Source organism: Odontesthes bonariensis, chromosome 12, assembly GCF_027942865.1.
Source record: "Odontesthes bonariensis isolate fOdoBon6 chromosome 12, fOdoBon6.hap1, whole genome shotgun sequence".
NCBI lineage: Eukaryota > Metazoa > Chordata > Actinopteri > Atheriniformes > Atherinopsidae > Odontesthes > Odontesthes bonariensis.
The window spans coordinates 5,093,840-5,224,945 of NC_134517.1; the positions used below are offsets into that span (position 1 = coordinate 5,093,840).

Consider the following 131,106-nt stretch of genomic DNA (forward strand, 5'->3'; position numbering starts at 1 on the left):
GCTTTTGTACCTGCTGGTTCATTTTTAAACTCCACTAAATGAAGCTGAATCATCCTTCATGTCATCACGGCTGATAGTAATAATAACAGTGATTTAAACTTAAAAGGGGAAAATGCCTGCCATGAAAAATGCTCTGCTGGGCTGATATTAAACTTAAAATGATTTCGAATTACGCTTAGGTTAAATGTGGATGTCTCAGGCTATGTGGACACACTTGCGTTCAACCTAAATGCATTAAAAAAAATAAAACTTTCCCTGTTACAAATAGCGTGGGCATGGTGCTACTGCTCTTTATCGGCAGCGCGTGCAAGGACGCGAGGAGGAGAATCTTCCATACAAATAACATGGTGGCTATCAGTAATACAGTCATGGAGACAGGTAGCCTTGCTGCAGTTATATACTGCGTAGAGTTTCCACGGTAAGAGGATTCATGATAGCCTGTATGAAAATCTTCTGGCACCTAAAAAGTGAAGCCCACTGATTGTTCCTCACGCTCAGGTTTGTACTCACTGCTTGCCACATCACAGCCTCATCGGGAATCACCAGTGCGTTTCCGGGACTCTTCCTCTGCAGAGGGAGCAATGATGCGATCCTGAAAGATTTTCACAGGAGACATTTCTGCTGGTAACCTCTACGCACGTCACACGAGAGGAGCGTTTGAGAGGGAAAAGGTGGATTTTAAGATTCGATTAAGTCAGCTGTCGCGTAATTGGGTGGTTGAGGTTGTGGACCATACTTGAGGGGAAAGTTTCTAATCGTATCTGAAGCAGCGCCGATATCACAGGGGATTGAACTAAACCTACGTCTCACCGTTGTTTTCTGGTATTATTATCATTCTTACTCTGTTGGGAGTGAAAGCAAACCAACGAGCTATGAACTTGCTTTTATGGATCCTAAACTTTTCCCTTTATTGGACGTGCATCGACGCACAGGTAGGAAACACTCTATATCCGCTTCTCTTGTTCATGCATTTTTTTTTTTTGTTTGTTTTTTTAGCTTTCTGAGTAATATTTTTTGGACTAGCTTGAACTAGTTTAATGTAAAAATAACGACATAGCGAAAACAGGCTATAACATTAGTCATCAGCTGTTGAAGTGAGCGCAAACAAGCAACAGATGTTTGATTTAATTTCTTTGTAGACAGAAAGTCAGGCCTAACACACCAGTCTGTGTCTTTTTTACCTGTCCGTCATTTGTCTTCTCCCCCCCAGCATTACACTGTACTTTGTAGGTACAAAAGGGTTTGAAGAGTCACCACCCAGAGACAAAACTGTAGCATATGAGTCATATAGTTTATGCAGTGATTAGTGACGCCAGAGGCTGCCACTGTTGACAAGTCAAATCAACATTCACTTTCAAGGCTGTCATTTTAAGCATTTCATCAGGTATATATTGACCCCCACAATTGAATTTAAAAAAAAAAAAACTTTCAAATTGTCTTATCTTCCAGTGTCCATTTCAGACGATCCTGCACTTTTCAATGAAAGGAATGAATTTTATGTGGAGCTAACCCTTAAAAAGTGTGAATCTAACAGTTCATTTGCAGAACAGAGAGAGGAGATGTGATATATGTGTCAGTGATGAGCTGAAAGAAAAAAGTCAAGACATCTGAGGAATGTGACACAAGCTTAGGTTGAACTGAATTATCATGCATGACATGCTGCCTTATTAGTCATTGACCAGTGAAGAGTCAGAATTGTTGAGAGGGATGCTACAAAATGTTTGTCTCCATTTTGATTTTGTGGACAGAAGAGTCATTCTTGCTTTTACATAATTGTGGACATTGGCTTCAGCACCGCAGCCCCTTCCAGGAAATAATGAATGAAAACAATGCACTTCAAAAATATAGCAGGAATTCTGCTGTCACCACTTAGTTGGCTGACTCATGGCAAAAATAATGTAAAAATAAATAGTTTAGAAAATGCTCTGTCCATATGGTTGATTCAGATATTGTGTTGGTTTGTTTTTGTTAGTACGTGCCAAAATAATTATTTCAGGAAAATTGATTCAGAGTGCATTCTGGTCAGAATTATTGTCAAATCATCAATATGATAAGCAGAGAATTTAGAGATTCACAAATAATGGCTGTCAATTTATTCGAATGAAACGTCCAAAGTTATAAAACAACTACATCAACAATAAAAAAATAAAAAGCTTTGGCATATTGAAAGTAAAAATGCTTACATGAAATGTATTATTGATTAATAATTGCTACCCTTATGATTATGACTGAAATCAACAAACAAAGTAGAAAATAGGGTAAGACATTTGTTGAGTCTGTTCCAGAAAGCAGCTGTATGAAACGAAGTCAGAGTCTAACCATCAAGTCTCTCTTGATCAACACTGAAAGTAGCAACTTCCAGTTCTTGGCTCTGAAACAGCCGATCTGTTTGCTCAGTCAGCTCTGTGTTCCGTCTGAGTTAAGGTACTGGGTGGTGAGAACAAAGTCATCATCAATGAAGCTAGCACACTTTGATTCACCATGGCAACAGGTAAATGTAGTCCTTACACTTGATTTGATAGATTTTTTTTTATCATTGATGAGGTGATGGGAGGAAAGGTTGGTGGCAGCAACTGAAGATGAAAATATAAATCACAATATATAAGACATAGATTAATTATGGACATCTGATTGAAAAGATCTCACCCTGTAATAATGATTTTGGTGTTTTAGAGTTTAAGTTGTACTTTGTGTTTAATGAACTTTTTTTTTAAACGGCACTACACTTAAATGACAATGTTTCACTAAGTCTAAAAGGGTTTAGCATGAAATGCCTTCAAAACACAATCAGTCTACATGCTGCCTATTCCAACTTGGTTGATTGTTGCCTTTATAACCACAGTGTGTGAACAACAACAATCAAGAAGGACAATGTATTTTAGGTTGTCCTTCTTGAGGTTGGCTCAAAATGGATTTTATTCTGAGCCAACCTAATTTCATGACAGAACCTTAAATGGCTACATTTGTTCACAGCTCACAACATTTTAGGATGAAATGCTGAAAAAAATGAAATAACTACATTTTCCTTACCGTGTTCCCCACCTTGATACAACTTAAGTTTCGATCAGCACATTCACATTCTTTGTCAACACATCAGCATCCTACTTCATACCTGTTCCTATGTAATGACCGCCACTTCCCATGTGTTGCTAGTGATCAGTTGGCCAGACATATTTAAAAGGGGGTGCTCATCATAGAACCTTTGTGAAACTCAAAACACCTTTGTGCTAGAGATCTGTGATTTGCACAAAGTTTTTTAACAATTATTATACTTAAACAGTTACATCTTACATATTTTACATATCCATTACATTCATGTCACATGAATTCTGCTGATGGAAAACCACTGATTAGGGATACATTACCATCTTACAATTGTAATACTATTTGTTTTGGACACATGGACAAATATAAGTATTCCATGATTTCAGCTGAGACTGGGCTTTCAGAGAAAATTATGAATTCACCTTCCACTGCTGATAAATGAATCACAACAGTAAGCTTCAAGACATCGGGAAACAAACTAATCTGGAAGTGCTGATAGGACAGTGTTGTTCTTGCTGATATGGAACAATCTCAAACTGAGGCTTCCATCCACAGTGGATGCGACACACTGAGCCAAGTAGGGTTCCATGGGCCAGAACTAAGCAGGGTAGTACCATTGAAAGAAAGCCTCAAAAAGTAAATGCTAATATTGCTCAAACATTCATAGATAAACCTTTCTTATATAATGTAACTAAAGAAGAGTTCCTTGGGAATGAAAGCATCTCTATAGGCGACAAAATGTGGGCAGTATTGAAAAGAGGAATAGTAAACACTGTGAAGCATGAAGCCTTCTGCCTCTGGAGTAGGAAGCATTAAATATATGAAAGAGATGTTGAAATCAGAGGATTACCAATGCATTTCAGAGTGAAATCTGTTACTACCCTGTAGCAGTCACAGTGCCGTGTGGATTAAGAGTCTTTCAAACTTTGACAAAACCAACATTCCTGTGGGGGATGTTTACGTATGTGGATAAAAAACAGATCTCCATTTTCTTTCCACAAAGGAAAAAGAGACAGAAACTGCCTAATTTACGATAACCTTCTACCCTTTTGAAAGTTTTTGGGGAGTCGAACTCGCAACAGACGCTCTCCATCAATTGGGATAAACTCGAATGAACAAAGGATCTCTCTGTTGGAAAAGTGGGAGACCTCAATATCTTATCTTCACCATAAATCGAAGTTGACACTTTAACACCCTTTCCCACAAGAGAACCGACCAGATGGCTACACACGAACTGAGAAGACTTCACTAAGACTCACTTTTAGTCGAATCTTAAAACTATATTAAATGTGTTTGATAACCGTATACAATTTCTTTCAGGTTTCCAGCTTGATCACAAGACGCATATAGAGACAATTTGTACGATTCTGGCTTAAATATTGACAAAGAACTGATTTTGGTGTAAAATGCCCAACCTGCCTGATGGAACCACATTGCCCCCTAGTGGTTTGCAGTGTTGATTAGTTGAACATTTAAATCCCAGAGGACTCAGTAAAATGGACAAGATATATGCAACTATTAACTTTTAACGATGTCCCTTCGGTATCTATTTGGTATTTGTTTGGTATCCCCATTGTTAACACAGAAAATTAACATTGTGTGGTTCACTATTCATATGTCACGATTTCATAGATATTCATCTGAATTTTGAAAGTCATAATCATCAATTACGTTGTGTGTTATTTTTGATGTCTTTATATTGCAAGTCTATGTTATATCTTTAACCTGCATATCTTAACAAGATGTAGTGTTTTCAGAATCACCGAGACAAATGTTCTATGAGACAGAGTAATGGAGAAATAAGAGTTTCTTTGTCTCATCCAGAAATCCTCATATAAAACAGATCATCTTACACAGACACCCAGGCAGACATTCACCACAGTTCAGGCATATCATTGGCTGAAAGAGTAGTGTAAGCTTACGTCACGCCCCGCCTCCGAGAGTCAAAACCCGGAGCCCGCGAAAAACACGCTCTTGTTCCAGAAGAGTTTCAACCCAGAGTTTCAGAACAGAACAGAGATCACAGTTGCTCAGAGAGATTTGGAGATGATTTGAGAAGGAGAGAAGAGCTCACCAGAGTTTGGGAGTTTCCCCATAATCTCAGGAGAGAGCGGAAGGACGTGAGGATGAGCGATGCAGAGGACGACCGGAAGGAAGCCCTCCAGAACCCAGTGAGACCCCGGAGACGAGAAAGAAAGACCCGAACAAAGATAAGAACAGAATGAAGTTTTCCTACCAAGAAAGCCAACTCAAGCAACCTTTTATTAATCTTCTGTGAACTTAAGTTCACTTCATCAGAGAAGCAACGGACTAACTCTGGCACTCGAAGGATTTGATCATCTAACCACAGCCCTCGGCACCATCGTTCCCGTTTCCCGGTGAAAAGAAGCAACTGAGAAGTCCGCTAAAGTCAGCCAGCACAACCAGGAAGGCCCAGAGAGCGGAAGAGAAATCCCCTCGGACCCCGCGTGGCCGCTGCCGTGTTCCGAGCTGACTAAGCAGAACTTCAGCACAGTAAGACCGACCCGTTTTCACCTTAAAGTGGGTTTGATGGATGTCTCGAGGCTTTCACAGAATGATAAATTAATCTGAAATGTCAGTATTTAGCGTCAAATAGTCAGCCAACCTAAACTATTTGAATACATCCAGTATCTCCCCATTCCCCATGTTTTATTTTCCATTCACTAAGTGTTTTATATAATCACCCATATTCAATGCATCTCCTGTTTGTTTTAAAGGTTCATGTTTTGGTCATATCATTTTAATAAATAGTTCATATATCTATATATATGTTATAATCACAGATTGTGTCGTATGCTTTCTTTACGTAATGTCTGTCCAACCAAACGAGAACTTCACGAAAGTAGCGAGATATGAGACTGATTATTAATTGATTATTAACTGATTATTAATTGATTATTAATTTAACATACCAGGATCGTAAGATTTTAACAGTTTTCCTCCCTGACTGTAACTTAAAGTTAAAATAACGGTAGGTGGTGCCCTTAATTCGAGGTTTAAGGTTTATTTGAGACAGTGAGAACGTCTTATAAATCCTTATATTTGATGCATATATAATTGCCCAATAACGCTACAACCCCTTAGATGAAGATCTTGGATCTCTAAACACTATCAGCATCAATCTATAGCAAATGTTCGATAACACAAAAAAGTGGTTGAAAAGGCAAGCAGGAACCATGATCAGCAATGAGTCCTTACCTAAATCCGATTAAAACACATTTGGAGGAAGCAATATGCAGTCTGCCAATTCAAAAAGGACTCCTCAACCATTCATATTGTGGTACACTGAAAATGTATGTGTGAAAAAGATTCAAGTGAAAAAAACGCAGGACAAGAAGTCCCTGTGATTTCCAGGGTATTCAGAGACAGTAAGCTAAACACAGTGGCCCTCATTTATCAAGCCGTCGTAGAAAGCATCGTATATATGAGCGGAGAACTCGTCGTACGCAGAGGCTCAAGTGAGATTTACAGAACATGCGTACCACACCAATCCCATCGTAAAACCGAGCGGCTGTTGATAAATCCGGCGGCCGAAATCCATCGTAATGATCCTAACCACGCCTTCTACAAAAGGGGGTTGAGAGGCCGCACCTCTAGAATTTGCGACATGGATAGACGAAAGGCGGCAAAGAAACGCTGTCAACGCTGTTGACAGCCGTCCCAGCTTTCAACAGCGTTGGCGATGTAAATCGCAGACCGGACGAGTTATGTATTTTCCCCTACTGTGATGGTCAATAAAATGTGATAAACTCCAGATTAAATGAAATCTAAAATTGAACGATGTTTTACTTTTTCTCCAATAAGATCAGGAAGAAGTGGTCCGATATGAAATTGGCCAAAAAAAGGTCGCAGCTGTCCGACGCAGCATGTCACAAACGGGGGGGGGTTTGGATTTGAGTGCCTTGGAGGAGAGGGTGGCTGGCCTGATCGGAGCTACGTCCTCATCGGGCGTGCCAGGGAAACTTGACACTGATGCGCCCATGTCAGAGCTCGAGAATGGTAAGAATGACTGCACACCCAAGACGTTTAAATAAAACAGTTGCTTTAATATTCAACACAAATGAGGTTCCTAATCAAACTAATATTTTTCATTCACAGATGAATCCGAAGTGGCATCCGGGCAACCTGACCCGCGCGACGAATACGCGGCCCCGTCAACATCCGAAGCGTCTGCCTCTGCCTCTGCCCCCCGGTCTGCAGCGTCACACCGGCCAGCCGTGTTAACCACAGAGGTCCTAGAAAGACAAACAGAGATCGTGAAGTGGATGATGGCTTTAACACACACCATGCAATCTATCGACAGTAGCCTACATTGAAAGACATAAATGAAACACTGAAGTCACAGAATAAATGCTGAAAGAAATCGTTGTTCTCCTTTCTTTTTTCATTGAATAACAGAATGCTTACCAAAAGTCAGAATCGCTGAATACGTTCCTCTCTCCTCCTGAGCGCTCTTGGCTGTGCAGGCTGGTGGTAGGGATCTCTGGGTGCGGGGTCCTCTGGATGTACATCTGGAAATGGCACTCCATTTTTTTGGGCAATGTTATGGAGATCCCCGCATGCAATAATAATATTGCATACCTTTTCGGGCGTATAGGGTTCCCCCCGCAGCCGAGAGACAGATCCAGCTTTAGGAGCCCTATACACCTCTCCACAGTGGCACGCGTGCGCGTATGCGCAGTGTTAAAGCGCCTCTCCTGTTCGGTGTGAGGGTGCGCGGTTGAATAATGAGCCATCACTCTTCCAATTACGGAGTTGTACTTGTTTAATTTATTTAATTTGCGTTTATGTTTATATTTATGTTGAAGTCAAATAAAACATGGGCCTTCTTTAAAGTGATAAGTCTGTAATTTTAACCAAGGGATTTGTTGCGACTCCTGTGGCACGCACTAGTGACGCTGCTGTGTTGCAGTCACCGCAAGTCAAAATGGAAAAGTGCGTACACCGGCCTCAGACCTGTCGTGGCGATTTCATCTTTCCTGCGCTCACGATGGATTTGATAAATGCCAACCTTTGCGCAGAAAAGAACGTACACGCGACCTACGCACGTTTTTCGTCTTACGCAAGTTTGATAAATGAGGGCCAGTGTATCTACAGAGAGCTGCTGCTGCATTTCAGCATGAAGTCACACCTTCTCTGTTCGAAGTAAAACCAACTCCATATAAATCCAACCAAAGTTTTTTTTTAGAAATAAAGATGACGTACATCAAATGGGATACAATAATCAGAGCATACAAATGGTGATACTTTATAATACTTCCTGAATAAGTAAAAAATGAGGACTATTAATTTACAAATTTACAGGTAATTATGAACTGATCATTACATAATTACCTGTAATTAATTAAGTGTCCTTCTTTTATGAAACCTGAAGCAGCACTACACATTCACTGCTTGTTGATTACTGATTACTTGAACATTGTGACTTTAGTTAAAGCACAATATCATACTAAACAGACAGCAGTTTCTTACTAGTTTATTTTTTTCCTTTTTCTTTTCCCCTTGTCCTGTCCAGCATCATGGCAGCAGAATTTTAATCTGAATACCGTTTTTTGGCAAACGCATTTTCTTTGACAAGGGAAGTTATATGAACGTAAAGCTCTCCTTGATTACCAAGTACTGCTTATTTATTCATTTTCCCCCTTACAGGGGGACAGGAAATGAGACGGAAATAAATAAACACACACTCGCACAGCACACTCATCTGCTCATGGCCCCCCCTCCCAGCTGGGCGGGGACAAAGCACACAAAGCGGGTGCATAATTTTACTTTAAGATAACTTGACCATTAATTATTCTAATTATTGTACGGTACAGTAAAACATAATTTCTCAACATTTGAATCATTATTAATGACATTCAATGCAATATTAGAGTTGTGGATGCTCAAAGAAATGTACAAGAGTACATTAGAATAAGAGTTTAGGTGGGGGTTTCTACTAGAAAAAAGGAAAGTATGTTAGCATTGGTTGTAAAACCGGCGCTATGACAAACTGGTGACCTGTCCACGGTATACTACACCTCTCAGCAGGTGGGATAGGCACCAGCCCATGGGCAGAGACTGGTTGAGTGGCCTGAAACCCTTTGGTTGGTGATTAAGAGATAGAAAACGTGGGGGGGTTAGCAATAAAGCCTGTAAATATTCTATCTTATAAACATTCCTTTTCTTGTGCTTAAAGTTAAAAATGTTAAAGCTTAGAAAGAAAGCAAGGCGATAGTCCTCTTATTTCAACAAAATGCAGTGAGCTGGATTCAGATTAAAACATTAATCATGCTTGAATAAAGACGGTCAGAGGGTTTTCCTGCCATGGTCCTGACTGACTTGTTGGATATTACTTAAAATAAATGAATCTACAATCCTGTGAAACAGTGATGCTTCATGCCAGCTCCCAAATCTTATCACTGGTGCAAGAATCTGTTAAAAACATTTAGAAGGCTTGATTATTCTATGTAATGGCCTGTAAGAAATTATTTTACACGCTTCTGTAAACTTGACCTGGCACAATGACTGTGATTTTCCTGGACGGTGTGACAGGTAGTGAGAGGACAGTGATTTAAAATGATGTCTTTTTTTTTATCACTGCAGGTAAAAAGTCAATTAGGATAGCTGGAATAATTACCAGGTCTGTAGATAACTATAGAAGGTGAAAACTCTGATGTACTTCAAACTTCATCTGGTCATTGACTGGAAAGTGCACAACTGGTGGAGGAATGAGCATTCTTCTGTCATTTGTGGCCACACGGGACTGATTTCAAGCTCTGGCATAGTGTCGAGGAGTTTCAGCAGTTTAGTAGTTCCTTCCTGATTTTGTATCACTGTGAAAGCAATTTCTTTTTCTATTAATTAAGTATCAAAAATAAATAAGTAAGGCAAATTATGCAAAAATTTAACAAAAAAATTTATCAGATGGTTGTAAAATGATTGGAAATATTAAACAAAGGAAAAAGGAAGTTGACAGAATGAGAAACCTTTAAAACCATAGACGTTCCATTTCTCCAAATGGGAGTTAGATTTTTGATTTGTCAGATAAAACACAAGCATGCCAATCTCAAAATCAAGTGTCTTTTTAAATGAATGATGAAGGACTTTTTAACAGCCTTTCTAAACTGTCTAAGGAGAGCTGGTCGGTGTCTGGTAGAAATGAAAACAAATAGCAGCCTTTGATTATAGAAGACCGGGTCAAACAGTGGAGTAAAAGTGTGTGTAAGGTATGTTTTTTTTTTTACTTGGATCCAAACCAAAGTAGAACCCCAAGAGTTCCTGGATAGACTGCAATTAATTTTTGTGGTGACATTATGGTCCCCATGGAATGATATTTTGGTGTCTGGACTGAAATACTCTACTTAATTTGATGTAAAAGTCATGACAGAATTTGGACAAGGTTAGACCAAGCAATTTTCCATGATCCTAATAGGCTGCAGCAGCAGAACAGGACGTAAAGAGTAAGAGAGAGGAATGCAAATAGTGTTGTCTTAAAAGTTCACTGTAATGAATTCAAAGTTCTCATTGATCAGCATTTTTTAGCAGAGTACATTCATTTGGACACACTGAGAGATAGAAAGTTTTAAGTTATTTAGGAAATAGGATTTATTTTCTATCTTCTACTTGCACTAAAAAGGTTTAAAAACTCCTTTATGTGCATTCTGTATTGTAGCTCCAATAGCTGTATAATATTTGATCGAATATTTGATCGAATATAAACATCTAAGTGTAATTCTTGCAAAACTAAAGGTGTCACCTCTTAAACTTACTTTATCATGTTGTGATGGTCATTTTTGGACAACCTGTTCTCATTCCCAGCTTATCCAGTAAGGATGCTTGTCAGGAATGCCACTGTTTCAGGGACGTCTGATTGTACACAGTCAAAGTGCTTCAACATTTGAAATATACTGTCAGCATGGCACTATATCACAAAACTGCAGCAAAATGTATTCAGCTGATAACATTGCTGACATGTCACAAAGGTAAAAACTATAGAAACCATGTTGCAAAAGAACTAAAACCAAACCCAGTAAATGAATGCACAAATAAACTTACCATAATGTTGATAATTTTTTCAAAATAAACATTTAGAGTTAAAAGTTACACTATATATGGACAAACAGCAGTATTAAAATGAGATTGTACAATGAAATGTTTATTACTGCTTTCTGACATTATATCAGTGGTCATGGCTTTCCTTTACTTCTTTTTTTTTCTGTAACCTGCTCACAGCAGATGGTGGATGCCAAGTTGTGCAAAATGTTATTTAAAGTTTGGGCAAGGGGTGACTTATTCACATACTCCACAGACATGCTGCAACAGATCTGACCTTGTTCATTGTGCTCCACAGATGGGGTTTGATGGTCCTCTCTCAGCTCAGGAGCAGATGTACATCCTGTATGAAGTCAAAATGCAGTGCCATCAGAACCTTTCTAACATGGAACCAGGAGCCGAAGGTACAGGCTCTTTAACATATTGTGAAACAAAACACAATTCTGAACATTTGAAGTAACCAAAATTATTTTCATACTTTTCATACAAAAGAATATGCTATGTGAGAAGCTTTTATTGACAAATGGAGCATGTGGTCCTGCTGAAACAAAGTAGTGTCAAGATTCAATTCAGTACTTCAAATATGCTCTTCAGATGTTAAGCTTCGAGTGTGCAAGCATATGGGAGATAACGTAAGTTACAAATGTAACTACGGATCTGTGAGACCGAGGGATGACCGTCACTACGGTCTTAAAAAGGAATGATCACCTTCGTTCTGCCTATCACCGAAACCATATGTCAAAAAAGTCACGCCCGTGACCCCCGGAAGCAGAACGACCTGCGTTAATAAATAGCAGGGATTGCTCCCGGTTCAGTCTCCTACCTTGAGCGCCTCAGGCTGTTCTGAGCGACAAAAGATAGTGACGGTCATCCCTCGGTCTCACAGATCCGTAGTTACATTTGTAACTTACGATCTGTTTCGACCTCACTCTGACCGTCACTACGGTCTTAAAAAGGGATGACAAATACCAAAATGGTCGCGAGGAACATAAAAGCTAATTATTAAAACCTCGCTCGGTCACGGACATGAGGGCGGCGTCGCCGACCGAAGCTGGGCGAGTTACATCCACCCTATAAAACCTAGTAAAAGTGCATGGCGTAGACCATGAGGCCGCTGCACAGATATCGTCTGCTGGTACTCCCCTGAGGGCAGCCCAGGACGTTGCCATACTTCTGGTAGAATGAGCTCTTATACCAGGAGGGGCTTGCATCCCCTGTGCCTTATAGGCATTGGAAATAACCTCTACTAGCCAATGGGACAGCCTTTGCTTTGAAAGAGGCAACCCCCTTTTTGCTGCCCCATAGCAGACAAAAAGTCGGGAGTGAGCTCTCCTCAGTGGCTGTGTAAGGGCCAGTTAAGCCCTCAAGGATCTTACTGGGCACAAGGTGAGTAACGTCTCCTGCTCCGCCTGTGAGGCAGAGGCAGGCTGAAACTGATCCACCTCCAGAACATGGTTGATGGACTGCCTGTTAATAACCTTTGGTAAAAAGGCTGGATTTGGCCACAGTGACACACCAGTGCCGCCTTCCCTCCATCTGAGGCAGTCGTCACTGACAGAGAGGGCACACAGCTCCCCGACTCGTCTTGCTGAGCAGAGAGCCAGAAGGAAAGCAGTCTTGAGTGACAAAGAGCGTGGATCGGAATCCGAAATGGGCTCGTACGGAGCTTCCGTGAGTGAAGTTAAAACCATCGGAAGGTCCCAGCCTGGTGCCCGAAGGGTACGAGCTGGACGTAACCGGCGCGCCCCTTTCAAGAACTGGCCAACCAAAGGATGCCTTCCGAGAGGCCCGTTGTTCGCCCCCTGGTGGAAAGCGGAAATGGCTGAAGCATAGACTTTCACCGTACTAATCGCCTTGCCTTGATCCAGTTGGGACTGCAAGAAGCGTAACACATGAGGCACAGGGCAAGCTGTTGCCGGCTCAATATCCATACTACGGCACCAGTCAGAAAAGATTCCCCATCTGAGCGCATAACTGGCTCGAGTAGATGGGGCCCTGGCGTTGTTGAGTGTCTCCTGTACAGACTCACCTAAGCGATCAGCGACCGGCTCTGCAACGGCCAAACCCAAAGGCGCAGGGCGGCTGGGTTCGGATGCCAGACCTTCCCGTCTGCTTGTGACAGCAGATCTGCTCTGCTTGGCAACTGCCATGGCTGACCCTGCAGTAACTGGAGCAGGTCCGAGAACCAGGGTCTCGCTGGCCAACGTGAGGCAACCAGCAGGACTGTGTGTTGGCCCTCCTTGATCCTCTGTAGAACCTGAGGGATGAGAGGGAGTGGAGGAAAAGCGTACAGTAAGCCTATTGGCCACTCTTTCGATAGAGCATCCAGGCCCAAACTGCCCCCCTGCCCCCTGAGGGAGTACCATTCTGGGCAGTGGGTTGTTTCTGCTGATGCAAACAGGTCCATTTGCGCAACCCTGTACCGCATCCAGATCTGGTTGACCACGTCTGTGTGCAGTCTCCATTCTCTCAGGAGTGGACCAGTCCTGGAGAGCATGTCGGCCGCAAGTTATCCACGCCCGGGACGTGTACAGCCCTCAGCGACGCCAGTCGTGGCCATGCCCATGTTAGGAGCTCCTCCGCCACTTGGAGGCATTTCTGGGACTTTGTCCCCCCCTGGTGGTTGACGTGATACACCGCAGAGGTGCTGTCCGATCTCACCAGAACATGGCTGTGCTGTAATGTTGGCAGGAACCGCTGTAGCGCAAGGTGAATGGCCTTCAGTTCGAGCACATTGATATGTTCCGACGTCCATGGAGGTTGCCAAATGCCCCACACTGAACGTCCTTCCCAGACAGTCCCCCAGCCCGTTAGGGATGCATCTGTCAAGATGACCTGTCTCCTGTGAGGATGACCCCCCAGGGGGACGCCACTGAGCAGGAACTCCCTGTTCCTCCTAGGACGCAGGGCTCGGATGCACGCCCGAGAAACACGCAGCCTGACCTGCCTGTCGTCTCTCGGGTGGAGTTGGAACGCATTGAACCAGCATTGGAAGGGACGTGACCTCAGCAGGGCAAGAGGAACCACTACGGCTGCCGCAGCCATCAAGCCCAGCAACCTTTGGACTCTGTGGGCGGTAACTAGTCCGCCGAGCCGAAAGCACTTCAGGGTTTCTAGTAAGCTGTCTGCTCTCCGGCCAGTGAGAGACGCTTTCATGTGGGTTGAATCTAGGAGGATACCCAGGAATTCTGCCTGTTGGCGGGGCCGTAAATTGGATTTCTTCCAATTTACCACGAAGCCCAGGAACTGGATGTGGGCCAGCAGTGTCTCCGTGTCGCGCACTACCTGCTCTTGAGAAAGGGCGCAAACGAGCCAATCGTCCAAGTACGGTAGTATCTTCAAACCCTGTGCCTGGAGGGGGGCCAGTGCAGCGGACACCACATGACTGAAAACTCTTGGGGCCAGGGAGAGGCCGAAGGGAAGGACCTGAAACCGAAACGCCCTGCCTTGAAAGGCGAAACGGAGGTATGGCCTGTGTTCTGGGCAGATTGGGACATGAAAATATGCGTCCTTCAGGTCCAGAGACGTAAACCACTCCCCCTGCTGGATTGATCGTATCACCATTGCGGTGTGAACCATTTTGAATGGCAGCACCTTGAGGTATTGATTTAGGGGCCTGAGGTCGAGGACAGGCCGATGACCGCCGTCCTTTTTGGGCACAATAAAATATTTGGAATAAAACCCAGCTCGCTGTGCGCTGGGTGGTACCTCTGAGATAGCCCCTTTTAAAAGTAGTTCTCGAACCTCGTTGTCGAGCACGGATTTTAAAATTGGGTCTCTTACAGTTGTTATTCTGACCCCTGAAAAAGCTGGGGGCCGCCGTCAAAATTGTAGCCGGTACCCGTGGGCTACCATTGTCACGACCCAAGGGTCTGGCACAATCCCCTCCCAGGAGATCCGAGATAGCCGGGAAGGGCATTCGACAGGCAGCCCCTGACTGCTACGCCGGACCACCGCCCCCGCCTGCGTGTCTGCCCCTGTTTGTCTTTGATCCCCGCCTCCCCCTGAACTGGGGATGTGGGGCTGGCCCCTGGTTAACTGCCTGAAAACGCTGGCCCCGAGCGATACTAGCCTGAGGAGGCCGGCCGGGCTGCCGTTGCCTGAACCTACCCACTGATGCTCGGTAGACGCCGGAAGCTGCTCTAACGCCTACGCGTTGGACAGCCTCCCTTGATGCCGCAGCCCGTTCGGCACGGTCCAGCACCTCCTGGGATCCTGGATGAAAAACACGCCCAGGTGCCACAGGGAGGTTAATCAGCTCTGTTTTAATAGCCTCTGGCAGAGGGGTTTGCGCAAGCCACACCTGACGACGGCACAACACTGCCGAGGCCATCGAGTCTCCTACATCCCGTGTGAGCTGGGAGTGAGCAGATAGAGCAGCCTCCACCAGGGCCATGGCATCTCCGTCTGCCGGGTCTAGCGTCTTACGCAGAGCCGCCAGCGTCATAGCAAGGGCATTGCCCATACGGGCTGCTCGTGCCGAAGCGTTAAAAGACCTAGTGACCAGGCGGTCTGTCTTTGCACACTCCTTACGAGGGCAACGTGGATTAGGGGATGCCCGCGCAGGCCCAAGTGATGTCCAAGAGGCAACTGACGCCTCCACTGGTGGCATGTCTCCCAGCCCTGTTTCAGCAGGGTATACAGCCATTGCCAACTGACGGCAGCCTGGGTTAAACTGGGGCCGCTGCAAGGTCTTACCCCAAGCGGTCCTCAGCATTTTGGTGTAGTCCTCCGCCACGGGAATAGAAGGTGGGGGGCTAGCGTGAGATACACCCTCCCAAACACCCCCATAAGGAGCTGGGTCTGGTGTGGGGGGCTGAAGGCCTAGAATTTTAGAGGCACACAATACCCTTGACAGCAGATGGCTTACAGGTATCTCCTCCACGACTGTGGACTCACCTCTAGAGCCAGTGCGTAGTTCACCACCATGACTGCCTCCACCTGTTGCGTCAGTGGTCTGTGACGCTACGGTGATCAGCAACAGAGCGCGAACGCAATTACAGCAGATTCAAGGCAACGTGATATTAGCTTAACTGCACAGTCCAATTCACAGGGACACAAGGCACCTGTTACCCTCGGGTAGTGAATTATGTGACTGTGTAGCGCATGCAAAAATTATCTGCTTCTTACCTGGTCCGGTTTTGAGGCGATCAAGGTGAGAGACTGAACCGGGAGCAATCCCTGCTATTTATTAACGCAGGTCGTTCTGCTTCCGGATCACGGGCGTGACTTTTTTGACATATGGTTTCGTTGATAGGCAGAACGAAGGTGATCATTCCTTTTTAAGACCGTAGTGACGGTCAGAGTGAGGTCGAAACAGATCTCATTTGAACAGTACAGTGAATAAGATGGTGACTAGTGAATGACTATGTAAGTCATAAATGATAATCTGAAAAGTTATATATAAAAGAAAATATTAAAATATTTTGTATTCATGAAGTTTATTTCGCTAATATGAGAGAAAATTGGCAGGGATGTTCTTAATATTTTAGAGGAAACATGTACTTGTTATAATGTAAGAAGTTCTGTCTCATAAACATTTTTGTTGTTTTCATTTAGTGATTTAAAACTTTTGGAATCCTTATTTTCAAGATCCTTTAGTTAAACAGAAATATGTTGAGTATGTGACTTACAGCCTAAAGTAAGAACCGATTCTTTACAATACATTGCAGGAAAGGTACACATGAAAACTGTTTTTTTTGAGTAGCAAAACCTTCTCCTCGATTAGAATGTAAAAAAGTGTTAATTTTCCATTGGTTGGTTACAAAGGTGAGTGATGGTAACAGCACCAGTGCTTCTGTAATTATGTCAAATGGGAGAAAAAGTCAAGTTTGGTTGTTGATTTGAAGGTAATTTCCAACTTCACAAACCATATATATATATATATATATATATATATATATATATATATATATATTGTCTGTCTTACCAAACAGTAACTGAAAATAAAAAAAAAAAAATCCTAAGAAACTTTATAGGATGTGAAAATAGAGCATGAATAGAAAATAGAACACTTCTTCCATGAATCTAACTAGGATCTCTTTGATAAACGTCTTGATTTCATACCTACTCCCCCCCCAACACACATTTTAGGTCGTCACATTCACTCAACTGAGCATAAGGATTTATGTGCCTATCATAACAAATCTATTAGTTTGACTGATTTTATGATGGCAAATTGTGTCAGTGGTACCAGCACATTACAGGCATCACAGCCACCTGTTTTGGTGTAGACACTAAGGCTACGGCTACACGAAAACGAAACGAGTTTTTTTTTTAAAACGGGTACGAAAATTCTTGCGACCACACGGAAACGCGCTGCTGTCCAGACGAGAACGGATGAAAACGATGAAACGATGCAATACACACGCCGCTGTGTCACGCCACGCTGTGAGACAATAGAGAAGTGTTAAAATTGGCTCACAGCGTCAACGTGTGACTGACGCAAAAACGTTTTAGCTGTAACAATGGAAACGAAACGAGGCCGTTTTCAAACTTTCCCACTCTGGAACCCGTTTTCAAAAACTATCGTTTTGGGGTAGTGGGAACGCCGGCTCCGTGTGGCCGCGACAGCGAAACGATAAGAAAAAGTATCGTTTACAGTGAAAAACGTTTCCGTGTAGCCGCAGCCTAAAACAACTTGGTTAGGTTTAGGAAAAGACTGTAGTTGAGTGAGAAATATACAGCTCAAAATGTTAAACAGTGGTATTCTTCATTTTTCTGGTCCTCAAATTGTATAATTTTAGTAAAACTGAGGAGGCTGTGTAGCACTGAAGGTAAGGCTATGGCATTATACCACATAAAATAGAAATAGAAATAGACATAGACATAGACATAAAAGGCATAAAAAGTCCCACAAAATAATTAAAAAGAAGTAGAAAAATACTTTATTGATTCAAAATTTAAAATTTGTCAAGTAGCTCAAAATCTTTTTCTTAAAATGTTTTTTATTTACAATGATTATATATTATAACAACAACAATTGTAACTAGAAAATTTCTGAAGAAATTTTGATGGGTGCCAATCTACTGCCCGCCCAATCGATAAAGCCTTTAGTTCAGTTAAAGTTGAGAGTCTCCTGTCACATATAAACTTTGAATGAGGTCTCTGTGATGTCGTAAGGCTGAGTTATGGCAACTCCAAAATAGGGCAGTTTCTGGTATTTGAGGCAAAAGTGCCTTCTTTTTCTCTCCTTATGACCATGAGTTTTAATCCTGATGCATATGCCTGGAACAAACCTATAAAGTTGAGAGCCTCCTGTCACATATAAACTTTGAATGAGGTCTCTGTGATGTCGTTTGACAGAGTTATGAGGCCTCCAAAACAGGGCATTTAATTATGATTACAATGAATTTTTATCAAGGTCCGGTGTAAAAAACAGTTTTTATGCTATTTTAAATAAGCTTAAGTGCTTAATGTTAAGTGCTTTTCAATGCATTTTCCCAATGCATTGTGGGTACTTGGATAAGGCATCTGGAAGGCACAATATGGCTCCAGAAAGGCTCCATCTTGGCTTTTTCCTCCTAAGCAGTCTCTGGCTGTGTTCGAAACCGCCTACTTCTCCTACTATTCCTACTAGTCATACCTTTTTAAGTTCCCGGATGTATACTAGACAGTGTTGGGTAAGTTACTTTAAAAATGTAATCCGTTACAGTTACAAGTTACCAACTTTTTGGATTACTTAAAAAAAGTAATGTAACTAATTACTTTTGGATTACTTTTGGATTACTTTTACCTATTTATGGTATAGGATAATCTGTATATTATCTGTATGATTCCATCTGTATTTATCACATTTATTTATACCATGCTATTTTTCTTTTCATTGTACTGCCATAACTACATTATACATTCTCTGCACATACATGCATTTCCCTAGGTAATTGATCTATTCTGCACATATCTATTAACCATCTTTCCTTACACTAGCTGTAAATAACTGCATTTTATCTCTAAATACTGCATGCTATACAATCTGCACGCGTTACACTTGATAAGATGCCAAACTGCATTTCATTAATACATGTGCAATGACAATGAAGTGCTCTACTTTAGTAATAAATAAGCAAAGTAAGACTTTTACATCACATTTTATTTTTCTTTGCACACCCTTGCTTGTGTGTGTGCGCCAATACTTCCGGTGAAAACTTCCAGGTGATTTGACAGCTAGCGCGTCAGGTTAGGGCCAGTGGCCGTAAACAAAGGTTAACTTATAGCCGAGAAGAAAGATGATAATATAACGTAGCTAAAAAGACTAGCTTTCTTCAGTAGCCTTGATGCTTAATGCTTACCGATTTAGCAAGCCTAGCAGCCTCGTTGCTAATGCTAGCCGCTGTAACGTTACCAACCATACCCGACGTCAAGGAGTTGGCTGAGCAGGGGCAAGATTATGGGGCTGGCAGAGTTAACTTCATAATGGGTGAGTGCAGGTTTCATTCACTTGTTTTCATTCTTTCACAGGATTGATTCACTTCATTGGTATATCCGATTGCTGGCCATTATGTGTCTGGGTTTGTGTGGGTTACTGATCATGGTTGTTAGCAGTCGATAGTCAGGTTGTGTGATGTGTGTGTGAGTGTGTATTTTTTCTATGGGTACATGCAGTGATGGGCAGTAGCGTCACTACTTGTAGCGAAGCTACTAGTTTAACTACATTTCCCAGTAGCTTGGCCGTAGCGTCACTACTTTATGTATCGAGTAACGTCCCTGTAGTTAAGCTATTTTTTTTGTCAAGTAGTGACGTAGCGTCCACAAAAGCTACAAAATTTCAGGTCATGCCTGAGGAAAACAGCAGTTACCAGCATCACAACATGGTTTTGAACACAATAAAGTGAATGTCTGTTGAACGTCATGCGCAAGCTGCTCCCACTCGTCTGCTAGTGCCGCCTGCATACATACCGGTGTTGTGCCGAATTCGGCACCCCTGCCGTCAGATGCACCCCCTCGCGGGAGCGAGCGCGCACCACTCGTTTGTTCAGAAAGTGAAGCATTTGCCTAAACAAACGCTGGGGAACATACTATTCTACGATTTAATTATTTATGAAGGAAATGGAAGAGAAGAACATCTGTTGCTTTCAGTGATTAAAAGTCTAAAGAGGGCGCCCCTCTTCGTCGGTGGCGTAGTGGGTTGAGCAGCCTCCCCATGTACAGAGGCTACAGTCCTCGCTGCAGCTGGCCCCCGGTTCGAGTCCTGTCTATCCATTAAAGGCATAAAAAATATTTAAAAAATAAATAAATAAAAAGTCTAAAGAGTGTACCGATGTTCTTCTCAACACAAAATAGCGTTATAGCGAACACAAAACAACACTTTTCTGTTCTGGGAAAATATATACCCCAGCCATAAGCACAAAATGAATGGACTTGATTTTTTCAAAACAAGGTGAATATATTTGACTTGGGGTTTCACAAGACTAAATATGATTCCAGCTTTTGTTGCAAGGTTCAAAAGTAAGTGCTTTTATTTGTGTTAACCTGTAGGCTATGTAGGTCGAAACAATAGCCTTCTGATCCTGAATATCACTATATGAAAATGTAATTTGATCTATGCCTGATAGACAAGTCATAGCATCTGTGTGTTTCTCACCATTAAAGGACATATTCTCATATTCAATAGCTACACTTGTTTTTAAGAAATTAAATATTTTTCTTGCTGCTTTATAAGATAAAATACAATAAACCAATCCACCACTAACATATCTGTTATCAGACCTATCAAACTCATACATATGTTGGCACCAAATTCATGCAGTTAACAGTACCTAATGCTGAGGTCAAAGAAATAAAATTGTGCAGATGGGGAGCATTTCATGGCAGGCCTTGTGTTCCCTTTCCTGTGATACAGCATGTACCCCCTGCTTAACTCTTACTGTAAAGCTGTCACATGCACTAAACTGACTCTGGTTAAACACACTAGTCTTATCTGTGTACTGTGAAAAGCATTTGATGTTTTATTTAATGAAGATATCTGTTATTTTAAATCAATCTGATATTATGTCGGTACAATGTAGCTTCTGATGTAGTGAACTACTTTTCCCCACATTTTTGTAGCTTAGCTCACTACATTTCTAGTGGTAGCTTTAGTGTAGTGAAGCTTAATTTATGGTTGAGTAGCTGATAGCTTAGCTCACTACATTTTACAAGTAGCTTGCCCAACACTGGGTACATGCCATTGACTGTATGAGCGGTCTGTGCTCGTTTTTTTTATTTTTATTTAATTAGATTGGAGATACTAATTAATACTGAGGGGGGGCTGGTCCCGGGGAAAATTGCCAGGGCCGATTTTTTTCCCCAGTCCGACCCTGCCGCTCTGTACTTCTGTCACTGCAACCTCGCACAAATTGTAATCCTGTTAAGTAACCCCCATTCTCACTGAATGTAACTGTAATCTGAGTACATCGTTTTTGCTTGTACTGTAACGGATTACAGTTACTTTTATTTTGTATCCTTTTACCGTAACGCCGTTACATGTAATCCGTTACTCCCCAACCCTGATACTAGATGCATACTAGATTCGCCGAAATGTTGAGTATTCATCATGAGGTTACTTGTCACACTCAAACTACCCAAGATGCAACGTAACGTGACGTCGCCCATCGCCATTTGAACGGTCAAATTCCGTTAACGGGACGAGAGCAGTCAAAACCGCATAACCGGAAGTGCGTTGCTCACTGCGGCTAGCTTTAGTAGCGCCGAATTCGTGGGAACAAAATTGTAAATAGCTGGTATTTTGTCAGATTTTCAACACCTTGGGGGTCTAAACGACTACTTTCTCGCCTGAAAATGTTTCAAATGTTGCTAAACTTATATATTTACAGAGTTTATAGCTTAAGCGAAATCAGATTTTCAGGCCGGCTGATTTCGGCTCGGGCAGGAGTGAAGTGCACTGTGTGTAAACGCTCTGCATACTGTCTGATCGATGAGTATGCCGTTTTCAAGTATGTAGTATGTAGTAGGCGGTTTCGAACACAGCCTCTGTCTCAGCCCTGAGCAGGCTGTTAAGCTTGTTGATAGGAGACAGCTCGTCAGTACGAGCAGCTCCAACTGACAGGTGCTGCAAATGACACACACTTGTCCCTGTTAAAAATGGAGCATTTCTGATTTCCTACTTTCTCGAACAAACGGTCACAGCTCGAAAAGTAAATCTCGTATCCGAATCATTTTTGTACCGTGAGCGCCACAAGGGACGGCCGAATCCAGCGGTGTAATTTTCATTCGGCTATCCCCTCGGACTCGTTTTAAATGGCAGTTTTAAAATCATATTTAAACACTGATTTGAGGATTTTAGCCATTTATAATGGAATTGAGGGGCAGCACTTTGCGCTCAGAGGCAATTTGTGATAAATCTGTGTGGCAGAGGTCAATGAGTGTGGCATTGTGTGAAAGAGGACAAAAATACCTACGTTTTGTGATAAAAATTTGTCCAGATCGGCCAGATATTTCAGACATGAGAGAGATTTGTTTGACGAATCCGTTAAGAATGAAATTTAGAGTGAGGGCTAGAGTGCGAGAGACGCCAGACCTGAGATTTTGGCACCCTCAAACGTAAACTGCCGTTGTGTGAAAGCCGCATTAAATATATTCAAACCCTTCGATTCAGTTATAGCAGAGAGTCTCGTGTCACTTACAAACTTTGAATGAGGTCTGTGCTATGCTGTATGGCTGAGTTATAAGGCCTCGGAAAATGCCTTTTTCAAGCTCGTTAAGGGTCCAAATTGCAATTTTTTAATTTTTGATGAGGATTCCCTGTTTAAATTTTCCGACATTTTCCCATTTTGCGGGAATTCCTTTTGACTAATGAGAGAGAAAAATCTTTGCACACTATTCCCGATCAATGCGCACCTAACGGTGTGCTTTTTATGTCGGTCGGACCATCGATGCCAGACTAGTTACGGGCCGAACTTTAGGGCGGAAACGGAAGAATAATAGTCTGGCACAGGAGTAAGATGTGTGTCTAATGCCTTCGGCATTGGCACCCATAATAATAATAAATTGATACATAAATTAATTAATTTGAGAAGAACTCAACTGACTGTTAAAAAGCCTTATGGCTGTGGGAACAAAGGACCTCCTGAACCTCTCAGTCCTGCAGCGCAGAGAGATGAGCCTCTCACCAGATGCTCCTCTGTCCTGCCAGGATGTTTATTGTTCTCCAAAATAATAATGTGGGATGTTTATTGTTCTCCAAAACAAATGATATAATTTTCTCCTCATTCGTTGCTCCACCACAGCACTGAGAGGGTCCAGCCTTTTGCCTACCACAGAACTGGCCTTTTTTACCAGTTTTTCCAGTTTTTGTCTGTAGTGCAACTCCCCCAACAAACAACAGCATAAAACAGTGCACTCTCAACGATAGTGTGATAAAACTTGAACATCATGTCACTACATACATTGAAGGTCTAGAGCCGTCTCAGGAAGAAGAGACGGCTCTGGCCCCTCCTGTACACTGCTTCTATGTTGGCAGACCACTCCAGTTTATTATCCAATACCACCCACAGGTATTTGCAGAACAGTCTCTATCTCCCCTCCATCAATGCAGACTGATTGGTATGGAGTTTTAGATCTCCTGAAGTCCACCAGCAGCTCTTTGGTCTTGGTGGTGTTCAGGACAGTTCAGACAAAACAGTTCTTTTTGGTCCAGCCACAGAAGGACTCCACAAAATCCCTGTACTCCTTCTCCTGTCCACCGCGCACAGCTGCCACAACAGCCGTATCATCAGAATACTTCTGTATGTGGCAGGACTCTGAGTTGTACTTGAAGTCCGATGTGTACATGGTGAAAAGAAAAGGAGCCAAAACAGTACCCTGTGGAGCCCCAATACTATATTCCAGTGTTCCAGTAACACATTTCCCAATCCTGACATACTGTGGTCTGGCAGACAAATAGTCTATAATCCATGATGTCAGGGAGGGAGCCACACCCATAACTAGAAGCTTGTCTTTCAGTATGGGAGGCCCTAATTTGGGCACCGATATGAGACAAGAAGTTTTCCACAGCACTAGGACTTTTTCCATCTGAAGGCTCATATTGAAGAGCCTCTGAAGAGGGACTGATAGTTGACCAGCACAGTCCCTCAGAAGCCTTGGACAGACTCCATCTCGGCCTGAAGCCCTCCCTGACTTAAGTCTCCTGAGCTCAGCTCCAACCTCCTCTACAGTTAGACACAGAGGTTGTAGCGGAGGAATGGCGACAGGAGTGATGTTGCTATCAATCATAGAGATGGGGGTGGGGGTGCAGCTGGTCAGAGGAGGGCTAGTGGTGGGAGTTGCTGCAGAGGTGGAGCTGCAGCTGGACTGAGGAGGCCAGGCGGTGGGAGCAGCCACAGATGTGGAGATGCAGCTGTGCACAGGAGACCTGGAGGTGGTAGCTGCCACTGTGTTCAGAGTTGCAGAGGCGGAGGTGCATTTGGACAGAAGAAGCCTGTTGGTGACAGTTGCTGCAGAGGTGGAGGTGCAGTTTGGTGGAGGAGGAGGCTTGGTGATGCAAGTTGCCATTGAGGTGGAAGTACAGCAGGGCAGTGGAAGGCAATGGAAGGCAAGGCAAGGCAATTTTATTTATAGAGCACAATTCGTACACAAGGTAATTCAAAGTGCTTTACAGCTACATAAAATCACAAGAAAAAAATCATTAAAAAGAAATAAAAAATAAAAAAACCCATTAAAAATAATCATCCATCCATCCATTATCTATACCGCTGAATCCGTCGATCGGTTCGCGGGCGGGCTGGAGCCTATCCCAGCAGTCAATGGGCGAGAGGCGGGGTACACCCTGGACAGGCCGCCAGTCCATCGCAGGGCCACATAGAGACAAACGAGACAAACAACCACACACGCTCACACTCACTCCTAAGGACAATTTAGAGATGCCAATCAACCTAACATGCATGATTTTTTGGACAGTGGGAGGAAGCCGGAGTACCCAGAGAGAACCCACGCATACATGGGGAGAACATGCAAACTCCACACAGAAAGGCCCCAGCTGGGTGTTGAACCTGGAACCTTCTTGCTGTGAGGCGACGGTGCTAACCACCACACCACCGTGCAGCCCCGTAAAAATAATCATTAATTAATTAATTTAAAAGTGAAGAGTGCAGATAAAATACTTTCAGGTGTCATATGCACAGCTAAATAGAACTGTTTTCAGCCTGGATTTAAACATTGTCAGAGTTGAGGCCTGTCTCACATCTTCTGGAAGGCTGTTCCAGATTTTAGGGGTATAAAGCTGAAACGCAGCCTCACCTTGTTTAGTCCTGACTCTGGGCACCAGCAGGAGACCCCTCCCTGAGGTTCTCAGAGCCCGAGTTGGTTCATATGGCTCTAACATGTCAGAGATTTGGCGCTTGACCATGAAGAGACTTGTACACAAGCAGAGCTGTTTTAAAGTCTATTCTCTGAGCGACAGGAAGCCAGTGCAGAGACCTGAGCACTGGACTAATATGGTCGTATTTCCTGGTCCTAGTCAGGACTCGAGCAGCAGCATTCTGGATGTACTGCAGCTATCTTACAGCCCGTTTAGAGAGCCAAGTGAGCAGGCCGTTACAGTAGTCTAACCTGCTGGAGACAAACGCATGGATCAGTCTTTCTAAGTCTGGTTTAGACACTATTCCTTTGATTCTGCCAATGTTTTTTAGATGGTAAAAAGCTGCTGATGTTACTGATTTAATGTGGCTGTTAAAGTTCAGGTTTGAGTCCAATATTACCCCGAGATTTCTAACTTGATAATTAGGTTTTAGAGAGAGTCTCAAGGTGACTGATAACACTTTCTCTTTCTTTCTGTGGGCCACAGACAATGATTTCAGTTTTGTCTGAGTTTAGCTGGAGAAAAATTGTTTTGCATCCACACACTGATCTGTTCGATGCAGTAACACAATGTATCTACAGGCCCGTGTTCTCCTGCCGTCAGTGACACGTAGATCTGAGTGTCATCTGCATAGTTGTGGTAGGACACATTATAGCTGCGTATTAGCTGGCCTAGTGGAAGCATGTACAGATTGAACAATACGGGTCCCAGGATTAACCCCTGGGGAACCCCACAGGTCATAGCTGTCACGCCCATGGACTCATTTTCAGTTTTTCATGTTTCAGGTTATGCTTTTGTTCAGTCCATGTTTAGTTTTTGCCTTAGTTTCCAGTCACTCTGTTCATTTAGTTCACTCACGTCACCTGTGTTTTTTCCTCAGCTGCACTCACTCCCCAATCACTCTCACTCCCTATTTAGTTTCCGGTCTCCCCTGTCTGTTTGTTGGTTCCTTATCTTATGTCAGGTTGTAACCCATGCCACGATTCCCGCGTTTTCGTCAAAGCTAAGTATTTATTCCATGCCATGTCCTTTTTCTTGTTTTGTTTATAGCAACGTTTTTAGAATCCGGCTTTGCCGCGGCCTTAGTTTAAACTTTGTTTGTTTTTTTTTGTTAATAAATCTACCTTTACTTTTTGAAAGTCCGCATCCGTGTCCTCCCTACACCACACCCTGACAGAAGGAACCAACCAAAATGGACGCGGCGGACTCCGACCGGTTCTGGGACCTCTATGGCGACCTGTGGCGAAGCATCGACCAGGACTCCGCGTTTGCCAGACTGCGAGCGGCTGCAGAGCTCCTGGTCTTTCTGTCAGCGAAGCGGGGGCTCCGGGAGTGGAACCACCTCTTGGAGGGCGTATGGGACCACGCCTGGACCGTGCAGCGCGATGCCTCGCTGGACGTTTTTGGCTTAGAGCCGCACGAGGTAACTGAGCTGTACGGCGTCTCTCCCTCCTCTTCCTCAGACTCCCAGGACCCGCAGCTCCCGGACCCAGCAGCCACAGCCACAGTGTCCAGCAACCCAGCCGTTCCAGAACCGGCCCCAGCCGTCCCAGAGCCGGTCCCAGCCGTTCCAGAGCCGGCCCCAGCCGTTCCCGAGCTGGCCCCGGCCCCAGCCGTTCCCGAGCTGGCCCCGGCCCCAGCCGTTCCAGAGCTGTCCCCAGCCGTTCCAGGGCTGTCCCCAGCCGTTCCAGGGCTGTCCCCAGCCGTTCCAGAGCTGTCCCCAGCCGTTCCAGAGCTGTCCCCAGCCGTTCCAGAGCTGTCTCCAGCCGTTCCAGAGCTGTCTCCAGCGGTTCCAGAGCTGGTCCCAGCCGTTCCAGAGCTGGTCCCAGCTATAGAGGCCTCCGGGCCTGAACCCGAACCCGACCGAGAGGCCTCCGGGCCTGACTCCGAAGCCGACCGAGAGGCCTCCGGGCCTGACTCCGAAGCCGACCGAGAGGCCTCCGGGCCTGACTCCGAACCCGACCGAGAGGCCTCCGGGCCTGACTCCGAACCCGACCGAGAGGCCTCCGGGCCTGACTCCGAACCCGATCGAGAGGCCTCCGGGCCTGACACCGGGCCTGACACCGGGCCTGACACCGAACCCGACCGAGAGGCCTCCGGCCCTGACCACGAGCCTGACGGACTTCAGACTGTGGGGATGTCTGGGATCCATCCCTTGAAGGGGGGGCTCCCACCCCGCCGGATGGCTGGTCAACCGTGGGACGGTCCCCGGCGTCTCCTGCCGCCACGCAGATGGAAGTCTGGGTGCCAACCAGACCACCGCCTGCTGCCACGTCATCGGGGGTCCGGGCGTCCGCTGAACCACCGCCGTCTCCTGCCTCCACGCCGACGGAAGTCTGGGCGTCCGCCAGACCACCGTCTCCTGCCTCCACGCCGACGGAAGTCTGGGCGTCCGCCAGACCACCGTCTCCTGCCTCCACGCCGACGGAAGTCCAGGCGTTCGCCGGACCACCGCCGTCTCCTGCCGCCACGCAGAGGGAAGTCTGGGTGCCAACCAGACCACCGCCTGCTGTCACGTCATCGGGGCTCCGGACGTCCGCCCGACCACTGCCTGTTCCTGCTGTGCCGTCTCCGGTCTGGGCGTCCGCCCGACCACTGCCTGTTCCTGCTGTGCCGTCTCCGGTCTGGGCGTCCGCCAGACCATCGCCTGCTCCTGCTACCCCGTCTGCGGTCTGGGCGTCCGCCAGACCATCACCGTCTCCTGCCGCCACGCCGACGGAAGTCTGGGCATCCGCCAGACCACCGCCTGCTCCTGCTACCCCGTCTGCGGTCTGGGCGTCCGCCAGACCATCACCGTCTCCTGCCGCCACGCCGACGGAAGTCTGGGCGTCCGCCAGACCACCGCCTGCTGCCCGAAGCCGGTACCACATACCCGTTCCTAGTCCACAGCCTGACCGGCTTCGAGCCCCTCCCTCCCACCCTCGGATTCCTTAAGGGTCGTCTGGGATCCACCCCTTGAGGGGGGGGCTCTGTCACGCCCATGGACTCATTTTCAGTTTTTCATGTTTCAGGTTATGCTTTTGTTCAGTCCATGTTTAGTTTTTGCCTTAGTTTCCAGTCACTCTGTTCATTTAGTTCACTCACGTCACCTGTGTTTTTTCCTCAGCTGCACTCACTCCCCAATCACTCTCACTCCCTATTTAGTTTCCGGTCTCCCCTGTCTGTTTGTTGGTTCCTTATCTTATGTCAGGTTGTAACCCATGCCACGATTCCCGCGTTTTCGTCAAAGCTAAGTATTTATTCCATGCCATGTCCTTTTTCTTGTTTTGTTTATAGCAACGTTTTTAGAATCCGGCTTTGCCGCGGCCTTAGTTTAAACTTTGTTTGTTTTTTTTTTGTTAATAAATCTACCTTTACTTTTTGAAAGTCCGCATCCGTGTCCTCCCTACACCACACCCTGACAATAGCCATTTGTTCTGAGACACAGTTACCAATTTCAACAAAATATTTCCTGTCCTCCAGATAGGACTTGAACCAGTTTAAAGCACGACCAGAGATTCCCACCCAGTCTTCTAACCTCTGTAATAAGATTGCATGGTCAACTGTGTCAAAGGCAGCACTCAGGTCCAGCAGAACTAAGACTGTGACTTTACTTGCATCTGTGTTCAGGCGGATGTCATTTGTCACCTTGATCAGAGCTGTCTCAGTGCTGTGGAGGGGCCTAAAGCCTGATTGGAAAGTATCAAAAGCATTGTTAGACAGGAGAAAATCACTAAGCTGTTGGTATACAACTTTTTCTAGGACTTTGCCTAAGAATGGCAGGTTTGATATGGGCCGGTAGTTGTTCAGTACTGTGGCATCAAGATTGCTCTTCTTTAGAAGGGACTTAATGACAGCGGTTTTTAAGGCCTTTGGAAATGTTCCAGTCTGGAGTGAGATGTTGACTAGATGAGCGAGTTGTGGTAACAAACTGCTCAGCACAGACTTTAGGAATCTAGTGGGCAACTCATCAAGGCAGCATATTGATGAACTCAAGGCCTGTTTATGGTCGGAAACCAGGTCGTCTGCATGTGTGTTGCAGTTAACGCAGATCTGCCCCCCCCCTTCCGCAGACACTCTGGTGCACCTCCCCATAATTGTAACTGACCGCAGACAGTGCCGCAGATATCGTCGCAGGGAGGAGAGAAAGGAGGCCTCTGATTGGTCAACTCTACATCCGCTCTACACTATGCGTATTTCCGGTTTGCTAACCGGCTGATTGTGACGCTAACCGTGACGATTCTTTCGCCTCTCTGCCAGCTCCAGTAGTAGCAATATTTCTTCTATTTCTAGATCGATCAGCTGCATCTCAATCAAAGTGCGCATTCGTCCAGTCGCCATTGTTGTTGAATGACCTCCGTAACCGGAAGAGAAACACGCCACCCACCACACCAACAATCCTACCTTGTTCGTGATTGTCCCTCTTGCGTTGTGGCGTGGAATTAACATAGCGCAGACCGTGCTTCAAAATTGGGCATAAATCAAAAATAACTGCGTCATACCTGCGACAAGCTCACTGCGACACACTGCTGTGAGAGTATACACGGCCCTTCAGACTGCAGATGATCTCTTCGACTGTTTTGTCAGTAACAGGTGTGAAATGTGTCAGCTCTAGGTGTCTAGCTGGCTGCAGAGTAGTTATTTGTGTTGTGGAAATTATTGCATTTTTAATGCCTTGAACTTTGTCAATAAAGAATATTGCAAACTCATTACACTTGGATGTAGAAATGAGTTCTAAAGGCAGTGAAACTGGAGGGTTTGTTAATCTGTTTACTGTAGCAAACAGGACACGAGAGTTGTTACTGCAGTTTTTGATGATTTCAGACAAATAACTCTCCCTCGTTCTACGCAAAGTCTGGTTGAACACACATAGCTTTTCTTTGTAAGTCTCATAATGAACCTGGAGCTTTGACTTGCGCCATTTCCGTTCGGCTCTCCGGCACTCCCTTTTCTGTGCCCTGACCGACTCTTCTTTCCTCCATGGTGCCCTTTGCCTACTTTTAACCATTCTAACCTTGACAGTAGCAATGGTATCCAAAACATTTAAGAGACTTGATGTGTAAGAGTTCAACAGATCATCAACATTAGAACACGGGGTGTTCTCAAACCTAATCATTTCCATAAACTGTGTCCCTGTTCTGTCATTTATGAGTCTTCCCCGAACAACTGCAGACCCAGCTGCTGGTTTGGGTATTACAGACAGGTCGAAGAAAACACAGAAATGATCAGATAAAGCAACATCGACGACATCCACATTTGAAATAACAACACCCCTTGAAATGCAGCAGTATAGAGGAAGCAGCTGTAGTGGTGGGGGTGGAGGGAGCAGCAGCAGAGGTGGAAAAAGCCACACTATCAAACCTGTTGTAATATTGGTTGAAAGTATTGGCTCTGTCTACATCACCTTCCACAGACTCAGAGTTCTTCTGTCTGTATCCAGTGATGGTCCTCATGCCCCTCCACACCTCCTTGGTGTTATTGTTCTCCAGCTGTCTCTCTACCTTTTTCTTGTACTTCACCTTAGCTCGACGTAATGTCTTTTTAAATTCTTGTTGTACACTCTTCCGCCTTTCTCCATCCCCATTCTGGAATGCCCTCTTTTTCTGGTTCAGGAGGTCTTTGGTGTCACTGGTGATCCATGGTTTATTATTTGGATATTTGGATTATATTTGGATATTTGGATTATTTGGAGATTAAAGTCCTGACTGGAATCTCAGTGTCCCTACAGAAGTTAGTGTAGTCTGTGAAGGTGCTGACCCTCCTGTCCATGTCAATATCTATTTCTTCTTCCTCCAGCAGTACAGCCCAGTCTGTGACATCAAAGCAGTCTCTCAATGCATCACTGGCCTCTGGTGACCACTTCCTGAAAGATCTGGTAGTAACAGGAAGTCTTTGTACTCAAGGTCTGTATGTGGGTTGTAGATAGACCATGCTGTGATCAGATATACCCAGTGGTGGAAGAGACACTGCCCTGTAAGCCTCCTTCACGTTAGCACAGATCTAATGTGCTTTCTCCCCGTGTTGGACAGTCCACATACTGTACAAAGCCAGTCAGGCAGGAGGATAGAGAGACGTGGTTGAAATCCCCTGTGATTGCAATGAATACCCCAGGATGCTGGGTCTGTATCCTAGCAACGGCGTCATGGATGACGTCACACGCTGTTGTAGGTGCAGCCCTCGGTGGAATATGATGACAACTGTATATGGGAACTCTCTGGGTGCATAGAACGCAAAAAAAAACAACTGGTGATACCCTCTCCTTAACAGTCACATTGTGGGGGTTTACCCATTTCTGATAAAAAAAATAGGATAATACCCCCGCCTTTCTGCTTACTGCTCATACTCAGGTCTCGATCCGCTCGTACGGCTGTGAAGCCGGGTATGTCCACACATGAGTCTGATGTGTTGTCACAATGCCATAATCACCGAAGGGAGAAAAGGCTTGTACCTCCACCTCCTGTTGTGCCTCTTTGCTTTTAGTTTTGCTTTCTTAGCTCGGGTGGAATTGGATGTTTAAGTCTGCGTCCAATCCTTGACAGTGCCAACAGTCCTTCTCTTGTGTACACTGCTCTACTGGTAGCAGTGCACATTGTCAAAAAATAAAACAAAATCTAAATAAAAAGCAGATCACCAAAATTCACTAAAAATGTTTAGATAAAAACTAAAATTACATATAATTTTATAAACAACAAACAAAATTCAGAGCTACACAGACTTGCTGCCAATAAGGCCGGAGCATAGAAAACAATGATGACAATGGGGAAATGATAAGCTACATTAACAGATTCTTAATTGTGCGCAAGAAACTTTTCTCTCTGTTAGGCTGCTGCGCAGTGTTGTGGATGAATGTGTTAAAAATAGCATTTCCATTAGTGCCATTCATATTTTTTGTGAACTTTGAACCAAACAAGACTGTTTTTAAATGACAAATGAAAAGTGAGTGCATCTCTTTCTTATGGAATTGAACAACATTCTTGTCAACAGTGAACCTGCCATGCTAAATTGTGCCTGCACGCAACTCGCCACGGGTTCATGCTTGGGCAGCAGCCAAAGATCTTGCAATAATTTTTACATCAGTCAAAGGCATGAATACTGTCTATATGACTAATTCAACTGCATTAGAACCATTACAGATATGCAGTTATAGGCATGCGTAGAACCAGCAACATTCCTGCAGCAAACAGCAAGACAGAAATTGACTAAATGTGGTGTACCAAAATAAAAAGAGGTTTCAGAAGACACCTATCAAGGAGTGAAATAAGACTGAGGCCTGCCAGCTGATTCTGAAGGATTGAATAGATTAAATTGTATAGCAGAAAGCCAGAGGAGGGAACCTTTTATGTAAGTTGACCTTTTTTGCTTTGGCACAGGCAGCTGTGTGGGCTACAGCTCTGTCCCTCCTGTGTCCCTCGCTGGTATGATTTTATCTGCTGTTATGGTCCCACACCAGATTGTGTCACTGAAATGCTCCTCTCATTTATAACTTAGTTTCTTCAATTGTTACTGGATGTTTTGAGGTTGCATTTTTTCTTCTTCTATGGCTTGTGAGGCTACCTTCTGTTATTGAAATGTTGATTATGGGACCAAGCAATTTTCCCTGGGCCTCTGTCGGCTCACATACTTTTATAAATGTGCATAATTTATCAAATAAAATAGGCTATGAACTAAAAACATGTTTTTTTTTGTATCACAGTTTGATTTTAAATATATATCGATGGGTAGTAATAAGATAGATAAAAAAAAAAGAAGATCTATTTGCATCTGCTCTGATGGGATTAGGGTACATGGTGAAGTACTGAACTTCTCTACACTATGTTCCATACAGGAGAATTCAGTGGTCATAAAAATGTGACACGTGAACATGAATTTAGGGACTGTGAACTTCACTCAAAATAAAAAATTTTGAAATGGTGAAATATTAACATGAGCTAGTTCACTTTTTACCTATGTGAACTGAACTTTGAAATTGTTCTGTGGATTGTGAACTTGCACAACACGGCTGCTGCCCCTTGGGGACATTACAGACTCACAGATACTCTCATCCCTCTCAGGAATGTCAAAACAAGGGACAACAAGACCCACAAAAGACCAGATAAGAAGTACACAGTTAATATGACGAAGGCCTACTTTCCAAGATCTGTTGAAAAAATGGCCAATTAGCATTGAATAAGACATTTCAAGAATATCCTAAAACAAACTAGGAGGTGGCTCAACCCCCCTTCTGTATTCCCTTTCCTCCCCCAGAATAAAAGCAACACACCTCTGTGTTATCAGATAGACATGTCATCTGGACATACTTATACAAACAAACAACTTGTTAAAGTGAGATGTTTTATATTTGCTCTCTTTAAGTGTCTTGCTCAGTCTGGTATTGTTTGAATTAAGTTCCAGTAATATACACATAGAAATATCTTCAGACGAAGTAAATGCACGAGTAGTGCACTTCCAACAATAATGATTTAAAATCTCACCTCACCTTTCCTCAGAGAAAGGGGGAGTCTGGTGGTGATCCACACCCACCTGAAGTGTCTTAAATTTCAGCTCGATAAATCACTGACTTTGTTGGAATTCTTTGTCTTGCCTCAACAGCTGCTGATTTTGACCACTGCTCTTCCTGTCTTTTGCCTTGACATCTTCACTTGTAGCAGTTTATGTCAGGACCATCTATCTTTGTATCTGTCTTGTCTTTTTTTTTTTTTTTTTTGTCTTTTCTATCTTCGTTATCACACAGTTTTATGTAACCATGTTATTTTTCTGTTAATTAGCCTCATAATGTTGATTGAAGGTTACGTCTACTAATGTAAATTAGTAGAAATTAGTAAATTAGTAAACAGTAAATTATGTAAATCTCCTGAAATGGGATTTTTCTGCTAATTGGTCAAAAACATATAATAAAAGCAGCTCATTATTTGTTTGAATAGTGTCACATTAGCCACTCAGTTAAGTTAATGTTTTTCATTTAAATGTGGAATAATGAGGGTAAAAAAACAGGGACTAAAAACAAAGCATTTGAGGCAGTTTGTCTTCAAATGTCCTCTGTGAACATGGATAATTCTCCTTGGCTGTGCTTTGGGATTTCAAACCTAGCAAATTTTTTAACCTTTTACATGCACAAAAAAACTATATAACACATTAAAACCAGATAACCTAACAATCACTTCTTAGATAGATCAACAAAATTATCATCCAGCAGCTGAAATATTATGATTTTATGATATTCAAACAGAGTGATCTGGATATACATACATACAGTATATATATAATATATTAATAATAGATTATATATATATATATATATATATATCATTTCCCCTCAGTTTTCTGCTTTCTTTTGAAATATTACTTTCCTAACTAATCTGTTTGTAACGATCAGGCTCCAGTCCACCATCATTTTCCCCTTCCACCTGCTTATTCCCCCCCTCTCTCCCTTGTGTCTCTGCATTGTTTTCTGCATTTTGTTTTCGGTTGTATTCTGATTCTTTATAGAAAGTACATAAAAACACAATGGTTTGCAAATCTTATAAACCAATGTTTTATAAACAATAGATCTCGGAAAACATCAGTTGCTGGAAGTAAGACATTTTGCTATTTCATGAATAAGGCTACGGCTACACGAAAACGTTTTTCACTGTAACCGATACTTTTTCTTATTGTTTGGCTGTCGCGGCCACATGGAGCCGGCGTTCCCACTACCCCAAAACGGTAGTTTTTGAGAACGGGTTCCAGAGTGGGAAGATCTGAAAACGGTGTCGTTTCGTTTCCATTGTTACAGCGAAAACGGATTCGTTTACATCTGCGTCACAGCCACATGGCTAACGCAGTGACGTATACACATACGTCAGTGACCAGAACAAAAAGCGGCTTCCATTCAAAATCCGGAGGAAGAAGAAGACAACACAACAAGGACAGACAGCGATCATCATGGACCCCACAACATTGATAGCAGCACTGCTGCAGACACTGCTAACTACAGCGGCGTTGTTGAAGGAACAACGGGAGCTTCGCGCTGGTAGAAGTAGGGGCGTACACGCATGCGCATTGCTTCTTCTATTGTTCTGGTGTAACCGGTGGGGGTGGCTTACAGCGCACCTAGAGGTGTTTTGTGTGTACTGCATCGTTTTCATCATTCTCATTGTTTCCATGAGGACACAGAAGCTTCCCCGTGTGGTCGCAATAATTTTCGTACCCGTTTTCAAAAAAAACCCTCGTTTCGTTTTCGTGTAGCCGTAGCCTTAGCGCATCCTTAATTTGATGGCAGCCATTTGTCTCAAAAAAGGTGGGATAGAGCCATGTTTGCCACTGTGTAGCATCCCCTCTTCTTTTATCAACAGCCTGTAAACATCTGCAACTGAGGAGACCAGCTGCTGGACCTTTGGGAGAGGAATGTTGTCCCATTCTTTTCTGATGCTCAGTAGTCCTGGGTCTTCTTTGTTGTATCTTGCAAATCACAATGTACCAAATGTTTTCAGTTGGTGAAAGGTCTGGACTGCTGGCAGACCATCCATCACCTGGACTCCTCTACTGTGAAGCCATGCTGTTGGAATAAATGTAGCGTTGTCTTGCTGAAATATACATGGCCCTACCTGAAAAAGACATCCTTTGGATGGGGGACATATGTTGCTCTAAAACCTGGTATATACGGGTTTCAGCATTGATTGTGTCTTCCCAGATGTGCAAGCTGGCCGTTCCATAGGCACTAATACATAACATCAGGGATGCAGGCTTTTAAACTGAGCGCTAATAATAAGCAAGATGGTGCTTTTTCTTTTTAGTCCGAGTTACTTTGTATCATAGAACTTTAACCTGCGTTTGTGGATGGCACGGTGAACTGTGAACCATTTAGTAATTTCCATGATAGTTTCTGGTATCTGGTATGGATTTTCAAACCTGTCCCTTGCGAACAGAGATGTCTCCAGATTCTCAGAATTTCTTATTATTGAATTATTTACTCTTGATGATGGAACACTTATATAATACTTAGTCTTTGTAATTTTACATAGAGAAATGTTATTCTGAAATTGCTTTTTTTGCAGATTGCTGAACCTTTGCTTAGCCTTCCTCCAGAGAGTCTCTTTCTTTATATGGTGTTCTTTTTTTTATCCCCATTCACATTAATGACCTGTTGACAATTTACCCAAATAGATTTCATGTACCTCCAGTTGTTTCTTTTTCTTACCACTTACTTTTCTTTTCTTTTCCAATCCATTTTCATGAAAAATTAGAATGTGTCACTGTCACCATTTGATCCGTTGTCAGCATTATATTGTGAATAAAATATTGGTTAATGAGTTTTGTAGATAATCACTTTTTTGTGCTATTTTCTTTTTTCAATTGGTTGTTTACACTTTACACAGCATCTCAGCCTTATGGGTGTCACGCCCATGGACTTGTGTTTTTTAATATCATGTTTTAAGTTACGTTTTTGTGTTCAGTTCATGTCTTGGTTTTTAGTTTTGCCACGGTTTTTCCCTTCACTTCCCTCACCCAGGTAATTAGTTCATTCCCCTCACCTGTCCATTGTCTCCAGCTGCACTCACTCTCCAATCACTCCCAGCCCTCTAGTCTCTTGTCTCCCCTGTCTGTTTGTTGGTTCCTTGTCTATCTACCTGACCTGTTTGGCTTCCATGCATGATTCCTGTTTGTTCCATGTTCCTCGACCCTTCCCAAGTTAAGTATTTATTCCATGCCATGCTTAGTTCTTTGTTTATTTTTCCACAGTTTTGAATCCAGCGTTGCTGCACTTTTTGTTTGCACTTTTTTTTTTTTTTTTTTTTTAATAAATCACCCTTTACGTTTTGAAATATCCGCATCCGTGTCCTCCCTCCACACCACAACCTGACAATGGGAATTGGGCTCTTACATATAACAATTCATACCATGTATAATTTTTTTGTTTTAGAGTTATGTAGGCAAACTTTTTAACAGCCAAGGTAAATCATCGACATGTTTCAGACTGCTTTATTTTCAAGGGCAAGATTACCTTATTTTTTTAAATCTAATATATGTATAAGTCCATTCAGAAGGTTTTGCATGTTTTTATTTATTGAAGAACAGTTGCTGGAATTTTTTCAACAATGTTTCTGTTCCCTTGCAAACATAGAATAAAAAAAAAAAACTGACCAGGCACTCGACAGAAGAGTGAGTGTGCTGACTTTGTCTCATTTTCCCTGCAGATGAGGTGTGCCCTCCAGACTGGGACGGCCTTATTTGTTGGCCCCACGGCTCCCCTGGGCAGGTTACAAAGGTTCCCTGTCCATCTTACATCTATGACTTCAATCACAAAGGTTAACTGTTATTTTTCTCATGTAGCATCACCAACAATGACATCTGGAATGCAAGAAACTTTGAACAAAGAGATACATTCACACTGAAATGTTTTGTGGTTGAATAATATTAAGTACCACTTAAAATTTCACACATGAAACCCAGAGGTCTTGGCTAAGTTCATGGTTTACTTTTGTGAAATAGTTTCTTTTTTAATTAAAGGTAGTTATCTCTACAGTATATTTATACATAGTTTATATTAGTACATGTGTATGTAGCATAGTGAGTGAGGGACAGACATCCATGCAGTAATAGTCCTTGATCTTTTGACTTGCAATAGTAAGAAAAGCATGTGTTAATCATACCAAATAAGGACCTCACTTTTTTTTTTTTTTTTTCAAAAAAAAGATGCAGAATCATTCAAGTATATGTTTACAGGACATGCCTACAGGAAATGTGATGTCAATGGTTCCTGGGTATTTGTGGAGCATTGGAACAAAACATGGACCAACTACTCAGAGTGTTTACGCTTCCTTCAGCCCTTCAGTGATAAGGAGGCAAAAGTGAGTATGACTGGTTAACCAGCTATTCCCACTTGACTCTTGTCAATATGAAAGTGTATGTACACAGAAACATTCAGCAGAAGCGAATGACAGAGAACAATGTTAGATATCCTTTGAGGAATTAAACTGGATGAAAGGCAAACCCATGTTTCATCTTGTGTGTGAACACAATATGCTTTGTGTTAAAGCACATTCAATTACTTTACCACATGATTCTCTAACTACTGAGCAGCTATTCATTCTCTGAAGTAGCTTTCACCTGCAGTGTAAGCTTTTGACCCTTTACCTCAGGCTGCACATTCAATTCAGTTTTATTTATATAGCGCCAAACCACAACAGATGTCATCTCAAGGAAACTTCAATAATACAGTCCAATTAGAGTCCAATTCATTGTAATCATAATCCAATCAAATCCAATTAATTAGATTCAAAATTACCCAGCTCAGTAATAAAGCTTCCCTTTTTCTTCACTGTATTTTTTCTTTCTGTATTGTAAAAGAGAAATTAATGGAACAACTGAAAAAATAGATAATATTTGTATCATAGGATTGTGGTTATATCTCACCACCTGTAATTATCTCACAAAACAACATCAAACATATTTGTAGTTACCATAGGCACAGATGTTTTTTTTCTTGTAACATGATAAGCAACCATGTGATAAAAGAAATATAATGTTCTTGGACACTGGCCATTAATCACACAGCAGGACAGAAGTTTAAAAGATGAAAGCTATAAACCAGTCATGAAATGGTGTGAGAGAGATAAGTAATCACACAGTCTGGTCAAGTAAACATCTATTACAACTTGGTGGGCCATGGAACCATGATGAACTGTGATAAGACTTCCAGGGCTATCTTAAATATAAAGCTGCATGAATTAATAATTTTGTCATTGTGGTTCTGCACAACAAGCAGTAAACCAAACAAATTCATTATCATGCACCTTATAGAGCTGATATTGCAAATGTCTCAGCAAACACTTCCCTATTTACTCACCCAGCAGGTACCTTCCTTTTGTTTTTGTAATCAGACTATACAAAGTACAATAACACTCCTGTCCAGACACCTTTTGCTGTGGTTGTCTATTAAACAACAGCAACGAAAAGAGGAAGTTAACAGACTGTGAAATCCGAAGTGCTGCTCACAGTGGTGGAAGTCGGACAAAATGTATTAGTCTGACATTAACGCAGACATAAAGATGAGGGAAGAGGGGATTGTGTCAGGTGTGACTGATGCAGATGAAGCTGCAGCAAAGCCAGAGCTGATGGCACAAAGAGAAGGTGGCTGATATTCTACATGCAAAACTCATATGATCATATATGTTCTAACTATATATGCATAATGAGGAGGCTGGACATAGTGGCACAATCTTATGGTAATTAATGGCATTGACTGTGAAGTAGAAACAAGGGATTTTACTGCCAGAGATATGCCACCATGAGTCACTTTTTTGTGCTATTTTCTTTTTTCAATTGGTTGTTTACACTTTACACAGCATCTCAGCCTTATGGGAATTGGGCTCTTACATATAACAATTCATACCATGTATAATTCTTTTGCGTTTTGTTTTGGCTGAAGGTATCAATTTAGCACAAATGTTTAATTCCAGTGTTTTAGATGTGGCATGGGAATGGAGTTATGTAGGCAAACTTTTTAACAGCCAAGGTAAATCATCGCCATGTTTCAGACTGCTTTATTTTCAAGGGCAAGATCACCTTATTTTTTTAAAATCTAATATATATGTATAAGTCCATTCAGAAGGTTTTGCATGTGAAGGAACAAAGTAAGAGATATATTTGCAGATGTGATATTTGTATAACTGGTTCACAGGCAGGTAGTTGGCTTTATAAGCAGTGACCATTTGAAATCAGTCTTCCAATGAATATTGATCAGTTACGCATGCATGGAATGCTGACTCTAAGGAAATACCAAGCAGGTAGTGTGAAAATAAGAACTACCTTCCTGAGATGGACTCTGTTCTCTGTGTGTGCCTCTGCAGCAGAGTATTCCCTGATTGACTTTTTCCTTAGATCTCAAGAACTGAAGACGCAGCTCTTTTGCTTTGCAAGAAGTGTTAAAGGTGTAGCTTACCTTGTCATCCTGTATTTATTTGTGAAAAGATAAGAATTTTTTCAAGATTCTATTCACCTTTTGATTTTCAACGTATTGATCAAAGCAGCTGCTCAGACTGAGTGATGTCACACACTCTGACATCACTCGGGAAAGATCAGCTTCTGGCTGCTTTGTGTCTGACTGGTTCTTGAAAATGTGGCATTATCATAGATTTCAGACCAACAGGTGAGTCATCAAAAGGCCTGCTATGATATCTAGTTGGCAATTGTTTGATATCTTTGTTTGTCAGAGATTAAGGATTTAAAGCTAAAACATGCATAGTGATGTGAGCTTTCTTGTTCTCTACGCAGCATCCTGTCTAGACATGGTACTGTGACCCATGCTTGTGTTTAATTTGAGTTTGTGAGAAAGAATGAACTCAATAGCAAATAATTATCTGTATGTTCACAGCAAGACTTCTTTGAGAGGCTGTATATCATGTATACCACAGGCTACGCTGTGTCCTTCAGCTCTCTGCTGGTGGCCATCATGATCATTGGCTATTTCAGGTAAGAAAGAACTTTTTCTGTCTTTGTAACAACTCACAGAGCAAATCACAAAATCCTCTGAAACAATGGACACAGAAACCTGCATCATTAGACTATCAGCAGGAACTGGTCCCTTACAGGTGTTACTGTATTGCTCTTCTAACTGGATTTCCCAAAAAGAGCATTAAACATCTGCAGCTCATCCAGAACGCTGCTGCTAGAGTTTTAACCAGGACTAAAAGATCTTTAAAAGACTGCATTATATGTTGTAACAAGTTCAGTTACTCCGCCGTCTCTTCTGAGAACCACAATTACATGTAATTTGTACATTATTTAGCCAAAGGAACCTGTTGTCTCTGCCACCATGTGATTCAAGCTGTTTTTACACATGCAATTGGTAAATGGACTGTACTTGTATGGCACTGACCATTTAAAGTGCTTTTCACTCACACAGCACTTCTTAGTCTATATAGTTATACAGGCTACCCACCCAGTGCTGTGTTCTACTTGTTCACAGACATTCATACACTGATGGATGCATCAATAAGCAACGTGGGGTTCAGTGTCTTGCCCAAGTCAATTTGACATGAGGGAAGCCAGAAGTTGAACCACTCGGACACCACTGATTCGCAGTCGACTGCTCTTCCTCTTTAGCTACAGCCACCCCATGCACTGGGATCCTGAAATATTCTACAGATGTTCTGGCACTGCGGCATTTGTGAATGCAATTATTAATCAGTATTTGCACAGGACTTTTTGCAGATATTTTCCACCCAGGCCCCAAGTGAAATCTCCAGAAAATCAGTGGGAGAGACTGTGTGCACAAATGTAGCAGCAAATCTTCTGTAACATTTACTGCCCCAGTGCGAATGAGCAAGTGTGTGCCGGTGAGAGCTACCGCTTCATTCTGTTTTTGCTGACCTGCATGTTGCTTTCCACTCGCTCCTCACTATTATGCATACTTTCAAATTCATGGAGAACTGTTAACACTCTTATCTGCTATTCTCAATATGTTGTGAAGAAAACAAACTCCAGTGTCATTTTTTTTCATTTTGTCCTACTTCCTGCTCTTGACAGATATTGCATTTTCAAGCCGTGAGAGAGAAAGGTTAAAAAATATGAACAAAATTGTTTGGACATTCTCTCATTGTGTGTGTGTGTATATATATATATATATATACCATTTGATATTGATGGATGAAGACTGCTGTAGTTAAAGTTTGTGGGGAACATCCCAATTTTTTAGGTGCTGTATTTTATGCCATACATGACATGGCATACCATGTTTTTTTTCCTATATAACCATTTATTTAATTCTGTAAACCTAACCAATTGTTCTTAGTGCACATATGTATCCAATTATATTTTTTGAAAAAAGAGAAATTCAATTAAATTTTGTTTTATTCATATAGCTTCAAATCACTCTAAATGTAATCTTAAAACACGTAAAACATACAGTCCAATTCAAGACAATTATAATCCATTTAATTGTAATCAAATCCAATTATTAAATTCCAAATTAGTCCCATTCATACAGAGCCAATTAGAAAAAAGTTGCCTAGCTTAGGCTAAAGTGATACCAGTGACAGGACTTACCATATTTATATCCAAACTAGAAGATGAGGACAAGAATAATTTTCAACAGTCAAACTCGGCTCTCTCGGGTGAAAAGGGGATGTCCTCGAGCTGCACATGACATGGTTTTCTTCATCTGTAGAATCTAAAAGCTAACAGTTTGCAAGTGCTCAAAACTATCAACATGAAAAGGATCATGTGGATGACTTTGTAAATTAATATTTGAAGAATATATGGAAAAACTTACTGTACTGTAAATGATGTTAACAGTCACGGCCCCTATTCTCCACATTGCTTCACTGATCATGCCTCAGTGCTCTCATTGGTTGACATTAATTTGTGACTAGTGGTTATAGACAATCAATGCCCTGGCTGCACCTAGAAATTCTGTCCATAAAAATTATGAACAGAATCTGTGACAAAGGGCAGCCCTGATGGAGTCTAACCCTCACCGGAAACACGTCCGACCTACTGCCGGCGATGTGGACCAAACTCTGGCACCGGTCATACAGAGACCGAGCAGCCCCTATCAAGGGGTCCAACACTCCATACTTGCAGAGCACCCCCCAAAGGACTCCCCAAGGGACACGGTTAAACACCTTCTGCAAGTCCACAAAACACATATTGACCGGTTGGGCGAACTCCCATGCAACCTCCAGGACCCTGCTGAGGGTGTGGAGCTAGTCTACTGTTCCACGGCCAGGACAAAAATCACACTGCACCTCCTGGATCCGAGGCTCGACTATCCGACGGATCCTCCTCTCCAGTGTCATGTTGCGACAGTGATTAGAATTTTTTTACATGTGAAAACACAGACACACACTTGTCTGTTGTAACCCAGAAAATTTTGGTGTTCTACTCCATGGATGGTGAAAGAAGAAAATGTTATTAGGGGGACCAAAAGAGAACATTCCTTGAAGGCCTGGTTTCCATCTCATTCAGAAAGTCACATAGAGACCAATCAACATCTTGCTATGGATGTCAGCAAAGTCCTGCTCATGTCCTACTGAGAGCATTATAGCAGGAACCAGTAGGGGAAATGTCAAATGGAGGTCCTGGGGATGTCCTTTGTTTGCTGGGCAGCTTTGCAGATGTTTATTTTTAGTGCTAGGGCTAAAGGATTCTGATATGTCTGCTATGATATCTGCATTCTATTTTATTAACCACACATTTTAATTTGGGCTGTGAAGTAGGGTTATTGTAGCACAAAAGTCACATCCATCATCCTAAAAACTGGATGAAAACCTCAGTATACAGAAAACTGAATTTCCCATTCATCGTTGGAAATGAACCGTGCCTTTAAAGAAGACAGGCTTGTGTTCTATCAATGTTATAATGATCTGGCTATATCTGATCAGGTGCATACAGACTTCAACAGTAGAGTGGCTTTTACAGACCCAGATAGAGCAGAACACAAACTCATCTTGCTCCAGAGCATTGTGCATTTCCTATGGTTAGGGGCACAGCTTAGGTAATGAAGCTGATGAAAAGAAACCTCTGGGAGTTGATGCTATAACTGCCTGTAACATTAACATCGTTCTGTCAGAACCACTCTCGTCAAAACGAGACGAGAACAGAGATAAATTTCAGAAGCTTATTCTGAATGCATACAATTTGTGTTTGGCGGTATGGCTCTGTTCAGAGGAAGTTCCCGACTTTTCCATGAGCTCCATGGAAGCCAAGACAGGGAACAGCAGCATCCTCAGGTGCAGTGCCTTCCATTTGCTGTAAAGGCAACAAACCCCCTGGAACAGAGCAAGCAACAATGACAACAGTATGACATTGTTTGGCAATGAAAAGTCGGTGGAGCAGGGGAGGTGGTGGGTGCAAGCAGAAAGCAAAAAGCAGCTGATTACCTATAAGCGCAGTTGGTTTGTGGACAGCCATAAGGGTTGGGTCGGCGTCAGCCAATAGGCAAAGGGCGCGTTGACTACGAGGTCTGCCAGAACTATCGCGTTGCTACATTTCTGTCAGAACCACTCTCGTCAAAACGAGACGATAACAGAGATAAATTTCAGAAGCTTATTCTGAATGCATACAATTTGTGTTTGGCGGTATGGAAGCCAAGACAGGGAACAGCAGCATCCTCAGGTGGAGTACCTTCCATTTGCTGTAAAGGCAACAAACCCCCCAACAGACCATACCGGAACGCAGACCAGCCAATTGGATTGTTGGACCAGGGTGTCCTACAACCCCCCCCCCACGAAATATTAGGCTACCAAACGTGTGTCACCATTATGATTAGTAGTATTACATAAATAATTATTATTAAACCGCGACTATGCTTGACGTTAAAAGGTGGAACTGCCGTAGGCCTTCATGAACACAGACTGAAATGTGATGCGAGTATTTAATTGGGGCAAGCATTGAAACTCAACCACTTAGGTACACCATATAAAATATAGTCGGTCTCCACAGCAGCGACAGCGCTTTGCGGCAGAGCGACAGCGCTTTGCGGCAGAGCGACAGCGCTTTGCGGCAGAGCGACAGCGCTTTGCGGCAGAGCGAAGCAGAGCAAGATCCAAGCAGAGCAAGATCCGATCCAAGAACAGCAAAAACGAGATCCGAGCCACAGAACAGGATCCAAGCAAGCAGTGGTGATTCTAGAGATTTATACATGGGGTGGTGGCATATATTGTAGGATGGCAATTTTTATTTTTTTAGGAAGCCCATCTTACTTTGTACTTCATATTAGCCCATATACAACAGTTTTTTTTTTCAACACCCAAGTGTGATAAATTCAATATTTGGTCTACATGAGCATTCCACTTTTAAGTACATTAAAACAGTGTTTCCCTTGGGATTATTGTAGCAGCAGAAATGTTTTCCCCCCATTACCAATAACAATACCAAAACATGTATATCAACTGATTGCTATACAGTATCAAATTACAGAAGCTGTATGCGACGATGGCTGTGCTGCAAATCTCTTAACTCATCCAAATCTAAATTTTTTTGCACGTTTAGACTCAAACTGAGAATTGCTAAACCTGTGAGTCTGTTCTCTGATATAGTTGGACGCAGGTGATTTTGATGAGTTTAAGAGCTGAAAACTCCTCTGTATGGTTCCAAACACAGTTCTGCTAGCCTTAGCCACCACTAGCATACTAGCCAACGCCAACTAGCAGACTTTTTAAGAAGGGTTCATAGAACAACAATGATATGAAATGCCACACTTCAATTGGTTCAGTTCAAGATGTCAAAGGCTAGCTAGTTCAACGTTTTCAGTTAGGTAGCGCCAGCTATCTAGTTACCGAACTGGCTTGAAAAGCTATCTTGTGGCTACCGTGACATGAGGTAACCCATAGGCACAAAGCACTCCACACCTCGACACGACAGGTGGCGCCGCACCCATCAGACTGTAAAGGGCGGATTATACTTCTGCGTCTATCGTCTTGACGTGTTGCTTTGCTCTGGTCGCGAACCACTTTTCATGTTATGGTTCTGCAACCTCGGTCTGGAATTTCTCGGGACGCACAGCAGTTTCCCCTCGCGAGAATTTCGGTGGGCGGTGACGAGAACTTCGGGGGCGCCGGCGGAAGTGTTTATTTTTCAAAAAAAAAAAAGTGTATGCAAGATATGGATCTGGAGTTGCTCGACATCGAAGAAGAACAGCTTCTTTTATTGGAGTTGGCGAAAATGCAAAGGAGGAAGCCACACAGACAACCGGAAAGGCACACTGAGGACCAATCACAGCCGCTTTTGTCTGCGCACTTCCGTTGGTGGTCTGCGTGCGTCCGACGTGTAGTCAGGATTTTTCTGAGGTGCACGACAACGCGCGCAGAGCCTCTGCGTGGGGGAGTGGTCAAGATTTTGACGCTCGCAGAGGCTCTGCGTCCGAGCGTCAGAGGCTTTGCGCCTGAAGCATAAATCAGGCTTAATGCATACATACCAATCAGCAGCGTGTAGCCTTGTTGGGGAGGTGAGGCGCGCGCTCCACCTTAGAAGCATCACCGCGAGGATCCAAACAGACCAATTAGGAGGATGGTTTGTAATCCAAATGTGCCGGCATAAGACCCGCGCCACACAGCTACAGTCACGCAAAATCATGTGAAATCGGTGTAAAATAAGCCGCGTGTCTACCCGCGGCTGCCCTGCCACATTACAGGAGCCCGGCCGCGGCCTACCTCGACTCTGCCCGCGGCGCGCTGTGGACAGCCCGCCCCGTGTCGCGTCTTGGCTCGGCTGGACTTGGGAAGGTTCGGTGTCCTCCACGGCGTCCATCTCAGCCGAATCTTCCAAGTCCTCCGGCAGATTCTCCGACTCCGCCGGCAGGCGGGGATCCATGCCGGACGACAGGGTAAGCAGCAGCAGCAATAATAATACTAGCATCGGCGCGTATGCTAGTCGGAGCTACGTCTTGCAAGCAGAAAGCAAAAAGAGCAGTGACAGCAAACCAAGTTTAAATGAAGCGCCCCAAATGCCAGCATCCAATTGCGAGCAGCAGCTGATTACCCATAAGCGCAGTTGGTTTGTGGACAGCCATAAGGGTTGGGTCGGCGTCAGCCAATAGGCAAAGGGCGCGTTGACTACGTGGTCTGCCAGAACTATCACGTTGCTACATTGGTTACACCATTACATTGTTAATTGAATGCTTTCTAGTTTAACAGCTACTTTCTTTAAGTCGGGAAACCCACAGCTGTGTGGATAAAGTGTTACAAGGCTCTCTTCATTGCAGCCATGCTGTGCAACATTATCTGCATTACCCAGTCCTCTGTACTCTGAATACAATGTACTGCTCTCAGTTTATAATGTTAAAAACTGAGAGCAGTACATTGTTATGAGTACATCATTAATAAGCTGTAATGTTTTTAACAAAGGACAGCGTTGTGCAAGTTTACACTTCACTAAAACTAGTTCAAAGTTTGGGTTCACATAGGTTCAAATTAAAATTAGTTCATGTTCATTGTTCACCATTTGAAATTCTGAACTAAGTGCACAGTCTCAAAATGATCTACTTCATCTTAATTTCTTACTTTTTTTATATCATCACTGAATTCTCCTCTTCATATAGTACATTGTGAAATAGAATGTCATGAGGTACTGAGACATGGGCCCTACAGCCAATTGAGCAGATCCACATCTCTGCATGCATCCATTTAATCATTAACTATCAAGACACTCAAAATTAAAAAAATGTCTTCAGTGAATAGCCTACCTACTCTATATGTGTCACGTTTGGTACGTGTCGTGTGCATGGCGTGGAGAAGGTAGGACACGGATGCAGATATTTCCAAACAAAAAAGACTTGATTTATTTCCAAGGAGAACAAAAAGCACAGCTTAGCCGGATTGCAAAAACAAAAACCTGACTATGACGATGATAAGGACAAACCTGACTTGGCATGAACAAATGTGGCAGCTGTGGGAAAAAACACATGAGTGAGTGAAGGTGATGGCAGGGCAAGAGAAACATGGCAAAAACTAAACAGAAACTTGAAACTTAACAAAACTAAGACATGACAGAAACCTAAAACATGACCAGACTGTTAAACATGGAAAAACTAAACAGGACCTAAAAACATAACCAAAACTAACAGACATGACAATATGATCATTTTTGCTCATTGGTGACAGCAGAGGCCTGTTGACAAACTCTTCAGTATCACAATTAATATCACATTAATATAAGATAAATTCAGCAGCTGGTGAAAAAAGGCAGCTGCAACATCACGCCATGCACCTAAAATAAACAAGCAACTCTGTGACAAAATCTGGTGTGGGAGCATGACGGCAGATAAAATCATCCAAAGTGACAGTGAAGGACACAGGTGAGGATAGTTGATAAATGCACAGCTGTCTGCACCGAAGACAATAAACAACTTACATTACAGGTGCTCTGCTCTAGCATTTTGCAGTGAAAAGTCATCTGTCTGTGGGTCTTAAGCTTAAGACCCACCTTTTTAGACTGGCGTTCCAACTCTGATTAGGGCCACTATGCTCATTCTATCCGCTCTTTTTTTTAATTATCTTAATTTTATACTAATTTTATTCTATAATTTTATTGCACTTGTGGAAGGCTTTTAATGCCCTGCAGCACTTTTAGCACTTTTACCATTTCTGAATCGTGTTTTATGTTTTGTTTTACGTATTGTTTTTTATCCTGTTGTAAAGCACTTTGAGTACCAGTTGGTGATTGTAATGGGCTATATAAATTAAATTTGATTGATTGATTGTAACATTCCTCAGATTCAGCAGGCCTCTGAGGTCATCTATTTTCACTCAGCTGTCTTCTGAGACCTCCACAAAGCTTTTTGTTATTCGTCTTGCTGTCTGCTGTGGGAATGTTGCTGTGCAGTTCTACACATCTATATCTGAACATGTATGTACCTATCCGGATGAAGTTATAGAATTACCATATATACAAATACTCTATCTGTGACTGGTGCACACACCCATGCGTGTAGGCACAATTCAGCATGACACACTGTCATTGACTGTTGAATGAGGAGAGTTGTACTCACTTCACATTTGTCAGTTAAAAAGTGTCTCATTCAGTACAAAATTCATTGAAAATTCAAACGCTCAAAAACTCCCTCAGAAGAATGTTGTTCTCTGTAAAGCCCACTTTATTTTCAATAACGCAGTGTTTACTTGTGGCTTAAAGATTACATCATCATTCTGTGGAACAAAGCATCTGGCTTGTTAAGTTGTTGGTAACATTTCTGTAACATTTTGTCTATAACATATTATTCAATGATGTAACTCTTAAGCAACAAGTAAACACTGCATAATTCCAAAGGAAGGTGGACTTTATGGAGAACTAAATTCTTCTGAAGGGGTTTTGAGCATTCATAATTGAACAGTGTTTGTCACGTTTCCATGGATTCCACTTGTTTGTGTCTGTCTCTGCAAATGATCCATCTTAATGTTTTTCCACCAAGAACTAAATCTAAAAGTAATTTAGGTAGTTCAGAGTTGAAAATGAAAGCTTTGATGCAGTTGGCAGGATTACTTCTTTCCACAGACACCTTAGAGAGAGAGATGTATCTAAAACAAAGGCCACCATTTTAAACTGTCTTTGATTTTCACTGGAAGGCTCTGGTATTTTATGACATTTTGCAGAAGATGCAATAATCTATAAACACTTCAAAAGCCTGTTGGAAATCCCTGCACACTTGAACCTGATGCACTTTACTGAAGTGTTCCTGCTTTGGTTTTAAAGCCTTGGAAGAAAATGCAGGAGACAACAGGGACTGATTACTTTGAATCACCCCAGTTTATTGAAACATATTACAAATGATACAATGTGAAACTTTTATTCTCATAGTTAACAAGGACTGTAAGCACCCTGTCTCACCACAGCTGGAGCAGTCAGTTTTAGCTACAAGGACTTGTGTGTACACCTTAAAGAAAAGTTAGAAAAGATGGACTGTTGCCTATTTCTTTCAATGACAGACCTACTTTAGGCCTTCCATTTAAAGTAAACCATCATAATAATCAATCTCAGTACTGAATTTTGTGTCCTTTGTGTCTATTCATGGTACTATTCCAGCCAGATGTTAGAAAATCTACATTCATCTAAGACTTGCATGAAACAAATCATTGAATTGTGGCAACTCCACTGTTGTGCAATTCAAATAAGCAGCCACATCCTGCCGCTTAACTTGTCTTGCTTATTATTCCAAAGCCCAGTTTTTGCCCAGTTACCATCATTTACATTTTAATAGAAAAATATAATGTTTTTTCCAAGTCTCCATATACCACATTATTACAGGTTCTCATTCTTAATGTTTGAATTTACTTCAGGAACTTAAAATGAAAATTCTTCTAGATGGCATTATTCTTAAAGGCTCACACCTCACACTCGTGCTGTATAACAGGTGTGAATAACTGGTCAAACAGCTCCTATCTAACATTTAATGACATTTTCTGCATTTACTCAGGAGCAAACATTTCCCTGCTTATGTAAATCTCTAGTAGCCTCTTTAATTGAGCTATGTCAATGAAGTACATTTCCCCGATATTTGAAAAAAAAAAAGCCGTTTTCAGATGATTTTCATTACAAACAAACTTGCATTTACCGTTTGATTTCATTTTTGCATTAGGCATACATAAACATACACTCACTTTTGCAAACCCTTCTTTGTTTTGAGCATCAATACTTTAGGCTTCATGTTACTATGAAATGTGTCATTAAACTTAACATACTCACAGTCGTTCAGTAATAAGTAGTCTTCCAAATCATTAATATATAACTCAAGCAGAAGCAGTGGTACATTTTCTCCCTGCTTTGAACTGGAAAGCTTAAAAAAAAATATAGAAATCATATACAATTTACAAATGTACGCAATTCCATTATCATTACAGAACATACACAGCCTTACGTTTAGGATATTAATTGATATTTTAAGGCAACTTAAAAAAGTAATCCTTTTTAACTCTAACCTTCTTCAGAACACCTTTCCCCATAGACTGGCACTGTGACCCAGTCTTTTGGTATTATATCAGAGCACAGGGTCCTATTAAAAGACCAAACATAAAAAGGTAAAATTTTAGGACCACTACATACTCATTTTGAATATGATCAAAGCCTCCAGCCTTTCCAGTTTTGACTGTCAGGATGCTTAATCATTTCTTGTTCTGAACATTCATCAGCCTCTTACTGTTTGCTTTCCTTTCTTTTTTTCCCTTTATTGTATGCTAATAATGTAAACAGCTAGTAACAGCCAATATGCAAAGCTTTATTTACAAAGCTGCATTGAAATAACCTGTGAAAACCCTAATGAGTCAACAGTGAGCTTCTCGAGGGATAACAAATGCAGTCATATCCCTGATATTTAATGCAACTTAGTGAGACCAGTAAAAACATGGTAAATGTATGCTCAAAACAAGTTCAAAGTAAAAGTAGCTAAAAGATATTTCTAACTGAATAATAAAAAAAACTTTCACAAACATAGCTGCAATACGTTTCCCACTATGATACTGAACTCAGTCATATGAGTAAAGATTAACTGCTCTGTAAATTGAATGGGGAGATACTGTGATTTTTCAAATTAATTGCAAGCAGCAGCAGCGGCAACAGCAGCAGCAATACTAGCACTGATTAGACAAAAATATTCTCCTTTTGCATTCATGAAGAGCAGCAAAACAGATTTCTGATACCTCAGAGAGGGAGATGTGCAGCATTTAGAGATGCTATGCTGGCCTCTATCATAGGACTTTGCTGGAACAACAATGTGTCAATGCTGGAGTGTTAAACTTTTAATAAGGTGGGTTAGAAAAGTGTAAATTGAAAAATCTTAAGTTACATCTTTGTGTTATGATGCTCGTTAAGCTGATGGTTTGCAGTACAGGTTTGCGCTGGATCAGCACTTTCTCTGCAATGGAAGAAATGGGCTGACATCTACTTTAAACTATGCTCATCCACTGTTCGACTCCTCCGTCTGTCAGAGCAGAGGTGAACAGAAGCAGTCTGTGTTGTACTGTAACTGGTTGTATTTTTTCAAGGATTTCTCGTGTATTCCTTTATATCAGTCTGTAATGGTGACTGTAGAGAGAGAGCCTTGGTAAAAAGACGATAACATGATAAAAAGATTTAGTATTCAGATGTTTGGACACTTTTGTTAGTGTGCATCAATGAATGAGTAAAAAAACCTGCCTGATTTTATAAAAAAAAAAAAAAAAAAAACCCATAGCTAACGATGACATTTTAAGCAAGTTTGTTTCTTTACAGTTTTAATTTATTACCACTTTATGCGCTCTCAGAGTTATAAAAGTGTTGGATTTTCAGTCTACTCCCAGGCATTTGTAGTCCCCTACCAGCTCCACCTCTTCTTCCAGGATTGAAAAATCTTTGGTTTGTTCCTTGTCCTCCCAAAATCATATATTTTGTTTTGTTTACGTTCAAGATGGAACATAATTGTTGCCACACAGTGCCACAAAGTTCTAGCCTTAGTTCCCTGTACTCAGCTTATTTTCCATCCCTGATACATTCAACAACAGCAGAGTCATCTGAGTATTCCTGGAGATGACAGGACTCTTGAGTTGTACTGGAAGTCTGAGGTCTACAGAGTGAAGAAACGTAGTCCCTGTGCTGCTGACCACCTTCTCAGACACACAACCCTTCAGTCTTACAAACTGTGGCTTTTTTGTCAAGTAGTCAGTAACCCAGTCGGTTGTTGAGAGATCCAGCTGTACTTTCTGGAGTTTCTTACATAGCAGTACAGGCTAAATTGTATTAAAAGCACTTGGAAAACAAAGAACATGATCCTAACTGTGCTGTCTGCTTTGTCCAGATAAAAGTAAGGTTGTTGAAGCATGTTGTTGATGGCATCTTCAACATTATTCCAGACTGAAAATCAAACTCTGGTGGGTCTAGAATGATGTTCACTTGGTGAGCCAATTAAAGTCTCTCCAGGACTTCCATGATATGGGATGTTAGGACAACTGGTCTGTAGTCACTTAGGTGAGATTTCTTTAGGTAATGGAACAAGGCAGGTTGTGTTCCACAGCACTGGAACCTTCTCCTGACTCGAGCTAAGGTTGAAGAGGTGCTGTAGAAATCCCATATAGCTGTTCTGCATGGACCTTCAGGACCTTGGGGATGAAAACATCTGCAGCCTTCTTCTGGTTCAGTGTCTCCAGCTGCCTCTTCATCTGACTACTGGAGACAGACTTGAGGAGGAGGTAGTGGAGGTCTGACGGTGTACTGATGTGGGGGGAGATGTCAGTGAGCCCATGTTAAGAACCATGACTGAGATGCAGGGTGACACTGTAAAGATGTGACTGGGAGGATGTGGGAACAGGTACCATGTGAGGTCTGTGTGGCTGGAGGCAGGTGAGGACTGTTGAGTGTTGATCTGACCTGAACCTAATTAAATGCATGTTAAGCTTATTGGTTCTGTCCAGACACCAGGCTTGTAATCTTGAGGCTTGTGCTACTGTATATTTCATCCCTGACCTCACATTCCTCACGTTGTTCTGATGAAGCTTGCCTTCTGTACACTTCCTTACCCACTCTCATCTTCTTCTTCAGCTGTTGAGCTCTAACTACCTGTCCACCTCCTTCAAGGTTTTCTTCTTCGTGTTCATCAGTTTTTTTTCAGGCCACTGATCATCCAGGGCTTGATTTGGGAAGCAGCCCGCTGTCATTTGGGAATGATACACAGAAGTTTATATAATCTGTTACACATTCAATCGTGTCTGAAAGCCTTCTCTCATTTGGTGGATATCAGTCATTTACATTTTCGGGTGATATGCAGCTGCAAAGATAAACCCATTGCCTCTGTTGGGAAAGGGTTTTTATTAAGATCTGACTTTCCTACAACAGGAAACAAGTCTGCAGTCCAACAAGGCAATGAAGGTCTGAGATTTCAGTAAGAGTTACCTGAGAGGTGAAATCTCATGGGGGTACACCATATTTTGCATGGCTCCTCTTTTTCACTCAACTATACACAACAAATAATACACTAGTCTCACTCAAAAGAAGACTATTGACATTGTAGCTGTAGTCATATTTTGGATCAGTTTATCTTCTGCTTGCATGGTTATTATTAGAAACTTTGTTTTCAGCCCTTTGTAAAAAATGTGGCTTGTTTGGATTCCATTGTCTTTATTGAGACTTAACTACTGACTTGCATTATTTGTTTTTTCTTGACAGACGTCTTCACTGCACCAGAAACTACATCCATATGCACCTGTTTGTTTCCTTCATGTTACGTGCCGTCAGCATCTTCGTGAAGGACAAAGTTGTGTATTCAAGTGCCGGATTGCAAGACTTTGATTCTGCCCTGTTGGACAACTTAAAAACAGTTAGCATAGCGTCACTTGACAAGTCCCAGTATGTAAGTAACAACTCTTCATTTTTTAATAGTTTTTTTTCTCTAAATGTGATACCACAGAAATAAACAGTCTCTAGATAAAAAACTGTTTTTTTGCCCAGATGTACATAAGTTTCTAAACCTAACCTTAATTTATAAATTGGGATCACTGACTTTTAAGAACAAAATGTCTTCATGTTAATTTTAAACAATATTTTCTTCCTACACTGCAGTAAATACTTACTAAGAAGATGTGGGCTTTGGTTTTCTTTCCAGTGTTTTACAAACAAAATGATTGCAAATAGGTAATGAGGATGTTCTATTCAATAGTCCTGTAGTCTGTGACTTGATGGTGTCAATGTAGCTTATTAGAAACCTTGGCTGACCAAAATTTCTTGCTTTAATTTACAGGTTTTACATAAATACCACCTAATTGGCAACAGACTTATACAACCAAATTTAAATACTGACAGCTTTTGGACAATTTCAACACTCTAATCTGTTGCTATGCAACATGATTAATTAGGCTTTGTGATGTCAGCTTAACTGTGTTGTAATTCACCAAGGGTTTGGACCCTGACCACATAAATCCATTAATTTATTCACTCACGGATTCCTCTTGTTTGTTTCTCGTTTAAACATTGCTTAGTTGTTGTACGCTACACTAATTCGTGTTCTGTAAGCATTTTTCTCGACCCAGTTATAGACATTGACAGTACCTGGTAATTTGCAATCAAATCACACAAGTTTTCTTAAAACTCCATATGCACAAATTTGATGGGGATTTTCATAAACAGTCACAATTGATTCATTTTGCAAGTGATGAAAAATGTATTTATTCATTTGCCAGTTTTATTCTGGTAAAATTAGTTCACTTCGCTGTTGTAGCTGTAATGTGTTTTGCTCATCCAGACATCTACCTTAAAGCCTGCTGGGTCTGGCCCTCCTACATATAGTACTCACATAAACCAGTGACCATGGTGGATGTCTAAGCTCAGGTCTAGAAAACCTGTCAAAGTGAAATAGATGGCACTTTCTGAATAAGGCAAAATTTACAAGAAAAAGACAGATTATTTTGTTAATCAACCATGTAATTGACAATCAGATTTTCTTGTTTTTTCTGCAGGCAACATTTTGATTTGTGAAACTGTGAAATAAATAATTTTTCCTGTCTTTTCCACAAAAGATTCAACAGCTGTGTTGCTTCAGCCAACACGCCTCTTGACAGTGATAAAGAATAGTATTGTTTGTGGGTATTTTTCATTATTAGGAGTGCTCTCTCCAGTGTCTCCATGTCACATGATGAAAGGAAACAGCCTCTACTATAAAAGCAATGATGAAACTACCTGTGGTCAAAAACAAAGTAGCAACAGACTTTGCATTTACAGAGGTGCAAACGAGGAGTGAGGGGAAACTGTCTTTCTCAATATTATAGATTTCTTCAACAGTACAAGATACAGACAGATTTCATACTGTGGCTTTTCTGGTTTTTAGTACAACCTTAAACTAAATGAGCTCTGCCCTCATCAGATGATTTTGAGAGCAGTCTTGTGATGTTAAACTGCACATTCAGCATTCTGAATGGTGAAGGTAAAACATCAAAGTAAGGGAAGACGAAGGAAACCACAAATTAGAGTGGTACATTTGAGTCAGAGCCATTCATGGCATGAGTCTTTAATAATCAGTAACATTGACAGTGGGTGCTGTATTTTCAATACATCTGCATACACAGTATTGCTATGCTGTTATAAGTATAAGGACATACTTGCTTTATAGACTATAGATCGTGTTATGTACACCGAGGCAAACTGTATCATGTATGTAAACTTGCACCCACTGCACTTGAATGTGCACAGAATGCACACATAAAATGCCTGTGTCAGTTTAAAATGAATGTGGTTTTGTTTTTGTTATGAGATTCCCTCATGTTATTAGTGTATCACTTTCAAGTGCAATACTCTTATGCTTTAATGCAAGGACATCCAGATGGCAATCTACAATTTTTGTGTTATCAAGTGTATCATTTTGCATAATTGCTTATAGCACAATGATTGGATATGTTTACTTTTTTCTGTTTAAGATATGAAGAGAATTTATTTGCTGTGCAAAAATTTGCCAAAAGATTTAATATTGATTGTAACATAAGAAAAATCTGAAAAAGTAACTTGTTTCACATTTTATTTGTCCAGTCATAAAGTAACATACAGTACATTATTGATGGTAACAGACACTTTCGAGTTCAATAATGAGTTTCATGTTAATGTTTCAGACTGATCTTAGAATGTACAATCATATCAATAATCACAGGTCCATGAGTCCACCATGTTGCATTGTATTGTCTCTACAATGGCCGAGAAAGGCAAGTCCAGACAGTGAATCTGAAGCAGGCCCTTCATGTTTTTTTTCTATTTTTCTTTCTTCTGTCATGAATTTGAACATTTAACATGCTAACTGAGTTGTAGCTCTTGGGCTTTTTGAAATTTCTGAGCGCTGCATGGTCTAGATTTGGGGTCAACTTTCTAGGTCATCCTTTCCTGGAAAGATTGTCAACTTTTTTAATGTTTCCCACTTGTGAATAATATTTCTCACTGTAGATTGAAATGGCCTTATAACCCTTCCCAGATTGATGGGCAGCAAAAACTGCTTCTCTAAGATCACTGCTGATGTCTTTCCTCCTTGGCATTGTGTTAACACACACCTGAATGCCTGACAAAGCTTCTGCTTTTATAGAGGTGCTCACATTTACTGATGCTCTGTTAATCAAGTGCATTTGATTAGCTGCACTTGGTTGTCACATACCCTCTTAATTCCTATGGAAGCAATAAAAGTGTACTTAGTTTTGCACTCGCTGTTTCTACAGTTCAGTTTAGTTTTTGTTAAATAAATGACACACTATGTGTCATGTGATGTTGTTCATCGAAAGTTGTTTTATCTGAATTTTAAGATCTAAGGCTTGGAGTATCTTTCCTAATGGCCTGATACATGACACATTAGAATTGAAAGAGGGTATGCTTTTTTGGTTGTCAGCCACGACTGTATACAGATCCTTTATTCTCTTTGGTGCATCTGTGGTGTCGGAGCAGTCTGTGTGACGTACTGCTAACATCACAGGAATGTGTCAACACAAAGGCATCATTTCAGTGAGAATTATAGGATGGATATAAATGGAGTTTTTTTTTTGTCATCAGATTGGCTGCAAGGTAACAGTGCTGCTCTTCATCTATTTTCTGGCCACCAACTACTACTGGATCCTGGTTGAAGGTCTCTACCTGCACAGTCTCATCTTCATGGCTTTTCGGTCCGATTCAAAATACCTCTGGGGCTTCATACTCATTGGATGGGGTAAGTAATAAAAAAGCACTTCTCATATCACTCTAATGACACAATGGAGCATAACTGAAGCATCACTTCTGAATGGTTTTCAAATAATCTCAGTCATCTGTAGTCAGTGCAGAAAACCTCTGGGAACATGGCACAAATGTACACGGAAATACAAAACAATTATGGTATGTAACATTTTTGTTCAACAACCTATCTTAAAGGGGAAGTGTATTAATAGTATTCCTACACTTTATGATACTAATAGGTAGAGTTTTACAAGTCGAAGTGAAAACACATGATCTTTTTCTACAGTGTTGTGCGGTTTCAAAATAAGGCGTGTTGCTAACCTCATCAGTTGAATAATAATAATAATAAAAAAGTGAACCTGATCGAGATTGGTAAAACGGGTTTTGGATTGCAAACAGAGCTGCTGAAACGGTTTCAAGTTGTTATTTCAGCAACATGGCATTGCTTGTATTGTTTTCACCTGAGTGCCTATGTGTTCATGAGTACCCTCATGGCAGAATTCAGTCTTGTAGACATGATTTGCAGCGAGAAGTTTGATAACTCGTTGGTGTCATGGCCGGTGTGATTCCATCACATGATGCTCTGCAGCTACAAGAAATATGTGTTCCATAGCATAGAGTATATTTTTAAGATATCTTAAAAATTAATATTGCTTAACTTAAAAACTCCTAAAGCACAACTCTTGCCCATTAAGTAAGCCATTTTGATATGCAGTGGCTCCCAACTTAGAAATACCCAGCCTCCTCATCTCCAGTCTCCACCCATGGGAAGCTCTTTTGGTTGTCCTATTTTGCTTTCCTATCAACAGTTAACTCTTAGCAGCAGTTGTACTGTTCACTACAGAATGAAATGAGAAGATAATGCTCTACCTGGTCTTGATCTGGTGTTTTACATCATGACTATAATATCTGACTTCTAACTTGAGGAATGGACCAACGGTAAAGCTTAGGGTTTATGGAATCGGCTTCTCTATATATTATCCTCCCTTATTTGTGTGTTTAATTTGTTTTTACTTAATTTAAATTTTTGATGCACATCTTTAAAGCACTATCTAAAATGTAGTTGCTCGAAAACTGTAACACCATTCAAAGGATATCTGTTGGAACAGGGAAACACGAGTTAATGACCACAATAACATCACATATACATAAAGAGAGTAAAGTGAGGAAAGGTGTGACAGATGAGGCCCCCCAGCAGTCTAGGCCTATAGCAGCTTAACTATGGGATGTTTCAGGATCACCTGAGCCATCCCTATTCAAGGTAAACACAAGAAACTTGTGCTAACGAAAATAAATAAATAAATAAAGGACCAGACTCAGTGAGTAATTCCCTATACTCCCTATATAGATCCATATATAGAACCATCTTTTACAGCCACAAGCTACCTCAGCCTCTCACCAACTGCACACCAGTCACAGCGGGGTGGGGATGCAAACCCTGGTTCGGGTAGGGGTAGAAATAAAAGAGGTAAGATAGGCAGGAATGGGATTCAAACCCTGGTTCGGGTAGGGGGTAATGAAAGTATAGAGGGTGCCAGAGGTGGAGGCAGGACAAGACACACTAGCAGACACACTATCAGATTCAACAGACCTAACCATAAGCTTTATAAAAAAGGAAAGTTTTAAGCCTGGTCTTAAAAGTGGAAAGGGTGTCTGCTTCCCGGACATTTACTGGCAGCTTATTCCACAAGAGAGGGGCCTGATAACTGAAGGCTCTGCCTCCCATTCTACTTTTAGAAACTCTGGGAACCTCAAGTAAACCTGCAGTTTGGGAACGAAGTGCTCTGTTAGGAAAATATCTTACAATGAGATCTTTAAGATATGATGGAGCTCGGTCATTAAGAGCTTTATATGTAAGGAGAAGAATCTTAAATTCTATTCTGAATTTAACAGGGAGCCAATGAAGAGAAGCTAAAACTGGAGAAATATGATCTCTCCTGTTAGTTCTCATCAGAACTCTGGCTGCAGCATTTTGGATCAGCTGGAGGCTTTTCAGAGAATATGTGGGACAGCCCAATAATAAAGAATTACAGTAGTCCAATCTTGAAGTAACAAATGCATGAATTAGTTTTTCTGCATCACTCTGAGACAAGATGTTCGTGATTTTAACAATATTACGAAGATGAAAGAAGGCAGTCCTAGAAACCTGTTTATATGCGAGTCAAATGATAAGTTCTGGTCAAAAATAACTCCAAGGTTCCTCACTGTAGAACTAGAAGCCAAGGAAATACCATCTAGAGTAACTATATAGCTAGACAATTTCTCCCTGAAACGCTCAGGTCCAAAGATAACGACTTCAGTTTTGTCTGAATTTAGAAGCAGACAGTTCTGAGTCATCCAGGTCTTTATGTCTTTAAGACATGCTTGTAGTCTGACCAACCTATTGGGTTCATCTGGTTTTATAGATAAGTACAGCTGAGTATCATCAGCATAGCAATGGAAATTTATGCCATGCTGTCTAATAATGTTACCTAATGGAAGCATGTATAAAGTGAAAAGAATCGGTCCAAGCACAGAACCCTGGGGAACTCCATGACTTACTCTGGTGTGTGAGGAAGATTCTTCATTTACAAGAACAAACTGAAATCTATCAGATAAATATGATTTAAACCAGCCTAATGCAGTTCCTTTAATCCCAATAACATGTTCAAGTCTGTGTAAGAAGATACTGTGATCGACCGTATCAAATGCAGCACTGAGATCCAACAGGACAAGCACAGACACAAGCTTGTCCTTGTGTCTGTCAAATGAAACTACAATTAGTTTTTATCAGAAGAATTACTCTTATCAATAACAGTATGTTGAATGTCAAGTGTTTTTTATGCGTTCAGAAAAGTTTAGATAATTTTTTTCACATTAATTATTCATACAATCATGATCATAAGGAAACCTTCGTTTCTCCTAAAAATGTCTGAAAAATATACTTCAATTAACTATCAATTGAACAAACAATAATGCAGTAAGAACTCAGCTTTTCTCAGTGACATAAGTAATTATGCTCAATAAGATCATAATTACATTCCTGCACTTTTCCTCTGTGTCACTGCCGTGAAGCTCAGCAAACCCCTCTGCATTTCTATTCTCGATTTTTCCTTTTGAGCTGCAGATAAGATACCCAATTAGATTAAAATGTATTCCGTTAGCAGGATCTATTTTGAAAGACAGTTGAACACTTATGCTCCATTACAGTTTAGTTAATAATTATGTTAACTGTAATGAAGGTGCCACATTTGGAAGACTTTCTTTGGAGGATGATAGACGGAAGTGGCTTTGCTTCTTGGCGAAATTAATCTTGCCTGACCACAATTACAAACTTTTCCCAGAGACACCAAAGTAATTTCAACTCATGGTCAATGTTAGTAGTAATGATAATAAAGAGTAACTGTAGTAACGATTTGCACTCCCGTTACCATGATAATGATAATGTGACAATGTCGACGGCAGATATAACTTTTGATAAACACAATCACACTTATTTAGGGTAAGAGGGGTTTAGTGGATGGCATTTATATACAGAGTATAATATTAGAAAATAAAAAAGCAGCTGTTCTGCCGTAGATATTAACTTGGGACACCCTCATATCTTTACTCCCACGTTGTGTGAAATGCTGAAAATGAGACATTTTACTTTTTCATGAATGAATTTGATGGCAGAATATTGTCTCAAACAAGTTGGTACAGGACCATGTTTACCACTTTGTAGTGTCCCGTCTTCTTTCAAACTACAGTCTGTAAACATCTGGAAACTGAGGAGACCAGCTGCAGGAGCTTTTGGGGTGGAATGGTTGTCCCATTCTTGTCTGATTAAAGATTCTATCTGCTCAACCGTCCTGGGTCTTTTTTGTTGTATTTAGCATTTCTTGATGCACCAAATGTTTTCAGTTGGTGAAAGGTCTGGACTGTAGGCAGACCATCAAGCACCTGGACTTCTCGAGAGAGAGAGAGAGATGAGAGAGAGAGAGAGAGAGAGAGAGAGAGAGAGAGGAGAGGAGAGCGGAGAGGAGAGAGAGAGAGAGAGAGAGAGAAGAGAGAGAGAGAGAGGAGAGAGAGAGAGAGAGAGAGGAGGAAGAGAGGAGAGAGAGAGAGAGAAGAGAGAGAGAGAGAGAGAGAGAGAGAGAGAGAGGAGAGAGAGAGAGAGAGAGAGAGAGAGAGAGAGAGAGAGAGAGAGATATGTGGGAAAACGAACGCTCTGCTGATGCCGTACTGACTGAAGTTCAGAAGTTTGTGTGCTGCAGGTCTTTTGCGACAGGAACAGCATTCATTGCATTGCTTATGACTCTCACTGACAGTTTGTCATTTTGAAGTGTAGATGTCTTAACCGTGTCTGGCAACTGTGCGCAGAGTTGATCAAAGTCAGAATCTTTGTATAGAGACGTAATGGATGATGGCAGTGTCACCTCATCCCCGTCCCAGCTGTCACTAGTAGCCTCTCAATGTCCACCACTACTCCGAAATCACGCTGGTCGAAGCGCCTATCGTTGTGAAGAACCTGTCCCTTGCACCCTCCTGGTTCTTTTTAGCACATCGGGATTGCTTGGTTGATGAGGCGTCGTAAGATCCCTGCAGCACTCACTTGAACAGTGCCCATGGCTAGCCTCAGCGAGGTTCGGTTAGCGTAGTAGTTGAAGAACATTCGTCACTAGCCCCTTTCACACTGAGACCCGCTACCATCGCGGGTCCAAATTGCAATGTGAAAGCTTGGCGTATTAGGTGACACGTGTAACTTGATGTCGCTGTTGTTCTGAATCAGCTGTCCATTCTGTCTTTTAAACTCCTCACGTCACGCCACGCCCACGTCCGACCCGCGTCAATTGCTTTCACACCAAACTCGGCTCGGCAAAAAGACTAGAGTCCGACGCGGATCGAAAGTCGAGTTGACACGCCAGCCCGGGTCGTCAGTGTGAAAGGAACTGTTGCTTGGTTGGTCCACAGTTGAAGGTTGGGGCACAGCTGTCCCATCAGATGATGCTGTGCTTTTTACTTCTTTTGCTTTGAAATATTCAAAAATGGATTTGTGCCTTTTCATTTTGGTTGTATATTCCAGCCACGAACAATCTCTGCAGTCTACCACAATCACTACTTCTGCCGAGCGATTTTCAGTGCTGCGCTGTATAGGCCTACATTTTGCAACATTGACGTGTGAGGTGAAAAATATTGGTTAAGGAAAACGCTTGATTAAATTATTACCGCATGGGTTGTGTTTAAGTTTGCTCTTCGAAAGGTTTTGAGTTGAAAAAAAACTTGCAGGCTCTCGGATACACACAGAGCGGGGAGGAGGAGGGTTCATTAATTCATTCATGGGAGGGAGCCAATCAGAGACGCCTCATTATCGCGTCACGGATATGCATGAGAAGGACCGGAAAACCCTGTCGTATCTCATCAAGCCATTCTTCCTGCCCACAAAAACAGCTTGAAACAAAGCAACCATAACGTTTTTTTAAACAGAACCGACAACTAATGCATTCAATAACAATGGTGAACACAGCAGTATTAATGAAATGACGATGGAAGTTGGCCTTTAATGCAGAGCCCATGGGATCATGAGCGTCCAATATTGATTTTTGGCCATGTCCCATATGCAGAGATGTCTCTAGATTCTCAGAATCTTTGATATAATAGAATAGCCTTTATTGTCACGATATATACAGTGCATACATATAACGAGAATCCGATGCCACTCCTGCAGGTGCAAATATGCAAAAATAGAAAATAAAAATTACAAATAGTATTATATGCTGCAGATAATGGAATTTTCAGTCTTTTTTATTATCTTCTTGTTTTCACATTGAGTGACATAATTCTGGCATGACTTCACATTTTTTTAATGCAGTTTTTGCACATTGCTGAACCTCTGTTCATCTCTACTTCTGAGAGACTCTGCCTCTCTAAGGTGCTCTTTTTATCCTCCTGCCTTTTGTTTTTAGCACTTACTTAAGATGAGCTAATAAATGTACTACCTTCAACATTTGATATATTTTTTGTGTTCTATAGATAAAATATTGGTTTAGGAGATCTAAAAAAATCATTGCATTCTGGTTTATTTACATTTGACAAAACAGTGTTACACCTTTTTGAAATCAGGGTTGTATTTGTCAACAGAACACAGATATTTGTTATGTCTCATTTCAGGTGTTCCAGCTATTTTTGTGGCAATCTGGGCAATTTTAAGGGCAACACTAGCAGATGCAAGGTAAGAGAGCAAGTATTATCTGTATTCATACAGTATTTGGAGGTCTTCTGTCATTTCAACAATGACAAGTGCTTAATTGTAGTGACATTTAAGTCATCAATGAAATCAAATTAAGCATGGATGATTTAGTATGCAACACAATTCTGAATGATAAAAACATCCATTTATTACAGCAGCTTATAAGAGTTAAAACTGAGTTGTAGAGGCACATTCACCAAATGTTTGGTTCATTTGATGCAAATAACATCCTTTTCACTGTAATGAAGAGGGAAAGAAATATTCTGTGCTCCTGAAATGTCCCTCATTGTCCTTTGACCAGAACATCATTGAAATCTGTGATGAATTTCTCTCAAACGCTCTGTAAAATAAAACATTTGTTAAAGATTCAATATAACATTAAAATAAAACACTTTTTATGAAACAGTAAGTGTTTTTAAATCGAAATTGGAAAAGTGTATGTATGTAGTACTCTGTCTTTGTTCTACATCCTCCCTATGGATAAATGGATGGATTTTTTTGATGATGTTTGATCAAAAGTGACTCATAATCTTCATTAATTTCTTACCAGCTCACTATTTAGTCTCCCTTTTCTTGCCTTTTCAATTTGATTTTCCGCCCCTGTGTATTGTCAACTGCAGGTGCTGGGAGTTAAGTGCTGGTAACATAAAATGGATCTACCAGGTGCCTATCTTAACAGCAATTGGGGTAAGAGTGTGAAAAGCAGCGATTGCTATTGGCTGTGAATCCAATTTAAAATGTTTCCTTTTGATGGCTTGAGTATGAATAAGGAAGAAACCATTTTGAACATGGCTAGGCTTGCCATATTTTTGGGCTTTGTGAATATTTCAGTACGAGCTGGGTACAACAGTTTTCTTCCTTTCCTTGGCTTCAATAACTGTTTCTACTATACTTCTTTGCATACCAAGCAAAACTGTATGTGTAGAATTTATAAAATAGAGATACAGCACATGCACTTGCCTGAACAAAGAGTCTTGTGGTTGTTTTATACTGCATGAAATGGCTAATGCTTTAAACTGTGGATTGTACTCGTTTTCTTTTTAAGCACAACTTTTGTTGAGGTTCCAGAAAGCTGAGCAGCAGGTCTTTGTCAGAAAACGGATGGATGGGTTTTTTTTCGCGCTTGGAGTGTTTAAAGGAACAGTAGAGGCCCAAATATGAACACAAAGACCCGCAAAAAGTGAGCTTTGCATAATATGTCCCCTTTAATAACGATATTGACTCTGGTTGGGTTTCTGTGTCTGATCTAGCTCTACGTTCGATTTACTATAATGGTCACATTTCTGCAGTATGGCTTGCACCATGAGAATTTTATTTGCTTCAGTTGGTAGATATTTAATGTGAGATATTTTGATAAAATTTAGAATAAATTTGACCTCAGTAATGGAATGCTGTTCATGCTGAAGGACAGCAAAGCCAACACAAGTGCCTTATAATTCATTCCCATTTGGTATTTCATCACACTGGTATTCAGTTCTCTTTTTTTATCTTGGTTGCCAATGCAAATTATGGAAATCAGAAAGTGTATCTTTCTCTTTCATCCTCTATGTAATGTAGCACAAAAATCCTCCAGGGGCTGAGGAATCTTTCAGCGCTGGAGCTAGTTGTAAAAAGATAAATTGAGGAAAGAGATGATGAAGAGAGAATCTTTAGTCATGCACTGTCTTGCTGTGAGGGCAACTTTCCCAAAAGCTCTGAATTAATGACTAAACTACTTAAAAATTACTCAGCTGTTGAATGAACACTTTTGACTTGAGTTGTCATTGCATTCAAGGATAAGTAAGTAGCTGCCAAGCTGTGACTGGAAAATCTCTTGCAGATTCTAATCACAGGCAAGATTTACATTATGTACCAGGACTAATACCCTGCTGGCTTTAACCGATTATCTCCTGAAATCACAGAGCGCAAACCATTCTTAATTAGACCGTATGCTGCTTCAACAGTCCTTGCACTGATAGAGAACATTAGCTAGAAAAGCTTGTAATATGAGAAAAGAATGGTAGTTTTTGCTTTGTCCTCTAAAACGGGCCACTAAAAATGAACAGTGTAATTACTGAGTAAAATTGTCATCAAAGACATAACAGAACAATATAAGAGCTGGTTCAAGAACTAAACCAGATTTTATTGACCTTTTTTCCTAAATTAATCTAAACTCTAAAGCTTTTTATTGATTTTAAAGTACTTTGGTGAATTTATGGAAATATTTTGAGTATACAAAATTAATTTATTTGCATTTATTTCTGAAGATACAATGACCTAAGTGCTGCATTTAGCTCTGTAAAGGGGTGTTAGTATATCTGACAATGAATGTAGGAATGAGGATGTGCTGACGACCGTTCTCATGTCATTTTTATAGATGTTTTAATGTTGGATGAATTATATAAAGGCATAGCCTGAAGAGAGTGTGTAAAACAGAGTAATACTGTTTGATTGAATTTACAATTAATATTTAGCTAGATGTTTATGTCTTGTTGAAAATTAAACTCGTGAATATATAGATGCACATGCAGGCGGTAAAACTGGTTTGATATTACTGTAGATGACCTGTCAACACCTGTGACACACTGATACAGTATATTCACAAATGGTGGGGGAAATCTCATTTTTGTGTGACAGGTGCAGGTTTTGATTTCATTCATGAAGACTTGATTGTTCAGCATGAATGATAACATAAATAGTCATAGTCATATTGACCAGTTTCATTGGAAAGTGATAAAGAAAGATTTGTTTTGGGGGTTGCAGCTTAAATTCTACAGTTTTTTCACATCACACCGTTTTTTTTTAGAGTGAGATGATACTTTTTCATAGAGGATTAAGTCCTCTATGGGACTAGTATATTGTTAAGTTAAGTATTCGTCTTTATGAATAGAAATGTAGGAAAAGCACAATTTGAGGATAAAATGATAACATATGACTGACATATTGCTGTAATTTCATTGGGACTTTGCAATAGATCTTTTGTTTTTCTTATAAAATAAAGTCAGTAAACTTTATTTTACTAATCAAACATGTGAATTAATACATTTACAGCCACATATTTAAGTGTACAAAGTATACTTTGAGTTGTCCCACTTTACCACACAAAAATACAATCAATACACTTCAAATTCTGCTTTTCTACAATTTATTCACAACTAAAATATACTCAGCCCAAAACTAGTTGTTTCAAGTTTCAAAGTTCAAGTTAACTAATCATTCTCACACCACGTTTACTAGAGATTAATTTGACTGCAAGCACAGTCAAGTATGCTGAAATTTGATATACTTACACTATATTGCCAAAAGTATTCACTCACCCAAATAATTAAATTCAGATGTTCCAATCACTTCCATGGCCACAGGTGTATAAATTTCACGTAAAATGACAGAGCGGATGCTGAGGCGCATAGTGCGCAGAGGTCGCCAACTTTCTGCAGAGTCAATCGCTACAGACGTCCAAACTTCATGTGGCCCTCAGATTAGCTGAAGAACAGTGCGTAGAGAGCTTCATGGAATGGGTTTCCATGGCGAGCAGCTGCATCCAAGCCAAACATCACCAAGTGCAATGCAAAGCGTCGGATGCAGTGGTGTAAAGCACGCCGCCGCTGGACTGTAGAGCAGTGGAGACGTGTTCTCTGGAGTGACCAAGCACGCTTCTCCATCTGGCAATCTGAGGGAGGAGTCTGGGTTTGGCGGTTGCCAGGACAACGGTGTAAATTTGGTGGGGTGTGGGGTTGTTGTTCAGGATGGGCTTGGCTTGGCCCCTTAGTTCCAGTGAAAGGAACTCTGAATGCTGCAGCATACCAAGAGATGTTGGACCATTTCATGCTCCCAACTTTGAGGAAACAGTTTGGGGATGGCCCCTTCCTGTTCCAACATGACTGCTCACCAGTGCACAAAGCAAGGTCCATAAAGACCTGGATGAGCCAGTTTAATGTGGATGAACCTGACTGGCCTGCACAGAGTCCTGACCTTCAACCCGATAAAACACCTTTGGGATGAATTAGAGCAGAGACTGTGAGCCATGCCTTCTGTCCAACATCTGACCTAACAAATGTGCTTCTGGAAGAATGGTCAAAAATTCCCATAAACACACTCCTGAACCTAATGTAGTGTATATCGTACATAGTATATTTATTTTTCACCATGGCCTGTGTGGCTGTTTGCTGGGCTATCTCAGTTGATGAAGAGCAAATAAGTCAGATTAGCCCTATAATAATCAACCTTACCTTACCGTGTCAGTGGTAAATTCCCTGAATTCTTGGGGCTCTGCTGACTCTGAGCTGTATTGGCTACTTTGTTTTACTTTTACTGTGTGTCTCTCCCCACACCAACAGCATCCTCACTGCCATTTCCACATTTAGTGGCTGAAGTAGGAGCTCTAACAAATGAAATGTCAGTGATTTTAAAGGATTTTGATGCACCTGCCTCCAGGGCTTTCTTTTTATTATGTTTTGTTAAATCCATCATTCAGAGTGATTGACAGAAGCACGAGAAAGAAGCTAGGTTAAACTAACAAGGACCAAAGTATAATTTAATAAAAATGAAAAGCCCCGTTGTTAAAAAGGCTCATCTACCTGACATAATCCTTATTATTTTGGTCAGTTAGTTCTTCATTTGGCTATTATTTTGGTCAGTTAGTTCTTCATTGGCTAATTTAGCTGTCAGTCATTGTCACAGTCAACCAATCCCGTTGCACTCCTAGCTGTCTGTCCCCGCCCACTGCTTCTCCCGTTTCTCAGTCAGATCGCGGATCACAGACTGCCTTTCACAGACATTTGGAGCATTGAAAGTTTGTCAAAGTGCTGTGCGTACATGACAACTAACCACACACATTAATGCACTTTGGATATTCTGTGGGTGACAGTGTGTGGATTTTGTAGATGGTGACAAAGCTTCTACATAAACATTCTCAAAGTCAACTTCAACTGTGTCTTATGCTGGACATCCCGGAGCGTGTTTGAATCCTTTTATCAACCAATAATAACGGGTGAGGGCTACATTAGCCAACCGTGCAGATGGGTGAGAGCTTCCAAGAGCTAACCGTATTTTTCATGGTCCTTCGAGCCGGATTCAGACTCACTGCGGATTAACATGTTGAATTACTCAGACAAAGAGGAACCTACTGTGTGCACTGAGCCACAGACATCCTTCGCCACATCCTGGGGCGACCATGTCGTGGACCAGATGAGGCGTTCGTCACCACTACACATATCACCACACCCACGAAGTCGCTACACAGCGGATGGAAATGATTGGCGATATGCAGCAGGCCATGGCTCATCACCTCCTGTAAGCCAAGTCTCCTACTCACCACCGCACTGGGTGATAAAGGACAGTTGGGACACCGCTAAGGAAGAAATGAGGCAGGAGATCGAATTCCTCCATCGTAGGCAAGACGCCCTGCTATCAGAAATGGCCAGGATGGAAACTGATCATGCTGGTCATCGACCTCGGTCTGGATATGGACGAGAGGAGCCCCCAAATCACTCTTGGTCCTCCTCCACACGACCAGTCCCAGCTCCTCGGCAAGGTAGATGTGAGGTAATGACGGAGCTAACCCGACCTATTCCAGCCCCACGAACAAAGAGACCCAACGCTACCCCTGCACGTTCAGACAGCCCTGGCTCAGAAACTGGACCACAGGAGCAGTTAAAGGAAAGGTCATCTTATTTTGGGCAGAACGCCTCCCATTCACGTTCGTCCGATGCCGATGGTCATAGGCAGGAAACATCCAGGCAGCGGGACTCCGCTCACCGTCGAGATTCTAATCGCTCCTATCAGCTAGAGCGCTCATCGTCCCCCTCCCATTATGGATGCTCCCAAAGTAGACCTCCGAGTCCCCCATCTCAGAGGAGTCATTTGAGACTGTATAAGGGACCCACTCCGACCATACCAGACTTTACTCATCCAAACCCCAGAGAGTTCTCTCGAATGAAAATTGCCCTGGAAAATCTCCTCCCTGACAACGCTAATGAGAGATTCAAATTCCAGATCCTTATGGATCATCTCAAGGTAGAAGAAGCTCTATTGGTCGCTGACTCCTACTGTAACTCAAAGTACCCCTATTCTGACACGATGGGCGCTCTCAATAAGCAGTATGGGCAGCCGCACCAATTAGCCCTTCAGCGGATCGCCGAGCTGATGGATGGCCAGAATATTGCCAGTGGCGATATCAAGACTTTCAGGATGTTCGCCTTGCGAGTGCGCTCACTAGTGGGTCTGTTGGAGCAGTTGGGCAGGAAAGGCAAGGTGGAACTTGAGTGTGGCTCACATGTCTCAAGACTGATGGGGAAACTCCCACATGACTTAAGATCCAGCTTCCGCCGTTACATCCACCCATATCGGACGCCCATTCCCACTCTGCTTGATCTGGCAGACTGGCTGGAATTTGAGATTGAGGTACAAGAGGAGAACACAAGGTTCACTAACAGCTCAAGGAAAGAGACTCCGCCAAAGAGTCGAGACCAACGAAAGGATTTTAAACAGGCTGTTCGGACAACCACTGTACTTCTCGGCACAGAGACAAAGCAGCCAGGTGGACGACAGGAGAAAGCACTTGCCACTAAAGACAAAGTGAAAATGTACTGCCCCTACTGTGATAATGGGAACCACACGCTCAATAATTGTTTCAACTTTCAGCGGTTAACCCGTGATCAGAAAGAAAGCTGGGTTAAGGAGAAGAATGGATGCTGGCGCTGTGGTCGAGACCATCACGCACGGGAATGCAACCTCAAGATGCGATGCAAAACCTGCAACCGCTGCCACTTGATGGTGCTCCATGAGGTCTCTGAGAGGGTTCCTGAAAAGCCAGAGAAAGCTCAGGATCCTACTGAAGCAGCCAACTCTGTCCTACTTAACACTACCAATGAAGTACTGTACATTGACAGACCAGCTGCAGGTCGCAAGGTCCTCTTGAAGATCAGCAAGGTCCTACTTCGGAATGGAGACAAAACTATGGAGGCCTTTGCGATCCTGGACGATGGATCAGAACGCACAATCCTCCTCCATTCGGCTGCACAGCAACTTGGGCTCAAGGGACAATCAGAGGACATAATCCTCCGTACGGTGAGACAGGAACTTCAGGTTCTTCATGGGGCGGCAGTCTCATTTACTATCTCTCCTGCAACAGAACCTTAGAGATTGTACCACATCAAGGGAGCATTTACTGCAAAACAGCTGAACCTGGCAAAGCACACTCACCCTCTTAGTGCTTTGCAACGCAAGTTTCGCCACCTTCAGGGATTGTCATTACAAAACATTGTCGATGCCCAGCCATTGTTACTCATTGGATTGATTACCCCCACCTAATAACGCCGGTGGAACCAGTTCGTCTTGGGCCACCTGGAGGGCCAGCTGCCATTAAGACACGCCTTGGATGGACCCAGCGCAGGAATCGAAGCATGGTTTCACTGAGCAGCATTGCCTTTTTACATCCACTCTTCCCTCATCTGCGGACCTGTATAGTCAGGTGGAAAGGCTGTGGCAGATGGACGTGTTACCATGGCATAATGAGAAAGCTAGCGTCAGATCACGTCAAGATCAGGACGCCATAGACCTTCTCGAGGCCAAGACTGAGGATCGAGGTGGACGGAGTTCGACGGTACGCAACCCCCCTCTTGCATACCAAGAACATGCCTCAGTTACGAGCGCCAAAGGAAGCTGTGCTCCCACAGTTACGAAGTAATGAAAAGAGGCTTGCGAAGGCACCCAATCAAGCCCAAGGCTACAAAGCTGAAATCCAGAAGCTGGAGCAAGCTGGCTATGTGGTGAAACTAGCACCTGGTGCTGAAGAGGACACAGCTACTAGCTGGTACGTCCCGCACCATATGGTGCAACATAACGGCAAGAACCGTATAGTGTTCAATTGCTCATTCCAGTTCAGAGGAAATAACCTCAACGAGCTCCTGCTACCTGGACCCACACTAAGTCCATCCCTGCTTGCAGTTCTCCTCAGATTCAGAGAACATTCAGTTGGCATCAGCAGTGACATACGCGGGATGTTTCATCAGGTGAGGCTCCTCCCTGAAGACAGGCCACTGCTAAGGTTTCTCTGGAGAGATATGAAACGTGAAGAACCACTGAGTGTTTATGAGTGGCGTGTCCTTCCTTTTGGAACAACATCCAGTCCCTGCTGCGCAACATTCGCCCTTCAGAAACATGCCAGGGACAGTAGCCACTCGGGGGACGCAGCCAGAGAGCCAATCGAGAAGTCCTTCTATGTGGACAACTGCATGTTGAGCCTGACTTCTGAGGAGGGGGCCAAAGCACTTGTGGACCAGCTTTGGAACCTTCTGGCTGAAGGAGGTTTTGACTTGCGTCAGTGGGCGAGCAATGTCACCTCAGTGATCCACCATCTCCCACCTGAGGCAAGGTCAGACGGTGCTGAACGATGGATCGCACAAGGGAAAACAGACACGCAGGAATCAGCACTTGGGCTTCACTGGCACTGCCAGTCCGACACTTTGTCATACAAGTCCCGATCTCTCGACTGTCCTCAGGTTACTATGCGCACCATCTACAAGGTCTTGGCTAGCCAGTATGATCCACTGGGCTATATCGTCCCATATACTACCAGGGCCAAGGTCATAGTCCAGCAGCTATGGGGTAAGAAGAGAGACTGGGACAACCCTCTGTTACCTGAAGATCTCCTCCAGTCCTGGAGAAAGTGGGAGAGTGAGCTGCCAGACCTGCAGCAGATAGCCCTCCCTAGGTGCTACAGCAGTCGTGAGATGGATTCCCTCACCAGTGTCAGAGATATCCACGTGTTTTGAGATGCATCAGAAAGGGCTTATGGCTCGGTGGCCTATCTCAGGACAGAGGACCCCAGTGGCAAGGTTATGGTGGCATTTCTGGCTGCTCGGTCGAGAGTAGCACCTAGGAAGCAGCAATCTATACCTCGTCTTGAGTTATGTGCTGCACTTACTGGGGCGCAGTTAGCTAAGGTGCTCTTGACGGAGCTCTCTCTGCCCATCCGCCAAACCATCTTCTGGTCCGACTCCACCACGGTCCTCACTTGGCTCCAATCGGATTCGTGCAGGTTCAAAGTATTCGTGGGCACAAGGGTAGCGGAGATCCAAGATCTGACAGATCGTGAAGCATGGCGCTACGTGGATACCTCCAGCAATCCCGCTGATGACATTACTCGTGGGAAAACTCTTGCCGAGCTAGGCAAGCAGAGTCGGTGGTATCAGGGCCCATCATTCCTACAAGGGACTCCTGAGCAGTGGCCGGAGAAGCCTGTCACTTCACCTGTAGAAGGAGATGAACTTCGGAAAACCCTAGTCTGTGGCCTCACTACTACAGCGCTGGCCCCAGATACCCCAGGAGCTAGTCAGTTCATCAGCTTTGACAAACTTCTGGAGGCTACCGCACGCTCTATTCATGGGGTGGCAGAGGGAAGTCCCTCTGCCAGCGACTTCAAGAAGGCAGAAATATCTCTTCTCCAGCGGTCCCAGCAGGATTGCTTCGCCTCTGATGTGGCCTACCTGAGAGCAGGAAAGGCAATAACTAGTAGCAGTCGTCTGGTTACTTTTGCTCCCGAGTTTGATAAGACTACTCAATTGATCCGAGTGGGAGGTCGCCTGCGACACAGCACTCTGCTTGATCAGGATTCTATGCATCCAATCATGCTTGACCCCCAGCACTGGATCACCAAGTTGATCATCAAAGACTTTGATGAGAATTTATTTCACCCTGGCCCAGAGCGAGTATTCGCTGAGGTTCGCCGGAAATATTGGGTCATTCGTGGCAGAGAAGCTATCCGACGTCATCAGCGAGAGTGTGTTGAATGCCGGAAATGGCGTGGAACCCCCCAGATTCCTAGAATGGCTGACCTGCCCCCGGCCAGATTGCGCCTCCACAAGCCTGCGTTTTATTCCACTGGAGTGGACTGTTTCGGGCCATATGAGGTTAAAATCGGCCGCAGGAGCAAAAAGAGATGGGGCATTCTCTTTAAATGTATGACGACACGTGCAGTCTACATTGATCTCCTCAGCAGCATAGATGCTGATTCTTATTTGATGGCACTTCGACGGTTTGTGGCTCGGCGAGGTAAACCAATGGAGATATTGTCCCATCAGGGGACAAACTTCAGGGGAGGTGAACGCGAGTTGAAGGAAGCTTTCACAACTCTCCTGCCTGAAGTTCAAGATCAACTTGCCAGCCAACAAATCCAGTTCACCTTCAACCCCCCAAGTGCGCCACACTTTGGTGGTTGCTGGGAAAGGGAAATCCGCTCCCTGAAGCAAGCTCTACGGGTCACCTTAGGTGCTCAATCAGTGACAGAAGAGGTCCTGAGGACGGTTCTCATCGAGATTGAGGGGATCCTCAATTCAAAACCACTTGGTTATACCTCCTCAGACATCTCTGACCCAGACCCAGTAACCCCAAACTCTCTCCTGATGGGGCGGCCAGACGCGTCACTCCCACAGGTTGTGTATCCGGAGTCAGAAATGTTGAGTTGACGGAGATGGAGGCACAGTCAGTTGTTGGCAGACCATTTCTGGAGACACTTTCTGAAGTATTACTTGGTCTCTGGTCTCCAAGCACGTCAGAAATGGCTTACAGAAGCGCCAGATCTCCAGGTCGGTACCACAGTCATGATTGTAGATCCACAGTTGCCCCGAGCACTCTGGCCAGTGGGACGGGTTTCAGAAGTTCTCCCTGGATCTGATAACCGAGTAAGGACCGTGAGAGTGCAAGTTGGAGACCGCACCTACACGCGCCCAGTAGCCCGGATTATTCACCTCCCTGCATTGCCTGATTAGGATCTTCCCTAGTTCTAGGGCCTTTATGAAGAGAAACAGATTTCCATAAGAAATCTGGGGGCGGCTGTTAAAAAGGCTCATCTACCTGACATAATCCTTATTATTTTGGTCAGTAGTTCTTCATTGGCTAATTTAGCTGTCAGTCATTGTCACGGTCAACCAATCCCGTTGCACTCCTAGCTGTCTGTCCCCGCCCACTGCTGCTCCCGTTTCTCAGTCAGATCGCGGATCACAGACTGCCTTTCACAGACATTTGGAGCATTGAAAGTTTGTCAAAGTGCTGTGCGTACATGAAAACTAACCACACACATTAATGCACTTTGGATATTCTGTGGGTGACAGTGTGTGGATTTTGTAGATGGTGACGAAGCTTCTACATAAACATTCTCAAAGTCAACTTCAACTGTGTCTGTCTTTTGTTGGACATCCCGGAGCGTGTTTGAATCCTTTTATCAACCAATAATAACGGGTAAGGGCTACATTAGCCAACCGTGCAGACGGGTGAGAGCTTCCAAGAGCTAACCGTATTTTTGTTGTAACCCACCCACCGACCTAACTCGGGCCAGTAGTTACACACTGTGTGCCACTTGATTAGATCATAGACCAATAGATTTTAAACTGCATTATTATTATTATTATTATTGTTGTTGTTGTTGTTGTTGTTATTCTTTATTTTTCTAACACAACATTACTGGCCCAATTATCTATTTATCTCAGACATGTCGATCTTAATAATGATAATCAGCAGCAATTAAAAAGAAATAGTATTTAATACTATATGATTCACAGATTTGAAAACACTGCAACAAATATGTAAATTAATTCATCTTTTTCTTCTGTATACTGGAATTAATTACAGCTGAAAGCAATTATGTTTTAGTAGCATATTCTGGTTTATAATCCTCAAAGTGGAGAACACTAAAGCATGAAGCTACCCAGTCCATACGGTACTGATGACATTTGTTTGATCACTTTTGTTTCACACAAGCAAGTCTTTGTTTGGACATTTAGTTCCCTTGAAAGCATAGCACAGTTAAATTGTTGTTATGTTTAATGTGCCTTTTGTAGGATTTGAGGTCTGCCACATTTACAGCATGATGTAATGTAGGATAATGTAGTGGTAAGATTGCCACCTTTCATGTGGGTGACCTGAGTTCGTATCCTGACACCCCTGCATGAGTGTAAGTTGCTTAGGATAAAAGCGTCTGCCTAAAACATAAACATGAGTTTTCCACCTCTTTTCTTGTGTTTTAGCTCAACTTTGTTTTGTTTGTGAATATCGTGCGAGTGTTGGCCACTAAGATTCGAGAGACAAACGCGGGGAGATACGACACCAGGAAACAGTACAGGTTTGTACCGAACTGGTTATGTCTACAAAACCAGCCATTTATTCCATGCCCAGGGTTGGACTTTGTTGAAGGTTGCGTGTTAGAGAATTATTTTGTGTCTTTGTGTAAATAAATTATTACTTATGAGCATGATTATTATGCTGATGTTGTGATTTGTTATGTTAATAACTAATCACACACTATAGCTGACATAAATAATCATGACCTTTTTTTTATTCTTTATTCTGTTTATGAAGCGATGTACTTGCATGACTGATTGTCTAGTTCAACTTGATTTACTGGTACAACCCGTCATAAGAAAAAACAAGTGTGAACTAGAATAGCTGCAGCAATTTTTGTGAACTCATTTCACACATTAACCTTAACCCTAACTCTAACTTAGCTTCCTACCATATCCATGGCATTGTGGTTTTAGTATTTGTGACTTAAATTGCAAATTTGCTTCAAACAGCTCAAGGATTCAAGGATTCTTATTTGTCATTGTAGTCCTACAACGAAAATTTGTTGGCAATCAAGAAGAACAGACAAAACAACAACAATGAACTAGAAACTAGAAATTTCTGAAGAAATTTAGAAGGGGCTTGCCAAAGTGTGCGTATCGCTCAACCAATCACGGCTGCTCAGGAATGGTTCGCAAGGCTAAAAGAAGAAGCATTCAAGGCGAACTGTCCCTTTAAATTGGCGAGCTGTCCCTTTAAAGCGGCGAACTGCCAACTCGGAGCCAAAAAACCTCTACGAATAGATGCTTCCCATTCGGAAACCGTAAAAGCTACGGAAAAAATTCCCGCAGAATGAGCGAGGGACGCCTTTGGACTTCAATATTCCCGCGTTTCAGATCTGTAGCACATTCACAGTGAAAGCACGGATGAGAGAAAGAAGGGCTGCAGGAGCTGCTGAGATTCTGAGAACTGGATGAATTAAAATGGGGATTTGAGGTCTTTGAGCCCCGACATCACTTTGCTCTGAGGGGCTCTGAGAACAAATGGTCAGCCCTAGATGAAATATGAAAACATTTTATGAATCCCAACATGCGTGCCTATATTATGACAGTACATAATGGCTTTGGAGCGATATTTGTAGGCGTGAGGGCGATTCGAAAATGAATCTGAGGTCAGAACTCTTGCTCTTCCCACAGTCTAATGAAATGGCAGTTGTGCTCTAAAAATTCAAATTTTACAGATTTTGGCCAAAACTTTGGGTCGCTTGGAGGCATGCTGTGGGAAATCCGTAGCAGGTATCGATATGGTGTCTTCACTTCTGAACACAGCACGGACGTATCTACAAACTGACATTTGAATGGCGTTTCTAGGTTAATGCATGATGACACAGTAACTGCTCAAAATTTTTTTTTTTTTTTTATGATTTTTCCAGGTCATCCCCCTGTTTATTCCTAAGGGGGCTTTGGGGGGCTGTTTTTTGCTTATTACGTCGCCATGGTAACTCCAATCTTCAATAAAAGTAATAGCCCGCGAAAACTCATCGAGCCGGTCGTTTTGATAGGGCCCGCATTAATGTGGACGGAAGAATAAATATATAAATCTATAAATAAATAAAGAGACACGTTTTCAATGTTAAATCCCATAGACTTTTGCCAACGGAATAGTAATAGGTGCCTTGCCATGCAATGCTATGGCAGGCCCCAATAAAATAAAATGTTGTGAATAAAAAATAAAAAAAAGTGTTGAGTAGTGAAAACAGTTATTAGAATATATTAGAAAAAGATATATACAGTTCTAAAAATGCTGGAAGTAAACATTGACGCAGTATATGTCATATAATATTGCACAATATAACACAAAATGTTTAAGTCCTTGTTATTGCATTTATTCAGATTTCAGTTTGTTTGTTTGGGGGTGGGGGGTTGATGGAGGCAACAGCTCTGGGGAAAAAGCTTTTGCTGAGTCTGTTTGTCCGGGTTTTGATGGTGCGGTACCTTTTCCCTGATGGCAGTAGGACAAACAAGGAGTGTCCTAGGTGGCTATTGTCTGTACAGATGGACCGAGCTCTCTTCCTCATGCGCTCAGCATACACAGAGTCCAAGTCTGGGAGCTCAGCTCCCACAATCCTCTGTGCAGTCTTCACCATCCGTGCCAGATTCCTTCTGTCCTCTGCTGTGCAGCTGCTGTACCACACCGTACAGCCCTGGCAGAGGATGCTTTGGATAGAGCTCCTGTAGAAGTTGATGAGGAGCTGCGGGGCCAGGCCAGCCTTTCTCAGCTTCCTCAGGAAGAACATCCTCTGCTGGGCCTTTTTCACCATGTTGGAGGTGTGTATTGTCCATGTAAGATCCTTGGTGAGGAATCTGAATGATTCCACTCTCTCCACCTCCTCACCCCTGTTGTAGATTGGGTGCTGTGCCGTTCTCCTGGTCCTCCTGAAGTCAAAGATGAGCTCTTTAGTCTTAGAGGTGTTGAGGACCACCCAGCCAGATGTTGGACCTCCTGCCTGTACCAGGTCTCATCATTCTCCGCAATGAGGCCAACCGCTGTAGTGTCATCTGCAAATTTAACTACAGTGTTGGAGGAGTGGGTGGGGACACAGTCCTGGGTGAAGAGGGTGGTACTGAGCACACAGCCCTGTGGAGTGCCAGTGTTCATGATTACGGTGTCAGATGTCAGGTTCCCCATTCTGAGGTCTGTTGGTCAGGAAGTCCATAATCCATGAACAGAGTGAGCGGGTTTATGAGTTTGTGGACCAGTTTGTGGGGGCCTACAGTGTTGAATGCGCTGCTAAAGTCCACAAAGAGCATGATGACGTAAGCCTGCTCTAGGTGCTCCAGGGCTGTGTGAAGTGTAATGGAGACTGCATCCTCTGTCGATTTGTTCGCCCAGTACGCGTCTGTCTTACAGTGTAGCTCTTCCACATCAGCTTCCTTGGATGCCACTCTGTATGACTTGGGGTTTTTCAACCCAGTCGAATAGTGTATTCTAATGCAAATCACTTCTCGACCTCCTCAAGCAGTCTTTAGTTAGGGGACACACTGTAATGTTTCTGGACCCATTTATCTGAAATTTCAATCTAAAAAAAAAAAGTAAAAATCCACTTTCCCAGCCAAGAAATCTTGAGCCACTCTCCTTCACCTATTGTTCTGTGAGGGACACATTGTCTGATGGACCCTGACTAGAGCTACTCATCATTCTGCCGCGTAGATAAAGTCCTTCCGCCCCCCTGCTCCCTGCCCTGGGAATGTCAGGTTTGGAAAAATTTTCCTTACAGTTTTTAACGTTGTTAACATCAAAGGATATTTTCAGATGTTTCAAGACATAACATGAACAAAACCAGCCATATAGCTTGGGGATTTCTGCTTTGAATCTGTAGAACAACATCCAGACTCAAAAAGGAAAGATCAGAAAACCTGTATTTACCACGTTGAACACTTGAGGAACCAATCTTGACATATTAGGTGTTGGAGTTTTACATTTTATGTGCATATGTTATGAGGAACCTATTACATGAGAAGCGTGGGCAAACTATGAGGAGAAGTTGTCCGACCTCAAAGAGCAACAACTGTCATCCCTGGTTGCCACAGCAGTGACTGTAAAGGCAGTAAACAACAGTGGTCACTGAGCAGTTATGACCAGTAGCAGCCGAGGTTAGGCCAATCTTTATAGCTGGGTTTACTGTCGGCCACTCAGCCGCGGCTCCGGCCAAACATTAAGTGCTACTATTCTTACACTTTTGAAAGCAATAGTGAGTAAATCACCATTCGGGTACATTAATTTGCATGCAACCTTGTATAGTTTAGCTTACTCTTCTTATCACAGTATTGCAGAGTTAGTGTTAAATAGGTAAGGCTAGTCCTCTGAGGCTAGGTGTAGCTATGGGCAGGACCACATTAACATTTCATAGTTCTGCGTTCAGTGAATGAGGAAAAAGGTCTACCATACTTTGAGCCAGTGGCCATGAGAGTTTTTTCTCAAAAAACTTAAAGATTTAAACATTGAAAAAAAAATTATGGGGATTAATATTGTTTTAGTGGAACATTAACAAATAAACAAATTCCTCAATCCAGGACATGTTAAGCTAATATTAACAGTTTCACAACTTTTCACAATTAGTCCTACAAACAGTAGCTTAGCTTGTCAATAGGTCAGTTTTAATGTGAACAACTTGTTTTCCTGAAGATATTAGATAATTTTTTATAGAGCTTTGAACAATCTTGTTTTTAACAAGTTCTTAACCATTAAAATATCACATGATTAATGATAGCATTAGTTAATATGCAAAGATAGGTTAACCTGTTCAGTAAGTTCTCTCTTTTTTCATAGTTTTTCAACTCAAGTGAGCAGACTGATTGGTAATGTTGCTATCCAACTTATCGTGAAGTGATGGACCATTGTTTAGTTTCTTTCCTACATATTTCACATTTCCCTTTGAACTGTTTCTGTTATGAATCTTACGAAACATGAAGTCTATTTTAAGTATGAAGTCAATTGGAATGCAGCGCCTCTAAGCTTCTATCATCACTGCTTCCAACTTTAACCCATTAACCAAGAACTAATCCTTAATCAGCCATTTTAAGAAGCACAAAAAGAAATGAGGAAATTCCTTACTTAACACTGGTCCTCACTAAATTTGATGTACAAATGCACCCACTTACACACAGAGAAACGCAGATGCATTTATACATCTGCAATTATCAGTTTTTTCCTCCCCTGCTGGTTCTGGTGTCAGATAAAAACATTTTAATTACAGTGTTTAATCCCCGAGCGGTATTGTGCTGAATGGTGCAGGCGAGGACGTTTTGTGTATTGATTGGGAGCACTAAACTAGAAGCCAAATACAGCATGTGTTACACACTCCAAAAATCTAGGAGAAGTTAGAGCAGCCAAGAAAAAAGTACAAAGACAGAAAGCGGGTGAGCAAAAATAATTGTTGATAAAACCGAGTGCAGCTCGTCGAACGAGAGTTAGCTCGTGCAGCTTGCTCATGTATAGATTAAAGTAACAACCACAGTTTTTAACAACTTATACTTTATTTTGCCAGCGATGTCCATTGGTTGCAACGGTTGTACCACTGTAACTTCAAAAGTAACAAAAAAGGTTTACTCCTCATACTTTCAGTGCAAGTTGGAGTTCTGTCATCTGCAAAATTACTCCAACGACTGCAGTTGGAGGGTGGGCCGGTGACCAACAGGATGCTTAGTGGCATGGTGTGGGAAAAATATACTCATCTTTAATGTGAACAGGACAAAGGAGATGATTATTGATCTTTGGCATAAGATTTTTTGTGTAATATTAAGCTGATTTTTGTAGAAGGAAAAATGTCTGTGTAGAGTGCAATCTGCTTGGCGGTCACTAGCTGAGCAGAGCTAGTGACTAAAATAAACTGATAAATAAGGCTGGCTCTGTCCTTTGGACTGCTCCAGAGCTGCTGGTGCCGGTTGTGGATAGAAGAATATTGCATAAGCTTCTCAACTGAATGGACAAAACTACATAATCTCAAAAAAACATACTGATGAAATGGGTGTCTTAAGCTGAGGGCTTCTTCAGAACCACAGCAATAAGGATCAGTACAGAAGCTTATTTCTGCCAACAATAAGACTGCCTTTTCTTTTTTGGAATTTCAATTTTTTTCCTTTTGATGATTGATATATATACTGCAAAAATCTAATTAATGCAACATAATTCAGTTATATTCAATTAGGATGCAGTCACATTGCTATACAGGTAATAAATGCAGACAAGAAGTTGTAAAGAAACCCCTGTCATAGACTTATTTGGGAGACAAAACAATGTTGAACAGAAAAATGATCTCTCAAACTGTTGTATAAACATCAATCTCAGATGACCTTCTGTGCGTAGTTTTCTTTTGCAAGAATGGGTTATTGTCAATATTACAGGCCAGCTTATTATTGTAGGTAAACTCAATCAACAAACTGTATGAGCATCTGTGACCATGTCACCATTCACTGTTTATAATAGCACCTCAGTCGTAGCAGCAGCAGCAAGAGCAGCTTCAGTACTCCATCTGTGTGTATTCAAAAGGTGTATGGGATCAGCATTGGGCTGAAAGTCACCTTTTGTTTTAGACATGCTTAAAGGCCAATGCATAGTCACATTAGTTTTGCATGTAAAATATAGTGAACAGAATTAATCAATATGACACAAGTGGCATTTGTGGGTGTGTAGTGAGAGTTCAAATAGGCCTGATTCAAATAGTTTCCGTCTGGTGAGTGTATTTAAAACAATCTTTGTATAGACTTACTGTTATAGGGTTCTGTATATGTGACACGATAGAAGTTGTTTGACAACCTCTCCTGGGATCAGCTGGGATAGGCTGCAGGAAGTCATCAACCATGCAATCCCACAGATGCTGATAATCATGTGGGAGCAGTCACTGCACCAGTAAATTAAAATGAGGCAAAGGAACTGTGCATCCTTTTCTGTGTGACTGACAATTTGTGTTGTGTACACTGATCCATAAAAGCCATTGTGTTAATATGATTTAACACTGTTTGTAATGCCCATCTGTTTAAAGTACAACTCTGCACATGTTGCACACACTCTCAAGTGTGTTTGTGTTGGTATGCAAATTTGCTTACCTGACTCCCGCCATCTGGTATTCGCATACCATCTGGGACGAGCCCACAACCGACATGATTTCAAATGGGGCTATTTTTTCTAAAACTCGTGCATGTGATTGGATGAAGAATCTGTCCGTCATCTTGACTGACACACTTCAGCCACTCCCAATGACTCAACCCGTGACGTAGCTCAGAGCTTACCTGACTCCCGCCCTCTGGAGCATGAATGGGCGGTCATAACGCCGCCCATTCATCCAAAGTCCCACCCAGCGATTTAATGATTGGTTCTGATTATTTTCTAATCGGACGAAACACATATGACTCCCAGGCTCCTCAGATGGTTGTGTGAGGAAAGGGAACGCCCCCGCGTGTAGTTGGTGAACGCAGCCAGATGACGTGAGTCAGGTTACAAATTTGCTGCTGTCTGCGGGGATTGAAATTGAAAAAATAATGAAAAAGTATTTGTTCACACACACACACACACACACACACACACACACACAACACTTTTTAAAGGCTTTTAAATATTTCCTGGGTGGAACATGGCACACTATACGCAATCACACTGCCTGTAAAACTGCTGAAGACATCCCATCTACAACTCAACTCCAAGAGTTTGTACTCAGCAATAACTTTAAAGGCTCAAATCAAGCATGTATAGCTTTTTGATTTTGATGTAAAAGCTAAGTAACTGGATTTTGATTGAAGTCAGATCTAAATGCTAAAAGCCATTCCATGGATTTAACAGTTCAAGTTCCCCTATGGCTAAGCCTAACTCATAAGCTGAAAAATGCTCCATTCTTCAGTCTCGTTGTCACAGCCATGGGAGCTCAGGAAATTTATATTCCCTCAGTGACGTGTTTGAAATCCTGTCCTGTACTTTTCTGTATAAACCAGGAATAATTTGAGCTTGGCAACGAAAATAATCTTTAAAGTCATGGTATTTTGAGTGTTCCAAACCATTAGTCAGGCAAACATAAAACTGGCTGTTTATCTCTAATCTAAATAATTCTTGTTGCTTTCATTCAGTTTAACATCAAATTTGATAAATGTTTGTGGCACATCCTAAAGCAGCTTTGAAAAAAGATGAGCAAAACCAGAATGTGCCATATTGTTTTAAATGGAATGCGGGGCTGACATGTTATGTTTCGTATTCATTTGTTTTGTGTTAATATTTTGTAACTTTTTTAACAATGTAAATAACTCATGTCACCACATGAGTTATTTACAAATATATACTGTAGGTGTGTTTTTGTCCTCACAGGAAACTGGCTAAGTCCACTCTTGTTCTGGTGCTTGTGTTTGGCATCCACTACATCATCTTTGTTGGGATGCCTCATACATTTCAGGGAACAAGCTGGGAGATTCGGATGTACTGTGAGCTATTCTTCAACTCATTTCAGGTACTTTCTGCATATTTTTCTGTAATGTACATTAAGAGAAATAAAAAAGCACTTTTCACATCCATTTTTTTTTGCCAGGCACAGCACAGAATTTGTGCTGTATTAAAAAAAACTAAGGTTACTTCTTCAACTACACATCTTTGATAACTGGATGATGCCAGCTCAGCCACACAGTGCAATCTTTCTGCTAAGAAAGGATTTATTTTGCATGATTTGCTGCCCGCATACTCAGACAGCATTATTTGATTTGATTGTCACACACTTATAAACCTTTCACTCAACAACCTTTGTTTGGGCTTTCCTTTTTTTATTGTATGTATTATAACCTGTCAATTTTAGTAAGCTGCTAGCCAGACTGGACGGATGTGCACAGTGAAACCAGCATTACACACAGCCGAGCCGCTGGTTTTATGCTGCAAGCGGTATACTGTTCCACAGAATACCGATTATGTGAACATCCGATTCATCTATTTGAATAATTTTTCTTCCGTTTCTGCTGCTAATCAACAGGTGTCTTGGATACTGACACATTAGAGACACTTCACACAGACTTACGAACATCATTCAGCAATTAAAACCTCAACAAAAAGACCACCTCATGTTCCACATTTTAATTATAATACTGGTACACCTGCTTCTGCAGAAATAATGAAAGGGATTGAAAATGGGATGTTTTTATATATCTGTCCAAAGACAGAAGTTTTATGTGGTCATTTATGTGGCACACGGGTATATCACAATAAGCAGATAATGAAAACGCACTACAATCCAAAAGCAGATACTTATGAATCATTCTGATGGCAAATGAAAATAAATACTTCCTAAAGAGAATTAAGCCTAAAGAAAGTCTTTATGCTCCTCGCTGCATATATCAGCTGCTGCTGTCAGCCTGAGCAAACACAATAAAGTGTTCTGATGCATCTATTTCTCAATACAGTCTGCGAGTAACTGCACTTATACGTGCAAATGAAAAAATGACTGTTTGCAAGGTTAGCACCAGCACTACCTATGCATGGACCCATCATCTGACGTTAAACCAAAGAGATAATGGAGTACGATCCAATGTAGCAGATCCTGGTTTTCCAGTTTACACACAATAGTCAGATTCATTTTAAATCCTCGCTTTTTAAAAAAATTTGGTTTCATTGCCCAAAACTGTGTTTACATGTGGACAAAGTCCAGTTCTCAAAATACCTGAGTTTGTGTGCACCGGACCTTATAATTTCCTTTTATCAGGGTCTATGAGTTGTTGAGTTTGTATTTGTGTTTTGGTTTCTTGGTTTACCAATGTTTTGGTTTTCCCTTTTTACCATAAGTTTACTTCTTGTACTTTAATTTCCTTGGGTCCTGTTTTATTTTGTAGAGCTTGCCCTCGCGTGTATTCTGTTGTGTGTACTTCCTGTGTCACACCTGGTTTTCTGTTACTGCTTGCCACATCTGGTCTTCGTTTAGTATCACCACCCTTTTCCTTTGTTCAGTGCCAGATGATTGCATGTTTGTTGTTGTTGCTATTGTACACACTACTGATTTCCTTGTTGGTTTGTAAGTCAGTCAGTTTGTCCTTCCTTTGTTCCATTTGAGTTTTTTGTTCCTTATTCCTGCTTTGGCAGCATCTTTAGTTTAGTTTTTAATTAAGCCTTTGTTCTTTTTCACCTGTCCAGTCTAACGATGTAAAGTTGCACATTCAAGAGAAACATTCTTTTGGGTTTACAAACTATTCATCAGTGCATTATGAAGAGTGCTGTTGCTAAAGGGATTTTAAATGGATTACGTTGTCACAACCGCTGTAGCAACTGACAAAACTTGTCAGGGACACAAGGTCCAGTATGGAGCAAAGACTGCATGTTCTGTATTGCATTTACACATTGATCTCCATACTTCTGACCTGGTGCTATACACAACAGTGACAATAAAGGTATCAATTCAATCCCATTAGAGCCTTGTTAGCAGCACAGCACACATCTCCTCTGTTTGTTTGGAGAGATTGCCTTTACAAGCCACAATTATGCTTGGCTGAATACTTCACAATCAACATTGGACTACCTTATAATTATCACAGAAACCGTTGTGCTTATTAAGCTTATAAAAAGTCATTCTTCTGCCAAGGAAAGAGCATAGGCAAAATAATGGGATTGTTCCAGTTTATTTGCAACGTCACATGATAATTATCAAGTCAACCTTAATTAAACTTGTTGCAGTGTGAACGCAGAGCCAAAGAAAAGCTTAGAACATTTGTTTGGTGATCAGTGAAACAGAGATTCAGCATTGGCCTTGGTTTTGGATGCATTTCACCTTGCTCCACATCTGATGTTTTACTTTTACCATGTAGGCTTGACAGTTGGAGGTTATCAGATGACTATCTGGTTAACACCACTCACTTAAGATAACAGGATACACAATCACAAAGTTTAAACCATTGCTGTCAATAAATCAGCATATCAAATTCAGCATAGAAAGAGTTTTGTGGACACACAATAAATAAAGAGTCCATACATGACTAACTGCAGCCTGACTTATTGTAATCTGTATTTCCATTTCATGGGGTTTAAAAATCTAAAAGTGTCTCTTATAAATTAGTCTGGATGACTGTCAGAGTCAGTGTCACACTTCATTGTACAGTATAGAAGCTTTATTATGAGATTTAATTCAGCTCTATAACTGAGCTCTGGGGGAGTTGTGTAAGAGTCAATTTATATCAGTGATCAGGTCACACTTAGGCAACATTGCAGATTCTGGTAAATGGACTGTATTCAAAATATTAAAGACTATATATATTTCTGTTTTTATTTTATGACCGATTGTGTTAAAGTGCCCCAGTGTAATGAATAAATCGGGAAGCAAAACATTTAATGTAAAAATTAAAAAAGGAAAAAATATAGGATTTATATATATCTGCTGAAGATAAGATATAAGATTCTGCACTCACTGAAATCATGGCATTATTTTTTCTTTGGCTGCACAACAAGTTTACTGTAAACTGACATTCATTTGCAATATGAAAAAAATAAAGGTGTTTCATTATCAAAGAAGCTTCAGGAAGCCCCAGAAAAAGATGTTGACTTTATCTTAATTGAGCCTACAGAACAAAGTGGAAACTTTATTGCCCTACTCTATAAATCAATACATATTTCCAACATTATTTCCCTTTCCATTTTTTTTAAAGATGGGTTTTAATTTCAAATTCTCTGCAATGACAGATTGATTCCGCCTGAAAGTCTTGCATTGATTCCAGTGCCATTGCTTTCTAGTCGCAAAATTGGATTTTTAGGTCTTTATTTTAGTCAAGAACGAGAAACTGGATTGTGGTGGTTGTTGAGGACCCAAATGCAGAATAGCAAGCCAGAGGCAGATGGACAATAAACAGGAGACTTTATTTCACCAGACGACAAATGAGAATAGATGGAATAGCAATAGCAATTAAAACTGCGAGCAGTAATATCGGCCCTCGCAGCCAAGCGCAGCTCCGGCCTTGCGACCGCCTGAAGTCCGTAGCTCAAAATCCCTGGGGCGTGAAAATTTTCCTACGAGGTGTGTAAATATGAAAAATGGCCAAAATTTGCCCTTTGACCCAAAATGGCCGCCTCCTTGTACGTTTTAGAGCATACCTCCAAGAGACTTTTGTTCTTGATTTGAGGCGATCTACATACATACCGAGTTTCAGATCTCTACGATGTACGGTTCGGGCCATCTCACGTTAGGTGGCGCTGCAGAGCAGTTTGGCCACGCCCACTTTGGACTCCATTAAAATCATGTGATTTCACGCGGGGGACAATTTTGGGTAAAGTTTGGTGAGTTTTTGAATACGTTTAGGCGTCCCCATTCGCGATTCCGGGCGGAAAAGAAAAAGAATCACAAGAATAAGAAAAAGAATAGTGAAATCCTGCAGATACAATAGGCCTTCGCAGCGCTTAGCTGCTCGGGCCTAATAAAAAGGCGGAAGTATAATAGTGAAATCCTGCAGATACAATAGGCCTTCGCAGCGCTTAGCTGCTCGGGCCTAATAATCTGACAAAGACTGAGCTAAACCATGAAGCTTCTGGAGCTTAAGGAAGGGACTGATGAGACAAGTGACTGCACCTGAGACCAATTATCTGGAGGTAGGTCAAAAGGAGAGCTGAGGAAATTCAAGGGAACTGGGGGACCACTACTGGTGTGTACATGAAACTGAGACAAAGTAAACTAAAACGGAAACACAAACCAGGAATGAGGCAAGACACGACTAAGACTACATCAGGAAAATATCAACAAAAGCAAGAACAACAACTTAACTAAGGCAAATCATAAAAGAGACTAGAAACAAAATGGCACAATAAGACTAGACTAATACAAACAGAGATTATATAAGAACACAATATTAAGAACGCAACAAGTAACAGAATCAAACAAAAAACAACAAAATAAAAAGCAAGACAAGGATAAATGAATAAAAAACAACAGAAAAAACACAAATGCTAATTACACTGCGTTACCTAGAAGTTTACACTTTGCTTTCTGAACTTTCACAGTAACGAGAGGTAGAGTGACTAAAAGAAACAGCACGAAAATAGCTTCTTTCACACAGTGGACGAACTATGGGGGTGTATAAGGATAAATAAAGACTGTAAAGGATAAACTGTGACTAATGCCACTTCAGAATAAAAGAATAGAGCTTAAAATGAGCACAGTAAGTCCCCCCTTAGGCTGAATGAACCTGACAAAGATAAAAGGTGTTCCATCATCTTCGAATGCTGGTCCAATCCATTAGAGAGAGTCAAATAATAAAGGATCTGATTCCATAGTTTTAACAGCATTAAAACTGACAAGGCAGCCCCGTTTGTGTCACTCTTGTTTTGAAAAATAAAAAGTGCTCATCTTAGGACAAATATGTTGTATTATATCAGTAACGTAAATGCCCTAAATGTTGTGTAACTGGAAGCATGACTCACAGTGACTTACTCTGTGGGAACCTTGTCGGTACATTTCTTTTTGTAAACTTGGTTGTATGACTGTTTTTTTTCTTTTCTTTTGTAGCACACAGTGTTACTGATAGTTACAGTCAGTTGGAAAGGAAACTATGAACTGAAATGATTTCTGGGTGTGTACCATTGCCAAATAATACCAAAACTAACACAACTTTTGCATTGGTAATCATATGTGGAGACAAGGAAGAGAGAACAATAATTTATACCATAATAAGCACCAAAAAAACAATGTGCCACCCGATACACCAAAATAATCCTCAGCTGCACAAAGCTAAGATGCATCCAACAAAGCTTTAGCAGACTTATTACAAAGCAGGTACAACTCAACTCAGGATACAAGCCACAATTAGCCTTGCAAAAAAAACAAAGATTGTACCTGCATATTACAGTTAACATAATACTTACCTTTGATGCACTGCCTCAGTTCATTTTCATTTTGTTTAATTTTTTTTTATTTTATGCAAAAGCCAAAACTTTATCAATAATAATAGTTATAACTATCCCCTGCCGTGGCCAATGTTCTTCCACAGATGAAGATCGATCTCTCCACCAACTTTCATTTGCTTGGGGAGTTTTTGTGTAATCCTGTGGATAGACGGGCTATCTTTCCAAAATATGCTGGCTCCCAAGAGGAAACATTCTAATTAACGTTAAACAAAATGTATTTTTCCTTTGCATATGACACTTACAAGGCTGTAGCTCAGGAGGAAGACAATCAAAGAGTTGGAGGTCCGATTCCTGGCTTTCCCTAACCACATGTCGAAGGGTCCTTGGGCAAGACACTGAACCCCACGTTGCCCCTAATGAGTCTATGGGTGTATGAATGTGTGCGATAGAGATTAACAGGAGATGTTGTTAATGTGGCCTATATGTACAGACTAAGCTGTGCTGTATGAGTGTGTGAGTGAATGTGGCTTGTACAAGTGGCTTGAGTGGTGTATATCTATAAATATAAATACAAATACAGTCCATTTATCACTAACAGGAGAGTAGTCAACTTTTAGAAAAACTGAAAGATACCCAAAGTGTAAAAAGGTACCAAGTATAGTTTGTATGGAACCAAATTCTGAGCAACACGCAGGGCCAGTTTGATGTAATACATTTAATTTAGGCAAACATATTTCTGTTTAGTCAGTCACACGTGCACCTTTTTTGAGTGCACGGAGGCTGCTAAAAATCCTATTTTCAGTGAGGTTTATTTCTTTTTACTCTTTGAGTAAATTAATGTTACTCACGATAAACATATCATATAGCACATCCTTATGTGTACACACTTCACAGTTATTTTGTTCAGTTTAGAGTGTTTGATGAATTTAACTTCTGACCATATAAGTCAGACATCAGAAGTAAATGAGTTTTACGATAGTTGTGGGTATTGGATGTTTCTTGTGTGAGGCCCATTTTTTTGTCAAATTAGCATTTGTTCTATACTCAGATAAGAAGATGATATATATGACTATGAGGTCTGTTCCAAAGATTTATGTCAATCTTTACTTTTCAGGGCTTCTTTGTGTCCATCATTTATTGCTTCTGCAACGGAGAGGTGAGTGAGCTCTTTTTTTTCTTTTCAAATTACGTTGATTTGGGGGAAAAAGCTAACAACAAAATATAGCAGAAGCAGAACCTTAAGTTGCTAAAAGGATCACTAGAAATGGCTCTGTGATAAGAATAATCCATTATAATAATTTTGGACAGATTCATCTTCACGAAACCTTTTGTCAAATATATATATATATTTTTTTTCCATCTTTCTATTTTGCACTACTCGCCTGAAGCCCCCACTTTGATACTTATAAAGTTTCTGGATTGACTGACAGGTTTTGATATAGTAAAGGAGTTATATTTTCTGTTATTTCAAAGCTCCATGAAGGATAAAAGTAAAGATGGAATAGAAATGAATAACATTCTAAGGGTGAACTATGTGAGCCAACCAGTCTTCATGCATTTTGTCATTTAGCTCCATATGGTGTTTCTCATTAAAACTGCCAATAAAAACCATAGGCAGCAACAACCTGTTTGGGTAAAGTAATTGCTGTTGTTACTCACACTACTTGGCAGTGGAAAATAAACACCTACAAAAGACAAATATCTTCTTAGATATTTTACAATTTTGTTTAAAAACTAAGTTTAGCATCTTTCAGGTCTAAGGTTTAAATATCAAGACATAATACAAAGTCATCTGGTCCTGACCAGCTCTTAAAATCAGATTAACTGCAACACATTACATCAGTGTTGTATAAAGTACTGAAATCTCACACAAGTAAAAGTATAGGTACCCCTCCAAAATATGACTTTGGTAAAAGTCCAAATCACTGACTGAAATGTTACTTGAGTTAAAGTCTTAAAGTATCGGAAACGTCTTGTACTTAAGTATGAGAATTACTGTAAAAATAGATGTACTTAAGTAATGTAATGAAAAGTACAGTATAAGTATAAGTAAAAAGTAAACAAGGCAAATGCAGTTTGAATGACATTTTTTATATTTTGGTAAACTTTGAAGGTCAAATACACTTAAAATCTACACACAACCAAGTGCAGGCAAAATTTAGACCAGGTTTAGACAGAAAATACAAACTTTGTGAACCTTTAAGTTTTTCTTCTTCAAGTAAGGTCAGTGCTGAAAATGAGGCGTACATTACACCATTAAGAAAAAAATGAAACAAAAGAGGCTGCTACTGTTATTGCCATCATTATAAACAAAATTTAAAGAAAAAAATAGGAGAAAACTGAAGCTTATCTGGCATCTGAAGAGGGAGTCCAGTTTGAAACCCCTTTTGTAAACCTTTCTAAAAAATAAATAAAATAACTCAGTACAGAAAATGCGGCCAACATCACCAAGAAAAAAAGCTGTTACGATTACTGTACTTCACAAGCTATAGGAGGTGCACACACAACCGGTCATTATACAAAAGAAAAAAAGAATTGGGAGGGAACTGCAGCTTATCTGGCATCTGAAGAGGAAGACCTTTTTTGTAAAACTACCTTAAAACCTAAAAAAGGGGAGTTTCTGTAAGATAGAATTTCCACGTCTTTGGGCTGTTGTGTTTTTTTTCTCTCTCTTTTTTTGTAACGAGTAACTAAACCGAACAATGAAAATGTATTGGAGTAAAAGTATGCAATTAAGTTCAGAAATATAGTGAAGTAAAAGTGAAAGTTGTCAAAAAATGTTATACTCGAGGAAAGTACAAAGTATTCCAAAATATACTTAAGTACAGTAGTGAAGTATTTTTACTTCGTTACTATACAACACTGCATTACATATTACACTGAATCACTGAACTAAAAGTATTTTGAGAAAAAATAATCACAGTACCCTCAGGAACTAAGAGGGTAAAGCCTGATTCTTACTCGGCGCAACCTCACTTTGACCCATTCTTACTAGCTGGTCGCAAATGGCGCAAACGGTCACGTGACCCAAAATTCCGCCACGCCCCCCGTCGCAAGCTAAAAAATCCTTGCGCGTCGCAAGGTCGCGCACACAACTTTTTTTCTGACTTCGCGCGAGCTCAACCGGAAACAGCTGACCAAGAGAAAGGAAACATGAACACTGCAGAGACCGCGGTGACCGAGAGGGTGCGCCTCTACAAACATCTGTACGACACGTCTATGAAGTTACACTGGGACAACGTTGTCCCAAAGGACAACGTTTGACAAAGTTCGTCTTGTTGCAAAGGACGAACATTCCACCTTCTCTTCTGTTTTTGCCGCAGCCGCTTAGCTCTGAGATACATATACAGTTCTACACCCAGAGTAAATTCATTCCGCATCAGATGTGCCAGCCTCTGCTGACGTGACACCACAGGTGGCATTGTGTATGCTTTCTTCGTATGCTTTTCTTCGTCCGGTTCTTCAGCTTGTTTCCTCAACAGTGACGCCCGCTGGTCTGGAGAGAACTGCAAATGTGACGCATACTCGGCGCAAACTGCGCTTATGAGCTGAAGGAACTGTGAAGGGGCTGGCGCTTTCGATGACGTCATTAATGGTTCTCGAGCCAGAACAGTTGCGCGGTTGCGCCGAGTAAGAATCAGGCTTTAGTAGCAGCCAAGTGCAGCTAATTAAAGGTGGGGTATGAGATCTTGGAAAAACGGTTCCTGCAAGTTATATTTTTGAAAATACACAACTTGCCTCTCCATTCAGCCCACCCCTCAAAACCACGCCTTCAAAACACATGAACGAGTTACGAGTCTGTGAACGCGCAGGGGTAGGAGTGAGGGGGGCTGACGGTTGATTGGCATGTCAGAATCCAATAGAAGTAACTCTCATCATTACTTATATTGGTCAGACATTTCCTCTTGCTACACCCTCTACAATGGACTAAAATATTAATATTTTTTCCAAACATTTGATTTTAGTGGGTGCAATGGGGTCGTGAGGAGGTTTTCAGACAATATGATAAAAAATGCTCCAGAAAACATCTCATACCCCACCTTTAAATGCACTTAATTAATTGATCATCAGTAAGTGTGAGCAGAAGTTTCGTCAGTTTGCTGGTCTGGAGCATTCAGGTATCTGTGAAGGAGGAAAGAAATGAGCAATGATCTTAGAGAAGCATCTGTTGCTGCTCATCAATCTGGGAAGGGTAATAAGGCCATTTTCAAACAGTTTACGGTCCATAATTCTACAGAGAGAACATTCAAAACAACTATGAATCTTCCCAGGAGGTTTGATTTTGTAGTGCTCAGAGAAACTGCAAAACCCCCAAGAGCTACATCTCAAATACACAAGTTTCAGTTGGGATGATAAAAAGTTCATGACAGTACGATTAGAATTAGACTTCACAAGAATAGTTTATTTGGAAGAACATGGCAGCACAGCTTAGGTTTGCAAAGCTGCATCTGAACAAACCACAAGACTTCCTTTGAATTAACAAGAGCAAAGAGGAGATATTTTGTCATAATGGGTAAACCAAACACAGCATATCAGCACAAACACCTCATACCAACTGTTAAGCACGGTGGTGGAGGGCTGATGATCTGGGCTTGTTCTGCAGCCACAGGACCTGGGCACCTTGCAGTCATTGAGTCCACCATGAACTCCTCTGGATCCCAAAGTGTTCTAGAGTCAAATGTGAGGCCGTCTGTCCGACAGCTAAAGGTTAAACAGGACAATGATTCAAAGCACATCAGCAAATCAGCAAATCTACAGCAAATCTACAACAGACAAAGAAACTGAAGAATCAAGGTTTTGCGATGGATCAGTCAAAGTCAATCTGATTCAAATCAAATCAAATTTATTTGTATAGCACATTTCATGTACAAAACAATTCAAAGTGCTTTACATAAAATAAAAGCATTGAAGCAGGGAGTGGAACAAGCATTAAAAATACAAAGAATATAAAGAGAAACAAATAAAATAATTTAAATGAATTTAAAAACAAGCAACAGTCCAGATAAATTAAAAGACATCGTGCAGATTTCATGCAGACACATGAGAAAAGAAATGTTTTTAACCTGGATTTAAAAATGTCTCCATTTGGTGAAAGTTTAATCTCCACTGGCAGTTTGTTCCACTTGTTTGCAGCATAACAGCTAAATGCTGCTTCTCCATGATTGAAACCCTGTGAAGGGAGAGCTGTGTAAAAAATGAATACCCACAAACTGCAATTACTTAATGTAAAGAGGAGTGGGCCAAAATGATGTGAGAGACTGATAATGCCAAACAAAAAACCATTACCTCAAGTTATTGCTGCTGAAGATTTCTCAAAACTATTGAATCATGCTCTGTGCTTAGTTTTTCATACACAGCTTCTGTACATTGGTTCAGTTTTAGTGAAATAAGAACACAGCAAAATATGTTGTGTACTTTAATGATTTTTTTTTTTAATATGTCCTAATATGTTCAGTCTTAGAACTAAAATAGGGTATAATTTATTTTTCACACGACAGTAAATACATATCAATACCATATTGAAACAACACTGTATTTGCAAAAGGCTCCTCCGGACTATGCGGTCATTTTTCAGTATAAATCTTGTTTTACCAGCTTTTATTGCTTACGTCTTTACAGGTCCAGACAGAAATAAAAAAGACATGGACACGCTGGAACCTGGCTTTTGAATGGGAGGGCCCGGTGGTCTGTGGCCGCTACCGTTATGGCTCTGTGGTTGTAGGTCTTAACAACAACAGCACCAGCAGTCAGTCCCATCTGGCCGGTGGTGGGCCTTCAACACGCTCCACCACACTCACATTGAGTCGTGCTTATCGAAGCTCTGGTTCCCCCATTATCAACGTGCATGCAACCCTCCCTGGGTATGTAATCACCAACTCAGATCCATCTATACCTGAGGAAGCTGAGGACAGTGGCCCAAAGCGAGTGGACGATATCTCACTGAAGGAAAATCTGCCTGTGCTAAATACAAGTACAACAGCTGAAGATGAGGAGGAAACACTGTAGCAGCCACCTAATGTCAAGAAAGGTTGTAGAGACTGATGAAAAATTCTACTGATGGAGCTGTGAAACTCATGGCTTCAAACTCTGAAGATGAAGGCAACAAAGAAACAAGAATGTATTAACAAGAAATGTCACAAACCCTATTTGAATGAAAGCTTAAAATATGATTAAAAGAAGCTATGATTAATTATTTTGCCATCATTTTTAAGGTGCAGGAGATTTTTCCCACTGTCAACATGTGAGAGGCAGGGTACACCCTGGACAGGTTGCCAGTCCATCACAGGGACACACAACTGATGGAAAGTCACCAATCAACCTAATATACATGTGTTTGGACAGTGTGAGGAAGCCAAAGTACATGCAAAAAACACATGCTGGCATGAGGCATTCATGCAAACTCCACACAGAAAGGCCCCAGCAGAGATTCAAACTGGGAACATTCTTGCTGTGATGCGACATTACACATGCTTACAGAACACAAATAACAGCACAAGCGCACTGGTGCTAAACGCTGTTCACAGCTGATATAGACTGTTTGCATATGAACATAAGTTATAGAAGCACAACGTTGGTGAGTAGTTGGATGGAGGACAGGCTTTAGTCAACAAAAGAGCCCTTGTTTTTCTCATGGGGGGAAACACCATGATGTCCTCCATTAACCAGCAGTCCCCTGGAGGCCAGGTTAGGTAAATAAAGGGAAAAATATCTTTGCATGTACTGCTGAGCAGTGATATTTCCTGCTCCATGCCAGAGACACATGAAAAGTTGCCATAGAATCAAGCATACAGACATTTTTATACATAAGACAAAATGATGTTGTTAAGAAGGAGTTGTAAGAAAACAGTGGCAGCACAGTAGCATGATAGCTGTAAAACAAATCTTGAAACTGCAAATTTTGCAAACAGTTGTTCTTGATATTTAAATCTACAACAGCTTTAGAATGTTTTATTGTCTTTATTGTCCTGCGTGTGATAAGACAGCACCAGGAGAGACATGGTTTTATACTTTTGGAATATTGTTTTTGTTAAGACAACTGATGGCAGACACAGTAGCTTTTGAGGCATGGTTTCACAGATACACACACACAGACTTCAACAAAGTTATTGTCAGGGTGAAGTGTGGGGAAGGACATGGATGCAGACTTCCAAAAGAAAGCTTGGTTTATTAACAAAAATCAAAGTATCAACACAAAGCGCGGCTGAGCCAGAATCAAAAACGTAGCTTAAACAAACAAAAGGTCATGGCATGGAATAAATAAATACTTAGCTTGGTAAACGAGGAACATGGAAAAAAAAACGAGGAACATGGAATAAATATGTATCGTAGAGGGTAAGAGGACATGAATGGCAAGGATCCAGCAAACTGAGAGGGGAGACTGGAAACTAAATAGGGACAGTGATTAGTGACAAGGTGCAGCTGGTGGGGAATAACACAGGTGAAGTGAGTGAACTAATTAACAGTGCAGGGCAAGTAAGACATGACTAAACTAAAAACTAAACATGGATTGAAACTCAAAACCTGGACATGAACTGAACACAAACACGTAACTTAAAACATGAAACTAAAAACATAAATCCATGGGCGTGACAATTATACTACATCTTTCTATTATGTTCCCCTTTTCTCTTTAAACTTCCTTCGTTTTCTTTTTAAATGTCTCAGATTGATGTATATCAAAGTTAAATCTTTAATGAGATTAAACAAGGCTGTTTTTATTAACAATGAGTTCCATAAAAATGCTAACACTGATGTGCTGTTCACCACAGCTACATGTTGTCCATGCAGTTCATATTTAATTAACAAGAAAGTTGAGGGAGTCCAAAACTCCTTAAAAACTCTGTAAACATTTTATTAGTTACGGTGTGTAGTATTTAGAAGATTCTTTCAATAGAAATGTAACATAAAATACTAAGTGGAGGAGTTCAAGTATCTCGGGGTCTTGTTCACGAGTGAGGGACGAATGGAACAGGAGATTGACAGGCGGATTGGTGCGGCGTCTGCAGTGATGCGGGCTCTGCACCGGCCCGTCGTGGTGAAGAAGGAGCTGAGCCAGAAGGCGAAGCTCTCGATTTACCGGTCAATCTATGTTCCTACCCTCACCTATGGTCACGAGCTGTGGGTAGTGACCGAAAGAACGAGATCGCGAATACAAGCGGTCGAAATGAGTTTCCTCCGCAGGGTGTCTGGGCTCTCCCTTAGAGATAGGGTGAGAAGCTCGGTCATCCGGGAGGGGCTCGGAGTAGAACCACTGCTCCTCCGCATCGAGATGAGTCATATGAGGTGGCTCGGGCATCTGGTGAGAATGCCTCCTGGACGCCTCCCCAGTGAGGTGTTCCGGGCCCGTCCCACTGGGAGGAGGCCCCGGGGAAGACCCAGGACACGTTGGAGAGACTATGTCTCTCGGCTGGCCTGGGAATGCCTCGGGGTCCCCCCAGAAGAGCTGGAGGAAGTGGCCGGGTACAGGGAAGTCTGCGTCTCTTTGCTCAAGCTGCTGCCCTGCGACCCGATCCCCGGACCAGCGGAAGATAATGGATGGATGGATGGATGGCATAAAATACTAAACATTGCTTCCATTATTGTAGCACAGTGGCAGCTGGCGTTTTAAGCAAAGTATAAAGCATAAAATTATGAACTCCAATATCCTAAAGTTGTCAGTCATTCTTCCCCAGAAGTAAACTTGAACCTCCAGTTCATCACAGGGCCTTACAGAGACAACCGAGACAAATAACATGCACACTCAGTAAACCTTAAATGAATGTGCAAGGACAGGTATAATTTATACTTAGTGTGAAAGCGGTGCTTTAAAATAAAAACATCAGTTTACCAAAAGCAAAAGCAGAGCAATGCAAAGAAATATATTGAGCCATGAAGCAGAAAAATAAAAATAAATAAAAAATCAGTAAGCTAAAGGTGCAAAATGTTGCGTAATGCTATCTATCACCTGTTGGTAATACCCTGAACAATGAGCTAAAGCGTTGTTTTTTTTTTTTACTTATTAACTTAAATGGAGAATAATTCCCAGCTCCAGTTTCCAAAGTAAATGGAATGTAATATAAAACAGTGAGTGAAGTGGGCAGCCATCCCACATTGTGAAGAATTGTAAAGAAAAATCTACCATTGAAAAAACTGCAATGTATGCAGTTTTTATTTGTATATATTTATTCTTTCATTTAGTGAAGTGTACACATCTTGAGAGAATTGCTGATTAAAATGTAAATTTGTGTGGACACAATTCATTTTCTATGAATACGACTTTAATAGTGCCACCATGAGTTGCACACAACAGAATCAACGTGATGTTAAGAAACTATTAAAAATGTCTTTTTTTCCCAGTCAGCTAATGGGCTCACTGTAAAGTACATGGTACAAGTATGTGGCTTCTTAACCGTATCCGCTTGTTGCATGCCTGTTTTTCAGTGCCCCTCCTGCTCCAGCATAAGCTTTAAAAATTTTGACTTAAAAGGGTTCTTTGTAATCTTGTCTTTTCATGCATTAATTATATTCCGCATTGTTTTTTTTCTTTTTTGCTGTGATTCTCGTTTGTCTTTCTTTCAGTACTTTCCTATTGTATCTATCTCTGATAACTCCCCCTCCTCTTCTATCTTTTAGCTGCTAAATAAATAAATGTTTTTATGTTTTCATAAATTTATCTTGAGTAACAAATCCTACACATATCAGACCATCACTTATAATGTGTCAGAGTACATTATAATGTGAAATCATAAAATCATTACAATGTACTTTAAAACAAGGTTAGACATTAAAAGCACTCTGTTTTGCGACTCCAGAGCAGTGTTTGGCTCCGACACATTTGGTACATGTCGGCTGATGTTGACTGACACCTTAATGTCACCAGATGAGGCTTAGTGTGCAAGTTGATTCTAATATATTTATATTATTAATTCAATTTTAGTATTATAGGTTGGGCTATTATAGGTTAAAGTCATGATTTTTCACCCAAACATAGTCCTTTACACAAAAGTGATGAAAAACAGTTTTAAGTTAAACTTCCTAACAAAGAAGAACATAGTTTGCAGTCCTCTCACATTTATTACCTCCGCCAAGGAGGTTATGTGATTGCCCGAGTTTGTCTGTTGCTTTGTCTGGATGTTTGTCTGGATGTTTGTCTGTTCGTGCTGCAATCTTGCGACCTGCCACAAGGTGGCGCGACCTCCACAAGGTGGCACGACCTGAAGGTGCCAAACCCAAACAGAGCCAAAGCCAGACAGAATGCATAGTGCGCGGATTGAATGCACATTGCGCGGATTTGCTGTAATTAGCACAACAAAAGATTGCAACGGCAAGCCAGTGTGTATAACTGCATATAGCGTGCCCAAAGCCAGACAGAATGCATAGTGCGCGGATTTACTTGCACGGCAAGCCAGTGTGCATAACTGCATATAGCGTAATGAGAACGGCGAACACTGCTTCCCGACAGAACATTGTAATAATAATAATAATATTATTAATTATTAATAACGGCGAACACTGCTGTTCAATAATGAATAGGGAGAAGGGAATGCCTCTTCTGCTGACAGCGCCAAAGAACAAGTAGCCCACATCAGGAACGTATGTCCATACATGGCTCGCTATCCACAGGTAGGTTGGCGGTTGGCGGAGGTCTGCACTCTCTGAGTGCATTTCTAGTTTACTGATTATTTTAATTTTGTGAACCGGTTGTCAGCTGTTGATTATTATAGATTGCTGAGTACAATTTGTAAATACAAGTTTGACCAAAAGATAGTATGTTAAGCTACAGTGGAGTAGTGTGGTCAGCTCAGTGTCGTCACACAGAGGAGATGTCATGCTCACGGATTTATAGACATTTTCTGGACTCTATTCATTTCCTGTTTTATTTTGTTAACCGTTGTCATCCTTATTTCACTTCCTGTCAAGTTTCCCACCAGTCTCAGACACACCTAGTGGTGGCCATCAGTAATCATTATCAGCAGTAGCGGCTCGTGGTCTGGAAAATAGGCGGGGCAGATGATCTGCGTTATCAAAATGCAAGCTTTTATGGAGCATACGCAATAGGCCAATAGTCTATGCAACCATACGCAGGGGGGATGTGCGCACTCGCATAAAAGTCTGCCATACAACAAACACAAAGGCCCCATGAAAATGAGCGAAGAGAAAGTTTGTGAAAGGAATTAATACTGCCTACGTTTCAATTAGAGGGAAACTTGTTGCAAAGCATTACCTAGCATGGCTAATTTCATGGCACAATTCAGATGCGCCTTGCTGGACTCGTGTTTTTTTGCCTTTTCCGAAAAATGCTTCATGTCACACACACCGACAGTGCTCCAACCTAAGCTAGCAGACAAGTAACCTACTGTACATGTAAGCTGTCAACACATTGTTTACTGTCTCAACATTGCTTTGCTCATCAAGCTAAGATATTTCATTAAATCACTCCCAGTTTCCCATTTTGCAAAGACTTCATTCACAATCACTTAAACTTTGTAAGATAGCAACTATAAAGTAAAATCTTTACCTACCACAAACGTGAATCCGGATTAAACAGCCAATATCCTTCATCAAATTCGACATAGTTATCCGTTTTATCCAACAAGTTTGTAGGGGAATTTGGCGGCTCTGAAGTTCCCACTGGCTAGATGGGCGGAGTAATATATTTCTTAAACCCTTTGAGTCCTTTCAATGTCCAGGGCAGATCATACACCTGCCCCAATAGCATCTATACAGGCGCGCTAAATGTAACATGATATTATGCTACGTAGGGGCCTACAGTGATTCTGATTGGTAGAATGTGCTCGAGAGTTCTAAGAAGGGGCGGCGGGGCCGGGCTTAGCTGAGGGCAGACCAGGCATCTGCCCTGGCCAGTGGCCATAGATCTAACGTTAAGCAGCCACACTGGAGGTAGGCTATATTTCAGCGAAAATAAAAACAGATTCCACTCGCAAAGTCCGTCACAAGCCACAATATGGTGTAATACAATTCCCACTGTGATTGAAGTTGAAATAAATATTTTATCTATAATTTATAATTATCTATATTTTATCTATAAAAGAAAGGTTGGGAGTGTGGAAGGCGGGGCTCTTCCCATCCTGCCCAAATACAGCGGCCGCGGCTGATTATCAGTACCATTTATACTCCTAGCTTTCCAGACCTTCCTTGCAGGAAGACGGATTGGTGACAGGGTAGCGTCTCAACTGGGAGCGGGGCCTCGGTTAGCTATCTCGCAGACTGGTGTGGGTTTTGATGCTAGCTAGCGAGAGGGTGTGTCGACGGACGTGACGTGGAGTGGATTTGAAATCGTAGTTCAGAGGAGTTGGAGGTTGGAGTGACGTGGCGTTAGGGCGGTTGGCATAAACTGGTTTGTGACTGGATTGTATGGCGTCTCAGGGTGAAGATGAGGGAGATGATGAAATGGATAATGGAGACTGGAATCATGTATGTGGTAGTGGTAGTTCAGGAAAAGAAAGAAGGACAAAGGAAGATAATATGAGGGGAACGCAAAGTAGTAAGCGAAGTCTAGAAGGAAATAGCTCAGACGAAAATAATATAGTGTGTAAGAAGGTTGCAGGGAGGAAACCAAAATAATTATAAAATTCAGGAAAGAAGATGAGGGTATTCAACTAAGTCCATTAGTTTTTTTTGAGGGAACTAAAAAAGAAGTTTGGAGAGTTGATTCTGGCTAAGATTCTGAGAGATGGGAATCTTTTGATTATAGTTGGGAGTGAAGAGCAGAAAAACAAAGTGTTGAATATTCAGAACATTTGCAAAAAAATGGTGAATGAGACAAAGATTTTGGGAGAAGCTAAAATAGCTAGAGGAGTAATTTATGGAATACCGGTGGAAGAATATCTAGAAAAGTTCAGACGTAGTATTAGTGGAAATGAGGTAAGCAAAATTAAAAGATTAATGAGAACAGTGAGTGGAAAGCCTTTCAGTGATGTTGGAATTTCAAGGAGAAGTTCTTCCGGAAAAGATAAGAGTTGGATGTATGGTCTTTTCTGTTAGGCCATACAATTCTCCTCCGCTAAGGTGTTATAAATGTCAGAGATATGGACATATAGCAGCAGCATGCAAGGGGAAACAAAGATGTCCAAAGTGTGGAGGGGAGCATGGATATGAAGAGTGTAAAAATGAAAAGGATATTTGCTGTAACTGTGGAGGGCAACACAGGGTGACTTATGGAGGATGCGAAGTTAGAAGAAAAGCAGTGGAAATAGAACAAGTTAAAGTTACTCAAAATATAAGCTATGCAGAAGCGGCAAAGAGAATGAAGAAGCCAAGAGATGTGTCAGGGGAAACTCAAATAAATACAACATTAGAACAAAGACAGATAAGAACAGATACAGTGGTGACAGCTGAGATGAGTACAACATCAGAACAAAGACAGATAAGAACAGATACAGTGTTGACAGCTGAGAAGATTATGTTGTTTATTGCATATGTCATTAACTGTACAGAGCAAGTAAAATATAAAACAGAAAAAATCAAAATAATAGTAAAAGGAGCAGAGAAATTCTTTGGGATAAAGGACATATCTTGGGAGCACATAAATAAAAAGTTGGGGGGAGAAGGGAAGACAGGAGGACAGGAAGAGAGAACATAATGATCATCCTGCAGTGGAATGCCAGGAGTTTAATTGCAAATGGACAGGAGTTTAAATGATTTATTAAAGAATTTAAAAAAAGATTTGGATATTATATGTATTCAGGAAACTTGGCTTAAACCTAGTTTAGATTATGTTATTAAAGGATATGAAAGTGTTAGAAGAGATAGAGAGGGAGGGTCTGGAGGAGGATGTACAATATTTATAAAAAAGGGAGTTCAGTTTAGAGTAATAGCTAAAGGAAAAGAATTAGAATATATTATTATTGAAATTTGGACAATAAATGGGAACATTAAAATAATGATTTTTTATAATCCATGTAAAAAACTATCTTTAGAGTTAATGGAGGAATTTGGGAAGTATTTAGAGGGTAAAGTGATTTGGTGTGGGGACTTTAATGGGCATAACTCATTATGGGGCAGTCATAATGATCATAATGGGGAAGTAATTGAAGAAATAATGGATGTTAAAAATTTGGTAGTCAGCCATTGATTTAACAATAGTTTCAAATTCTTTAGCAGGTAATAGTTTATGGAAAGTACTTAATAAAATAACTATAGGAAGTGATCACTACCCTATTATGATAGAAGTTAAAATGCATATAGAGAAATATTGTATAAATGAGATGATGGTGTTTTAGATCTGCAGATTGGAAATTTTTTAGGAATAATAGTAAATTAAAAATACGAAAAGTGGATTTAAATAGTAGTATTGAGTTTTTGAATCTTTATATATGTAATGCTATAGTAGAAGTGGCTCATCAAACTATAAGGATAAAAGGCGGGAAAAAGGAAAGGAAGTTGGTACCATGGTGGACAATAGAATATACTGTAGCTATTAAGAAATTAAATAAAGTGTTTAAAGTATTAAAAAAAAATGATAACCCTCAGAATTTGAATGAATACAAGAAATTACAAGCGATGGTAAGAAGAACTGTTAAAAATGCAAAAAGAGATTATTGGAGGAGTTTTTGTAACTCAATAGGGAGGGAGACAGAAATATCTAAGGTATGGACAATGATTAAAAGAATGAAAGGGATTAAAAGAGTGAATGGATATCCAGTATTAAATAATGGAGAAGTAGCAGCAGTGACAGATAAAGATAAGGCAGAGATATTAGCAAAAGTGTTTGTTAAAATTCATAGTTCTGAAAATATCAGTGTAGAAGGGAAAAAAGGGCGAGAAAAAACAATTCTGCAAAATAAGGAGCTATTGGAAAAAATGGTAGAATCGGATTATGTATTGAATATGTCATTTACAATAATGGAATTAAATAGGGCACTTAAAAAATATAAATTATCAGCACCAGGGAAAGATCAGATTTGTTATGTAATGGTAAGTAATTTAAGTGAATTTTCTAAAAACATTTTATTGGAATTGTATAATCGAATTTGAGGGAGAATTACCAAAATGTTGGAAAGAAGCTGTGATTATACCAATTAGAAAGCCAGGGAAAGATGAATCAAAACCAGAAAATTATAGACCAATAGCTTTAACATCCAATATATGTAAAGTAATGGAGAGAATGATAAATGAAAGATTGTTATATTATATAGAAAGTAAAGGACTTATATCAAAGTTTCAAAGTGGATTTAGAAAAGGGAGGAGTACAATGGATCCAGTAATATGTCTAGAGCATGAAATTAGGAAGGCTCAAGTAAATAAAGAGAGTGTTGTAGCCAGGGCTTTGAACCGGTTCAAGGAACGAAAACGAAAACCGGGAACTTTTTGTATTTTACAGGGAACAGAAACCAGGGGCGTCTGTAGCTTGAGCAAACATTCGGGGCTGTAGCCCAGACATGAAAATAATTTTTAACGGGGGTCAGGGGGTTTTTCCCCCGGGATTTTTTTTAAAAAAAAGGGGGTGTTAAAATGAAAATTTAACACAGTTCATGACCAGCTGCTTAACATGTTGAATGCCGAGCTTTGAATTTTGGCTTTCATGTTTTGATAAAATGCCGAGATCCATATATCCAAATGCTGACATTGTGTCTTTGTTAGACACACCAAACGCGCCTTCATCGCGCGATCGTTGCCGCAGGTGTAAATTAAATTCCATCGCCTCAAACGCCTCTTTCGCCAGAGTAAAAAACGAGTGAATAGCTCAAGGGGCTATCCATGGCTGATCGCGTCCTTGTACCTGCTGTGGCAGTCCGAGATTAGAGCTGTAACAAAATCCGGGTTATCCGGTTTTCAACCCGGATAAATACGTCACCCGGGCAGACCGGATGGTGGCATGCATTTGATCCGCCTTAAAAAAAAATAATTAAAAAAAAGATTAAACCGGAATATATATATATATGTGTGTGTTCCCTCTTTAGTTGCCTACTAGGCTACAGTCTTTCTCTAGCATGGTGTTCAGTCACGAACACAGTCACAGACACACTGAGTGAAACGAAACCTAACTCCCGCCCCGTTTGTCACGAGCCGGTTAAGTGAGCCATGCCCCCTACTGATCCGTCCTGACTTGCGATCCGTCCGGACGGGACGAATCCCCGCTGACTCGTACTGCTCGAACGGCTCGCGGGCCAGTCTGGCGAATCATGCCGGCTCTGGGTGACTCACGGCCAGACGAGTCACGCGGCAGAATCGAAACTTAAAAAGATCCGAGTTTGCATGGATCCGCTACTTGCCCGTCTGACCCGCTGAGTCACCCAGAGCCAGCGATTCAGCGGTCAGACGGGCAAGTAGCGGATCCATGCCAACTCGGATCTTTTTAAGTTTCGATTCTGCCAGCAGCAAGGATTGTCGACTCGTCAACCCGTCTGACTGCTGAAGCCTCTGTAGCTCGCTACAGGCTCGGTTAGCGTGGCTTCATGCATCTTGTACAGTCGTTGAAAAATAATCATTTAGTGATATAGGGAGGGCAAGATCATTCCATGTTGGTTACTTGTAGGTCTAAACTCAGCATTGCCTCACCTAATGCTACCACATTTGTCTATTTGTAAATGCACACACTAGCTGTTGTGTCTGGCTTTCAGATAAAATGGCGTTGAATTATTACTTGACAAAAATAAATTAATGAAATTGTAGCCGTAGGCTGCTCTTTGATTTATCAAAATGAATTGATAAATGGGACAAAAAAAGGCGAGGCGCATAGCCACTAAACGGCAGAAAGTTTTTTTTTTTTTTTTTTAATAAGTGACTCAAGTGATTCAAGTGATCCGTATAACTCGAATCCCCTCCTCGAAATGATCCGATCAGCCCGGATCACCCAAAAGATTCGAGTTAAGCATCTCTATCCGAGATTCGTCTGAAACGCACACGCCTTCGTGTCTGGGTCAGTGACATCATCCGGTGGTGCATTCAGCTCGGATAATTTCATCGCCTTCTACAGGAGTTGCGTCTGGATGACGGCCGCCTCCAGCGCACCCAGGCCCACCAGGACCCAGCCCGACGACCCGCTTGGGAGGACCGGCGCCTGCAGCCGGCGTCCCGCCGAGAGATCACGGCACCGATCCTCCCGAGCAGGCCACCAAACTGGGTCCCGGCGAGCCCGAAACACCGCTGGAAGCGGCCGCCACGGGAGGATCGGTGCCGTATCTCTCGGCGGGACGCCGGCTGCAGGCGCTCCGCAGCTGGGCCGAGAGTTCTCGGCGCCAGTCCTCCATGAGTTCCGTCTGGATGACGGCCGCCTCCAGCGGCACCCCAGGCCCACCAGGACCCAGCCCGACGACCCGCTCGGGAGGACCGGCGCCGCGATCTCTCGGCAGGACACCATGCCACAGGCGCCCCGCAGCTGAAACGGAGCCGCGGCCCAGCTGCGGAGCGCCTGCAGCCGGCGTCCCACCGAGAGATCACGGCACCGATCCTCCCGTGGCGGCCGCTTCCAGCGGTGTTTCGGGCTCGCCGGGACCCAGTTTGTTGGCCTGCTCGGGAGGATCGGTACCGTGATCTCTCGGCGGGACGCAGGGTGCAGGCGCTCCGCAGCTGGGCCGCGGCTCCGTTTCAGCTGCGGGGCGCCTGTGGTTGGTGTCCTGCCGAGAGATCGCGGCGCCGGTCCTCCCGAGCGGGTCGTCGGGCTGGGTCCTGGTGGGCCTGGGGTGCCGCTGGAGGCGGCCGTCATCCAGACGGAACTCCTGGAGAAGGCGGTGATTTAATTTTTTTATTTTATTTAGTCAGGGACCATGTGCAAAGTACATTAATTACAAAGTAAAGAGATGACCTGCACCAGATTGTAGCTTAGAAGTTAATTTCCATCTGCAGTCCCATCTGCATGTCACAGACAGCGCTTGTCCATCTGTCTCCACGTCACTGTCGTCCAGAATCTCAACGCTGATAGGCTGTCTGGCCCGAATATTTCGCCAAAGTTGGATTTTTTTAACTCGCGCGAATCGCATATTTTCAATCGAGCGGCGGCCACCGCATCACCGCACCGCCTCACCGCTCCTCACCGCGCCTCAGAATCCTGCGGTCTGAGCTGGTTACAAAGTTGCATGATGACAGCAGCGCCGCGGTACAGTAGTCCAATCTTGAAGTAACAAATGCATGGACTAGTTTTTCTGCATCACTCTGAGACAAGATGTTCCTGATTTTAACAATATTACGAAGATGAAAGAAGGCAGTCCTAGAAACCTGTTTTATATGCCAGTCAAATGATAAATTCTGGTCAAAAATAGCTCCAAGGTTCCTCACTGTAGAACTAGAAGCCAAGGAAATACCATCTAGAGTAACCATATAGCTGGACAATTTCTCCCTGAAGCGCTCAGGTCCAAAGATAACGACTTCAGTTTTGTCTGAATTTAAAAGCAGACAGTTCTGAGTCATCCAGGTCTTTATGTCTTTAAGACATGCTTGTAGTCTGACCAACCTATTGGGTTCATCTGGTTTTATAGATAAGTACATCTGGGTATCATCAGCATAGCAATGGAAATTTATGCCATGCTGTCTAATAATGTTACCTAATGGACATAGGCGGAGTTTCACTTTTGCATCAGGGGGGGCAAAAATAGTCACGCATGTTCACATGAAAGCGCTCTCACTACGATGCGCGCACACACACACACACACACAAAGCGCATTACGCATGATGGCACAAGTGACACTGACTGCCAGCAACCATACAGTTTAACCATAAACTTTTATCAAGATTAGATGATGTTCAACACCAGTTGTTACATTAGTGTATACAGTACAACGTAGTTGCTAGTATTTATTTAGAAAGTGTCTTACCTAGTGCAGAAGTAAACGTCTTTTTTTGCGTCCTGCGTAAATGTCCACAACCGTCTCAGGTGACAGCTTGGCAGTGATGTCGCGCTCGATGTGAAGCACAGCAAGGGATGAAAACCGTGCTGCTCCTGTTGTTAAGCGTAGCCAGTTCCGAATCCTTCTCATTGCAGAGAAACTCCTCTCGGAAGTGGCAGATCCAACGGGTAGAGTCAGTGCCAACTGCAGCATCTTGTATAGATTTGGGTATACGGCCTTTGTCACAGTTTTTTGAAGATGTTCACGTGACACATCTTCGACGGTAGAGGCTTTAACAAGGTCCATCTCTGCCCCAACAAGGTGCTTGTTGATTTTCAGAGGCTGTGCATACTTTTATACGAGAGGTTCAATTCCACTTTTGTCGCATCTTAACACTGCAGCACAGGCCTGTGCGAGTTCAACAACCTCTCCAGTGAATCGTCTGTCCAGTTCGGAAATGATGGTATCCAGCACTGGGAAATACAGGTGCTGTTGGAATCCAGGGGTCTCACTCTGGGACATTTGCACAGCATCAGTTTCTTCTCTGTGGCCCAAAGTCGTTGTTATCAGGAAATTGTCGAGGGAGGTGGGGGTTGTGTGGCCCGTTTTCTTTTAGGTGCAAGTGGTCCAGGACCAGCAGGTGTCTGACACTGAATGTTCACATCCTCGGGTACGGAGACGTTGTTGTCTCGGCAGAACTGTTTCACTGATCCCCATAAACCATTCCATTTGTCAGCCTGTCTCTGTGACACAAAGTGCGCTTTCAGGTTGTCGGTAAGCACAGCCGCTTCGGAAAGTGTGAGACTGGAGGACTGAAGGGCTTTGTGTGTGACATGAATCACACGCAATATGTCCTCAAGTACAATGAGACATGTAATGAATGACAACCTGCCCATATGCTCACAAAGGCCAGTGGCCTCCACTGACCATTAGTCTCCCTCATCACTCATTTCTCTCAGGCACTGTGTAATCGCAGAGTAATGTGTTTTAACGGCATGCAGAGAACGCCACTTGCATGCCCAGCGCGTCTCGCTGGGCTGTGCAATTTCAGTTGGCTTCATATTCAGCGATTTCTGGACTTCAATAAAGCGATGGTGGTTTGACGGCTCTGCAAATACAGAGTACAGTTTGCCGATGACATTCAGGAAGGTTTTGACACTACGGTTCACCATGCAGCAGTCCACAAGCACGAGATTCAGTTTGTGAGCCAAGCAGTGTATGTATGCTGCGTATGGATGCGTCTCTTTAATGCGCTGCTGCACTCCAGACACTTGGCCGGACATTACAGAGGCGCCATCGTAGCTCTGGGCAACAATTGGGATGTTTTTCAGTCCGCACATCTCCAATCCAGTGTTTATGGCGTCCACGATCCCAGCTGTATTTCGAGATGCTGAATAATCAATAAAACACAAAAAACGCTCCTTGATTTCAAGCTGCTCTGCATATCTTAAACAAACTGACAGCTGCTCAGTTTTGGATGACCTGGCCTCATCTGCGATTACAGAAAAAAACCCAGTGTCCTGCACTTTCTCTGCGATTTCTGCATGAACCAAATTTGCGCATATCTCAATTATTTCGTTCTGAAAATCTGGACTTGAAGCATTGAAATAATTTGACTGCACACTTTGAAAGTCGGAATCATATTTCGAGAAGAATTTGCAAACCTCAAGATAATTCCCACGGGAGTCTGAATCGTTAGCCTCCCTGTGTCCACGGAAAGGCAATCCAAGTGCAGACAGCAATCTCACGATATCCACGACTTTGCAAAGATAAGATCTGTTCTTCTCAACAGTAGCGTTGTGGCTCTGACAATTTGGCAGCTATAGATCCTCCAGATGTGCTCTGTTTGATGTTATCCCATTTAACCATACAGTTCTGATGGGCCACAGAATTTGCATGTTTTTCCAGTTTGGTGCTTAGTTTTTTCCAGTCACTTACGCCCTTTCAGAACGATTCCTCCACGCTGCTGTCAATCTGGAAGTGGCGGCAGGCGAAACAGAAGACAGCATCCTTTAAAACCGAGTATTCAAGCCAACAGCACTTGTAGTAGTACGTGGAAAAGGCTCGTTTAGTCTTTCCAAACAATCTTGAAGGAAAATCCGGAAGAATAGGCTGCTTAGGAGAGCAGTGCTTGTCGCCAAGATCATTTGGTAGTTGCTGTGCTGTAGAACTAGCAATGCTAGGCAAGCTAACTGACCCCGACGACAGCCCCGCAAGGTCCGATGGTGAGCTAGCTGGGTCTGATGTACCCGCGCTGGTCCCAGGTGTTTCCAGGTCAGCATTTGTTGGTAGTTCTACTGGCTCTTGTTCGACTTCTTGCCGAATGTTGGCCGAGGTAATGGGACGTCTTAAAAAACGCCGAATATCCATTTTCACTCACTTAAAGGCTACAACTGTATGCTATAACGTTTCCGTACAGGCTGGCGAGATTCATACTGAGAGGGAAACCACCGGCGGAAACAGTGGTCAATGTCACTGTCAGATGATTGCTGAAAAATAAATCTATTACAAAAATGTACTAGGATTCATATTAATTTCATACTACCATGTATTTTAATCAAAACATTAAAATATCAGTTTGTTTACATTTTAACATTTATATTTTGTCATTTCCTTGACTTAATTTCGTTACATGTTTCAGGCCACCAGGGGGGGCAACGCCCCCCCTGCCCCCCCATAAACTCCGCCCATGCTAATGGCAGCATGTATAAAGTGAAAAGAATATTTGTATTACTTGTAATACAAATACTTGTAATACTTGTATAGTGACAATAAAAGGCATTCTATTCTATTCTATAATAAGCAGTTCTAGCTTTACGAAGGGCTTTCTTATACGTTATTAAACTATCTTTCGAGACTAATTGAGACTCTTCTAAATTAGTCTTCTCAATCAATCAATCAATCAATCAATTATACTTTATTAATCCCCGAGGGGAAATTCTGACTGATTACCTTCCTTTTCAGAGGGGCAACATTGTCCAGTGCTGTACGCATTGAAACTATAGTGCTGTCAACAAGAGAGTCAAGTGTTGCTGGAGTAAAGTTTAGGTAGTCGTCCTCTTTCATATATGCACATGGCAGTGAAGAAAAGGATGATGGAATTAATTCTTTAAATCTGGTTACAGCATCCTCTGATAGACACCTTCTACATGTAAATTTCTTCTCAGAAACTGTATAGTCAAGTAATGTAAACTCAAAGGTTATCAAAGAATGGTCAGATAAGACAGGGTTATGAGGGAACACAGTTAACTGTTCACTCTCAATGCCATAAGTCAGTACAAGATGAAGGGTGTGATTAAGGCAGTGTCTGTGAACACTCTGAGAAAATCCAATAGAGTCTAATATAGAATTAAAGTTCATATTCAGGCTATCATTTTCAACATCTACATGAATATTAAAGTCACCCACTACAATGACTTTATCTGTACTCAGCACTAATTGGGATAAAAACTCTGAGAATTCAGACAGAAACTCAGAATGAAGGCCAGGTGGACGATACACAACAACAAACACAAGAGGTTTCTGTGATTTCCACTTTGGGTGGGAACCCTGATCTGAAAATAGCTGCCTCTCCTCCTCCTCTGCCTGTGGTTCGAGGAATGTGAACATTTAAACAGTCAGAAGGAGTTGCTTCATTAATGCTAACATGATCCTCCTGCTGCAGCCAGGTTTCTGTAAGACAAAATATATCAATATGATGATCACAAATCAACTCATTCACTAACAGAGACTTCGAAAGGAGAGATCTGATATTCAGCAAACCACATTTAATAGTTTGATGTTTTTGTTCAGTTAAAGTTTTTGTTTTAATTTTTTTTTGCACAAGAGGATTTGCTCCCTATATGTTAATTGATTGGGTAGGTAGCAGCAGGTGGGAAGCTGCAGAGAAGTGTGTAAGACTACAACTCTGCATCCTGGTCTGAGCCCTGGGTTGTCATGTTTTAGGGTGGCAAATAAATTCGTCCATATTTCTAGAAATGAGAGCAGCTCCTTCCAAAGTGGGATGGATGCCGTCTCTCCTCATCAGACCAGGTTTTCTCCAGAAAGATTGCCAATTATCTATATAGCCATCGTTGTTTGCTGGACACCATGCGGCTATACATGTCATCACTGGTCAGATTTGGCAGGGGTCCAGAGAAAACTACGGAGTCCCCCCAAAAATACACACACACATATATATATACACACATACGTAAGTCAAGTCAAGTCAAGTCAAATTTATGTATATAGCACATTTCATGTACAAACAGTTCAAAGTGCTTTACATAAAATAAAAGCATTGCAGCAGGGAGTGCAAGAAGCATTAAAAATACATAAAAGAATATAAAGAGAAACAAATAAAATCATTCAAATGAATTTAAAAACAGGCAACAGTCTAGATAAGTTAAAAGATATTTCATGCTTAGACACATGAGAAAAGAAATGTCTTTAACCTGGATTTAAAAATGTCTACATTTGGTGAAAGTTTAATCTCCACTGGCAGTTTGTTCCACTTGTTGGCAGCATAACAGCTAAATGCTGCTTCTCCATGTTTAGTCCGGACTCTGGACTGGACCAGCTGACCTGAGTCCTTGGATCTAAGAGCTCTGCTGGGTTTATATTCTCTGAACATATCACAGATGTATTTTGGGCCTAAACCGTTCTGGGATTTGTAAACCATCAGCAGGCTTTTAAAATCTATTCTGTGACTGACTGGAAGCCAGTGTAAAGATTTTAAAACTGGTGTGATGTGTTCAGATCTCTTAGTCCGGGTTAAAACTCTAGCAGCAGCGTTCTGGATGAGCTGCAGATGTTTAATGCTCTTTTTGGGAAGTCCAGTTAAAAGAGCATTACAGTAATCGAGTCTACTGGAGATTAATGTATGGATGAGTTTCTCCTGGTCTTTTTGGGAGAGGAAACCTTTAATTCTGTTTTGATGTTTCTGAGGTGGTAAAAAGCTGCCTTGGTGACAGCTTTGATATGGCTGCTGAAAGTCAGATCTGAGTCTATCAACACTCCGAGGTTATGAACTTGGTCAGTGATTGTAAGGTCCCGAGTCTCAAGATATTTACCAACGCTGACCCTCTTCTCTTTGCAACCAAACAGAATGATCTCAGTTTTGTCTTCATTTAATTGTAGAAAATTCTCTCTCATCCAGGTGTTTACTTCCTCCAGACACTGACACGGTACGTCTGCATAACTGTGATAATTGATGTTGAAATTCTGCAATATCTGACCCAAAGGGAGCTTATACAAATTAAACAGAAGAGGTCCAAGAATTGACCCCTGGGGGACTCCACAAGTCATGGCCACTCGCTCAGATTCATAGCTGCCAATTGTAACAAAATAACTCCGGCCTTCTAAGTAGGACCTGAACCAGTTAAGGACCGCTCCAGAAAGTCCAACCCAGTTTTCCAGCCTGTGCAACAGGATTCTGTAATCTACAGTATCAAACGCAGCGCTGAGGTCCAACAGAACCAGGACTGAAACATTACCAGAATCAGTATTCAACCTAATGTCGTTTAACACTTTTACCAGAGCTGTTTCAGTGCTGTGATGACGTCTGAAGCCTGATTGAAAGTTATCAAAACTTCCACTTTCATTCAGAAAGTCGTTGAGCTGGTTAAATACAACTTTCTCAATAATCTTAGATATAAAAAAGAGATTAGAGACAGGTCTGTAGTTGTTCATCATAGAGGCGTCTAGAGTTCTCTTCTTTAGGAGTGGCTTAATGGCAGCTGTCTTTAGTGACTTGGGAAAAATGCCTGATGCCAGTGAGCTGTTAACTATTCGTAGGAGATCACTTTCTACTGAGGTAAAAACAGTTTTTAAAAAGTCGGATGGTATTATGTCCAGAGAACAAGTTGTTGATTTCAGCTGCCGAACTGTTTCCTCTAGGATTTTTAAATTAACAATATTAAATTAACGTCAGAGTTATTTATAGGTTTTAGACACAGATTAGTTTTCTGGTTTGTCTGTGTTGCGTGAATGTTTCGTCTAATTGTTTTGATTTTTTTGGCTAAAAAAAGTTGGCAAATTCGTTGCATTTCTCAGTGGAGAGGAGGTCTGGGTTTGACTGTTTAAGAGGATTTGTGAGTTTTTCAACCATAGCAAACAGAGTTCGAGAATTGTTGACATTCTTATTAATCATTTCAGATAAATGCAGCTGTCTGGCCTTGCACAGCTCATTGTTATAACTACGCAGGCTATCTTTGTATAGCTCATAGTGAATCTGAAGCTTTGTTTTTCTCCATTTACATTCAGCTTTCCTGCATTCTCTTTTCAGGTTTTTGACCGTAGTGCTGTTTCTCCATGGGGTTTTCTGTTTGATGATGGTGCTCTTGATTCTTATCGGTGCAACAGCTTCCATTACATTCAAAATTTTCAAGTTGAAATGATCCAGCATTTCTTCAACCGACTCTGCGCTGATTGTTGGTAACATAGCTATGGCCTCCCTAAACTGAGCACTTGTTTTCTCATTAAAGCTGCAGTCTGCAGGATTTGTTGTTGTCATACATAAAGTCCTAATTTTTGGCATTTTAAGAGTTTAAATGATCTATCAGAACACTTGAAGTTGAAAACGGTGACCTCCGTAGTCGCAAAATGCAAGAAATGCTTATTTTTTAACCAAAAAATAAAAAGTTATTCAACTTCCTGTCCCGCCCCATCAAAACACATGAGAACTCGTGCACGTCTACGTGCACGCCAGATTCGCGTACACGACTCCTCATTCATCAACTCACCTGTCATTTGCGATCATGGAAGACACAGTAAGTAGACTAGCCCGTAATGATGTTCAATAGTCTAGATAAATAAGCGTGGGGACGAGCCTACCTTGTATCGCGCGTGCACAATCGGTGATTGACAGGCAGCAGAGCCCAGCTCGTAACCTGATTGGTTACCTTTTACCGGTCCGGTCTGCAATTTTGTAAACAAACCTGCTGGCTTTGGAGGGACCTAGCGGGACATATAGGGGACCTAGAGAACTCTTTTTTTTTTGTATTGGGGTATTTAATGTACTACTTTCAGAATCCCCGGACAGTTCCAGGCACTATGCTTGAAAAAGAGTTGCAGACTGCAGCTTTAATGTACCTCTTCTTAACTGAGAAGCTGGTCGTTTGAACATTCTGAGTGATCAATAAATCAAATAAAATACAAAAATGGTCAGACAAGGCCAAATCAAGAACCACAACAGAAGAAATATCAACACCTTTAGAAATGACCAGGTCCAGAATGTGACCTCGAAGGTGGGTTGGTTCTGTTACACGTAGCCACAAACCAAACATGTCCAGCACAGAAGAAAATTCTTTAGCATTACCATCCGTCATATTATCTATGTGAATGTTAAAATCCCCGGTCAAGATAAAATGGTTAAAATCAGTTGAAATAACAGACAATAATTCAGAAAAATCATCAATAAAACTTGCACAGTATCCTGGAGATCTGTAAATGATTAAGAACAGGATTTTAGGAACACCCTTTAAAATAAAGCTCAGATATTCAAAAGAAGTGAAATCACCAAATGAGATCTCTTTACACTGGAATGTATCTTTAAATAAGGCAGCTTCTCCCCCACCTTTCTTACCATTTCGGCATTTATCCATAAAACTAAAGTTTGGGGGGGCTGCTTCATTAAGAACAGTAGCACTTGTGCTCTCTGTTAACCATGTTTCTGTCAGAAAAAGAAAATCTAAATTGTGTGAAATTATGAAGTCATTAACTAACAGTGACTTATTGGACTGAGATCTAATATTAAGTAAGGCTAGCTTTGTGGAGTTTACACTGGTCTCTGTTGTATTCTGAGTTGTACGTGGTACCGTTAACAGATTAGATAGATTCACCCAGGAAGTTGACTGTTTTCGATTCCTTCTTTTACTAACTAATACAGGAATCCTATTGGGTCCCAGCTTGTTCTCAGAACAGCTGTCTGTCGTCAGATGACTATAGCAGGGACCCTGAACGCATCATGGCATGGTATCTTTATTTTGAACTCTGGATGTTGTGCTGCTCATTGAACATCCTGCACATCCCCTTGTGTCCTGCTCTGCCAGGACAGATGATGTAAGAGGAGGAGGAGGGGGTGCCCTGCGTTTCTTGGTAGATGGTGGTCGCTGGAGTCCTGGCTGGGATAGAGACATCCTTTGGAGACCTTGGGTGATGTGGAGTAAAGGGTCTGGTGAGGGGGGAGGGCTGGGGGTTGTTTGCCTCGCTGCTGTGTCCTTCAGTCTAATCTGTACAGTCATGTTTGGGTTTGCCGTCCCAACAGCATGACGTAAATGTGCACCAAGTAATCTGCATCCAGTTTGATTGGGATGCACGCCATCAGGTCTGAAACGCTCCTTACAGTTCCAAAAGATATTAAAGTTATCAATGAACTTAATCCCATGGGCGATGCCTGCATTTGACAACCATGTGTTTAGGCCAAGAAGTCTGCTGAAAAGTTCAATTCCTTTACCCACAGTAGGAATGGGGCCTGAAATGGAGACCCGGTGTGCTCCATAGTGACACAGTCTCTCCAACAGCAGAGAAAAATCCTCCTTCAGGATCTCAGAGCCAGTCTTCCTTCTCAGAATATCAAAAGACCCTGTGTGGACAATGATCCTCATGCCATCTGGATGAGTAGACAGAATGGTCGGCAAAATATCTATCAGTTCCCTGACTGATGTATCAGAAAAAGTTATATTTTCCGTCTTTGCCATTCTGACATGCTGTGTTATAGAATCCCCGATCAGAATGGTGTCTATTCCCTTTTGTGTGGAGGTGTCGATCACTTCTGTAGTCCTCACCTTGGTTGTGGGATTTGGGCTTCTCCTGATGATCTGGTTAGCCCTTGGCTGAGGTTTGGGGCCATTTCTCTTGTTTGTCTTCATGTTTGGGTTACATTCATCATCACACACTCTATTTTGAGTCAACGGATCGTATCTATTGTGCAATAGAACTTCAGGTGGCAGAGTGAGTGCTGGAGGTTTGGGTTTCGTGCTGGATTTACCTCTGCGACGGACAACATGAGACCAGATCCTGGCTGGGGTTGATGATTTGGGTTTGGCACCAACACTGTTCCAGTGGGAGATGTCAATCGGACCGTCCGGTTTGGGAGCTTCACCAGATATTCCAGTGTCATTTGGACAGATCTAGGGAAGTGTGTCAGCCAGGGCTGCAGTGTGAGATTCCACATCAGCTGTGATCCCGTGTAGAAAGATCTGAGTTAGTCCTTTGGCACATGAAGGCTCCACAGCCTGCGCAGGAGCTATAATAGAGTCAATAAATTCCTCGTCGTTATGAATGTCTTGCAGCGTTTCAATCCTCTTCTCGAGCTGTGTTACCTTCGCAAAGAGTAGCTCACACTGTGTGCAGCTCACTGATACTGCAGGGTTAGGAGACATTGTTCTGTCCGATTCGAAAAAGAATAAAAGAATAAAATTATATCCAAGACTTGTGGAAAGAAGTAGAATGATTTAAAAGCGAATAAAGCAATAAGCAGCAGGAGGAAGCAGAGACACGTCTGCACTCTTCAGAAGCAGGAAGTAGCTAAATATACATATATATGTATCTGTATATATTGTAGTGTGGTGCACCCAAATATGTGCAACCACATTTGGTATTATTGGATTAAGTAAGAGACCAAACTTTTCTAAGCGCTTAGTGTGTGTTAATATATTCTGATAATTAAAACAATTATTTTACATTTATCAATATAGGCCTATGTGGATATTGTTAAGTAAAGGAGAGAACTTGGTGAGCGGAACATTTGGCACTGTAGATGCCGCCCTCAGTTGCCTATTGCGGACGGACTTCCTGTTTCCCTTTAGACGCAATCTGGAGAAAGAGACGAGTGATACTGTGTTTCTTGGTCTTAAGACTCCACCTTTATTTTACAGGTCAGTACTTGGTTAAAATTGCCATAAATGACAGCCTGAAGCTTCGTATTGGTTCTATAAGTGATGAACAGTAATTGTGTGGTGATTTATGTGTCTTTCGAAACAGTTGTAAAAGTTTATTGAACCGTGTCAAGTATTAGCGGTAAAGCCAGCCACATTGCGCTCGTAGTCTTGCGTGAGTTTCGGTTGTTATCGCGAGAGTTCACCAGCTCAAGCTTAATGCATTGCTTTTCACAGTAAACTCTATTCGAGTTTTGCACTTTGTATATTGCTCCAATTTATTTGACAAGACTCCTGATGTGACTTAATATGTGTTATATGAACCTAGAATGTAATATTTGTTCAGTATGTAGAGAAAGTAATGTAAATTTGCTATGTTGTACATATTTTGGTTGATTATATGGGAATATGGTTTGGATAAGTCATATTGAGTTCATTGATATATATTCTAAAGTGCATGTCCATATTTGAATAAGTTTTATACACTTATGTAAGAAAACAGATGAGCAATCTTTAGTTTTGCACAATGTTTATGGTAGTCAGTGAGGTGTTGAAGGATCCCTTATGTAGTCTGTAAGTCAACTGAAACTGTATTGGAAAGCAATAACAGCTATGGTAATTACAGATGCATATTGCTGTAAATGGACCTTTATTTAGACCTTCATTTAGACTTTAGCTATGATGTAAACAGGACAAGAAAATGCACTGGTTGTAAATTGTATGTGTTGAATCAATGAATAGACGCAATCTGGAGAAAGAGACGAGTGTTACTGTGTTTCTTGCTCTTAAGACTCCACCTTTATTTTTCAGATTTAATTATTTTTGTTATTGTGGTCATCGTGCCCGAGACCCGTAACAAATTGTGGGGGCTCGTCCGGGATCTCTCCTCTTCAGTCATTGAGGAAAGATCCAGTGATACCAGAACCACAACGCAACAGTGACCAGGCCGCTGGGTCAGCCAAGTCAACCAGTGAGTGTCCAAGGAGGAAGGTCAAAGTGGAAAAGGATCTTTGTCTCAAAGTGGAACTGCACTGTCGTAAGTCAAGCAAAGCGCGTGCCAGTCACTACAGGGCCATTACACAACATTCAAAACCAAAACTATACAAGCGACATGTCGGCAACACGAAAAGAACTGTTATGGAGCATCAGAGGACACTTGTTCATCAAGAACTGACAATCAACTAGACATTCAACCTGAAGAAAATGCAAACACAGAATCTGAATCAGTAGAGGAGTTGAGGAAAGCGTATGAGACAGTGGTTGAAAGAATAAGACTCTGTGAAACTATAGCACCCCGATCACCAGCTACACCCAGCCGTCTAAGTGACTCACAGCCGTGTCCAGGGAGACCAGTCACACTCAAAGATCTTGCTTATCTGTCCCGAAGAGAATACAAAGTGGTTGGAGGGCAAATTGGAGAACAGTAGTTCTGAGCTCAGTTACAACAGTCTCATAAAACAGATCAATGAGGGAATAAAAGAAGGATTCGCACAAGCAGAAATTGTGAGAGGTGTGCTAAGAATTGTTAAACCTGGCACCTTCAGGGACATGCTCATGCTTAAAGATGAACTGTCTCTTCCCGAACTTCAGGGCTTTCTCAGATCATACCTTGGAGAAAAGGCAACAACTGAGATGTTCCAGGAGTTAATGTGTGCTAGACAGTCTGAACAAGAGTCACCTCAGCAGTTTTTATATCGCATGATCGGACTCAAACAGAAACTTATCTTTCAGTCAAAACATGCCAACACGGACATTTCCTATGATCCAAGAACTATTCAGGAAGTTTTCCTTCATACAATCTATCAAGGCCTGGGAGTTAAGTATGCAGACCTGCGACAAAGACTAAGACCACTCACCTCAAACAGTAATGTCACTGATGAAGAGATTCTTAGTGAGGTCACAAAGATAATCAGCGACGAGAATGAGCACCAGCGACGATAAGGCCAAGTTACTCGCCACAAGCCAACGCAAGCTCATAGTGCAGTGATCGAAACAAAAGACAAGATAGCCGAAGAACAGCAAACCTCACAGACAATCAAGTAACTTGCTGCACAAGTAGAGACTTTAACCAACATGGTGGCCACTCTAATGGAACGTGGAGCTGCAAACCCCTACAACCCTTCCTCTCAACGTCTTCAGCCATCGACTAACAAGCCCACTACACCCCAAAAGAAAACCTTTCTCTGTCAGAAGTGCACTGAACAGAATCTGCAGGATTGTAGCCATTGCTTTGTGTGTGGCGAGTCAGGGCACAGAGCAGTTGGATGTCTAAAGCGTCCCAAGGTTCAGGGAAACTGGAATCGGCCTCTGTCAAGGGACAGCCAGAGGCTGGTGCAGAATCACAGTCCCAGCCAGTAAAGTCTGCCTCTGCACAAGCTACGACTCAGTGCACCAGACGCCACAGTAAACAGTTGAGGAACCAGTCTAAACACCACAAAAGAGAACACTGTGTGTCATGCTGCCAGGGTCCCACAAGATGCAAAGTTCCTCTGGTCGGTAAGAAAAGTCTCCTTAAATGCTTGATTGGTGGTTATCCTGTAACAGTGTTATTTGACTCTGGGTCACAAGTGAGCATCGTTGACAGACAGTGGATCAAAAGATACATTCCTAGCTACCAAGTGAGACCACTCCAGGAGCTGTTCAATTTCAATTCAATTCAATTCATTTTTATTTATATAGCGCCAAATACAACAAATGTCATCTCAAGGCACTTAGATAGTAAGTCCAATTCAAGCCAATTGGAATTCAATTAATTAATAATAATCATAATTCATAAAATAATCCAATTCGTTCATATAGAGCCAATTCAAAAACAATTTCCTAGCTAAGAAAACCAACAGATTGCACTGAAAACTTTTTGTTTTTCGGTCCAATCTCCCGGCCTGAGCGGCGTGCCTGAGGCGACTGTGGAGAGAAACGACTCCCTTTTAACAGGAAGAAACCTCTGGCAGAACCAGACTCAGGAAGGGTGGCCATCCGCCTCGACCAGCTGGGGTTTGAGAAGACAGAAAAAGGGGGGGGGGGGGGAGGGGGGCAGGGGGCCACCGCGACGGCGGCACTGTAACACCATTCAAAGGATATCTGTTGGAACAGGGAAACACGAGTTAATGACCACAATAATATCACATATACATAAAGAGAGTAAAGTGAGGAAAGGTGTGTCAGATGAGGCCCCCCAGCAGTCTAGGCCTATAGCAGCTTAACTATGGGATGTTTCAGGATCACCTGAGCCATCCCTAACTATAAGCTTTATCAAAAAGGAAAGTTTTAAGCCTGGTCTTAAAAGTGGAAAGGGTGTCTGCTTCCCGGACATTTACTGGCAGCTTATTCCACAATTGAGGGGCCTGATAACTGAAGGCTCTGCCTCCCATTCTACTTTTAGAAACTCTGGGAACCTCAAGTAAACCTGCAGTTTGGGAACGAAGTGCTCTGTTAGGAAAATATCTTACAATGAGATCTTTAAGATATGATGGAGCTCGGTCATTAAGAGCTTTATATGTGAGGAGAAGAATCTTAAATTCTATTCTGAATTTAACAGGGAGCCAATGAAGAGAAGCTAAAACTGGAGAAATATGATCTCTCCTGTTAGTTCTCGTCAAAACTCTGGCTGCAGCATTTTGGATCAACTGAAGGCTTTTCAGAGAATATGTAGGACAGCCCAATAATAAAGAATTACAGTAGTCCAATCTTGAAGTAACAAATGCATGAATTAGTTTTTCTGCATCACTCTGAGACAAGATGTTCCTGATTTTAACAATATTACGAAGGTGAAAGAAGGCAGTCCTAGAAACCTGTTTTATATGCGAGTCAAATGATAAGTTCTGGTCAAAAATAACTCCAAGGTTCCTCACTGTAGAACTAGAAGCCAAGGAAATACCATCTAGAGTAACTATATAGCTAGACAATTTCTCCCTGAAACGCTCAGGTCCAAAGATAACGACTTCAGTTTTGTCTGAATTTAGCAGCAGACAGTTCTGAGTCATCCAGGTCTTTATGTCCTTAAGACATGCTTGTAGTCTGACCAACCTATTGGTTTCATCTGGTTTTATAGATAAGTACAGCTGAGTATCATCAGCATAGCAATGGAAATTTATGCCATGCTGTCTAATAATGTTACCTAGTGGAAGCATGTATAAAGTAAAAAGAATCGGTCCAAGCACAGAACCCTGGGGAACTCCATGACTTACTCTGGTGTGTGAGGAAGATTCTTCGTTTACAAGAACAAACTGAAATCTATCAGATAAATATGATTTAAACCAGCCTAATGCAGTTCCTTTAATCCCAATAACATGTTCAAGTCTGTGTAATAAGATACTGTGATCGACCGTATCAAATGCAGCACTAAGATCCAACAGGACAAGCACAGACACAAGTCCGCTATCAGAGGCTAAGAGGAGATCATTGGTAACTTTCAGCAGTGCTGTTTCTGTGCTATGATGCACTCTGAATCCTGACTGAAACTCTTCAAACAAATTATTTCTGTGTAAATGATCACAAAGCTGAGCTGCAACTATTTTTTCAAGAACTTTAGACATAAAAGGGAGATTGGATATAGGTCTATAATGAGCCAACACTTCTGAATCAAGAGTAGGTTTTTTAAGTAAAGGTTTAATTACAGCAACCTTAAAAGTCTGAGGTACATATCCTGTCAACAAAGACAGATTGATCAAATCCAATATGGAAGTGTCAATTAATGGGAAAACCTCCTTGAACAGTCTGGTTGGGATTGGGTCTAAAACACAAGTTGATGGTTTAGAAGAGACTATTACTGTTGTTAGTTCAGAGAGATCAACTGGGCAGAAGCCGTCTAAATACAAATCAGGTTCTAAAGATACTTCTAAAGCTGCTGTACTTGATGATACATCACTAATAATAGTGGGAAGGACTCCATCAATCTTCTCTCTGATAGAAACAATTTTATTAATAAAGAAGCTCATGAAATCATCACTGCTGAGAGTTAAAGGAATAACTGGCTCAGCAGAGCTCGGACCCTTAGACTGGCTACAGTGCTGAAAAGAAACCTGGGATTATTCTTATTCTCTTCTATCAATGATGAATAATAAGCAGTTCTAGCTTTACGAAGGGCTTTCTTATACATTGTTAAACTATCTTTCCAGACTAACTGAGACTCTTCTAAATTAGAGGAACGCCACTGTCTCTCCAGCTTTCTTGCAGTCTGCTTTAAAGCACGCAGCTGTGAATTATACCAAGGAGCCAACCTCTTCTGACTGATTACCTTCCTTTTCAGAGGGGCAACATTGTCCAGTGCTGTACGCATTGAAACTATAGTGCTGTCAACAAGAGAGTCAAATGCTGCTGGAGTAAAGTTTATGTAGTCGTCCTCTGTCATATCTGCACATGGCAGTGAAGAAAAGGATGATGGAATTAATTCTTTAAATCTGGTTACAGCATCCTCTGATAGACACCTTCTATATGTAAATTTCTTCTCAGAAACTGTATAGTCAAGTAATGTAAACTCAAAGGTTATCAGAAAATGGTCAGATAAGACAGGGTTATGAGGGAACACTGTTAACTGTTCACTCTCAATGCCATAAGTCAGAACAAGATCAAGGGTGTGATTAAGGCAGTGAGTCGGTCCGTGAACACTCTGAGAAAATCCAATAGAGTCTAATACAGAATTAAAGTTCATATTCAGGCTGTCATTTTCAACATCTACATGAATATTAAAGTCACCCACTACAATGACTTTATCTGTACTCAGCACTAACTGGGATAAAAACTCTGAGAATTCAGACAGAAACTCAGAATAAGGGCCAGGTGGACGATACACAACAACAAACACAAGAGGTTTCTGGGATTTCCACTTTGCGTGGGAAAAACTGAGAATCAGATATTCAAAAGAGCTCAAACTAATCTTGGGTCTGGGACTGATGAGTAACCCTGATCTGAAAATAGCTGCCACTCCTCCTCCTCTGCCTGTGGTTCGAGGAACGTGAACATTTAAACAGTCAGAGGGAGTTGCTTCATTAATGCTAACATGATCCTCCTGCTGCAGCCAGGTTTCTGTAAGACAAAATATATCAATATGATGATCACAAATCAACTCATTCACTAACAGAGACTTCGAAAGGAGAGATCTGATATTCAGCAAACCACATTTAATAGTTTGATGTTTTTGTTCAGTTAAAGTTTTTGTTTTAATAATTTCTTTTTGCACAAGAGGATTTGCTCCTTTTGTGTTAATTGATTGGGTGGGTAGCAGTAGGTGGGAAGCTGCAGAGAAGTGTGTAAGACTACAACTCTGCATCCTGGTCTGAACCCTGGGTTGTCATGTTTTAGGGTGGCAAATAAATTCATCCATATTTCTAGAAATGAGAGCTGCTCCTTCCAAAGTGGGATGGATGCCATCTCTCCTCATCAGACCAGGTTTTCTCCAGAAAGATTGCCAATTATCTATGTAGCCCACGTTGTTTGCTGGACACCATCTAGACAACCAGCGATTGTAAGACGACATGCGGCTAAACATGTCATCACTGGTCAGATTTGGCAGGGGTCCAGAGAAAACTACGGAGTCCGACATTGTTTTGGCAAAATCACACACCGATGCAACATTAATTTTAGTGACCTCCGATTGGCGTAACCGGGTGTCATTAACGCCGACGTGAATAACTATTTTACCATATTTACGTTTATCCTTAGCCAGCAGTTTTAAATAGGATTCTATGTCGCCCGCTCTGGCCCCTGGAATGCATTTGACTATGGCCGCTGGTGTCTCTAATGCCACGTTTCTGACTATAGAGCTGCCAATTACCAGGGTTTTGTCCTCAGCGGGTGTGTCGCTGAGTGGGGAAAATCTGTTAGAAGCGTGGACAGGTCGATGGTGAACAACGGGCTTGACTTTAGAGCTATGCCTCTTCCTGACAGTCACCCAGCCACGATGTAATCCCGGCTGCTCGGGTTCTGCCTGGGGGCGGCTAATGGAGCTAGCTACGCTAGGTGGCTCCACACTGGCAAAAGGGGCCTGGCTCGCTATCGGTTGATTTTCAACAGTGCAGAGCCGAGCTTCCAATTCAGATAACCTCGCCTCCAAAACTACAAAAAGACTACATTTGTTACATGTACCATTATCGCTAAAGGAGGCAGAGGAGTAACTAAACATCTGACACACGGAGCAGGTGAAAGCAGGAGAAGGAGGAAGAGAACCGGTAGCCATGCTACGCTAGAGAACCAGACACACCGCTAAAAAGTGAGAATAAAGATTAAAGATCTGTAGGAGTGTGTTAGAACAGAACGGTAAGCTATAGAGTTTAACTATGCAAAATTGTGTAAGTTATAGATCGAAATAAAGTGATTATCAGTACTCCAAGCGGAGCAAGAAATTCCACAGTGCACGAGCAAGGTAACAGGAAGTGATGCAACACGTCTTACCGCAAAGCGTCACAGCGTCAGCAAAGCTGTTAAATGATGAGCTTGAGGTCTACGCAGTTAATGCCCAAGCAGTTCCTTATGATGGGTGGGTCGAGCTCACGGTCACTCTAGCTGGTCACGAAAACCCCAACCTCACTGTACAAGCCCCATTCCTCGTCAGCCAACTGTCACTCCCACAACCACTAGTAGGAGCTAATGTGCTAGGAGCAATTATCCAAAGACAAGAGTCAGACGAAGAAGCTACTGCTGTACTCTATAGTCTCCTGCACAGAGCGTTTGGAATGGATGAAAACCAGGTAGTGGCCATGGTTAACTTCATCCAAGTGCCACATATGACAGACTGTGGTCCAGCCACCCTGAGAATTGGCAAAGACAATGTAACCATCCCAGCTGGCAAAGTAGTTCAAGTATGGTGCAAGGTGCCCCAGAACTTTGACACCTCTGACTCCCTTGTACTTTATGATCCAGCCGAAGAGAACGTTGCTTTAAGACACCTAAGTGTAGGAAATGGGCTTTTAGGAGTAAACAACCCCCAAAGACCCTTTGTGAAAATCCCCATTTCCAACCACTCAAAATATGAAGTAATCCTACCCAAGAGAACAGCCCTAGGTACCATCCAACATGTCGCCAAAGTTATTGAAACTGACATGGTAGAGCAGTCCGCAACTCAGCCCACACAGATAGCAGTGACTGCAGTCGAGGTAAGCAACACCACTCCTCTGTCAGGGAATAGGACTTGAGTGGGTTTTTAGCCTTTTCCTTCCTCCAGAGGGCGTTTTAGGATGGGCTGCTTAGGCTGGTCGTCTGCAGCAGGTGCTCCACTCCCGCACCTGTAGATCGTCAGCCTCATCACCGGGAGGTATATAAGGAGCCGGACGCCAGCAACACGCCGCCGGATTGTTACTCCGATACGGTAACTCTCAAGCCCTCCTGTGACTTTTGATCGCCGATATTCTCTAACTTGTTAATGCTTTTCCCAGGAAGTTCCACCCGTGAAGCTTCAAGACCCTTTTTTCCGAGCCAGAAGACTTCCCTCCGAGAGAGGACCTCTTTGGAAAACTCACCTAGCTGGAACCGCTCTTTGCATATACCTGCCCGCCCTGAAGCAGCCGTCCTCTTCACTTTCTACCACCATCTGGAAGGAATCTACAAGCCCACTCCCAAACAGCATCTCTGAACCTCATCCACCTCTCCCTGGCGGAGGAAACACGCCCCTGAGTAAGTCGACTGCAAGCCACGTTAAATTCCTCCTCTTCCCGCTTATCTAACCCTGTGTCCTGTGTTGCAGTGGATCTAGCCCTGAGCCGCCTCACCGTTCCGGACATCCCCCTCCTAACGCTTGTAATAAACTCGCTTTACCAAATCCTGTATCTTCTGAGTGTTTTCTCTGTATGTGGGTCAGAAGCTTGAACAAAATCATGACATCCTCCCTGTAATCCCCCTGCTGAGTCCTGGTTACCCCCAGTCGACCTTAGTCATCTGAGCTCAGACCAGCAAAAGTCAGTTGAAAAAGTACTAATAGAAAAGTGTGGGGCGTTCTCCCGAAACAGTACCGAAATAGGCTGTATTTCTTCAATACAAATGGAAATCCGACTCAAAGATGACACGCCAGTTCAGAGGGCCTATACCTCCATCCCAAAACCCCTTGACAGGGAGGTAAAAGAGTATATCCAAGAACTGATAGTCAAAGGATGGATTGTTAAATCTCGGTCGCCCTATGCAGCCCCAGTCATCTGTGTGAGAAAGAAGGATGGATCTTTACGTCTGTGTATTGATTACCGCCTCCTAAACAACAAAACAGTCCTGGACAGGCACCCGCTTCCCTGGATTCAGGACCTCACAGACTCCCTTGGAGGTTATAGCTGGTTCTCGATTTTTGACCAGGGTAAGGCCTACCATCAAGGTTTTATCGCAGAAGGCTCCAGGTACCTGACGGCATTCACCACTCCGTGGGGACTCTACGAATGGGTGAGAATACCATTTGGGTTGTCAAATGCACCAGCAGCCTTTCAACGGAGCATGGAAGAAATGCTTGACTTGCTCCGTGACGAGTGCTGCATCCCCTATCTCGATGATGTGCTCTGTTTCTCCAAGTCATTCGATGAACATGTCCAAGTGCTGCAGAAAGTCCTCCAAGCTTTACAACGCCATGGAGCGAAACTAAAGCCCGAGAAGTGTGAGTTGTTCCGAAAAGAGTGAAAGTGGACCCTAAAGACATTGAGGCTGTACAGGAGCTCAAACATAAAAGACCACAAACAGTTGGAGAGGTCAGGCAACTTTTGGGATTCCTGAGTTATTATAGGACATATGTGAAAGACTTCTCGCGCATTGCCAAACCTCTGTATGACTTGCTCTAAGTTAAGTCTGACACACCATCACCAAAATCAAGCAAAGCAAAGTGTCCACAGCAATCTTCTCGAGCTCCAGTGCAATGGAACAAGGAACACCAAGAGATCCTCGAGCGCTTGATCGACATGCTGACTCAGCCACTAGTGTTGGTGTACCCTGACTTCACCCGCCCCTTCATACTCCACACAGACGCATCCCAGAAAGGCCTTGGTGCGGTCCTTTACCAAGACCAGGACGAGAAGATGAGAGTGATTGGGTACGGGTCACGTACGTTAACACCTGCCGAGCAAAACTACCACTTACACAGCGGAAAACAGGAGTTTCTAGCTCTCAAGTGGGCAGTTTGCAACAAATTTAAAGATTACCTATTGTCACACTTCACCATTTTTACGGACAATAATCGCTTAACATACGTCCTCAGCTTTGCAAAACTCAACGCAGTTGGACATCGTTGGGTGGGACAACTGGCAGATTTCCACTTTGATGTAAAATACCGTCCAGGAAAAGTCAACATAGACGACGATGTGTTGTCCCGTTGTCCGCTCGACATTGAAGTCTTCATGCAAGAGTGTTCAGAGGAATTGTCAGAGGAAGCTGTAGGTGCAGTATGGGAAGGGAGCAGAAGAGCCGAGCAGGGTGATGTTGCGTGGATTGCAGCTCTCAACCTCGTCTCACCGACACCGTCCATCAGAGAACCTCTGCCGTCCATCAGTCATGACAAACTAGTCCAAGAACAAAGAGCAGACCCAACTATTGGAAAAGTAATGGAAATGAAAGAGAAAGATGTAAGACTAACAGAAGATGAAAAAGCCAAAGTTGACACAGGCACGAAAAGACTGTTGAGAGAGTGGGGTCGGTTGTACATAGAGAACGGCCTTCTCTACAGAAAGACCACAGCACGCAAGCAACTGGTTCTGCCTGCTGTTTACAAAAAGACCGCTATCACACATCTCCATAACAACATGGGCCATGTTGGTGTGGAGAAAGTCCTGAGTCTGGCTAGAGAGCGATTCTATTGGCCTTTCATGAAGAGAGAGATTGAGGAATATGTCATACGGAAGTGCCCGTGCATAAAGCAGAAAAAGCCAGCAACACACAAAAGAGCACCAATGGGCAGCATAACCTCAAACTCCCCACTCAAACTCGTTTGCATTGACTTCCTGTATCTGGAGTCCTGCAAAGGTGGATTTGAATACATCCTACTTGTAGTGGACCATTTCACCAGGTTCGCGCAAGCCTACGCCACCAAGAATAAATCTGCAAAACAGCAGCAGATCGTCTTTTCAATGACTTCGTACCCAGATTCGGATATCCCACCAAGCTCCATCATGATCAGGGTCGCGAATTTGAAAATGAACTATTCAAGTCCCTCAGAGAGCTTGCAGGTGTTGCCCACTCAAGGACTTCTCCTTATCACCCTCAATGCAACCCTGCTGAAAGACTAAATCGCACATTGCTACAGATGCTCCGTACCTTTGCAGAGAAAGAGAAACAAAACTGGAAAGAACACCTGCCCCATGTGATCCATGCTTACAATTGCACTAAGCATGAGGCCACTGGCTTCTCTCCATATTACCTGTTGTATGGCAGACACCCTCGCCTCCCAGTAGACCTTCTCTTTGGCCTTATGACAGAAGAAGATACAGAAACATTGCAAGGATATGCACAAAAATGGAAAGGAAAAATGACAGAAGCATATCAGATCGCAAGCGCAAACAGTCAAAAGTCCAAAGGTAAAGCAAACTATGACAAAAGGTGCAAAGGAGTAACACTACAGATAGGAGACAGAGTACTTGTGCGTAATCTAAGGGAAAGAGGTGGCCCTGGCAAACTACGACCTTACTGGGAACAAACAGTCTACATTGTGAGAGAGCAGCTTGGAGAAAACCCCGTCTACAAGGTGAGCCCAGAGACAGGAGGCCGTCCCAGCCGCACTCTACACAGAAACTTGCTGCTGCAAGTGAACGACTTGCCAGTAGATATTGTCCAGAGTCCAGCTGACAAGCCACGCAAGAGAAACAATAAATCTTCAGAAAGACCAAAGATACCGGAAAAGTCTCAAAGACTGTACAAAGCAGACTTCGACCAAATCGGACAAGCCAAGTAGAACGAGTTCACCTTCAACGTGAGCAAGAGAGAGACAACGTTACAGGAGGGGAACAAGCAATCCAAAGACAAGATCAACAAGACACAGATCTACCTCAACCCGAAAATGACAGGGAAGTACCTCAGCTTCACCAAGAAGCGCACACCCAAGAGTCCAGTCCTGGACCTGCGGCTGGTTTTCAGCCGGCACCCAGTCTTGAGCCAAACCAGGATCACCACTCAGAGTCACCACCCCGTCTGAGGCAGTCCACCAGGCAGAGACGACCCAACATGGTCTTCACTTACCCATCCCTGGGTCAGCCAACCTACCAGCATTGCCCCTCAGTAAATGCTGTCAGCGTACCTTTACCATATCCTTTTCTGTATTACTCTTCTCACTATCCCCAACCCCACTAGCCCTCCCCCCTTACCCCTAACCCTTACCTACCAGTCTCGGGCGTTATTTGTCGCTGTTGAACTAACCAGAAACTGGAAGATTAAGGACACTTGAAGGTGACATTCCAGAGACTTTTGTTAAGAGACTTTATTAGTTTTAGGAGTTATTTAAGTCAAGTGTCAGGAGCCACTTTTGTTGGTGGGGAGCGTGTGGTGCACCCAAATATGTGCAACCACATTTGGTATTATTGGATTAAGTAAGAGACCAAAGCGCTTAGTGTGTGTTAATATATTCTGATAATTAAAACAATTATTTTACATTTATCAATATAGGCCTATGTGGATATTGTTAAGTAAAGGAGAGAACTTGGTGAGCGGAACATTTGGCACTGTAGATGCCGCCCTCAGTTGCCTATTGCGGACAGACTTCCTGTTTCCCTTTAGACGCAATCTGGAGAAAGAGACGAGTGTTACTGTGTTTCTTGCTCTTAAGACTCCACCTTTATTTTACAGGTCAGTACTTGGTTAAAATTGCCATAAATGACAGCCTTAAGCTTCGTATTGGTTCTATAAGTGATGAACAGTAATTGTGTGGTGATTTATGTGTCTTTCGAAACAGTTGTAAAAGTTTATTGAACCGTGTCAAAGTATTAGCGGTAAAGCCGAGCCACATTGCGCTCGTAGTCTCACGTGAGTTTCGGTTGTTATCGCAAGAGTTCGCCAGCTCAAGCTTAATGCATTGCTTTTCACAGTAAACTCTATTTTAGTTTTGCACTTTGTATATTGCTCCAATTTATTTGACAAGACTCCTGATGTGACTTAATATGTGTTATATGAACCTAGAATGTAATATTTGTTCAGTATGTAGAGAAAGTAATGTAAATTTGCTATGTTGTACATATTTTGGTTGATTATATGGGAATATGGTTTGGATAAGTCATATTGAGTTCATTGATATACATTCTAAAGTGCATGTCCATATTTGAACAAGTTTTATACACTTATGTAAGAAAACAGATGAGCAATCTTTAGTTTTGCACGATGTTTATGGTAGTCATTGAGGTGTTGAAGGATCCCTTATGTAGTCTGTAAGTCAACTGAAACTGTATTGGGTAGCAATAACAGCTATGGTAATTACAGATGCATATTGCTGTAAATGGACCTTTCTTTAGACCTTCATTTAGACTTTAGCTATG

General features: G+C 42.0%; 1 protein-coding gene across 1 annotated transcript; it reads left to right on the forward strand.

Moving 5' to 3' along the window:
* The first annotated feature begins 561 nt into the window (after positions 1-561).
* Positions 562-95,568, forward strand: pth2ra (parathyroid hormone 2 receptor a). The gene is made up of 13 exons (XM_075478958.1): positions 562-932; positions 11,399-11,504; positions 37,549-37,659; positions 38,078-38,202; positions 40,728-40,825; positions 53,981-54,164; positions 57,329-57,482; positions 63,617-63,677; positions 64,316-64,382; positions 75,698-75,792; positions 83,583-83,721; positions 90,184-90,225; positions 94,689-95,568. Exons 1-13 carry the CDS (start codon positions 873-875, stop codon positions 95,073-95,075), a joined length of 1,629 nt encoding a protein of 542 aa, XP_075335073.1. The 5' UTR covers positions 562-872; the 3' UTR covers positions 95,076-95,568.
* The last annotated feature ends 35,538 nt before the right edge of the window (positions 95,569-131,106 follow it).

Bases quoted from the DNA above. Each gene is read 5' to 3' on its own strand.
- pth2ra (XM_075478958.1), top strand. From the start codon at position 873: ATGAACTTGCTTTTATGGATCCTAAACTTTTCCCTTTATTGGACGTGC. The intron at 63,678-64,315 runs GTAAGAGAGCAA...TGTCAACTGCAG, and splicing joins GCAACACTAGCAGATGCAAG to GTGCTGGGAGTTAAGTGCTG. The intron at 90,226-94,688 runs GTGAGTGAGCTC...ACGTCTTTACAG, and splicing joins ATTGCTTCTGCAACGGAGAG to GTCCAGACAGAAATAAAAAA.